This window comes from Chlorocebus sabaeus, chromosome 2 (assembly GCF_047675955.1).
Source record: "Chlorocebus sabaeus isolate Y175 chromosome 2, mChlSab1.0.hap1, whole genome shotgun sequence".
NCBI lineage: Eukaryota > Metazoa > Chordata > Mammalia > Primates > Cercopithecidae > Chlorocebus > Chlorocebus sabaeus.
In genome coordinates this window covers 19,189,105-19,315,320 of record NC_132905.1, presented here as the reverse complement: position 1 = coordinate 19,315,320, position 126,216 = coordinate 19,189,105, and the positions used below count along the sequence as shown (strand labels likewise).

Genomic DNA, 126,216 nt, shown 5'->3' with positions numbered 1-126,216 from the left:
GATCAATCTCTCCCCACCACACATAAACACCCTCGCCTCTGCTTTCATTGTCACAGCTCCTTCTCAGATTCTAACCCTCCTACCTCCCTCTTCCATTTTCAATTATATTGAGTCCACTAGGATAATGCCCCCATCTCAAAATCCTTAATCACACCTACTAGATCCCTTTTGCCATGTAAGGTAACATTCACAGGTTCTGGAGTTTGGGATGTGGACATCTTTTGTAGACCACTAGTTTAGCTACCATAGCTTATATGCACCTGGAATTGTTGTGAATTCATATAACCCTCTGGACAAACCTAGGAAGTACATACTGAGGGAGGATAGATAGGCAAGGGAGTAACGTGTCCTCAGGCCACAGCAACCATGGCTGTGACTGTGACCATCCACACAATAAGCCCCAGCATTTGCACTGTAGTCCAGCTCATTCAAGCAAAGCTATCTCCAGTGGGGAACTTCTCCCACGGAGAGCATGCACATTTTGATTTTACCTGTCCTCAGACTGACCCTTTGTTCACTATAATAGTAAAAAACACACCTCTGGGTGGAGATTTAAGATGCTACTGAGACATGCAGTGTGTGAACAAGTATGTGCTACTGCACATGTTTGCCCAGAGGACCATCCAAAGCATGCTTGCTAGTAACACCTCTTCCTATCCCCTTAGGTAAGACTCCCCTAAAGGGAGTTTCCCCACTCAGAATCACCCCACAGGGTGGACTGTCTATTCTGTACCTAACTTTCAGAACATTCTTTCTCCTTTGCAATAAATTGCTCTGTGCTGCATCTCCTTTGCTGTGTGTCTCTTGTTTAACCCACTGCCATTTAGAAAAAAAAAAAGTGCCGCTCGCTGCCAGCACTCATTTAACTTTACATCATCATGCTCTTTGAGGCTGAAGCAAATCTGACTGATTTTCAATGTGAAAATAAAATGTAAAAAATCTTCTGGGAGTTATTTATTTCTTTTTTCTTTTCTTTTTTGAGACAAGGTCTTGCTCTGTCACCCAGGCTGGAATGCGATGGTGCAATCTCGGCTCTCTGCAACCTCTGCCTCCCGGGTTCAAGCGATTCTCCTGCCTCAGCCTCCCGAGTAGCTGGGATTACAGGTGCCCACCACCACACCTTGCTAATTTTGTATTTTTAGTAGAGATGGGGTTTCACCATGTTGGCCAGTCTGGTTTCGATCTCCTGGCCTCAAGTGATCCACCGGCCTCAGCCTCCCAAAGTGCTGGGATTACAGGCGTGAGCCACCGTGCCTGGAGTTATTTATTTCTAAAGTTAAATTGTCTCTAATCCTAATGTAACAGAAATATATCTGATGATTAGTATTTAATTTTTTTCTCATGTAGTGAATTGCAAAGCGTGGAACAACACAAAGCAGAACATCACATTCTGCACAAAAATGTCGCCTTTCTCTTCAGATCTTCTTGCCATTCCTGTTGTGTGAGCAGCAAACTTTGCAGCCACCAGTTGGATTCTGTTTCCCTGATGTGGGTGGTGTGCTCTTGGGGAAGTGTCTTCCAAACAGGTGAAGAAGTGTGATATCATCAGAGCACAGACAACCTTGAAGATGTTACCACCCTGGCTTGGGATGCTTTTTCAGCATTCTTCCAATCAGTGTCAGTCTGAAATTTACACAGCTAATCGTGTGCTCAGGATTGTCCTTCTCGAGCAGAATGTAGGAGCATAGCACTGCCATGTTTAGAAAGTGGCAAACGAGTTTCTTATACCAAACCTTGTGCCTTTTGCGCTCAGTTGGATAAGAAGAGAGCATCTGATCAACCGAGTCCACTGCGCCCATATTCTCGTTATATTCCACAATGACACATGGCCTCTTAGTTTTATTTCCATTTCTGTGGTCTAGCTCAATAACAGTATCATTGTGGAATGTTGAAAACATTGTCACCTCCTTGTCAAACCATTTTGGTGCCATAAATTCACCACGGAATTAACATCATGCATAGGAATGCTATGTTTTCTAGGATTTGACATTTTCAGTGATTGAGGATCACTATATTTTGTAAATGGAAATACCACTACTAAAAAGAGAATGCTGTAGAATGATGTCTGCCCGAGAGTTATCTCAGGGAAAATGCTGCAGCCGCACGAGTATTCTCAGGGCAAATGGGAAATGGGTTAAATTATTTTATTTTATTATTAATATTTTTTGAGACGGAGTCTTGCTCTGTCACCCAGGCTGGAGTGCAGCAGTGTGATCTCAGCTCACTGCAACCTTCACCTCCTGGGTTCAAGCAATTCTCCTGCCTCAGCCTCCCAAGTAGCTGGGATTTCAGGCCACCATGCCCAGCTATTTTTGTATTTTTAGTAGAGACAGGGTTTTACCATGTTGGCCAGGCTGATCTCGAACTCCTGACCTCAAGTGATCTACCTGCCTCGGCCTCCCAAAGTACTGGGATTACAGGTGTGAGCCACTGTGCCTGGCTGGTTAAATTATTTTAAACTAAGAAGATAAGAACTGAGGTTCCACAACAGCTATCACCAATACTATCATTTTGCCCATTTTCAATTGACAAGCCGTGTTAGTTTCCTATTGCTGCTATAACAAATTGCCACAAACTTAGTGGCTTAAACAATGCAAATATGTCATCTTACAGTTCTGCAGGTTACAAGTCTACACGGGCACCTTGGGCTGCATTCCTTCCCGGGACCACCTGCATTCCTTGGCTAATGACCTCGTTCATCTACCCAGCAACAAAGACTAGGTCTTTCTTATCACTCCAGTTGCTCTTCTGTAGTCGCATCTTCTTCCCTCTGAATTTCCTCTCCTGCCTCCCTCTTCCACTTTTAAAGACCTTCGTGATTACACTGGGTCCACCCAGAGAGTTACACAGAATACTCTCCCTGCCTTAAAGTTGGGCAATTAGGAGGGTTTTGTTTTTGTTTTTTGAGACAGGATCTGGCTCTGTCACCCAGTGTGGGGTACAATGGTACAATCTTGGCTCACTGCAACCTCCATCCGCCTGTAGGACTCAAGCAAGCCTCCCATATCAGCCTTCCAAGTAGCTGGAACTACAAGTGGGCGCCACCATGCCCAGCTAATTTTTTTTTTTTTTTTTTTTTTTGTATTTTTGGTAGAGATGGGGTTTCGTCATGTTTCCCAGGCTGGTCTGGAATTCCTGGGTTCAAGTGATCCTCCTGCCTCAACCTCCCAAAGCACTGGGATTACAGGCGTGAGCCACCATGCCCGGCAGATTAGCAATCTTAATTCCATCTGCAGCCTCAATTCCCTTTTGCCATGTAACCTCACATATTCACAGGTTTGGTTTTAGGACATGGGCATTTGTGAGAGGCCATGATTGTGCCTGCCACACAAGTCAAAGACCCAGAGAGGCTAAATAATTTGCCACAGGTTATATGGCTAGAAAATGGTAGAGCCAGACTTCAAATGCAGGCTGACCCCAACACTTTGAATGAGTGCTGACCCAAGCACTCTCATTGTTAATCATTGCACTACATTTCCCTAGCTCGCTTTCCCTTCTTGGCAACCCTACTGGGAGGTAGGTATGGTTATGACTGCTATGTGCAGTTTACAGTTGAAGACATGAAGACTCTTAGGGATGACATAGCTTGGCCAAAATTCACACAGGTAGTGGAAAGCAGAGGAACCAGGTTAGTCGGACTCAGATAAGAGATGCACCCAAAGCCAGGCATGCTGGCTAACACCTATAATCCCAGGACTGTGGGAGGCCAAGAGGGGAGGATCACTTGAACTCTAGAGTTTGAGACCAGCCTGGGCAACATAGGTAGACCATGTCTCCGCAAAAAATTTAAAAAAATAGCAAGGCATGGTGATGTGCACTTGTAGTCCCAGCTACGATTTCTTGAGCCTAGGAGGTCAAGGCTGCAGTGAACTATAATTGCACCACTGCACTCCAGCCTGGGTAACAGAGCAAGACCTTGTCTCAAAAAAAAAAAACCAAAAACCAAAAAACAAACAAACAAAAACAGAGAGAGAGAGAGAGAGGTACCCACAATGAAAGGAGGAAGAAACTGGTTAACTGTGAGAGCGAGACTGTCATCCTTAAACCAAGAGCGTTTCAGCTGGGTGCGGTGGCTCACACCTGTAATCTCAGCACTTTGGGAGGCGAAGGTGGGCGGATCACCTGAGGTGGGGAGTTCGAGACCAGCTTGACCGATATGGAGAAACTCCGTATCTAATAAAAATACAAAATTAGTTGGGCATGATGGCAGGTGTTGTAATCCCAGCTACTCAGGAGGCTGAGGCAGGAGAATCGCTTGAACCTGGGAGGCAGAGGCTGCAGTAAGCCAAGATCGCGCTATTGCACAACAGCCTGGCAAAAGAGCAAGACTCCATCTCAAAAACAAACAAACAAAAAACAAACCACAAGAGCATTTCAAATACTTTTGTTAAAATCAACAGCTCTGCTCTTAGGTATCCCACAGTTAACTGGACTACTCTCATTTCCTTCAGACCTCTTCTCAAATGTCAGCTACTCAGGGATACCCTGACCACCCTATCCAAAATAACAGCTCTCATGCCCCAATCCCCCATTCTCTTATCTCTTCCCTTACTGCTTGTCATAATTATGTAAACTTTTTGTGCTAGAACAAATGCTTCATGAGAGCAGGTGCTGTGTCTGTTTTGTACACTGGTGTATTCCCAGGGTCTGGCACACAGCAGGCACTCCATAATTTTTTAGTCTGAAATCAATAATAACTTAATCCAATCTCAATATTCTCATCAATGGACTTGAGAATAAGCAATGTTATTAATGTATCTACATTTAGATACTGGGACTCTTGGCATTTCAATTGAAAAAGGCTTTTGGAGACATGAAGGACTGGACTAGCAAGAAATTCTCCAAGTTTCTAGCCTTGGCTGATCATCAAAATTTTAAGGGAAAGCCAGGCACAGTGGCTCATTCCTGTAACCCCAGCACTTCGGGAGGCCAAGGCAGGCAGACGGCTTGAGCTCAGGAGTTCAAGACCAGCTTGGGCAATATGGTGAAACCCCATCCCTACAAAAAAATACAAAAAATTAGCCAGGTATGGTGGTACATGCCCATAGACCCAGCTACTCAGGAGGCTGAGGTGGGAAGATGGCTAGAGCCCAGGAGGCAGAGGCTGCAGTGAGCCAAGCTCATGCCACTGCACTCCAGCCTGGGTGACAGAGCCAGACCGCGTCTCAAAAAAAAAAAAAATAGTAATAAATGTGAGGGAAACTTGATTAAAACACCAATACCCAGTGCTACCCTCAAAGATTCACATTGAATTGGCCTGGAGAGGGGTCTGAACATCAGCATTTTTTAAGGCTCTCCAGTTGATGCTAATGTGCCTCTGTGGTTGACATTCACAGCCCTGGGCTTCCTAAACCAGAATCCCTGGGACAGAGGTTTTCAACCTTGACAGAGCTTTGGAAAATACTGATGTTGGAGTACCACCTCTAAAGATTTTGATGTAATTAGACTGGGTGAGGCCCAGAGAACAGATTTTTCATTTTTGTTATTATACTTTTCAGCTCCAGAATGTCTCTGCAGCTCTGTACATTGTCCTGATTTCCTTTAGTTTTTTTTGTCCAAGATTTCCTTTAGTTCTTTGAGCATATTGAACATAGCTGATTTAAAGTCTTTGGCTAGTAAATCCAATGTCTGGGCTTCCTCGGGGACAATTTCTGTCCATTTATTTTGCTCCCTTTTTTTTTTTTTTTTTTTTTTTTTTGAGATGGAGTCTCACTCTGTTGCCCAGGCTGGAGTGCAGTGGCATGATCTCGGCTCACTGCAAGCTCCGCCTCCTGGGTTCACAACATTCTCCTGCCTCAGCCTCCCAAGTAGCTGGCACTACAGGCGCCTGCCACCATGCCTGGCTATTTTTTTTTTTTTTTTTGTATTTTTAGTAGAGACGGGGTTTCACTGTATTAGCCAGGATGGTCTCCATCGCCTGACCTCGTGATCCTCCTGCCTCAGCCTCCCAAAGTGCTGGGATTACAGGCATGAGCCACCATGCCTAGCCTATTTTGCTCCTTTTTTTGACTGAAAAATTAAAGTTAACTTTCCACTTGATGGGTGCCAAAAGTCTTGCACCCGGATCAGCTGCAGACAAGAGTAGAGCTTTCAATGGAAATTTTAAACAAATGAGATCAAAATCCTGAAGCATTTCTCCAAAGAACTGTAACAGGGATGAAACATTTACTAGTGCAATCCTGAAGGCAAAGCACACTCAAAGCAATGGCTACCAAGAGATGGAAGTGGTTCAATCAACGCAAAAACAGACTGGTCAAGAGCAAAGACCATGGCAACTGTTTTATGGGGGATGCTCATTTTACTTGCTGACTTTCTAGAGAGCCAAAGGATAATAACATCTGCTTATTATGAGAGTGTTTTGAGAAAATTAGCTAAAGCTTTAGCAAAACAAAGCCGAGGAAAGCTTCACCAGAGAGTCCTTCTCCACCATGACAATGTTCCTGTTCATTCCTGTCATTCAACAAGGTCAATTTTGCAAGAGTTTCAATGGGAAATCATTAGGCCTCCACCTTACAGTCCTGATTCGGCTCCTTCTGATGTCTTTTTTGTTTCCTCATCTCAAAATATCTTTAAAGGACACCCATTTTTCTTTAGTTAATAATGTAAAAAAGATGGCATTGACATGGCTAAATCCCCAGGCCTCAGTTTTTTTAGGGATGGACTAAATGGCTAGTATCACTTACAAAAGTGTCTTGAACTTGACAGAACTTATGTTGAGAAATAAAGTTTATGTTTTCTATTTTTATCTTTAATTTCACTTTGCCCCAAACTCTTTGAAGTCCCCATGTACATTTATTTTTATATAAGTTAGGTGTGTATATGTATATTTATGTCTATATGCATAGATTGCTGATGTTCACCAAACCGGTAGGGGCATTAAGGGTGATTTTTCCTGTCCTTATTGCACTTCTCCAGCTTGCTTATGATGTATGCATACTATTTTCGCAAAAGGAAACTGGACTTATGGGTTGAGAGGACTGATTAAGCACATCAGTTCATCTCTTCTGTCTCCAAATATCCCACTGAAATGATAACACAAGCATTCCAATATTCTAATGAAAACTAACAGAATAATAATAATAATAATACTTACCTCTCAGAATTGTGAATTTTAAAATCTGGCACATAGTGTTTGATGATTATTATCTGCATTTCCCTATCCACTTATAGTTCTAAAGAGAACATTATTATAGATGCTCTTAACCCTTCTTGTGCCATGAACTTCTTTGCAGTCTGGTGGAGCTCAAGGATGCCTTCTCAGCATATTTTTTTAATTAATAAAATTATATATATAGGATTACAAAAGAAATCATTCATGTTAAAGTACATTTATCAAAATATTTAAAAACCAAATCATTCATAGAATAACATGTGCTTCTACAAGATTTGGAACATGTCTAATAATGATCATAATTTCAAAGTTGTGATGAACATAAGTGATATTTTGAAATAATTTTAACAACAGCAATGTGATGGGAAGATATCTGACTTCTATTGCTGATGAAGTCACAGGAACACTAATACTACTACAGTCTCTTGTTTATGTTCATAATTGAAGAAAATGCTGAGTTTGAGTTGAACTTTGTGAAAATAAAGATAATTTTTCTCATAATCCAACTTCATGGATCTCCTAATTTAATAAAACAGATTTCCATATGTCTTTGCCTAAGTCTATTTATCTGTTTGGTCTCTTTCTTACTTATTACAGGCTTTCCTCAAATCTGCTGTTCTTTACATGGTATTAGCCTAAGTAAAAAAAAATAATAAAAGCCTATGATGATCCTTGACTGCTTGCTTATATTGAAGGATGAGACTTACACTAAAAGTTAATGGAAGCTATGTGCATGTGAGGAGGGCTTTTTAACGATGAGCTTTGAAGACTATTCATTAGGGAGCCCCTAGTATCAGGATCTTTACATCTTTCCTTCTGGACTGATCAAATTCTCCAGAAAAGGCTCTTCTAGCTTCTTTTTAGGAGAGGATAATCCTACCTTAGAGAGTATAGTCCTGGGCCGTGCAGTTTTTCTTTTATTTCTTTTTTTTTTTTTTCTTGAGACATGGTCTCACTCTGTCACCCAGGCTGGAGTGTAGTGATCATGGCTCACTGGAGCCTTGACCTCCCAGATTCAAACGATCCACCCACCTCAGCCTCCTGAGGTGCTGGGAGTATAGACATGTACCACCGTACCTGCTGATAGTCTTTTGGGTTTTGTTTTTTTTTTTTAACCTAGAAGCCTCATTATCTGTTTAGAGTCGGCATTATTTGTTAAGAGTCAGCATTCTGGAGTCTAGGCTGGGAAAGAATCCTGAGAAGCAACTGGGCAGGGCATCTCAACTTTCCTTATGTGAACTTTCACTTAATCTTTCTGCTTTCAGTCCAAAGCCCCTATCTTTCACTATGCTTGGTGTCTCTCAAACCAGATACCCTTTCTCTTGCACTCTGCAGCTGTGCTATCCAATAGAGTACCCTCAGGTCACATGTGGCTACTTAAATTTAATTAAAATAGGCCAGGCACATTGGCTCACACCTGTGATCCCAGCACTTTGGGAGGCCGAGGCAGGTGGATCACTTGAGGTCAGGAGTTTGAGAATAGCCTGGCCAATATGGTGAAACCCCATCTCTACTAAAAATACAAAAATTAGCTGAATGTGGTGGTGGGTGCCTGTAATCCCTAATACTCGGGAGGCTGAGGCAGGGGAATTGCTCGAGCACGAGAGGCGGAGGTTGCAGTGAGCCAAGATCGCACCACTGGCACTCCAGCCTGGGTGAAAGAGCAAGACTCCGTCTCAGAAATAAATAAATAAATAAATAAATAAATGTAATTAAAATAAAATAAACTTTCAGCTTCTCAATTGCACTAGTCACGTTTAAAGTGCTCTATAGCTACACAAAGGCAGTGGTTGGCTACTGCATCGGACAGTGCAGAACATTTGCATCATTGCAGAACGTTCCATTGAACAGTGCTGCTCAAGAACCAGGATTGGCAAATTTTCTCCATACAAGGCCAGATAGTAAACATTCTTGGCTTTGGATGCCATATGATCTCCATTGCATCCACTCAACTCTGTCATTGTAGTATGAAAACAGCCACAGACAGTATGTGGACAATATTCTTAGCTTGCAGCCTGTACATGAACGGGCAAGAGGCTGGATCTGGCCTGCAGACCATAGTTTGCTGACTCCTGTCCGAATGCACTGCCTTTTTTAAAAAAAAACCCACACTGTTATTTTCGTGGATCCAGGGAGGAAGCAGAGTCTAAGATTGCAGTATTTTTTTTGTTCTTTAACCTACAAGTCTGATGATATGTTTAGGACTTGTCTTCTTCCTATACTTTAGGATCCACAAGCACAGAGCCCTGTATTTCTTATTCACTATTCTCCACCTAGTGTCCAGCACAGTCCCTGACATGTAATTGTCTTTTAGTAGATCATGTTGAATGATTAAATGCTCACCAAGCCACCCTCTGTGTAATTTGACTTTTCACTTGGATCTACCTTCAGGAAAGAATGTGCTGGTTTTGCTGAGTAGATGCCAGTCTGCTTAACAATTATATTTCAAGTTATCAACGCATACATTGACATTCTGATTTTCCATCTCAGTCTCATGAGCTTGGTAAATGTAATTCGACTTCTGAAGGAAGACATCAGCTGCTAAGCCTGTGTAGAATCAAACAAATCTTGGTTACAGAAGTGTGAAGTCACAATTGAATTTGATAAGAAGACTTGTAAAGAGAGGAGAAATAATTTGGAGGACATAAGTACCTGGAGAATTTTAAATACTGCGCTGAAATTGCCCTCTCAGCAAGATAAGGAAGAGAAGGTTATGTAGAATGCTAACATTGCTGTGACTGTTATAGAACAATATGCCAAGGGCATTGTTGGAAACTGGTCTGGTAGGGCAAAAGCCACAGGGTAGATGAAAACTATACATGCCCCAGAAGGTGGTTATCTTAGAGCTTACTGACTGGGAAGGGAATGAGGGAACCTTCTGGGGTGCTGGGAATGTTCTATATTTTAATCTGGTGGTGGTTTCACAGGTATACGCATGTGTACTATTTCATTCTGCCATGCTGGTAAGATATAGCACTTTATCTTATAACTGTATATAAGATATTTCTTAATTGTTTTTTCAAAAAAAGAAAGGAATCATGAGGGAAATGCAAATCAAACCACAATGAGATATCATCTCACACTCTTTAGGATGGCTACTATCAATTAAAAAAAAAAACACAAGGGTTATATAGGATGTAGAGAAATTAGATCCCTCAGGCACTGTTTTTGGGAATGTGAAATGATGCAGCCACTATAGAAAACAGAATGGCAGTTCCTCAAAAAATTAAAAAGCAGAATTACCATACGATGCAGTCATTCCCCTTCTGGGTATATATTCAAAAGAATTGAAAACAGACTTTTAAAGAGATATGTGTACACTAACGTTCACAGCAACATTATTCATAATAGCCAAAAGCGGAAGTTACCCAAGTGTCCATTGATGAATCAATGAATGAACAGAGTGTGATATATACATACAATGGAACATTCTTCAGTCTTAGAAAGGAAGCAGATTCTGACCCATGCTACAATGTAGGTGAACCTTGCAGACACAATGCTGAGTGAAATAAGCCAGTCACAAAAAGACAGATACCTTACGATTCCACTTATACGAGGTACCTAGATTAGTCAAATTTACAGTGACAGAAAGTACAATGGGGGTTGCCAGGGGCTGGGTGGAGGGAAGAATGGGGAGATATTATTAAATAGGTACAGAGTTTCAGTTTTACAAGACTAAAAGAGGTTTATGGGTGGATGGTGGTGATGGCACAACAGTACAAATGTACTTAATACCACTGAACTATACACTTGAAAATTGTTAAGATGGTAAGTTTTGTGTTATGCGTATTTTACCATAATTTTTAAAAAGTAAGAAATAATATACATATACAAATTTTTCCTGATTATTGCAGTTGTTCATTCTTTCCTCACATGCAGCAATATTTAATGAGAAGACACGTGGCTTTCTGAGAGATACTGCTGTAGGACTACACAGATTGTAAATACAATCTTTAAACCATAAAACTCGTAACTGTTTAACTAGCTGTTATAAAACATGTTTGCTAAAGAAAATTTTACGTGGCCACTTGAGTTGTAGAAAGCGGAGACGACCAGTTTTGTGTGGTTATTTTTGCCCTGTAAAGAAAGTGTAAATTTTTCACTGGGCAGAGAACATCGCTGAATACACAGTCGTGCTGGGGCCTCCCAGTGGTTGGTACTATAAAGATGGAAGTTGCCTTTGATAGATCTGATCCAGCCGCCACGGCAAGCTTTGTTTCTTCCACACCTGCAAGATAGAGAGCTAGGCTTGAGCAAATATGCTGTATTAAGGAAATCCAACCTAACAGGTATCTTGGAAGACAGACAGCCTCAGCAGGCCACACTTCTCCACCCTGGTGAACTTCTATATCTACACTAAATACGTATTACTTCTTTAACAAAAAAAAAAAAAATTGCATATTTCTAATTAAGCACTTACATAGTGCTTGCTATGTGCCATTTGCTGTCCTTAGTATTTTACAAACATTAATTTATTGACCAGGCATGGTGGCTCACACCTGTAATCCCAGCACTTTGGGAGGCCAAGGAGGGTGGATTACCTGAGGTCAGGAGTTTGAGACCAGCCTAGCCAACATGGCAAAACCCTGTCTCTACTAAAAATGGGAAAAAATTAGCTGGGCATGGTGATATGTGTCTGTAATCCCAGCTACTTGGGAGGCTGAAACAGGAGAATCGCTTGAACCCAGGACGCAGAGGTTGCAGTGAGTCAAGATCACGCTGCTGTACTCCAGCCTGGGTGAGAGTGCGGAACTCCGTCTCAAAAACCAAAAAAACATTAATTTATTTAACCCCTGTAACAACCCTAAGAGAGTACCTAACATTAGTACCTAAGAAGTAGGCACTAATAGTGCCATCATCACATTCTACAAATGAGGAGGTTGAAGCACAGAGTGGTCAAGTAACCAGCCCAAGGAAAGCTTGTAAATGGCAGAGCTGGGACTCGAACCCAGGCAGTTAGCATCTGTGCCTGTGCTGTCAACAATTATGCTGCCTCCAAGTCAGGCAGAAGGAATTTCTCGGTGCTGGGGGGTATCCAAGTTCATTTGTGCTGCTATAGCAAAATAGCTGAGACTGGGTAATTTATAAAGAAGATACATTTATTTTTTCACAGTTTTGGAGGCTGGGAAGTCAAAGATCAAGATACAGATACTAGCAAATTTGGTGTCTGCTAAGGGCTGCTCTCTGCTCTCATGATGGCACCTTCTTTGTTGTTTGAGATGGAGTCTCACCCTATTGCCCAGGCTGGAGTGCAGTGGCAAGATCTCGGCTCACTGCGACCTCCGCCTCCCAGGTTCAAGTGATTCTCATGACACAGCCTCGCAAGTAGCTAGGATTACAAGCACATGCCATCACACTTGGCTAATTTTTGTATTTTTAGCAGAGATGGGGCTTTTCTGTGTTAGCCAGACTGGCCTCGAACTCCTGGCCTCAAATGATCCGCCTGCTTCAGCCTCCCAAAGTGCTGGGATTACAGGTGTGAGCCACTGTGTCCAGCCTCATGATAGCATCTTCACATGGTGGAAGGGGGCAAAAAAAGGATGAATACTGTGTCCTCGCATGAAGAAGAGATGGAAGGTCTAAAAGGGCCTAGTTAATTCTTTTATAAGGGTATTAAGCCCATTCATGAAGGTAGATCCCTTATGTCTTAATCACCTCCTAAAGTCCCCACCTCTTCATACTATCACATCAGGTCTGAGGTTCCAACTTATGAATTCAGGGGAGGCACACACATTCAAACCATGGCAAGAAGAGAACACCTTCACGTTTCCTTTCTCCTTTTTTTTCTCTTCTTTCCCCACCCTTCTTGGTCCTTCATTTCAAGGAGGGGAAATTGTTCAATTTTGATCTAGATTGGTCAAATCCTACATTTTAAAGGATTTTTTTTCCAGGATGGTTTTGAAGAGAGTTAAAAGGTCTATAGCAGTGTTTTTCAGACTTTCAGATCTTCCAGATGTATAATCTTTTTTCTCAAAAGTATTGGGCAAAGATGTCTGCTTTCAGTAATGATAGAGTAATGGAGACCAGATTGACCCTCCCTTAAACAATTAGGAAAACAGGCAAAATGATATAAAACAATGCTTTCCATATATTGGACAACAGACAATGAAGACTATGATTCCTGAGAGAGAGAGAAAAAAAAAATGAGATGAGCCTTAAGATCACCCCTTCCTGTATGGAGACAGTTTTCACAATGCAGCTCATAGAAGGGAAACTCAAGCAGAATGGCCAAAGTGGCTAGAATTTACAGGGAAGAGTATTGAAGAGAGGTCCAGAGTTCTAAACTTCAGAAATCTCCAAGGGGTCCTCTTGAGTCTTTGGCTGTGTACTGATTTACACATATGTGAGAAAAAGTACCCAAGGCCGGTGGAGGGGAGGTGGGGACTGCTGGAAGGGAGTAGGCTGAAGAGCTCATATAAGGTGAGAAATTGTTTGTGATTCCAACAGTTAAAATGCAGACACTTCTTAATATATCGGGCATCAAGCAGAGCCCTCATAAGGAGACTCATCTCAGTCATTAGGCTAAATTAGCTCTAGACTAAAGGCTATTTGGAACCTGCCTCTGACAATCATAAAAGCAAGGCTAAAATGAACCCAAATGACCTCATGTAACTTAACAGTGTCCCAAAACAAAGTTCAATACTACTTAAAGGAATACAATAAAATCCAGCACCCAATAACAAAATTTACAACGTCCAGTGCTATTCAATGAACTGTTCTCCCTCAAATTCATACATATGTTGAAACCAATGTAATGGCAATGGGAGATGGTGTCTTTGGCAGGTAATTGAGTCATGAGGGCAGAGACCTCATGACAGGATTAGTGCCCTTACAAGAAGAAGCATGAGCTCTCTCTCTCTCTCTCTCTCTCTCTCTCTCTCTCTCTCTGCAACCCCCACCCCGCCCACCATGTAAGGATACAACAAAAAGGCAGTCACCTGCAAGACAGAGAGAAGGCTCTCACCAGAATCTAACCATTCTGGCATCTGATTGTAGACGTCCCAGCCTCTAAAATGGTGAGAAATAAATGTCTGTTCTTTAAGCTACATGGAGTATCACATTTTGTTACAGCAGCCTGAGCTGACTCAAATATTTGCGTTCTTGACTGGGCATATGGCTCAAGCCTATAATTCCAGCACTTTGGGAGGCTGAGGCAGGCGGATCGCTTGAGACCAGGAGTTCGAGACCAGCCTGGCCAACATAGTGAAACCTCCTGTCTACCTAAAATATAAAAGAAATACTTGGGCGTGGTGGCAGGCACCTGTAATTCCAGCTACTTGGGAGGCTGACGCAGGAGAATCACTTGAATCCAGGAGGCAGAGGTTGCAGTGAGCCAAGATTGTGCCAATGAACTCCAGCCTGGGCAACAGAGCAAGATTTGTCTCAAGAAAACCCTACAAAAAAACATTTTATCATCCTATAAAAAATTTTCAGGTGTGAAAAGAAGCAGAGAAAAAGACCCACAACCAGGAGAACCATCAATTAATACAAATAGACCCAGAAATCACAGAAATGATGGAATTAGCAGACAAGGGTGCTAATGCAGCTACTACAAACAGGCTTCTTATACAAAATGACATAGAGGAAACCATCAACATAGTAAGGAAAGAAATGGAAGATATAAGAGACCAAAATGAAATTTCTAGAAATGAAAAATATAAGACCTGAAAAGAAAGATACACTAGATAAGATTAGCAGAAGATTAGACACTGCCAAATAAAAGATTAAAAACTTCAAGGCATGGTAATAAAAGAGATCTAAAACGAAGCGCAGAAAGAAAAAAAGAGGAAAAGATGAAAGAGCATCAGTCATCTACAGGATGATATCAAGTGGCATAAAATACATGTATCCAAAAGTCCCAAAAAAGTAGAGCAGAGAGGCCGGGCGCGGTGGCTCAAGCCTGTAATCCCAGCACTTTGGGAGGCTGAGACGGACGGATCACGAGGTCACAAGATCAAGACCATCCTGGCTAACACGGTGAAACCCCGTCTCTACTAAAAAAAAATACAAAAAACTAGCCAGGCGAGGTGGCGGGCGCCTGTAGTCCCAGCTATTCGGGAGGCTGAGGCAGGAGAATGGCGTGAACCCAGGAGGCGGAGCTTGCAGTGAGCTGAGATCCGGCCACTGCACTCCAGCCTGGGCGACAGAGTGAGACTCCATCTCAAAAAAAAAAAAAAAAAAAAGTAGAGCAGAGAAAGGGAAGGGACCACAAAAATATTTTAAGAAATATTGGATGAAATTTTCCTAAATTTGATGAAAAGTATAAACCCACCGATCCAAAAACCTGCAAGAATTCCAAGTGGAAAAAAAACATAAAGAAAAGTACGCCAATGCATATATAATTAAAGTTATTGAAAACTAGTGATAAAAAGAAATTCTTCACTTGATCTTAGCCAAAAGGCTGAGAAACGATGATAAAAAGAAATTCTTAAAAGTGTTTGGGAAAAAAAAGATTTGGGAACCTTTTGTGGTGATAGGGGCTGTTCTGTATCTTCATTGTGGAGCAGATGTGTTTATCGAAATTGCATATGTTAATTAAAACTCATAAAACTGTTTGTTTAAAAGGATGAATTTTACTTCATGTACATTATACCTGAAGAAACCTGAACCCAAAAATATGGAAGGAGGAGATGGCAAGGAGTGAGGAGAAAAGATGATAAAAGAAGGAGGAAGGAATAAGTGGAATGAGGGTGGCCCAACATGTCCAGATAAGGACAGGGAAAAAAAACAGACCATTTACTATCATCATAATAATTTCATTAAAAAACAAGGACTATTTGGAAATAGAAAAGTTGGTGAAAGAAACTAAGGAAAAAGAATCAACTATCTAGAATTTTTACTCTCCCAATTATTATCAATAAATGTGCTGTTAGGAGAAATTTCCTGTTCCCATTAATACCTGCTGAAATTTTTTATTTCCAGCCTCCTTGGCAACTTGGAATGAATATTAGCTAATATTTACATGCCAGCACTGTTTTAAGCACTTTATTTTTTTGCATCTTATCTCTTAATCCTTTTAACAACACTAAGGTAGATATTATTGTACCTGCACTAGAGGAATGTGGTTTAACTTTTATGTAACAAAGTTGGGAATTGTTTTTCTGTTACCATGGATTCCCAGGTTGAAGGTCACATAACCTGAGCATGCCAGATGAACCAAACATGCAACCACAGGGGGACCCTAAGCCCTGGGACCAAGGAACAGGGACTGAATTAAGAAGCTCAGGAGTTCTTGACCAGCTTGGACAACAGAACAAGACTTCATCTCTACCAAAAAAAAAATTTAATTAAAAGAAGAAGAAGGAGGAGGAGGAGGAGGAGGAGGAGAAGAAGGAGGAGGAGGAGAAGCAGCAGCAGCTCCGCAGTAGAATGCAGGATCCAATCAGATTGTGCTCTGGCATCACCCCACAACGGGATCCAGTCAGATCATGCCTCACAGCATCACCTCATTGCAAGATCCAATCAGTTCACATCTCATTACCCTATGCTTATAAAACCTGACCCAGCTCCCAGCTCAGGGAGACAGATTTGAGCATTTCGTCCTGTCTCCTTGCCACTTGGCTCACAATAAATCTTTCTCACTGCAAAAACCCAGTGCTTCAGAGTTAGGCTTTCTGTTGTGCAAGGGCGAACCAACCTAGTTTGGTTCAGTAACATTACTGTCCCCCTATCATAGACATGAAAACTGAGACTCCGAGTGAATAAGTAAATTGCATTGAGGTCCCACAGAGAGAAGGTGGCAGAGCCCTGTTTAGAACCCAGGCAGTCAGGCTTTAGCCATCATCCTGTGCACAAGTATTTCCTGGGGAAGGCTCATGGTGGGAATGGCTCCACGATATTCATCACCCCCATAAGATTCCTAGTGAGTTGCTTGTGAGTTGGCAGAACTGATCTTGTCAAATACAATGTCTGGAGAAAATGTTTCTGTATCTCCCAGTCTGCCCCACCTCAGATCCTATGACTGTATGTTCTTTGGTAGTTATTATATTCTCCATATTTATGCCACAAATCCACCAGAAGTAAAATAAATATGTGAAGGTGATTTGAGGGTACGATGAGCTATACACAGTTAATAAACGTGTACTAGGCACCTACAATCTGCCATGTATATTTTTGCTCCCAATTTACAGCCGCTGAAACTGGGGCCTCAAGAGGATAAATGACTTGCTGTATGATTCCTTTTATATACAGTTTTAAAAACAGGTGAAACTAATTGACAGTGTTAAAACAAGATTGAGCAACCTTTGGGGAGAGGGAATGTGTAGTGACTGGGAAGAAACACGGGGGTCAACCAGTTGTTGGTAATAATGTGTTTTTGGACATGAGTGGTGGTTATCTGAGTGTATAAGAAAACGACAGAAATGGGCCAGGCCGGTGGCTCATTCCTGTAATCCCAGCACTTTGGGAGGCTGAGACGGGCAGATCACCTGAGGTAGGGAGTTTGAGACCAACCTGACCAACATGGAGAAACACCGTCTCTACTAAAAATACAAAATTAGCCAGGTGTGGTGGCGCATGCCTGTAATCCCAGCTACTTGGGAGGCTGAGGCAGGAGAATCGCTTGAACCCAGGAGGCAGAGGTTGCAGTGAGCCAAGATTGTGCCATTGCACTCCAGCCTGGGCAACAAGAGTGAAATTCTGTCTCAAAAAAAAAGACAGAAATGAAATGAGCTGGGTGTGGTGCCTCACACCTGTAATCCCAGCTACTCAGGAGGCTGAGGCAGGAGGATCACTTAAACCCAGGAGTTCAAGGCTTCAGTGAGCTATGATGGCACCACTGTACTCCAGCCTGGTCAATGAAGTGAGACCTTGTCTCTAAAAAATAAATACATAAATAATAAACAAAAAGACAAAAATGGAAAAGACAGAGAAAATATGAGGAAAAAGAGATTCTGTCAAACATTATTATAAAGATTCTAAAAGTTTTCCACTGGTGTTTAAAAAATATTCATCTATGAAGGAAAGAGAATCAGACCAGTATCAGATTTCTCATCAGAAGTCAAAAGCCAGACACCAATAGTGCATTATCCTGAAAGTTTTGGAAGAGATTTTTAAGCTAGAATTCTATTCTCAGCCAAACACAATCAAATGTGAGGGCAAAATAAAAACATTTTCAGACTTGCCAGGACCGAGGAAGTTTGGGTTTTTGTAGTCTGTTTATTTAAAGTAAGGACAAAACACTAAAGTCTTGGTTATAATTGTAGGACAGAATATAATGTTAACTGTATCAGTCAGGAGATACTTGGATAATGCTTGGTTGAGTTCCATAAACTTTATTTATTATGCTATTGTAGTAAATAACTCCAAACTCTCAGAGGCTTAAGACAACAAAGATTTATGTCTTTCACATACTACACGTTGACAATACAGTGGCAGGAGGCTCTGTTCTCCTGGGGATGGCTCAGAGGCTCTACCATAGGGAATGCTGTCAGGTATGACACCAGGGGAGAAGAAAATGTGTGTGTGTGTGTGTGTGTGTGTGGTGGTGCTCACACCAGCCATCAAATGCTCCAGCCCAGAAGTAACAAAGATTACTTCCTCTCACAACTCATTGGCCATAACTAGTCACATGGTTCCACTCAACTAAAAAGGGTGGAGAAATGTAATTCTCAGTGTATCCAAAGGAAATGAGAACTGGATAGGGAGAAACCTTTGAGGTCTCACCCCCATTAAAAAATTACAATTTAAAAACAAAAGTGAGGCTGACCAAAAAAATGGAAACAGGAAGCAGAGAGGAAAGATGGAGAGAAAAGTAAATCATCTTAGAAAACAGGATTTTATTTATTTTTTTATTCATTTTATTTATTTATTTGTTTGTTTATTTATTTTGAGACAGGGTCTCCTTCTGTCACCCAGACTGGAGTGCAGTGGCGCGATCTCAGCCCACTGCAACTTCTGCCTCCCGGGTTCAGGCGATCCTCCTGCCTCAGCATCCCAAGTAGCTGGGACTACAGGCGCGCGCCACCACACCTGGCTAATTTTTTGTATTTTTAGTAGAGACGGGCTTTCACCATGTTGGCCAGCTGGTCTCGAACCCCTGACCTCAAGTGATCTACCTGCCTCGGCCTCCCAAAGTGCTGGGATTACAGGCGTGAGCCAACGTGCCTGGCCAGAAAGCAGGATGTTAAAAGGTGTCATCCATGTGACAAAATAAGAAAATAGGAGTTATATTAATTGAATTTATGAGGAGAAATGAGAGAACTGCAAATAAGCATATAAATGTCAAACAATTGGAGGTGGAGAAAGCGGGGATTGCAAGTAGACTACAGGGAATGGCCCATTTGCCCAGCTATTCATCCTAGTGTGTTCACACTGTGCTACAGTTTGGACACGGTTTCTTTGACTCCTCCAAATCTCAGGCTGAAATGTAATCCCCAGTGTTGGAGGGGTGCCAATGGAAGCTGTTCGGGTTATGGGTAGGATTGCTCATGAATGGCTTGGTGTTGTCCTAGTGATAATGAGTGCTTTCTTGCTCTGTTAGTACCCTGGTTGTTAAAAGGCTGGTTGCTAAAAACAGCCTGTGAACCTCCCCTTCTCTCTTGGTTCATTCCTGCCCATGTGATCTCTGCACACACCAGCTCCCCTTTGCCTTCCTCCATGAGTGGAAGCAGCCTGAAGACTTCACCAGAAACAGTTACTGGTGCCATGCTTCTTGGGCAGCCTGCAGAACCATGCGCCAAAATAAACCCTGCCCCGAGTCTTCTTTTATAGCAACACAAATAGACTAACATATCATAAACTGGGTGGCTTCTAAACAATAGAAATTTATTTCTCACAGTTCTGGAGGCTGAGAAGTCCAAGATCAAGATGCTTGCAGATTCAGTGTCTGGTGAGGGTCTCTTTCTGGTTCATAGACAGCACCTTCTTCCTATGTCTTCACATGGTGAAAGGCCAAGAGGTCTCACTCGGGCCACTTTTATAAAGCCACTGATCCCATTATCACCTCCCAAAGGCCTTGCCTTCTCATACCATCACCTTGGAGGCTAGGATTTCAACATATGAATTTTAAGGACACACAAACATTCAGACCATGGCACTGTTCTTTACATTTAGGGAGAAAATCAAAATGATTAAAAGAGGCGATCTCCAGGGTACTGAAGTTGGAAAATAATGTAGTCTTTTTTTCTTTTTCTTTCTTTCTTTCTTTCTTTTTTTTTTTTTTTTTTTTTTTTTGAGACGGTCTCACTCTCTTGCCCAGGCTGGAGTGCAGCGGCACAATCTTGGCTCACTGCAACCTCCACCTCCCAGGCTCAAGCGATTCTCCTGCCTCAGCCTCCTGAGGAGCTAGACTTACAGGAATGCACCACCACACCCAACTAATTTTGTATTTTTAGGAGAGACGAGGTTTCACCATGTTGGTCAGGCTGGTCTCGAACTCCTGACCTCAGGCAATCTGCCTGCCTCGGCCTCCCAAAGTGCTGCGATTACAGGAGTGAGCCACTGCGCCTGACCTCAAATAGTGTAGTCTAAGGTCATACATAGGAGCTTTCACATTGGGCAAATTGCCAGGCACGGTGGCTCATGCCTGTAATCCCAGCACTTTGGGAGGCCAAGGCCAGTGGATCACCTGAGGTCAGGAGTTCGAGACCAGCCTAACCAACATGGTGAAACCCATCTTTACTAAAAATACAAAAATTAGCTGGGTGTGGTAGCAGGCACCTATAATCCCAGCTACTGGGAAGGCAGAGGTAGAATTGCTTGAAGCTGGGAGGCAAAGATTGCAGTGGCCTGAGATCTCGCCATTGCACTCCAGCCTGGGTGACAGAGCAAGATTCCATCTCAAAAAAAAATTGCCATTGCTTAACTTCCCTGAACTTCAGCTTCTTCTTTTATAAGGTGGGAAGGTGGGGTGACACTCTTCACTTCCTGGACTTGTATGAGGATTAAGTGAAATTATGTATGGCTAGAGTTTGGCAGAGCAGCTGGCACATGGCTAGATGTACTGGCTAGAGGGACGAGGCCCAAACTGATGTTAGGTCCAGATCCATGTCCTGAAGGAAGAGCAGAGACCTCAGATTCTTGGAGACCATCCAACCTACTGCTTTCCCGGCCATCAAGCACATGGGGCCCAGTCTTGTCCACAGTCATACAAGGAATCAGTCTGTGAGCCCAGGACTAGAACTGGCTCCTGACACCGAGCCCAGGGCCCTGCTGGCCACCCCTGCCACTTCTGAATCATCGACTACATTTGGCTTTGGACATGGAGAAAAGGGAGCGATTTGGGAAGAATGAAAACATTTCCTCTGTTCAAATTGTTTCTTCTTGTGCTGGCAAGTCCAAGGTGTTCTGACAAAGGTCAAAAGTATTTATTTTCTTGAATATCATGGGAGTGAGAATGTGACACAGATGAGGAGGAATGAGGGGGAGGAAAGGAGGGAGGGAGAGGATTGTTGCCAACTTCAATAGCTGAAAGGGCTTCTTTTTATTACAGGAAGTGTTTGGTTTGGGGGCATAGAAACAACCTCTAGTTTTCTATCAAAAGGAGCAGAAATTACCATCAGGAAAATCACAGTTTATGAACAGACTGACAATTCGGTCAAGGCTATGCTCCATGCGGCCCTGCCCACCTCCCCAGCTTGGCTCCCGTTCCTCACCCCCATCCGAGTTTTCCAGCCCACTGGGTCCTGACCCACTGCACTCCCTTATGCTGTTCCTCTGACTACACTGCCCGACCGCAGTGCCAACTCAGGCACTGTTCTTGACCTACCCAAGTCCTCCTCTAGGCCTCCTCCTCAAACACCCTCCAGCTCTTCTTCTGTGTACATCACACCACATCTTTCTGTCTTTGCACATACTAAACTGCCTGTAAATTGCCCCTGCACCCATCTGTCTCTCCCAGTGGACTGCAGATCATACACTGGACCCTCAGGCTCAGGTCTGGCATTCAGACAGAATCCTGCTTTTTTTGGCCTGCTCCATTTGGGGCCACATGGTGTTTTTGAGCTGTTTGCGTTCATCTCCAGAAACTAAAAATTAAGAGATTTCACATTAAAATCCAGATTTTTGGCTTCTCTCAATAAACTGGAAATCCAGCAACATGGGTCCAGCCCTCCTAGCAGTGGTCCCTTTTGGACACAGCATGTCTTTTCCATTTCTTCACAGTCCCCACCACGCCCTGCTGTCTCCCTGGCATTAAAGCCTCATGTCATCATTCTTGCAATACTGTTCCTTCTTATAGTGGATTAATAAGAAAGTGAAGTATTTATTTTACTCACGATCCTTCCTCACACCGGACCCACTTCCCTTGTTTACGTTACCGGACTAGAACCTATAGGTACCTGGGCTTTCAACCCTTGCACCAGGCTGAAAACTTCTTGAAAACAGATACAGGCTAACTGCAGTGGCTCACACCTGTAATCTCAGAATTTAGAAAGGCTGAGGTGGAAGATCACTTGAACCTAGGAGTTCGACACCATCCTGGGCAACATAGTGAGACCTCATCTCTACCAAAAAAAAAAAAAAAAATCAAAAACATTAGCTGGGTGTGGCACCTACCTGTGGTCCCAGCTACCTGGGAGGGTGAGGTGGGAGGATTGCTTGAGTAAGGGAGGTTGAAGTTGCAGTAAGTCATGATTGCTCCTCTGCATCCAGCCTGGGCGATAAGGCCAGACCCTGTCTCAAAAAAAAAAAAAAAAGAAAAGAAAAGAAAAGAAAAAGTAGATACAGTGCTTCATATCATCTCTGTAGCTCCCATAGCCAGCACAGTGCATAGCTCAGAGTAGGTATCTCATAATGAATACAACTTTTTTTTTTTTTTTGAGGCGGAGTCTGGCTCTCTTGCCCAGGCTGGAGTGCAGTGGCCGGATCTCAGCTCACTGCAAGCTCCGCCTCCTGGATTCACGCCATTCTCCTGCCTCAGCCTCCCGAGTAGCTGGGACTACAGGCGCCCGCCACCTCGCCTGGCTAGTTTTTTTTTTGTATTTTTTAGTAGAGACGAGGTTTCACTGTGTTAGCCAGGATGGTCTCGATCTCCTGACCTCGTGATCCGCCCGTCTCGGCCTCCCAAAGTGCTGGGATTACAGGCTTGAGCCACCGCGCCCGGCATGAATACAACTCTTGCTACTAGAAGAAGAGAGCCTCTTTATAAATTCTTTCATCTTCTTCATCATCCATTCTAAGGCGGGAAATTAAAGAAAGAAAAATAAAATTAAAAAGAGAAATAAGCTTTCTTGTATTAGGCTGACTTGTCCCAGAGGCAGCAATGGGCATAGCCCAGACCCAGGGAAAGTCTTGATAATACTATCTAAGAAGCCAGGACACAAAGGAATGTGCTCTGGAGACTCTCCCGGCACTCCCTCAACCCAGGGAGAAGAAAAAAAATTTTCCTTTGCTTTATGGTATGAGTTTATAGATTCTTGTTCTCTGTGACTGGTGACTCCAAGTATTCTGTTTTATCTAAGCAGTGGAGTGAAGGTCATAAACCGTCTGAGCAGGCCACCTGGGCGTCATAGTGAAGGCCATGGAATAAGCCATGCTAGGCACTAAGCAAACCTAGATAATGGACATCTGGGTTGCATAGCAACCAGTGTAATCCTGAGTTATGTGTAATCCTGAGTTATGAACCTGTTACAATTTGATTTAACTGTCTTTGTCCTGCCTCTGTATCCCTGATTTCACACCTCTGTAAGCCTGCTTCAAGCTAGCCCACCCCTTTTTAAAGTGTGCATAAAAGTCAAGTGATGTCTTTGTTCTTGGCCCAGTCTTTGGATGTTAAGTCGGCTGGGTCTGTGTCCACTCAATAAAGATATCCTTCTGTGTACACCCCAAGGTCTCTCTCTGGTCTTCCTGATTCCACAACAATTCAACAACTATTTTCTGAGTTCACCTATAAGCTGATTTCCCTCCTCAGTATTCTTTCTCTTTCATGTCCTGGTACCTCTTGTAAATCCCTAATACTCAAAACCCCTCCCTAGATAGCCCTTTCAGGTACCTCTTACAAAACTTTGATGTTAGCAGTTGCATAAGAGAAGATCACAAAAACCATTAATTAGTAGTGACAGTATTAATGTCAGTAATAAGTGGATATTAATATTATTTACTGAGAATTTCCCATGTATATCAGTTTGTTCTCACACTGCTAATAAAGACATACCTGAGTCTGGATAATTTATAAAGGGAAGAGGTTTAATTGACTCACAGTTCCACATGGCTGGGGAGGCCTCACAATCATGGCGGTAAGTAAATGAAGAGCAGCAAACTCACGTCTTACATGGCAGCAGGCAAGAGGGCATGTGCAGGGAACTCCCCCTTACAAAACCATCAGATCTCATGAGACTTATTCACTATCATGAGAACAGCATGGAAAAAGCCCACCCCCATGATTCAATTACCTCCCACCGGGTCCCTCCCATGACATCAGGAATTACGGGAGCTACAATTTAAGATGAGATTTCGGTGGGGACACAGCCAAGCCATATCACCATCTACCAAGAACTTTACATAGATTTCCTCACTCCAGCTTTACAACAACCCTGCGTATTATTAGTCCTCATATTAGTCAGGACTGTAAGTTGCAAGTAGAAAGAAAAGTAACAACCAAATCTCAAATGGTTTAAGCCAAAAAGTTCATATAACTGAAAAATCAGATCTAGTATTCACGAAAGCATTATGTGGATGACATAATTCTAAGAATTTTACATGTATTGATTCTTTTAATCCTTTAATAACATTTTAAGAAATATTATTTTAATCCTTTAATAATATTTTAAGGAAGGTGCTAATATAATTTCCATTTTGCAGACAGGAAAACTTGAGTACCGAGATTTCACAATTTTACTCTAAGTCATTCTTACTAGCTGGATGCATCTGAACCCACTTTCTGTGTGTAAGGGAATTACCTCCTTCATTCAACTCCTTGGAACCCAGAGTTCAATTCCACAGAGGAAGCAGAAAATGCCATGTTCTCCTTGCATGGAGGACATCAGTGTGTGACTTAGGGTTGCCCATTAGGTGCATCTGCCGTGGACTTCGATTTTCAAACTCACATAGAGACTGTTCTCTGGTAGGTGTGAATAAGATCAAGTTCCAGAGATGACAATCCAGTGGGGTTACGGGCAGTAACGGATGTCTGGAGCCAGAGGGCCAGAAGTGTCCCCAGGCCAATTCTGTTAATGTGAATGGAGACACCATGCCTGGCTTCTCAACCTCTGAGTTTGGTTCCCCTGTGATTCTATAATCTACTGCATATGCTTTCAACAAAACTCATGTGAGTCAATATTCCATAATAAACTCCCTTACATATATACATCTATCCTATTAGTTCTGTCCCTCTAGAGAACCCTGCCTAATACACCATATCATAAAATAAATTAAAAATTAAAGAGGAAGAAACCGAGGATCAAAGAACTTAAGTAATTTCTTTAGAGTCACACAGCCACGGAATAGAGAAGTTAGAATTTGAATGGCTCAAATTTTGTTTTGCTTTTGTTATTTTTTTGTTATTGCTTTTCTCATTTGGCTTGCAATAATGTTCTTAATTTTGTTTTTTCCCACTTTCCTGATTTAAATGCTCCCTATAAAAAACTTAAATACATAAAGTTATAAGGAAGAAAGTAACATTCTTTGAAATCTCATCAGCATATATTAACTACTGTTAACATTTTAGTGGGCATCTTTCACGTCTGTCTTAATGCGTATGGGCAATAGAAGTAACCTTTTTCATAAATCATAACAAATAATACACATTATTTTAATCAAGAGCACCCTTTTTAAGTGTGATTTTTTTTCTTACCTATCCTTTTCCTCTTCCTTTTCCAACCTCCATTAATCTCCCTTACTCACTCCACACTTTCTGGCTCACGATAACCCCTGTTAACAACTGATGTGTACACTTGTAGACTTTTCTCCAAGCCAAAATAATTACACATTTCTTTATATAAGTCCTGTTTTTAACTCCTGCAATATTAATATTAAAGGACACTAATGTGCTGTGCGCAGTGGCTCATGCCTGTAATCCCAGCACTTTGGGAGGCCGAGACAGGTGGATCATTTGAGGTCAGGAGTTCGAGACCAACCTGGCCAAAATGGTGAAGTCTCATCTCTACAAAAATATATAAAACTTAGCCTGGCATGGTGGCATGCACCTGAGGTCCCAGCTACTCAGGAGGCTGATGCTGGAGAATTGGTTGAACCCAGGAGGCAGAGGTTGCAGTGAGCCGAGATTGCGCCACTGCACTCCAGCCTAGGTGACAGAGTGAGACCCTACCTCAAAAAAAAAAAAAAAAAAAAAAGAAAAGAAAAGAAAGAAAGAAAGAAAAGAAAACAAAAGAAAGGAACACCAGTTGTGGCATGTGGGGCACCAGAGAGTAACTATTGAAAGAGATTTCACCCATAGAAGGAGCCCTTCTTGACACCCCTAAAATTGCACTGAGGTGCAATTTCATCTTCAGGTGAGCTCACCCCATCACAGTTCTGGAGTGAGTGTAAGAAGGCTGAGGGTAAGCACCTCTGTCCCCACCAAAGAAATAGATCACCAGGCCCTGGTCTCATGGTTTCCAGGTTTGCTTGCAGACCCGCCTGCGAAGCTCAAGGACCTGCAGAGTCACTTCTGTCTGGAGCTCCTGAATGCAGTCTAGCTAACCTTCCCTACCCTGAAGTCCTTCAACATCTCTTCTCCATTCCCTTTACGGGTTTTCTTCTTCTTTCGCCTGCTCAGCAATTTTCACCAGTCCAAGGACCAAATGCTCTGCTCTCAGATCAATAGCCCGAGATGCACCCCAGCTGCTCCTGCAGAGGAATCGCTTTCTTTCTGACTCAGTTTCACTTGAATTAAGCTTCTTCTGCTTTATGAAAGTAGCTTCCTTCCAGAGCATGAGTTGACATCAACCCAGAACCAGAAAGAAATCAGTGGCTGGAACTTGTCTTATTCATCTCTGGAAAGGCCAGCTCTCCAGCAGGGGCTTAGGATTCTATTTCCTTTTTTGTTTCTTAGTCATCACGTTTGAGAAGGCATTTAAAGATACTCTTTGGCTAGAGTAAGTGCTCAGTAAGCATTTGTTGGCGAAGGGATAAAACAATAAATGATGGAATAATCAGCATTCGGTAAATGGTTGGTGAAGGAGAAGCAAATGAGATAACACATGTGAAATTGATAAGTAATCTGTGAATAGTGAAAAATTGTTCCTGGCCAGGCGTGGTGGCTCACACTTGTAATCCCAGCACTTTGGGAGGCCGAGGTGGGCGGATCACTTGAGGCTGGGAGTTCAAGACCAGCCTAGCCAACATGGTGAAACCCCTCTCTACGAAAAATACAAAAATGAGCCAGGCGTGGTAGCACATGACTGTAATCCCAGCTACTTGGGGGGCTGAGGCAGGAGAATCCCTCAAACTGGGAGACGGAGGTTGCAGTGAGCCGAGATCATGCCATTGCACTCTAGCCTGGGCGACAGAGCGAGACTCCATCTCGGGGGGGTGGGGGGGGAAAAACCCACACAGAAAAAGAAAAGAGAAAGAAAAGGGACTGGACTGCAGCATTATCTGCTGGCGCCATCTTCCGGAAATGAGTTAGCACAACAGGTCTATTTCTGCTTTAGCAGGGCGTGAGGGCACTAGAAATGCAGGCAAGGAGGGGAAAAGAGAGAATGAATTTTAGCAAAATCTCTCCATCTCCTCTGTCCTGGATCTCCCAATTACTCTACCAAGATTATCAGTTTAATGTAATAGTACTACTAACATGCTAGCACTTGTTTTGAGCACCTAGCATACGCCAGATACTGTGCTCAGTGTTTTACATGTGTGATTTCATCCTCGCAGTAACTGCAAGAAGTGTTTATAGTAAGTCCTCACTTAACTTTGTCGATGGGTTCTTGGAAACTGCGACTTTAATCAAAATTATGTGCAGCATGTCCTCAAGTAATGTCCTTTCCATTATGATTACGAGGGAAAAAATGGTTTCATCATACATCATTTCACTTAAAGTTGCAATTTCCAAGAAACTATCAACATTCAGTTGACATTAAAAACCCGAGGTATACAGGGTGCATAGTGGACTTATCATCTCTAGGGTTACATATCTAGTTGATGTTTGGGATAAGACTGAAACCCAGTTCTGTCTGACTTCAGAGCCTGTGGTGGGCTGTTGTGAGTCAGGTCCCGAGGAATCAGACTCCAACATGGAGATTTACAGTCAGGAAGTCTATTGCAGAGTGTTGTCGGGATTACATCTGTGGAAGGGAAAAGTCAAACTGCAGTCAAACACAGCAGAGGCCTTGGCTAATGCCATGGGGAATATGGAGCTGGGATGGCAAGAGGACAGGACCTTGGAATGTCCACATCAAACAGTCATAGGGACTCAGCTGAGAGCTGCCAGCAGCCAATGCTCCCAGCAGCTGGGGGAATAAATGCCTCATTCTGGGGATGGGGGTCTTGGTGGCGTACCACAGGATGCACTGCAGAGCCCACTACCTATTCCCCATGAATTGCTCCTCAAATAAGGGAGATGGCTGGGAGGGAGACAACATCAGTGATAGGGTAGTGGAGGAGGAATTTAAAGAGTAAAAATGGTTTTGTCTGTCATCCACCCACCTGTGACCTAGGCTATGCATGCCGTCCAGCTGCAATAACCAATAAATTTTGGTCATTCATGTTGATACAGTGTACGGATTATTTTATGGGTTGCAAGCCATTAACAAAAAAATAAAATGCAATGTTCCACTGGCTGATTGGAGATGCATTCTTTAACATTCTCAAATAAGAAATGGAAGAATTGGCCAGGCACCGTGGCTCACGCCTGTAATCCTAACACTTTGGGAGTCCGAGGCAGGGGGATCACTTGAGGTCAGGAGTTTGAAACCAGCCTGGCCAACATGGTGAAACCCCATCACTACTAAAAATACAAAAAAAAAAAAAAAAAAAAGCCAGGCATGGTGGTGGGCACCTATAATCCTAGCTACTTGGGAGGCTGAGGTAGGAGAATCGCTTGAACCTGGAAGTCAGAGGTTGTAGTGAGCCGAGATCACGCCACTGCACTCCAGCCTGGGCGACAGAGCGATACTCCATCTCAAAAATAAAAATAAAATAAAAACAAAAATAAAATAAAAAGGAGATGGTGCCTTCTGCCTTGGGGTTAAAAAAAAAATTAAAAATTAAATTAAAAAGAGATGGATCTATTTGTATAACATGGAAAGACCTCTAAGACATATTTTTGCATGAAGAAAGATTCAGTGCCCTAATAAATTATTTTAAAATGATATCTATTTCTAGAGTTTTACATACACTATAAAAGTGTGGAATTTTTTTTTACTGACTCGCCCTATGGAAGGATTCTACATCTCCACCCCACATAAGTCAGGTATAGCCATATGATTTGCTTTGGCCAAGGGAATTTGAGTGGAAGTGACATGTGAGACATCCAAGCAGAAGCTTTAAGCTGCTCCCCCATTCTCTCTTTTCCTTCTTCCATGAGATCAGCACGTTGCAGCTGCTTCTTCCAGCTGTGTCCAGAGATACAGTTGAATTAAACCCATCACAAACATGAATTAAGGTATAAATTTTTAGGCCGGGCGCAGTGGCTCACGCCTGTAATCCCAGCACTCTGGGAGGCTAAGGCAGATGGATTGCTTGAGCCGGGGAGTTCAAGACCAGCCTGAGCAACATGGTGAAACTCCGTCTCCACAAATAACACAAAAATTTAGCTGGGCCTTGTGGCACACATCTGTAGTCCCAGCTACTTGGGAGGCTGAGATGGGAGGATCACCTGAGTCCAGGAGGTCGAGGCTACGGTGAGCCACGAACATGCCATTGCACTACAGCCTGGGAGACAGAGTGAGACCCTGTCTCAGCAAAAAAACAAACAAACAAAAGACAAAAACTTTTATTATTATAAGACACTGAGACTTTGAGGATGTTGATATTGCAGCATAACCTAACCTACCATCACTGATAATACATGTTGCTATATATAATTGAGATGCGGTTACTACTGGGGAGGAGAAATGGCATTGGGGGTGGCGATCATAGGGAATTTTAGTTTTTAATCTTTAATATTTTAGTTTTCTTACAATAAAAATATATCCATGCATTACTGTGTAATAAATATATATTATTTAAAAATGAATACAGCAGGTATTTCCCTACTTAAAATTAAATGCTAAAAAAATTTTTTTTTTTTTTGAGACAAAGTCTTGCTCTATCGCCCAGGCTGGAGTGCAATGGCACAATCTTGGCTCACTGCAACCTCCGCCTCCCGGGTTCAAGCAATTCTCCTGCCTCAGCCTCCCGACTAGCTGGGATTACAGGCGCTGGCCACCACGCCTGGCTAATTTTTGTATTTTCAGTAGAGATGGAGTTTCACCATGTTGGCCAGGCTGGTCTCAAACTCCTGACCTCAAATGATCCACCCACCTTGGCCTCCCAAAGTGCTGGGATTACAGGTGTGAGCCACTGAGGAGCTCTATTTCTGATTAAAACTATAGACCTCTCTGAGTTAGGATCTCAGCCCTAGTTCCATTAAAATGAAAAGCCAAAATTGGTTGGATGTATAGCAAAGACCTTGAAATATCATAGACTGCCTTGCAATTTCAACTTCTCATTCAAGCCAAACAACTGCTGTCTTTATCTTTGAACTTTACTTTTGAGCAAAATCAAAGTGGCTAGACTCCCTGATCCATTGCCTAGTGCCCAGCTTCATGTGTGTCAGATAGTTACAATGACGAGAGCAGGAGTAGCAGCAGCACCTCTGGCCTCTCAATCACATCTATGGTGACTTTGAAACAAAAGCCTCCTGGACTTCTGCAACTCCTGCTCTTCTCATGAATTTGTAACCACCTAATTCCCTATAGTCAATCCCTTTCCGCCTACAATACCTAGAGTAGTTTCTGTTCCTATCTCCTGCACAGAAGTATGACTTAGTGCAGGTTAGAAGATAATATTCAGAAAACAGACACAAAGACAAAAAGATGAAAAATTGGAAGAAAAAGAAAAAAAAAACCAGTAAAATTAGAAAACCATTCCAAGAGGTCTAAACACCTGAATAATCAGAGTTTTGGAAAGTGAAGATATAGAAAATGGGGAGAGGAAGGAAGAAAATATTCAATAAATAATTCATGAAAACTATTCCAGAACTGAAGAAAGTATATTTTCAGATTGGGAGAGATCACTGAGGAACAATTAGACGTTATATGCCTCCTGAGATGATGCCATAGAAAATACAAGTCCTGTTTATAAAATATTATTGCCAAAAACTGAACTGAAATCTAATCAGGCCTCTAGATTGAACTACTAGTCTACAGGACATTGGAGGGATGGTGTCACATTTTAAAACACCATGAAGGGCCGTGAGTGGTGGCTCACGTCTGTAATCCTAGCACTTTGGGAGGCCAAGGTGGGCAGATTGTCTGACCTCAGGAGTTCAAGACCAGCCTGGGCAACGTGACGAAACCCTGTCTCTACTAAAAATACAAAAATTAGCCAGGTGTGGTGGCACATGTCTGTAATCCCAGCTACACAGGAGGCTGAGGCAGGAGAATCACTTGAGCCCAGGAGGTGGAGGTTGCAGTAAGCCAAGATCGCTGCACTGCACTCCAGCCTGGGCGACACAGCAAGACTCTGTCTCAAAAAGAGAAAAGAAGAGAAAAGAAATGAAATCTGAGCAATAACTTCCACGAGCTTGAAGGTGGATTCAGCTCCATGACCTCCAGAAATGAATGCAGCCCAGCTGACACCTTAATTTTGGCTTTGTGAGACTCTAAGTGGAGGATTTCAGCAGATACACACTATACTCAGTCTTCTTACCTACAGAATTGTGAGATAAGAAGTAGGTTCTGTTTAAGCTACTAAATTTGTAGTAATTTGTTACAGCAGCAATAAAGAACAATCATTAGCAATGAGAATATAGAAAACTTGGCAAACAAACAAGAAACAAAAACGTTGTTAATATTAGGGAAAACAAAAAGTTATATAATAAAGGGAAAGCCATCACGGAATACAACTGGGCAAGGTTGACAATAGTGTATTTATGGTCACAAAACTGTAAACACTGAACACAAATTTAACTAAAATTATCATATAATCATTTTGAAATGATGCATGGGGGCCTGGAGCAGTGACTCATGCCTGTAATCCCAGTACTTTGGGAGGCGGGCAGGTGGATCACTTGAGCCCAGGAGTTCAAGACCAGCCTGGGCAACATGGTGAAACCCCATCACTACAAAAAATACAAAAAATTAGCTGGACACAGTGGTGCACACCTGTAGTCCCAGTTATAGGGGCACTGAGGTGGGAGGATTGATTGGGGCTAGGACGTTGAGGCGGCATGAGCTGAGATCGTGCCACATTGCACTTCAGCATGGGTGACAGAGACCCTGTCTCAAAAACAAAAGACAAACAAACAAACAAAAAAAACAAAAAAAGGAAAAGAAAGGAAAAAAGGATGCATAGGGAGGGACAGAACGTGACATTTACCTGTGGGATTTGGGGGATTTGGAGAAGATGCTGTATAGGGTGTAAAAGAGACAGTCTTTATATTCCGTAAAAATTACTCAATAGATATTGCTAAAAGTAAGAAAATTAGGGAATTACAAATTAAGTGCATAATTTTGGTAGCAAAAGGTGGTTGCTCATAGAAGCAGGTTATAGGAAAAGGCGTTAAAGACTTTTAAGGCTGGGCGTGGTGGCTTATGCCTGTAATCCCAGCACCTTGGGAGGCTGAGGTGGGCAGATCACCTGAGGTTGGGAGTTTGAGACCAGCCTAACCAACATGGAGAAACCCTGTCTCTACTAAAATTACAAAATTAGCCAGGCGTGGTGGCAGGCATCTGTAATCCCAGCTACTTAGAAGGCTGAGGCAGAAGAATCACTTGAACCCGGGAGGTGGAGGTTGCAGTGAGCTGAGATCATGCCATTGCACTCCAGCCTGGGCAACAAGAGCAAAACTCCGACTCAAAAAAAAAAAAAAAAAAGACTTTTAAAACACACACATATAACAGGCCTTTAAGAACTATTTTCCTGTATCAACTATTCAACTATGCGCAGGTTTAGTCTTAAATAAGAATAAAATCTAATTTTAAAGCAATTGTCAACTCCAGGGGAAAAAAATTCCAAGTAATATATAAATAAACTGAAAGAATGCTGTAGTGGTATACATGTAAAATGACTTTAGAGAGCAAAATCTCTTAGTCCATAGTAGGAAGTCAATAGAAACTTATCCAAAATTGAGAATTTAAGAAGGAATTGTGGGCCAGGCGTGGTGGCTCACGCCTGTAATTCCAGCACTTTGGGAGGCCGAGGCAGGTGGATCACGAGGTCAGGAGATCGAGACCATCCTGGCTAACACGGTGAAACCCCGTCTCTACCGAAAATACAAAAAACTAGCCGGGCGTGGTACTGGGCGCCTGTAGTCCCAGCTACTCGGGAGGCTGAGGCAGGAGAATGGCGTGAACCCGGGAGGCGGAGCTTGCAGTGAGCCGAGATCGCGCCACTGCACTCCAGCCTGGGCGACACAGCGAGACTCTGTCTCAAAAAAAAAAAAAAAAAAAAAAAAAAGAAGGAATTGTGGTGTTTTTTGTTTTGTTTTGTTTTGTTTTTTTTGAGACAGAGTTTTGCTCTTGTGGCCCAGGCTATAGTGCCATAGCGTCACCTTGGCTCACAGCAACCCTCCTGGGTTCAAGCGGTTCTCCTGCCTCAGCCTCCTATAGTCCCAATTGTGGGGTTTTTTTGTTGTTGTTGGTTTTTTTTTTTAAGAAATAAACAAAGAAACAGCTGTTTATGTTATTTAGAACTATGTAGGCAAATAGCAGAAGTAACAGCTAAATGAGTTGAAAATCACCACCCGCTGGGAGAGGTTAGCAAAAGGATGGTGGGTGGGGTACTGCCCTTTTTCATAATGAAAACAAAATCATCTGGCTTTTGAAATTACGCATATGTGTTACTTAGACAAAAATAACAATTCACATTGCATTGCTCTGAGATGTTCTTGATTTTAAAAGATGTTTTATATACATATATAGTTTCATGTATTTCTAAGGATGTGGGTGGGAGGGGGGATGCTGCCAATTAAACCATGACATGCCACTGATGGTAAAACACATCATGATTTCAGATATGTTAAATATGAGAATATGCATATCTTCAACTCTGTGAAACAAAGTACTTTTTTAAAATAGATTTTTTGTTTGTTTTTTGAGGCAAGGTCTTGGTCTGTCACCCAGGCTAGAGCACAGTGGCATGATCCATAGCCCACTGCAACCTCGAACTCTTGGGCTCAAGTGATGCTCAGAAAATTGCGGTCATAGGGTACACTGCCGGCCGGAAAACCAGAGAGACAGGAGAATACACAGAATCACAGTTTACCAGGAGCAGAAGCAGAAGCAGCTGGAAACAATAACTGGTGGGAACATTTAAACAGTAATTATGAATTGCTGGAGGCTGAGTGTGGACTAGCTTGAGGGTTTAAAAAACCCAGGTGTCTGTTCTTGGGGGGCGGCTAGGGAGCGGAGGTACATTTTTGTGAGTTTGGCCTCCCAGAGTCCCACCAGTTTCTCACAGTGAAGAACCGAACAAAATCCCCTCACACTTCGGACAGGAGTGGGGTAAAGAAACCATGTGGAAATAAGCCCAGAGTGCTCTGTTCTCTGTAGCAAAGGCCTGCCCTCAATGGATACTACTTTACCAGCATCTTACTAGCCTAGGGGAAGGGCAATTAGACAGCTACTGCCTCCTTTAGCTTTCCTGTCTCACATAAGGGGAGAAAAAAACCAAACTAAGAAATACTTTTGGAGGTTATAGCCCAGGGACTCTGGCCCATTAAAAAACAACAAAAACCGGGAGTGGTGGCTCGGGCCTGTAATCCCAGCACTTTGGGAGGATGAGGCAGGCAGATCACGAGGTCAAGAGATCGAGATCATTCTGGCCAACATGGTGAAACCCCGTCTCTACTAAAAATACAAAAATTAGCTGAACGTGGTGGCGCATGCCTATAGTCCCAGCTAGTCGGGAGGCTCAGGCAGGAGAATCGCTTGAACCCAGGAGGCAGAGGTTGCAGTGAGCTGAGACCGTGCCACTGCACTCCAGCCTGGCAACAGAGCGAGACTCCATCTCAAAAAATAATAATAATAATAAAACCCCAAAATGGAGATTTAATTATAAGATTAAGCTTTCCCCTCACCAATACCTCACCGCCACAGCAACAGAGCTCCATGTAAAAACAGTGGATTACAACTGAGAGAGCTGCAAGACACAAACCAGAATTCCCAAGTTTCCAGAGAAACTACAAGACAACAAGGGAGACAAAAACAAGAACATTTGAGGAAATTGAAGTCTCTGACACTTATAGCTACAGCAAACAGTAAACACAGCCTAACTCCTAGACAGACAAACAAAAAAACCACCAAAGCCCAATTTACCTCTGTTACTATTAATTGATACATCATGCCTGTCAACAATATTTAAGACACATTAACAGGAAGAAAAAACACTGTATGAAGAGACAAAGCCAGTGGCAGAAATTTTGGAATTATTGGATCAGAAATTTAAAATTACTGTGATTAGTGTGCCAAAGTCTCTAATGGAAAAAGTAGACAACAGGCGGGGTGCAGCGGCTTATGCCTATAATCCCAGCACTTTGGGAGGCTGAGGCCGGTGGATCACCTGAAGTCAGGAGTTTGAGACCAGCCTGGCCAACATGGTGAAACCCCATCTCTACTAAAAATACAAAATTAGCAGGCATAGCTCTATTAATTTTAGCCAAAGCAGACTTCAGAATAAGGGAAATGTCAGAGACAAAGATAAGCATTACATAATGATTAAGGGTGAGATCTCCATGAAGACCCAACAATCCTTAATGTGTATGTGCCTTACAACAACAGACCATCAAAATACGTCAGGCAAAACATATAGAACTGCAAGGGGAAATAGGCAAATCCATTATTATAGTTGAAGACTTCAACATACCTGTATCACTAATTGACAAATCCAGTAGGCAGAAAAAACTAATGAGAATATAGATGTGCAGTACCATCAATGAACTGGATCTGATTGATATTTACAGACTATCCCCAAACAGCAGAATACACATTCTTCTCAAGCTCCTATGAAACATTAACCAAGATAGACTACATTTTGGACCATAAAACATATCTTAACAAATTTAAAAGACTAGCAATCATACAAAGCATAACACCAGATAATTAAACTAGAAATAAGAGAAAGCTGGAAAATCCTAAAATTTTGGAAATTAAACACTAGTAAATAACACATGGGTTGGCCGGCCACAGTGGCTCATGCCTGTAATCCCAGCACTTTGGGAGGCTGAGGCGGGTGGATCACAAGGTCAGGAGATCGAGACCATCCTGACTAACACGGTGAAACCCTGTCTCTACTAAAAATACAAAAAAAAAGAAAAATTAGCCGGGCATGGTGGCAGGCACCTGTAATCCCAGCCACTCGGGAGGCTGAGGTAGGAGAATGGCATGAACACAGGAGGCGGTTCTTGCAGTGAACCGAGATCACGCCACTGCACTCCCACCTGGGCAACAGAGCAAGACTCCGTCTCAAAAAAAATACATAAAATAACACATGGGTCACAGAAGTCGCAAGAGAAGTTAAAAAATATTTTGAATTAAATGAAAATCAAAATTTGAGGGATGCAGGGAAAGCAGTTCTTAGAGGGAAATGTACTGTAATGAATGTGTGTATTAAAAGAGAAGAAAGACCTAACATCATTAATCTAAACTTCCACCTTAGGAACCCAAGAAAGGAGAGCAGTATAAACCTAAAGCAAGCAGAAGAAAAGAAATAAAAATTCAAACAGAAATCAGTGAAATTAAAAACAAGAAAATAATAGGAAAAATTGAGAAGACCACAAGCTGGTTCTTTGAAAGATCAGTGAAGTTGATAAATCTTTAGCCAGGCTAATGAAGAAAAAGGAAAGAAGAGATAAATTAATCATAGAAATAAAAGAAAGGCCAAGGCCGGGCGCAGTAGCTCACGCCTGTAATCCCAGCACTTTGGGAGGCCAAGGTGGGTGGATCATGAGGTCCGGAGATCAAGACCATCCTGGCCAACATGGTGAAACCCCGTCTCTGCTAAAAATACAAAAATTAGCCAGGTGTGGTGGCGCATGCCTGTAGTCCCAGCTACTTGGGAGGCTGAGGCAGGAGAATTGCTTAAACCTGGGAGGTGAAGGTTGCAGTGAGCCGAGACTGCACCACTGCACTCCAGCCTGGTGACAGAGCAAGACTCCAGCTAAAAAAAAAAAAAAAAAAAAAGCCATCACTACCACTACTGATCTCATGAACATTAAAAGGATAAAAAAGAAATAGAAATAATTATGTGGCCACAAATTTAACACCATGGATAAAACGGATCAATTCCTTGAAAGATACAAGCTACCAAAATTCACAAGAGGAGAAAAACATAATCTGAATAGGCCTATACCTATTAAAGAAAGTGAATCAATATGTAATAAACTTTCACAATAGAAAGTACCAGACCAAGATGGTTTCACTGGGTGGATTATACAAAATTTTTAAGAAATAAATGATACCAATTATCTGAAGATAAAAGCAGAGTGAATATTTTCTAACTCACTTCAGGAAACCAGCCAGCATCACCCTGATACCGAATCCACACAAAGACATTACAAGAAAGGAAAATTACAGATCAGTTTCTCTCATGAACACAGATACAAAAATCCTCAACAAATTATTGGCAAATCAAATCCAAGAATGTATAAAATAAATTGTGCACCATGACAAAGTGGGATTTATTCCAGGTATAAAAGGGTGGTTTAATATATCAAAATCAATGAGTATAATCTATCACAACAACAGACAAAAGGGAAAAAAATCATGTGATCACATCAACAAATGCAGAACAAGCATCTGACAAAATCTAACACCCATTCATTATAAAAACTCTCAGCACTAGGAATAGAAAGAGAACTTTTTAAACTTCATAAAGAATATCTACAAAAACCCTGCAATGAACAGCATTCTCAATGGTAAGAAATTAGATGCTTTCCCCTAAGATCTAGAACAAGGCAAGCCTGTCCCTTTCCACCACTCCAATTCAATATTATACAAAAGTCCTAGCTAATGTAATAAGATAAGAAAATAAAATCAAAGGTATACAGATTGAGAAGGAAGAAACAAAACTGTCTTTGTTCACGGACATAATTATCTATATGAAAAATCCCAAAAAGCTGGCAAAAACTCCTAGAACTAGTAAGAAATAATAGCAAGGTTGCAGGATAAAAGGTTATTATACAAAGTGAATTGCTTTCCTGCATACCAGCAATTAACTTGTGGGATTTGAAATTTAAAACACAATGCCATTTACATTAGCACAAAAATAAGTATAAATCTAACAAAATATGTACAAGTCTATACGAGCAAAACTATCAAACTCTGGTGGAAGAAACTAAAGAAAACCTAAATAAATGGATAGATATTCCATGTTCATGGATAAAATACTCAATACTGTTAATATATCAGTTCTTCCCTATTTAATCTATAGATTCAACATATTCCCAATAAAAATCCCAACGAGTAATTTTGTGGATGTTGACACATTTATTCTAAAATTTATGTGGAAATGCAAAAGAACCAGAACAATCAACACAAAGATGAAGAAGAACTAAGTTGGAGGACTAACACTACCTCACTTCAAGACTTACAACAAAACTATAGTAACCAAGGCAGTGTGGTCTTGGCAAAAGAATAGACAAATAAATCAATGGAACAGAATAGAGAATTTAGAAATAGGCCCACACAAATAGTGAACTGATCTTTAAAAAGGAACAAAAGCAATGCAATGGAGAAAGGATAGCCTTTTTAACAAATGGTGCTGGAACAACTGGACGTCTGCACACACAAAAATGAATGTAGATACTTATAACTTTCACAAAATTTAACTCAAAAAGCAAAACTACAAAACTTCTAAAAGATAACATAGAAGAAAATTTAGGTGACCTTGGGTTTGGCCATGAGTTTTTAGATATGAGAAAGAAAAGACACTTTTTATCTGAAGAATGTGAGCCCCTTTATGAGGCCCAGAAAGGCATTGAAATGTGACAGCACTCATGTCTCCTCCCAGCTGGAGGTAAGTAATCATTTCGAAGATGCCTGTTAAATGTATTATAAACTGACTATTGCCATCCAGAGTTGGGAATTAACCTAAAACACCCCATGCTGAACACCATAATGTATACTCTGTAGTTCAAGAATGCATATAGCCAATCACTAATCAATGTTATCTCTGTAAACCAATGACAATTCCTTAAAAACAACTTTTGTAATCTTCCCCTCTCCCTTGGTTTTTTTTTTTTTTTTTTTTGGAGACAGACTCTTACTCTGTCGCCCAGGCTGGAGTACAGTGGCACGATCTCAGCTCACTGCAACCTCCACCTCCCAGGTTCAAGCGATTCTCCTGCCTCAGCCTCTCAAGGAGCTGGGATTACAGGTGCACGCCACCACACATGGCTAATTTTTGTATTTTTAGTACAGATGGGGTTTCACCATGTTGGCCAGGCTGGTCTCGAACTCTTGACCTCGGGTGATCTCCTCGGCCTCCCAAAGTGCTGGGATTATGGGCGTGAGCCACTGCACCTGGCCGCATCACCCCCTCTCCTAATTTGTTCTTTTTTCTTTAAAAACTTGAGCCTCTCTTTTGTTCTCTGGGGCACTTCCTAGTGTTTCCCTGGCTGCAGTCCTCAACTTTGGTCCAAATAAACTCTATATTAATTTTGCCTGAGTTTCTTTCTTTAGCTCAACAGATGTAACATAAAAAACATGATCCATGAAAGAAAAATTGGTAAGTTAGACTTCATTAAAATTAGTGCAAAGTCACTGTTAACAGGATAAAAGACAAGCTACAGACATGAAAAAAAAAAATCTTTGCAAAGCACATATCACATAAAGGACTGGTATACAAAATATACAAAGAATTCTTAAAATTCAATGATAAAAAAGCAAACAATCCAATTTAAATAAGTGAAAAAATCTGAACATACACCTAACCAAGGAAAATATACAGGTGGTAAATAAGCACATGAAAAGATACTCAACATTGTATGTCATGAGGGAATTGCAAACTAGAACAATGAGATACCATTACACCCCTATTCAACTGGTTAAATTCAGAAAAACAAAAACACAAACAACAAAAAACCCTCACTATATCAGATGCTGGCATGAATATGGAGCAGCAGGAGCTGTTATTGTTGGTGGAAATACAAAACAGTACAGCCCCTTTGGAAAACAGTTTGGTAGTTTCTTTATTTTTCATTTATTTATTTATATATTTATTTATTTATTTGATAGAGTCTCATTCTGTCGCCCAGGCTGGAGTGCAGTGGCATGATCGCCTCAGACTGCCAAATGGCTGGGATTACAGGCACCTGCCACCACGCCTGGCTAATTTTTTTTTTTTTTTTTTTTTTTTTTTTAGTAGAGACAGGGTTTCACCATGTTGGCCAGGCTTGTCTTGAACTCCTAACCTCAGGTAATCCACTGATCTCAGCCTCCCGAAGTGCTGGGATTAGTGGCGCATTCTCGGCTCATTTCAATCTCTGCCTCCTGGGTTCAAGTGATTCTCTTGCCTCAGCCTCCCAAGTAGCTGGGACTACAGGCATGTGCCACCACGCCCAGCAAATTTTTGTATTTTTAGTAGAGATGGGGTTTCACCATGTTGGCCAGAATGTTCTCGATCTTTTGACCTCGTGATCCACCTGCCTCGGCCTCTCAAAGTGCTGGGATTACAGGCGTGAGCCACTGTGACCAGCAGCCTATTTTTATTTTTACTGTTTTTTTAGAAATGGGGTCTTGCTGTGTTGCCCAGGCTGGAGTACAGTGGCTATTCACAGGTACGATCCCACTACTGATCAGCACGGGAGTTTTGACCTGCTCCGTTTCCAACCTTGGCCAGTTTACCCCTTCTTAGGCAATCTGGTGGTCCCCTGCTCCCGGGAGGTCATCATATTGATGCTGAACTTAGTGCAGATGCCCAGGCAACATAGTGCACTGCAGCCCAGAACTCCTGGCCTCAAGTGATCCTCTTGCCTCAGCCTCCTAAGTAGCTGGGACTATAGGCATGCACCACCACACCTGGCCAGTTTACTAGTTTCTAACAAAGCTAAACGTCGTCTTAACATATAATCTAACAGTCACACTCCTAGGTTGAAAACTTATGCCCACACAAAAACCTGCACACAGATGTTTATTGCGGTTTTCTTCATAATTATCAACAGCTGGATCAAGATATCTCTCAGGGCCGGGCGCGGTGGCTCAAGCCTGTAATCCCAGCACTTTGGGAGGCCGAGACGGGTGGATCACGAGGTCAGAAGATCGAGACCATCCTGGCTAACACGGTGAAACCCCGTCTCTACTAAAACTACAAAAAAACTAGCCGGGCGAGGTGGCGGGCGCCTGTAGTCCCAGCTACTCGGGAGGCTGAGGCAGGAGAATGGCATGAACCCAGGAGGCGGAGCTTGCAGTGAGCTGAGATCCGGCCACTGCACTCCAGCCTGGGCGACAGAGCGAGACTCCGTCTCAAAAAAAAAAAAAAGATATCTCTCAGTAGGTCTATCAGTTCCCTAAGCCTGCCATAACAAAGGGCCACAAACTGGGTGGCTTAAAACCACAAAAACGTATTCTCTCACAGTTCTGGAGGCTAGAAGTCTAAAATCAGTGTGACAGCAGAGTCATGCTCCCTTTGAGACTCTGAGTAGAATCCTTTCATGCCTCTTCCTGGCTTCTTGTGGTGCCCAGCAATCCTTAGTGTTCCCTGGCTTGCAGCTCATCACTCCAGTCTCCGCCTCCATTGTCATGTGTTGTTCCCCATGTGTGTCCTGTCTTCAGATGGCATTTTCCTCCTTCTTTAGGGCACCAGCCACATTGGATTACAGCCCACTTGAATGACCTCATTTTGATTGATTATACTGCAAAAGCCCTTTTCCAAATAAGGTCACATACACAGATACCAAGGGTGAAAGCTTCAACATATCTTTCTGGAGGATACAAGTCAATCCTTAAGAATAGGCTAATGGGACGGGTGTGGTGGCTCACGCCTGTAATCCCAGCACTTTGGGAGGCTGAGATGGATGGATCACCTGAGGTCAGGAGTTCAAGACCAGCCTGGCCAACATAGCAAAACCTCATCTCTACTAAAAATACAAAAATTAGCCAGGCATGGTGGCATGCACCTATAATCCCAGCTACTCGTTTGAACCTGGGAGGCGGAGGTTGCAGTGAGCTGAGATCATGCCACTGCACTCCAGCCTAAGCAACAGAGTGAGACTGTCTGGAAAAAAAAAGAATAGGTTAATGGATAAACGTACTGTGGCAGATTCATACAAGGGGATATTTTTGTTTGTTTGTCTGTTTTGTTTTTTTGTTTTTGAGATGGAGTCTCACTCTGTTGCCCAGGCTGGAGTGCAGTGGCACAATCTTGGCTCACTGCAAGCTCCGCCTCCCGGGTTCACGCCATTCTCCTGCCTCAGCCTCCTGAGTAGTTGGGACTACAGGCACCCGCCACCACGCCCGGCTAATTTTTTGTATTTTTAGTAGAGATGGGGTCTCACCGTGTTAGCCAGGATGGTCTCGATCTCCTGACCTCATGATCCACCTGCCTCAGCCTCCCAAAGTGCTAGGATTATAGGCGTGAGCCACCGCGCCTGGCCACAAGGGAATATTTTTAAGCAATCGAAAGAAGTTATCAAATCATAAAAAGTCATGAAGGAAACTTAAATCACATTGCTCAATAAAACAATCCAGTCAGAAAAGGCTACATATGGGCTGGGTACAGTGGCTCACACTTTATTACCCAGCACTTTGGGAGGCCAGGGCAAGAGGATTGCTTGAGCCTGGGAGTTCAAGACCAGCCTGAGTAACATGGCAAAACCCCATTTCTATAAAAAATACAAAACTTAGCTGGGCATGGTGGCACATGCCTGTAGTCCCAGCTACTACAGAGGCTGAGGTGGGAGAATCACTTGAACCCAGGAGGTCGAGGCTGCAGTGAGCCGTGATTGCACTACTGCACTCCAGCCTAGGTGACAGAGTGAGACTCTGTCCAAAAAAAAAAAAAAAAAAAGAAGGAAGGAAGGAAGGAAGGAAGGAAGGAAGGAAGGAAGGAAGGAAGGGACAACGTATTGTATGATGCAACTATATGACTTTCTAGAAAAGGTAAAACTATAGTGTAAAAGGTCTGTGGTTGCCAAAGGTTGAGGTGAGGGGAGGGAGTGAGGGATGAAGAGTTGAAGAAAAGATTTTTAGGACAGTAAAACTTTTATTTACATACATGACATTACACATGTGTCAAAACCTACAGAACTATGTACAACATAAGGAATGAACCCCAATGTAAACTATGGACTTTAGTTAATAATGATGTATTAATACTGGCTCATCAATTGCAACAAATGTACCACTCTAATACAAAATGTTAATAATAGGGTAAATTGTGTGGAGGAGGGAGAGGGAATGTTTGAACTCTAATATCTGGTCAATTTTTCTGTAAACCAAAAACTGTCCTAAAAAATTAAGTCTATTGGCCAGGCACAGTGGCTCACACCTGTAATCCCAGCACTTTGGGAGGCCACGGCAGGAGGATCACTTGAGGCCAGCAGTTTGAGCCCAGCCTGGGCAACATAAATGAGACCCCGTCTCTACAAACACATTTTTAAAAATTAAGTCTATAATTTGAAAAAAGATTCATTGCAGTATATAAGGCTCAAGTATCACTTCTTTCAGGAAATCTTTCCCGCTCTCCCACCATAGTCCCAAGATGGGTTCGGTGCTCTTCTCCCAAGCTGCCATAATACCCTGCACATATTTTTATTTCTATGGTTGCACCTACCACATTGTATTTTAACATTTCTCTGTATTGCTGTCAATTCACAGCTGTGGTTTGCTGACCCTTGGCCTAGAATGCAGAGATGGTGAAATAAGCTAATCCATGCAACCCTTAAACAGGCAGCTAGGAATGCCTGACAAAGGGCACTTCGGTTCCCTCAATGCACTGTTGATGTCATTTGTGGTACAATCATTATTAGCCCTCTGGTCTGTTAGGCTATTTTCTGGATGATAGCATAAGGCACAGTCAAGTGACATTAAAGGTTACTTAGCCTGAGTAGTCTTTAGATTACTGGCCTTGGGTCTGCCAAAGACCATCCTCATGGGGAAGTTTTTGCACTAGGAAACCTCTCCAGGATTCAAATCCAATGGTTTTGACTCAAATCATGCTGTTTACATCACACAACACATTCTCAATCTTGTTCAACTTAAAAGGTGGTACAGTACAGGGGTCACTGGCACACACGCCTACATGACAGATAACATAAGTGACGAAAACAGACTCAGGTCGAGAAGGGTTCCTGGCACTTGGGAAAGTCCATACCCAGTCTAGAGTAGGCAGCCACTCCTTGGCTTCAGCCAATTGTTGCCACACAGAAATGTGGACACGGTGTTACCAGACAAGGTGTAGAGGCAGATTTCTGTTCACAAAGAAACTTTTCAGTTTAAAAAAGTGGTGCCAACTAAGTCAAACTGCTTAGAAATACTGGAGATGGCATATTGGGAAGGTAAGGAATCATCCAATTGAATTGTGGTATTTACGATGGGGGAGAAATAGCAGCTAAAGGATAAGGGCAGCTTTTGGAGAACGCTGATTGTCTCAAGGAACTTACATATTGTCATCTAGGTCTGAGTGCACACTAAATAATTTAAGCAAGAACAGGACACGATTAGAATGGTATTTTTTTTTTTTTTTTTTTTTTTGAGACGGAGTCTCGTTCTGTCGCCCAGGCTGGAGTGCAGTGGCCGGATCTCGGCTCACTACAAGCTCCGCCTCCCGGGTTCACGCCATTCTCCTGCCTCAGCCTCCCGAGTAGCTGGGACTACAGGCGCCCACCACCTCGCCCGGCTAGTTTTTTGTATTTTTTAGTAGAGACGGGGTTTCACCGTGTTAGCCAGGATGGTCTCGATCTCCTGACCTCGTGATCCGCCCGTCTCGGCCTCCCAAAGTGCTGGGATTACAGGCTTGAGCCACCGCGCCCGGCCCCTAGAATGGTATTTTTAAAAAGATCACTTGGCAGTTGGCGGGCGAGGCTGAGAGTAAAACAGTGAATTAGAAGTCTGTCATTTAGCTAAGTAAGGGTAAAGGCAAGATGGCAAAGGCCTATTTACTTGGTTCTTTCTCCTACCCGACTGCAAACTCCAAGACAGCAGGGCCCCATCTGCCTTGTTCATTGCTGTGTCTCCAGCACTAAGCAAAAAGTCTGTTCCACATTTGTTGAAAGAATAAATGAACAGGAGAGAGGGAAGGCAGAGGCATTTTGAAGGACTGAGTTTAAAAATCAACTACCTTGAAGCCGGGCAAGGTGGCTCATGCCTGTAACTGTAATCCCAGCACTTCGAGAGGCTGAGGCGGGTGGATCACCTGAGGTCAGGAGTTTGAGACCAGCCTGGCCAATACGGCGAAGCCCCGTGTCTACTAAAAATACAAAAATGAACCGGGAGTGGTGGCATGCCCCTGTTATCCCAGCTACTCAGGAGGCTGAGGCAGGAGAATTGCTTGAACCTGGGAGGCACAGACTGCAGTGAGCCAAGACTGTGACACTACCTGGGCGACAGAGAGAGACTCTGTCTCAAAAACAGAAAACAAAACAAAACAAAATCAACTACCTTGAGAGGATTAGAATGTCAGTAATTGTGAGAGCAGTCATGAGGGGAGGGGAGCCATGGAAGCCTGTTTCCTTCCCTGAACTTCCTCAAGGAGGGGGCATCTTAAAGACGGAATCATGCACACAGATTTTTGTGGGTTTTTTTTGGAGACAGGGTCTCGCTCTGTCGCCCAGGTTGGAGTGCAGTGTCATGACCATAGCTCACTGCAGCCTACAACTCCTGGCCTCAAGCAAGCAATCCTCTCACCTCAGCTTCCAAAAGTGCTGAGACTACAGGCGTGAGCCACCGCGCTCGGCCCTACACAGGTTTTTGAAAAAGACCTTTGTGCGTTGGATTCCTGGCACTTTAAGTGGCCTCTTCAGTCTACCAAAGAAGGAAAAAGTAAGTACTCCGAAGGATTGAAAGGAAGATTAAGGGAACATTGAGGGATGAGCAATTTCTGTTCTTCCCTGGCTCCAGTATCGCCAAAGCACACAGCAAGAGGACTGACATCGGCTTCCGACCCCGTGAGGATTACTTTCTGGGTGGAGGGGGAACTGCTAAACCTCCAGTCTCCGTACCTGGCCCTGGCGCGTTTCCAGTCTGAGCAGAAGGGGAAACCCCCACCCAGACCTCACTCCTAGTCCTCCTGGTGCCTTTACAGCCCATATCTTGACCACCCCCAGCTCCGCCCTCTCTCCTCCCACCTCCTTTTCCCGCTCCCCCGCCCCATTTCCTTCTTCTCCGCCCACCTCCTCCTGGGTCCCTCCCCCGGCCATGCGCCCTGCCCCGGCCGCAGCAACCCTGCCCTTCGTTTTTCTTCCTCCTCCCTTCCGTCAGCGCCCCTCCCGTGGGGCCGCGGCAACCCCGTGCCTCGCTCGCCCAATGAGAACACGGCGTGGGGCGGGGCGCGGCCAGGACCGGAGCGGAAGTGGTGACCGGAGCGGAAGTGGAGCTGCCGCCACCGCCGCCGCCGATTCCGGAGCCGGGGTAGTCGCCGCCGCTGCAGCCACTGCAGGCACCGCTTCCGCTGCCTGAGGACTGGGCTTGGGAAGGAAGAGGTCATCTCGCTCGGAGCTTCGCTCGGAAGGGTCTTTGTTCCCTGCAGCCCTCCCACGGTGAGTGCGGCGCGGGGTGCGACCTGGGCCCCCGGGGGCCCAAACTCGAAGCTCCTCTTTGGCAGCTGCGACGACGGCAGCCCAGCGGGTGGGCCCCGGGGGATAGCGGTGCGCTGCCTCTTCCGCTTCGCGCGGCCGCCGGCGGCGAGGCCAGGCCTCGCAGCGGCCCCTCCCTGTTTCCGGGGCCGGGCCCTTTACCTCTTGGAGAGGCCCGGGCCTCCCTCGCCGCCTAAGGTCCTGCCGGCCGGGCGGGTTGCAACTCCGTGCTGCACCGTGAGGGACAGCGGAGCCGGGGGTCCCGGACTCTCCCTCACTATCTGATTCGGTCCCTCACACGACCCCTCCCTGCGTCTTGGTCGGCAAGAACCGTCCTCTTCAGCCCAGTCACCTCTGCTCCGTGCTTTCCGGTTTCCAGAAATTAAAATTTAATCAAACGCGGGTGAGTTTTCTAGCCCCAATCCCCCTGTTTGACTCCTCCTGGATGAGTAAGGGGTTTAACCTTGGGAGACAGCAGTGGGGGAACCCCCTCCCATTTTGCAGTAAAACCATTTCATCATCCTTAACTGGTTATGGAGCCTGGCAGGACCCAAGATTCCCTAGGAAGGGAATTGGGTTTGAATCAAGAAAATGTGTTTGTTGGAGCCGGTTACTGAGTCAGGCCGGATCCCCAGGAAAAAATATCGGGATGAGAATCGGAATATTTTCCCACAGTATTTACCGTCATTTAATGCCAAATTCTTTTGTGTCTTTACCCCAAATTCCCCCATATTGTGTGTTAGCACGTTTTTCGGTCTGAAATTTGCCTGGTGGCTTCCTGGTCGGGGGGTGGGGAGCGGAGGGAAGAAGAGGTGGGAAGGTGAGTGCATCTTTGCCGCAAATGGAGAACTCCCATATAATGAGATTTCCAGAGGTGGCAGCCTTGGTAAGCAATTTGCCAACCTTTCTGTGAAATGCATGTCTCTTTGTCGTTGCCTTCATTGCATTTCTCTTTGGTAAGGCTAGATAGCATCAGGTCCTGATTTTGCTTACCCTGTGTGGGAGATGGAATTTGGCAAGATGATGCTATGAACATAAAATCAGCCTGCCACGGAAGCCAAAACAGAAAGGTGAAGCACTTATAAGAATATGAAAATTGTCTGCATTACTCATTCTGTCAGTTCATATGAAGCCAGACACAGATGCAGTTTATGGAGCTGGACGCTGCAGCTTTTGCATTTTCATGTTGGAAATTTATATAAGTATTTGTTCTTGGTGAATTTCTTCTTGACTGCTTCCAGGCTACCCTATTTCTTACTTAGGGATATCTTATTTGTTTGAGCCCTCATTTTTCTTGGATTCCTGTCCTTGGCAACACGAAGTGTATGAGTGTACAACCTGTCAATCTTATTGGACCTAAGTTAGAAATTTAAGTGTGGCTTTCAAAATGGAAGGCAAATAATCCTGTAGCAACTGCAGAATTATTTTCCTAGCCTGCCCCTCCAATGAGATAAGAAACCATTCACCTATCTTGCAGATGAAGTCTTTATGAGAAATGAGGTGATTTGGCCTAGACTCTACACCTGCTTTTTTTCAAATTGAATATCCTCATTCATCAGTAGCAAATATGGATTGCCAGCCCCTGGAGTATGACTCCTACCCTATAATCTTTTGTACATTTCCCATCTTGCAGTGCTTGTTATATTGAAGCCATTTTAGAATTGGAGCACTATAGATCAGGGAGGCAGCCTCTATAAAACCAGGCTGAGCAAATTCCCACGATGCTGGTTCTCTAGGCAGAGTCTCCAGAGATTTGGGCCTCTACAAAAAGTGCATTTTGCCCATTTGGCTGTGGATAGAGAAGCAGGAAGAGCACTGGACTTGGAGTCAGGTAAATTTGGTTGAAATCTTGCCTGCAATATTTTCTAGCTTTCTGAATCTTCAGCATGTTAGTCTGTGGTTCTTAGTTTTCTTATCTCCAGGGTTGTCATTAAGCCTTTTTTATAAACTGTAAATTGTTAAATATAAGCTTTTGGTTTTTTAATTAGAGTTCACTATTAATGGCTTTTTCTCTCCAGTTAACATCTGATGACACTAAACCCTGCTTTGTACACAAGTTACTTTCAAAAAATGGTATATTATTATGAGACTTTATTTTGCATGTAGGCAAATCTAGTCTTTCTGAATCATTTTCTCATTTATATAGCGCAAATGGTAATGCAGCTTCGCATAATTTTTGTTGTGACAAGCTCAATGAAAATAAGCATCTGGGATATAGTTGGGGTTCAATAGATGTTTAACCATCTGCATGAATATACACCTGTATAGATTAGACATAGCATATGTGCTATTCATGGACATCTATATAGAATCCATCCATTTGTGATTTATCTGATGAGGTGGTATCAGACAATTAGTCTATAATAGTAATTACCACTTACAGTACTTACTGTATGCTAAGCTTTCTTTTAAGCACTTTAAGCGTATTAGCTCAGTCTTCATAACAACCAATGAAAGGTAAGACTATTAGCCCCATTTTACAGATGAGGAAACTAAGGCACTGAGAAGAATAATTTTCCCGAGGTCTCACACACAGCACAAGGTAAGTGCCAGAACCAGGAATGAAACCAGATGATCTGGTTGTAAGGAATGATATTATAGATTTCTACGTGTGGTAGAGACAGCACATGTATATGTTTTATGTGAACACCATTTAGTCCTTAATTTTTCTTTACACCAATCCTAATAAACGTTTGAATGGGAATACTAGCTATTTTTGAAGATAGATACAGGACGATTTATTGTGGAGCATATACCCATTCTGGCCTGTAGGGATGATATTGCTAGCATGCATCAGGAAGCAAGCTTGTGAACAATCCAGTTTTTCTAGTACTTGCTTCATACTAGGGAGAAAGTCATCAGTTACTTTGGCATAGAATGTTAGGTTCTTCATCTAAGAGAATTTGATTATGACCATTAATTTTTGTTTATCATACTACTTTATCAGTAGATGTTCAGATTTTTCTTATTTTTGTTGGCAAGGAGGAAATGAGGAAATATATCTACGTAAATAGAGAAAAACTTCTAAATTAAAACATCCTGTTGTGCTACCTGCTCTTTTGGTGTCAACAAACTGCTTTTTCCTTTAAATGCTGGTACCTTAGAGAATGAACTAAAATTTCCTTGTAAAGGTACTTTTAAGTTCCTTGTTTCTACATTTTTCTAGGGAAAGATGACAATTCACTAGTTTAAGGGGCAAGAAATTATGGTTATATAATAACAACCTTTAAGCTTTAGAATCCTTTTGATCTCTATGTGAATATGGTCTTAGCAGTCATCTGTATGTCATGATGGAGAAACTAACGAGCTGGATTCTGAGGGAATTTTTCTAAGGGGAATACTTGAGGAAACAGACTAAAAGTGCTTTCTGTGTCATGATATGTGTGCTGAAGGCCAATCATATTACTGTTTTCTCTACTAAAATATTTTCTAATAGAGGTATGGTTATATGTATCTAATACTCATAATGAGATGTAAATGATCAATGGCCTCAAGTCATTCCTAGCAGATTGTAGGTTAGTTGACTTTTTTTTTTTAAATTCTGGCCAGTTCTTTATTATGTAAGTTTTTCCCTTACTGGTTAGTTTATTTTATTGTTTTCCCTAAGAGAACCAACAAGAAGTTATTTCCGAATGGCCTTGACCAGGACAAGAAGATTGAAGGCTACAATAAAGTAGATATGAGTCCTGTCTATTATTATTATTTGCCCTCAGCTAAGAGCTTTCCTTTAAAATTTGACATTTTGATGAGTCTTTGGCATGTTTTATGCTGTTTTTAACTCCTTGATTTTGTTTTTGTTTTTAAAGGTAGATATGTTAGCTTAATAGGCCAGTTTTAAAATTTCACTGTAACAACTTTGTATAGTTCTTTTAAAAATTGGCAGTTCTCTCTTTTCCTTAAATGAGCTTTGGAGATCATAATTAATCTTTAGGATATAGGGTTACATAAAGGCAAGAACATTAATTTTAAAATTAATGTTGGTTTAGATCCCAGACCTGCCATATATAGCTTTGTGACCCTGAATGAGTTAACTCTTTGCGTCTATAAAAGGGGACGATGTCACCTGCCTCATAGGATACTTAGGATCGAATGCGTTTCTAGGAATCCCTGAGTGCTTTGCAGGCCATAAATGATGGATGGATATTTTTATTATTTACTGAATGAGTTAGCTGGTTTGGGTTTTTGTATAGTGAACTTTTTATATAGCGAACTGATTGGACTTCCGAGTGGAGGAGATGAACAGAAAGTAATCCAAAGGCTTGTTGAAAGTCAGTTTGAATTGGCTGGGCTCAGTGGCTCATGCCTGTAATTCCAGCACTTTGGGAGGCCGAGGCAGGCGGATCACGAGGTCAGGAGATCAAGACCATCCTGGCTAACAAAGAAGTAGCCGGGCCTGGTGGCAGGCGCCTGTAGTCCCAGCTACTTGGGAGGCTGAGGCAGGGGAATGGCGTGAACCCGGGGAGGTGAAGCTTGCAGTGAGCCGAGATCGCGCCACTGCCCTCCAGCCTGGGCAACAGAGTGAGACTCCATCTCAGAGAAAAAAAAAAGTCAGTTTGAATCTATAAATACAATGATTGGTAGCTGAAAAGTATTAGTCAAAATGTATAGTGTTGCCTCCTGATTTAGAGCTGGCTGGCTTTTTTCAAAAAGTAATCTAAGACTATAAAAGCAGTCTATATTTTATAGGTCAGATGTGCACTACCTTCCTCTGTCCACATAGGAGATAATTGCTTTTTCACTTTTTAAGAATGCATCAGGTGATCAAGTAGTCACTCAGTGTGCTAGGCCTTGTGCTCCACATTGGGGGTCCAAAGATACAAGTCTGGATTCCTACCTTAAGCTCACAATCCAGTGTGGGAACCAGCAGAGACACTTGCATTGCAGTAAACTGTGATAAGGACCATTTTAGAAATAGGCACAGGGAAATTGTTATGTGCCTTTCTTTTAAAAGTCTTTAAAAAAGCAGAGTACGTGTAAAATAAATGAGGTACATGGTAAGTTTCCCTTCACTGGCTGACCATTTGTTTTTAAGTTTCGTGTGGAATGTACTGTGGTTGCCATTTATTTGAGTGCTTCATGTTTAGCATCATAAACAGGTTTACTCCTTACAGGAACCCTAGTGAGAAGATTTGCCTATCTTTTTTTTCGCAGAGTCTCGCTCTGTTGCCCAGGCTGGAGTGCAGTGGCGTGATCTCAGCTCACTGCAGCCTCCGTCTTCAGGCTGCTTCAGTCTCCCAAGTAGCTGGGATTACAGGCGCCCACCACTATACCCAGCTAATTTTTTTATATTTTTAGTAGAGACGGGGTTTCACCATGTTGGCCAGGCTGGTCTTGAACTCCTGACCTCAAGTGATTGCCCTCCTCGGCCTCCCAAAGTGCTGGAATTACAGGCATGAACCACCACGCCCAGCCGAGATTTGCCTGTATTATGGATGAGAAAACAGATTCACAGAGGTGCCATAGCCTATGGACTTGGTGTGCGGTACTGGTAACTGAGACTGATTGGCTTCGATATGTCAGTGGGCCCCAAACTGTAGAAATCTATTCATAAGGTCAACCAATTGGACTGTCTTTATGGATCAGAATTAACATAGTGTCTTTTGGTTTGATTACTTAAAGTCAAGTCAATTTATTGTCATATCTACCATTAAGTCACGTGTGTAACCTTGCGCCTGTCACTTAACACCCTCAGTAAGTTTAATCATGGCTAATTGGACATAATTAGCAGTGAAATTCAACAACTGATATGAAAGAGGGGAAGGGATTTTGAAATAATAGAAATGCAGTTTCTCTCCAAATTCAGTGTTCACTGGACATAGTGCTAAGGACTTTGTATTACAGATATGCTGTGTTTTGTTTCCTAACAAAGAACCTGCAAATGTTTGAATGGAATTAAATTTATTACAGGACTAAATTTTATGTGTAGAATGGCACACAGACATTTTTATAGTGGGTGTTTTTTAGTGAGTAGTTTTCTCTGAGAGCCAGGAGTGCTTAACTTTTTCTGGGTAACACCCACTAACCACCTGGTCCCACTGACTTTCTCAGTCCCTCCTGCAGTAGCTTGGCATCTGATTTTTCTTCAGCAGAGTGACTCCAGAACTAAAACGTCTACTTTACAGTGCTGTGGATGCTCTGTCTAGAATGGTACATCTGTGAATGCTGTTCAGAATATGTGATCAGTTCCTTACCCCATTGAAACATTTGAGCCTAGATTTTTCAGATTTTCCTGTCAGTTTTCTTCCTTGTTCTCATTTCTTTATCTGCTTTGGCCTTTGATTTTTATTTCATCTAGAAAAACATACATGCACTTTATTAATAACATCTCTTTTTAAGTCATGGCCTAGCTACCTTTAAACCTCTTTCCTCTAATTCTGTCTGGTTGCTTTTCTAAGGAGAGGCATTGTAACCCTTAAACATGTGCTGTTTTTTTTTTTTTTAAATTGATGCATAATAGATATACATGTGCTCTTTTCTTGTGTTTCTACCACTAGAGTTTAAGCTCGCTGAGGGGAGGACTACACTGCTTTCTTTTAAATTCCTCTCAGTAATCCAAAGAGTTCTTAGAAATTTGGTAGTTTTTCATTTTGTTGTTATTTCAACACACATTGGGTTATATGTGTTACATTTTTGTGAGGTAGCTTAAGAATAAAGAATAAGAATGGCTATGAGCCTTTACTCTAACCAACACTATATGGGCATTTTATGTTCATTATCTTATTTGATAGCTATTAATGTCTCCTTTAAACACTGAGAAAACAGATTCAGATAAGTTATAATGTGGAAATGTAGAAAAATCACCTACTTTAGAAGCTCAGATGTGTATGTAAGGCTTGCTAAAAGCAGACCCCACCATATATTTTGTATGTATAGAGCTTGGGTAATTCCTGGCATATAATAATGGAGTCTTCATTTGAAATTTCCAGCAAATTATTAAACTCAAAGCTCATTATTTTAGAATTACGCATGTTCTTTTCCTTGAAAACAAAACATAGCTGAAAGCGCTTTTAAAGGCTACAACTGTCATTTTCAACTCTGTCTTTGCAGTGCCTTTATAAAAAAAAAATGGATTAGCAATAGGTAGTCGTCTTTTTCTTTTCTTTCTTTTTTGATTCTTATCCTAGGATATCTGCTCTAGCCACTGGGAAATAACTTCTCAGTATTTTGACCCTGACTAGAAAGATATCCCTTGGGGAAGGAATTGAGATAGAGGGGCTAGGCTGTTTCCTAGATCCTCTATTTTCAGCATTTATTATCTGATTTAGGATTTTCTTTCTTTGAAGAAAATCCTATTTTGTGAGTACCTTTAGAATTATGTTTCATAGTTGTTAATCTGCACTCTTGATTTCTCTTTTTAAACAGAAAAACACTTTTTTTCTTAAAAAAAAAATAGTACCAAAATTTTAAAAAAGTAATACATACTTGAAGAAAATTCAGAAAGATAAGAAAATGAGGATATAATAATGTTATTACCCAGAGAGACAGCCAGTGTTAACCATTTGGTGTTAACCTTTCTTTTTGGGTTTGTTTGCTCTTGTGGGGATATTTTACAGAAATAAAATATTATTGTGCAGCTTCCTCCCCCCAGCCTCCATTGCTCTTAAATAAGTCTTTTTTTGACATTAAAGCTCTTCTTTTGATGGCCACGTAATCTTGTACCATCTATCTCTCCCCCCACCCCCCTTTTTTTTGAGACGGAGTTTCACTCTTGTCGCCTAGGCTGGAGTGCAGTGGCGCAATCTTGGCTCACTGCAACCTCCACCTCCCGGGTTCAAGTGATTCTCCTGCCTCAGCCTCCCGAGTAGCTGGGATTACAGTACTGCATCACCCTGGCCAATTTTTTTGTATTTTTAATAGAGATGGCGTTTCACCACGTTGGCCAGGCTGGTCTGAAACTCCTGACTTCAGGTGATCTGCCTGCCTTGGCCTCCCAAAGTGCTGGGATTACATGTGTGAGCCAGTGCACCTGGCCAATCTCCTTATTTTTTAAACCATTCCCATATTGTTGGATATTTAGATTTGCTTCCATTTTTTCACTAAGCAATCTCTGCATTTATCAACAAATGCTTCCCAGTCCTGACTTGCTGCGTCCAGTGGCTTAGAACAGATTGACAGCCGTCATCATCATGTAGGTATGCTGGAGAGCTCCTGTTCTCAAGCATGTCAGTCTCTTCCTGAAATGTGCCCAGCACAAGGAAAATCTCTTGGCTTACTGCGGGGTTGGGCCCTTTGTGGCCTCTAATGAGTTTGCCTGCCCCAGTATCTTGACGCTTCTGTAGTGGTGCCAGGCCTGATGATGAGACTATAGTCTTTCAAAAACTTTTTAGGAGACAAATAAAGAGTATCTTGCTGACTTTTTTTTTTTTTTAGTGGGAACCTCATTCAAAGTCTTGGAACAACAGTAGGTCTTGATTAAAAACCATCATGGCGTATCACTAGAAAATTCAATTACAAACTAATGGATAAACTTCAGCTACAGTTAACATGTGTGTTCATTTTAACATAACATACTATCTATACAAGATTAATCTAGACTTTTGCTTTTACTTCTCACAAAATTATATATTTAAAAAGAAAATTCAAGCTTATGGTTTTGTGGGCTACTACAGTGTAATAGTCGTGGAGAAGAATAATAGTACTTCAGTTTGATTTTGCACTATGCATTTTTCAAGGAAGATTTCCACATTTAGTATTCTTTAATTCCCTGCCCCTCATCTTCACAGCAACTCTCCTGAGGTAGATGCCATCTTTATTTTATGGATTGGAATGAGATTTAACATGCTTACATGGCTGTATAGTGGCATATTGCACTGTGTCACACAGTCCTGCTGCCTTCTGACTGTACTACATATAGGTACTCTGTGTTCCTTGTGCTCTCCCAATAGTGATTTGTAGAAAAACTTGATATTCATTTGCATATGAGTTTTGTGCTTAGTACAGTTGTAAGCATTAAATGTGAAACAAATATGAAGCTTTCCTTTGAGGGCACACAGGTGAAGCTGTAAATGTTACAGTACTCATCTGTATCATAGAATGACATAAAGAAGCCCTAGACCGTGTAATAGGCTATAAGCATGTTTGGAGTCATAGGCAAGGTAAGGGCAGTCAGGGAAGGGTTTGTAGCCCTAGATGAATGGATGCAGTTTGAATAGGCAAGCAGTAAATAGGAGAGCACGCTAGATCACAAAAACAGTTTCAGACATGTTTGAGCATGGTGTTTATAGAGCATGCAGTGCTGGCTAGCCTGAGAGAAAGGTACATGTTGGAGAACAGTGGATGAGAAAGCCAAACAAGTAAAGAGGAGACAATTTATCAGGAATTTGAAAGCCAGGTAGAGCTTAAATTTGATGGAGTAGCCAAAAGGGAGTCGTTGAAAGTTACTGGGTAAGGACAAAGGCAAGACTAGAGGTAATTTAGGAAGAGTAATTTTTTGTTTGTTTTGAAACAGGGTCTCTGTCACCCAGGCTGGAGGGCAGTGGTGCAATCATGGCTCACTGCATCCCTGGCCTCCTAGCCTCAAGCGATCCTCCCATCTCAGCCTCCCAAGTAGCTGGGACCATAGGCATGAGCCACACCACCTGGCTAATACTTAATTTTTTGTAGAGACAAGGTCCTACTATGTTGGCTGGTTTTGAACTCCTGGTCTCAAGTGATGCTCCATCTTTGGCCTCTGAAAGCACTGGGATTATAGATGTGATCCGCCATGGCTAACTGGAAGAGTAATTTTGGAATTACTCTTTGAATTTCAGAGGGCACAGAAATCCAAGGAACTAAGTACAAATGTAATGAAGATTTACTATGCTTGTGAGGCTAATAGGTGCTTTGAATTATTTGAGAAAAGGGAGAACTCTCCAACTCTGCAGTTTGACGCTTACATTTCAGGATCAGTTCGTTCATTCAGCAGATACTTATTCCTACCAATTATGTACAGGATGCTGTGGGAGATATGCCTAAAGGAGCTTATGGTATAGGAAGGGAAATAGGAGATACTACATAAGTAATTTTAGTACTGAAGAAACGTGATAAGACATTGACAGATACCAGTGAAATGCTTTGCGAGAATATATTCATCTTAGAGCAATGCTGTCCAGTAGAAACTGGACAGCATGTAAGCCACATGTAATTAAATTTAATTACATGTAAGCCACATGTAATTAAAATTTTTCTGGTAGCTGCATTAAAAAATTTTTTTTAAGTGAAATTGATTCTGTTTGTTTTTACTTAACCCATTATGAACAAAATATGATTTCAATATGTGGCACTAGCCACATTTTAAGTGAATAGGCACATGTGGCTGTGGCTTAAGCAGCTTAAGAAAGGCTTCATGGAAGGGATGGTATCTGAGCCACACTGTGAAGAATCTTGTATGCAGAGTAAATTTGGGAAAAGCCATTCCGGTTAGAGGGAGTGGCTTGGTGAGCAAAGATAGAAAAGCATATACTTTGTATGTAAGAAAACCATTTTGGCAGAAACACATATGATGTGGAAGGCATGATGTGGGGGTCTGGAAGATAGACTGACAAGCTTTCACTGATAGGGGAGGAAATCTGACTCTGCTTTTGGCATCAGGGAACTTTAAAGAATTTTGAACAGGAAGTGACTTGATCAGAGTTATAGGAAAATGGGTCTTATAGCAAAGGCATGGAGGGGACTGTAGGTAATGAGTGATTGAAAGCAGTGCCACTAGGGCAAGATTTTGGATGGGAGATTTATTGTAGACATAGAAATAGGAACAATTTCATTTCTCCTTTGTTTGCTGCCTTCCTCCAAACTGCTGGGTGTTGTGTAACCCATTTCCTGTTGAAATTGGTCTAGTTGCTTCAAAATCCATGTTATATAAGTCAAAAGTTACGTAAGCAGTAGCCATCAGGACATTTAGCTATGGATTTTGTTTGTTGTAAGTTGTTTCTGTATGTGTGTAATTAAAAACATTTGAAACAGATAAATAGATACAGATTTTTAAAAGGTGTGCATTCAGTCTTATCTTGCCATGATGGTTCTCAATCTCTTAAGAAATCTTGCAGTAATCTCAGAGAAGCATAAAACAGCTGGCCCCAAACAGAAAAGGGTACATTTTATTTTAAGAAATAGGGAAGGCATCTTTGGGAGGTCGCATTGAATAGTCCAGATTCTTTGGAGTAGTATGATTTAACTTTTAATGCTTGAGAAGGAGAGAAGTAAAAGGGGGGTAGCTTAATTTCGGGACCTAGTTGAGCTGAAGAGGTTGATGGCATTATTTAGCAATAGCAATCCTTTATTACTCCATTATGATACCACATGGGATGGCTTAACTCTGAATTGGCTTTTGGCCAGTACTTTATGATTTGCAGTCATCCATAGGTAGAGTTTCACAGGTACTGTTTTATGAACTTTGAAGTGGGCCTCTAAGTGACTTCTAACTTCGAATTACTCTACAGACTGGAAATTTTCTAAAGGTTGTTGGGTCATTGAAAGTTGGCTTCTCTCTGGTGTACCTGGCACTTTCAGGAACCACGAAGTAGGGTTATTTAATGATGAAGATATTTATTATCCTGCTCTCAAAGACCTTATGGTGAAGAAAGTTAGACATATTGAGACAGTGGTTGTCCTTTGGTATCTGGGGGGTGTTGGTTCCAGTACACCCGGGGATACCAAAATCTGAAGGTCCTTGTTTATTTTGTGTTTTTTTCCGTCTTTATTTGCCACCACGGTTGGTTGAATCTATGTATCTGGAACCTGCAGATACAGAGGGCCGACTGTATAATTTTAAGGTGATAGAGTATTTTTGATGTCCTTGTATTAGAGTAGAACAGGTTGTCTTGTGGTAACCAACAGCTCCAGCATCTCAATGTTTTAACCCAACAGAAGTTTCTTTTGTTTTCACCCTGCATGTCCAATGCAGGTCTGCAGGAGTCTTGCACTATACGGTCACCCAGGGACTCAGACTGACAAAAACTCTGCAGTTGCATGACTGTACCACTTAGAATACATGGCCTTCTCAATGGCTGCTGTAAGGGAAGAGAGCCTGGGGAGCCACATGTAGGATATTCACAGTGTTAGCCTGGAAGTAGCATCATTTCTACTTATCTTTCATTGGACAGAACTACCACATGGCCTCTTCTAACTGCTGTGGGGGTTCTGGGAAATAGAAGGGAACAAATGGAATGTTTCTTGAGGGTTACTCTCTTTGCCTTAGCTTCATTCTAGTGTTGTGAGTGAAGATGTCAGATGGATCAAAGTGAGACTTGCCTCGCTGAGTGTAAGCTTACAATTAGTGAGCCTTATATAAGACACAGCTCTGCATGTGATTTAGATAATAGTAGGAAGAAAAATCATAGTTAGGAACTGGAGAATTAATTCTTTCTGAATCACCTAGATTTTGAGTGTATCTTATTGTGCTCCCTTAAAACATTTTTAGGTGATAGGGCCCTGTGTGTAGAATTTCTCTCTTGAAAATACAGAAATGACTTTTGAGGCAAAACCATTTTGTGAGTGGAGGTCATACTTTCTTGGATTTTTTTTTTTTTTTTTTTTTTTTTTTGAGATGGAGTCTGGCTCTGTTCCCCAGACTGGAGTGCAATGGCACAATCTTTGCTCACTGCAACCTCTATCTCCTGGGTTCAAGCGATTCTCTTGCCTCAGCCTCCCCAGTAGCTGGGACTATAGGCATGTGCCACCACTCCTGGCTAATTTTTTGTATTTTTAGTAGCAATGGGGTTTCACCTTGTTAGCCAGGATGGTCTCGATCTTCTGACCTTGTGATTCGCCTGCCTCGGCCTCCCAAAGTGCTGGGATTACAGGCATGAGCCCCTGCACCTGGCCGAAAATGATTAATTTAAAAATAGCACAGGCCAGGCACGGTGGCTCACACCTATAATCCCAGCACTTTGGGAGGCTGAGGTGAGCAGATCACCTGAGGTCAGGAGTTCAAGACAAGCCTGAGCAACATAGTGAAAGCCCGTCTCTACTAAAAATACAAAATCAGCCAAGTGTGGTGGCGCATGCCTATAGTCCCAGCTACTCGGGTGGCTGAGGAGAATCGCTTGAACCCAGGAGGCAGAGGTTGCAGTGAACCGAGATCGCATCACTGCATGCACTCCAGTCTGGGTGACAGAGTGAGATTCCGTCTCCAAACAAATAATCATTTTCAGAGCCTTAAATTATGATACCATGTACATAGTAATGAAAGAATTTGTTTTAAAAATACTGACATTGGCTAGGCACGGTTGGTCACACCTGTAAGTCCCAGCACTTTGGGAGGCCAAGGCGGGCAGATCACCTGAGGTGTTAGGTATTCAAGACCAGCCTGGCCAAAATGGCGAAAACCCATCTCTACTTAAAATACAAAAGTTAGCTGTGCACGGTGGAAAGTACCTGTAATCCCAGCTACCCAGGAGGCTAAGGCAGGAGAATCGCTTTAACCCTGGAGGTAGAGGTTGCAGTGAACTGAGATCGCGCCACTGCACTACAGCCTGGGTGACAGAGTGAGACTCTGTCTCAAAAAAACAAACAAATACACAAAAAAACCTGACACTACTACTGTCTAAAGTAGTATTTCATGTTTTTATACTTCAAGATATTAGCGTATTTTTATACTGTGTGGCACAGATTGATATATCGATATTTAAACCAACAGTACGTAAAATTAACTCTTCTTGTTTAGTAAATAACTTTTCAATTATTTTATCCAAAAATTACTTATTAAAATTACCGACCGCACTCTGTAAATGGTGATTATTGTGATTATTGCAGTGGGGAATTGACTGTGGTGAGTTGATAAGAGGTATTCACTGGTTGGTGTATGGATTTGATAAATTGATAAACTGAAGTCACTAGGATTTTTGTCTATTTCAGAAAAACTTTAAATGAACTCAGTTATGGTTCAGATGAATTCAGTTATGGTTTCAAGTTCTGTTGCTCTACATCTTGTTATATACCCCTTTCTCTTGCAACCTATACCATATACAAAATTAGTGCCTGATATTTTTATATAATGCTTTATATTTTTCAAGGTGCCTTCACATGTATCAGGTCTTTTGTTCCTCATAACAGGCCCACTAAAAGAGTTGGTAGTGTTATTTTTTTTTTTTAGAGACAGGGGTCTCACTTGGTTGCCCAGGCTGGAGTGTAGTGGCGCAATCACGGCTCACTGCATCCTGGAATTCTGGGCTCAAGTGATCCTCCCACCTCAGCCTCCTGATTAGCTGGGACTACAGGTGCACACCACCACACCCAGCTAATTTTTTCTTCTTTTGTAGAGATGAGGTCTTACTATGTTAGAGACTAATTTGCCAGGATAATCTTGAACTCCTGGGATCCCAGGCTTGAGTCACCACATCCAGCCCTGGGTAGTGTTCTCATTGCCCGGTAAAGAAACTGAAGCTGTCAGGTTAAGTGATTTAACCAAGGTCATGCCACTTGTAAGTAAGTAGTAGAGCTAGTGCTAGATAGAGCCCAAGTCTGACTGCCCTTAGTTTATGTTCTTCCTGTGCAGTGTGTCCTAGTAACAAAGTTAGCAGATTACAGAAGATATGATAATACTCTTTCCCATCTTTCAGGTATCTACTGCTTGATGGGTGCAGCCAGATAGATCATTTAAAATCATATCTTTTGCTTCAGGATTGATTGAAGCAGTCTTCATACTTCTTTTTCCTATACTATGGAAAAAACAGGGTTAGTCAAAACCAGAGTTCCTTACAGGACAGTGAAGAGAGGACTTCCTGTATTACAGGATATAGTTGGATTAAGGTCATTAAAACAGAAACCAGACAATTACTGAGAGAAGTCAAGGACATATATATAGTAAGCATAAACTTTTTTTTTTTTTTTTTTGAGACGGAGTCTCACTCTGTTGCCCAGGCTGGAGTCCAGTGGTGCGATGTTGGCCCACTGCAACCTCTGCCTTCTGGTTTCAAGCGATCCTCCTGCCTCAATCTCCCAAGTAGCTGGGATTACAGGTGCCTGCCACCGTGCCTGGCTAATTTTTGTATTTTTGGTAGAGATGGGGTTTCACTGTGTTGGTCAGGCTGTCTCAAACTCCTGAGCTCGTGATCTGCCCGCCTTGGCCTCCCAAGGTGCTGGGATTACAGGCGTGAGCCACCGCACCTGGCTAGTAAGCATAAACTTCTAAAGAAATAGTTATTAAGCAGTCTCTATGTGCCAGGCAGGTGAATTAGGCTAATGGAAGAAAACAAAAGCTGTAGAGGCAGATAGATGTGAGCTGGAGTTCTGGCTCTCTACCGTCTATTTGCATGTTGCTCTGGGCATATCACTTGCCTTCCCTGACCCTCCATTTCTTCACCCATAAGAAGGGGAAAGGAGTTGTTATGAACATACCTACTCTGTGGGACTTTGGGGAAGATTACTTGACCAAAATAATATAAACGCCTTAGCAAAGTACTTAACCCTAGAAGTGTTTAATATATGATCAGTATTGTTGATGGCATTTGGAACGAGATGTTTCACATTCAGTATGCTGCTATCCAGATGGGTTGGAAGAAGATTCACACACATGTTTCCTGGGCCACGAAGCCTGACATTTGCTCTTTCTTTTTCTCTTGCTCTTGTTCTAGGGAATGACAATGGATAAAAGTGAGCTGGTACAGAAAGCCAAACTCGCTGAGCAGGCTGAGCGCTATGATGATATGGCTGCAGCCATGAAGGCAGTCACAGAACAGGGGCATGAACTCTCCAATGAAGAGAGAAATCTGCTCTCTGTTGCCTACAAGAATGTGGTAGGCGCCCGCCGCTCTTCCTGGCGTGTCATCTCCAGCATTGAGCAGAAAACAGAGCGGAATGAGAAGAAGCAGCAGATGGGCAAAGAGTACCGTGAGAAGATAGAGGCAGAACTGCAGGACATCTGCAATGACGTTCTGGTAAGTGGCCAGTGCTTCTGTTTTGAACAGTGGTTTCTAAATAGTATTAATTTAATTTATAAATGCAGACTCTCAAAACAGCTTATGAGAGAGAGGTGTCTGAATATACTGGAAAGCTGCCAGTGATTTACAACTAATTTTTAAGCATATAATATATTTTTTGTCACCTATTGCCTGATCAGAGGTGGTACATCACTTGAGATATTTTCCTCTCTTATCAAAAGACCTGTGAAAAACAGTGACATTTATTCAGCATCCCTCCATCTTATAAAATTGAGGCCAGATAGACAGGATTTTAATAGATACAGCCACAGATAGGCTATTGTGTATATTAGTCAGAGTAGTGATGTCATCACCAGTAGGGGAGGGAGATGAAAAAGCTGAGCTGCCTTTCAGCCTCTCCCCAGTCATGCCTTCACGCTGTAAGCACTGTCCTGCTTTGGTCTGAAAGTTAGGCACATCCATCAAGTTCGGCATGCATTCCAGAGCCAAATTCAGAGTGTTTGGGGCATTCTCCTCTCCTCCTCTCCTGTATTTTACATAAGCCTTAGTCAGATGATTGATTCCCTCTGGCCGCCACTTGGGATTGAATGGGAAGGGTACGTACTCTAAAACAAATCATAATCATAATGCCTTTCCCCCACATCCTGAGCCCACTGGGAACTTTCTTTTTCTTCCGGGTGAAATCAGGTAAAAATGAACAGTGAGGGCTGCTTTGAAGGGAAAAGGAATTCACACTTGGGGACCTACCTCCTTCCCTGCTGGCTCCCTTTCCTAGTTACTGCCCATGACTCCTTTTGAAAACCAGTACAAAGCGTGTCAGCCATCAGGCAGCACCCCTTATCCCTAACCCATTAGGAGTTACACACTGTCTGTCTACAAAGAATATTAAAACGACTACCGCCCCCTGCATCTTCTCACTTTGGTTGATGAAATCCCCTTATAACTAGCTTTGCATTGAGCTTCTCTTTTTATTAGACTCATGGCATAAGAGTGTCATGACTAAATTTGTTGCCTGTTGGTAATTTGGGGGTTTGTTAATGGTGCACTAATTCCTGAATGTTAGGTACATCTGGTATTCAGATGAAGTGTGTCATGCATTCCAAGGGCAAGAAAGTTCCATAATTCATGAAATGTAGACCAACTTTTAAGAGCATCTGAAAGAATGTGAAGAAGAGCTTGGTACTTACTGCCTCTTAACCAGTTTTTCAGGATGCCACATTCTAAAACAACTCTTCGAAAATATTGCTCTGTATACGAAGCTTGGACTCCTTCAGAACTACTTTTGTTGTAAGCATAAATGTTTAAAGGAATTTATTATTAATAGTATTAGCTACTCTTTGAGTGCTTACTACGTGCCAGGCAACGTGTTAAGCGCTTTATGTATGTCAACTTCCTTATCATTATAATTGCCCTAGAAGATGACCCTTCGTATAGCTGAGGAAACTGAGGCTCAAGGTGATTAGGTAATTTGTCCAGAGTCATACAGATACAGATAATAAGTGGCAGAAGAGGGATTTCTACCCAGGTCAGATTGACTTTAAACTTAGTTCTTGGCAGTTTTGCTGTATTATCATCTTTTTCCTCCTAAGGAAAGATTTTTTTCCCCCTTTAATTATAGAAGTAATACCAGTTTATGGGTTTAAAAAGGGTGGGGAGAACAAGTCAGAAGAATATAAATAAGAAAGTAAAAATCACTTCTAATCTTACCAGCCAGAGAACCATTATTAACATACTCCTTCCAGGCTTTTCCTTTGTGTATTTGTGAGCATGTACACATATGTATCTTAATGTTAAAATAGGATTCTTGTGGTATTTGTAATCTGCTTTTTTTCACTCAGATTTCTTTTGAGAGCCTTTCCATTATCGGTGTAGCTCTGCATCATTTTAAAGGCCTACAAAGCATTTCATTGTATGGCTATACTTTAATTATCCCCTATGGATGGTCAAAGTGATTTTTAAAAGAAGAATACAGGCATCTGCTGTTATGACCTGGGCTAAACAACATTTAGTAGCTTGGACGAAAATTGGTGTTTTTTTAATCTTCCAAAAAATTATTTAGAAGCAGTAGTGTATATCTTGAATCTCAAACATAGTTTTAACATCTTGTGAATAATTCTAAATTCTTAATGTGGATCATTTTTTAGGAGCTGTTGGACAAATATCTTATTCCCAATGCTACACAACCAGAAAGTAAGGTGTTCTACTTGAAAATGAAAGGAGATTATTTTAGGTATCTTTCTGAAGTGGCATCTGGAGACAACAAACAAAGTAAGTAGTATCTTAAGAAATTTGACCAGTAATGGAGCCAGTGTTCGTTTACAGGGACTTTTAACAATTTTGCTTTGTCTGTTTGCCATAGACTCCAATGTCACAGCACTAAGAATTTAAAAGACTACAGCATTGTGATGAACAGGGTCATGGGTGGGCAAATCAAAATTTATCTGACAGGGAAATATGGAGGGCATTAAAAATCTGGTGCGCAGTATATTTAAAAAGATCTTTGTCTTGAGTATTATTTGTTAGCTCTCTTTTTAGTGGTGAAACTTTTTATACTTGGTAGTATGAAACTACCCTAGTGATGCATTGCTTTTATCACATGTATTACTGTGATGGTGATAATCTTAACCACACTTTATTAAGTGCCTATGTGCCAGGTACTTTCGAGTCTCACTTTCTCTTCACACAACCTTACGAGTTAGGTGGCAGGCTGCCCATTTTTCGGATAAACTGAGGTTTATGGAGGTTTTTACTTGCCCAAGCCACAGACCGATGGAGTAAGAGTTGGGAATTAAAGCCTGTGATCTTTGCACTGGAGCATATCGTTTTTCACATTCTGTATTGTTAAAGGTTATAACTGCATTTCTTAACTGCTTTAGTAGACTTTGCCATAATTATTTTCCCCCAAAGCATTTAATATACAACTTGGTTTAGAATAAATATCTAACAAATGTATAACTGAATGGCAGAGACACTGACACCTCATTTGCTAGGTCATTGCTGCTGCCCAATTTGGGATTAAGAAAATAATTTGATAGTTGGTCCAATGTGTGATACCTATGAAAGAACCGAGCCTTTAATATTTTCATCTTTATGTTACAGCCACTGTGTCGAACTCCCAGCAGGCTTACCAGGAAGCATTTGAAATTAGTAAGAAAGAAATGCAGCCTACACACCCAATTCGACTTGGTCTGGCACTTAATTTCTCAGTCTTTTACTATGAGATTCTAAACTCTCCTGAAAAGGCCTGCAGCCTGGCAAAAACGGTGAGAAAGACCCTTTGTGATATCTAACCATAGCAAAACAGTGCTTGTGTTATTAACTTCTTTTTATTCCCGAACATACCCATTGTCTTGGACTTTTTTTGAAAGATTTTCTGGGGGTGGGAGTGTATCTTTTATGAGATAAATACAGATCTGTTACTTTTTAAATTCATTCTCAATACCTACTGCTGACTTTTGTTTGATTACTGTGTTTTGTGGGGTGGCTGTAGAAAGTTCTAGGTGAATGTAGTTAGTTGTTTCTTGCCAAGCTTTGGGCCTTGGTTATACATTGTCATTCTTGTACCAAGATTTGAGATTATAGTTGTATAAAAGAAATACACACCACATTCTTGTTGTGTGTTGGATTACCTTCCATATTCTTCCGTTAGCCTTTTCTACGTTTTTTTTGTAGTCTCTCAACATGCACACACCTTTTTAAAAAATTTTTATTTGGGAAAGGTGCCTTAAAGTTCATCACTTAAATCAGATTTAGTGATGGGAGTTTCACTGTATCCCTTGTATCCAGACCTTTTGAGTTCTAGTTTAAAACAACAAAAAAAAATTTTTCTAAATAATTTTAAATAGAAGATTGCTAGAAATGTCTTTGGTAATTAAAAAATACCATGAGTTTGCCTAGAATGACTGTGCTAGGATTAGCAGTAATACTCCTTACTTATTAGGTATAGCAAAGTTCTTATCTCGGAATTTCTGTCATTGTTGGTTGGTGCTTTGTAAACATACCTTATGTTTTTGCTGGAAACAGCTAACAGACAGGGTAATAATAGCCTAGGTTCCTCCAAAGTACTGTACAAGAAGATAAATTATATTCACTTAGCAGAAAAAAAGTGGGTTAAACTAGCTCCAGAGAACTTGTGAATTCTTTGCTAAAGGCTCTTTGTTTTAGGCATTTGATGAAGCAATTGCTGAATTGGATACACTGAATGAAGAGTCTTATAAAGACAGCACTCTGATCATGCAGTTACTTAGGGACAACCTCACTGTAAGTACTACTTCCACAGGGTTTATGGTCTCTGTCCTACTCACCTATTTATTAATCATTCACTGTTATCATCAAGAGGGGATTTGTGCCCTGTTAAATACACAGTTTTAAGTTGTTAAATTTGTTATAAATGACTGCTGAAGTTTTGACCTTTGCAGTCATCCCTGTCTGCAGTGACACAGGAATAATTTTCACCTGTTGAGATAAGATTATACATACTGGACCACCTACGTAGGCAACTTTTAGTAGCCCTGCTTTGATCATACTTTCTTTCTTTTGCAGCTGTGGACATCGGAAAACCAGGGAGACGAAGGAGATGCTGGGGAGGGAGAGAACTAATGTCTCTCGTGCTTCGTGATCTGTTCAGTGTCACTCTGTACCCTCCACATATATCCCTTGTGCGATAAAAACAAAAAAGAAAAAAAAAAAAGAATCGTACGTCGACTTTCGATTTTTCACAGCCTCAGCCTAGGAAAAATGGTTCACGGGATAAACAGCTGGTATTTGTATCTAAAACTCAGATTGGTCACATAAATGCCACGGCATTCCGAAGTTTTGATTTTGATTAACATTGACAGGATTACTGTGTGTTTAATTTTTTAAAAACTGAACACTGTGATTATGGGGTTTTGTAATTTAGCAGAACTCTTACTGGTAGAAAAAATAGACGTGAATTATGTGTAACTTTTTGGAAAGTTTAATCTGATATCAAAATAATCATTGAAATACAATTCCATTGTAAAGTTGTACAGAAAGTTCTAGAGATTATATTGTGATGCTGGAACTTGGAGTGAGACACACATCATTTGGCATTTGAGTTTAATGGTAATTCTCAGTAATGCTGCCGTTGTTCAGAGCTTAAAGACACTTGATCTGTTTGGGCTGTTGCCACTTAAAAGTTCATTACCACAAATGTCCACAGTGTCTTCCTCTGAGGAAACTCGAATCCTGAAATGGAAATTCTTTGTGGCAGATAACTGGCTTATGACACCTTGAAAAGTTCAAGTGCTCATATAACACACCCGACTGAACCCCCTTTCCTACAGCAATATGTTCACTATGTTACGAATTTGCAACTTGTGCTTCAATAGTGGAATCTATTTTCATTGTTAACACTGAGCTAAAGAAAAAAAGCCGTGTGTTTTATGAATGACCTTATCTGTTTCCTGGATAATACCTTTAAGAATAATGTCCTGAGTCAGGCGTGGTGGTGCGTGCATCTAGTCCCAACTGTTTGGGAGGCTGAGGCAGGAGGATCGCCTGAGCCCAGGAGTTTAAGGCTGCAGTGCCCTATGGTTGCACCTGTGAATTACTGCACTCCAGCCTGGGCAACATAGCGAGACCTCATCTCCAAAAACAAAAACAAAAAAAGGAATGACGTTCTGTAGAGATTGCCTTTCACTTGAGGAGTACTCAGTTTTCAGGTTCTTCCTAGCTCGGGGCTTTTAAATTTTGAAATCTATACATTCATTCCCACCATCCTTTTTGACTATTGACCTTGGTTTTCTCTTCTAAGTTTCTGTCCCTCTGCTTCCTTACTTTTTTTCTTTTTTGAATTCTATCTTTATCTGTCTTTTGTTCACTTTTTAATGCTATATATGGGCAGGGGTGAGAGACATTACTGAGCACCTTGGTGAGCAAGCCTGGCTTGAAAGAGTTGAGAAGAGCTTCTGGCACCAGAGCTCTGTCTTCCTCCAGTTCTCAACACGGTGTTGCTCTTCAGTCATACCAGGATCTGAATCAAAAAAGTATTTTTAAATATCCATGATTCCTCCCTGTATTGAGGCTGGCCCTGATCATGCTCTTTGTGCCTGTCACCAGGTCTCTCAAGTGCACTCATCCAGCTCAGCGCTCAGATGTGTTTAAGGAGACCCTATATTCAGGGAAGTTGCGTGGATATTGCAGTGGAGAGAATTGAGAATAGTCAGGCCTGTCAGTCTCACAGGATCACCCCTCTACCTTTAATATTCCACCTAGCAGTAGAGTCCATCTGTTTGTCCATCTGCTGAAATGAGAAAAGAAAAATTTATGCACTGATTTAAAACAAACCAAAAAAAGAGAAAAAAAAAACAAAAAAAAAATCCCTCCTTTCTAGCTGAACAAAAATGTGCAGTTAATACTTGGCGCTTGAAAATGCAGTAGTGAATGTGGAACCAAGCCTGTCTGTATATCTGGTAGCTCTTTTCTTGCTTTGTTTTTCCTTACCAGTATTCTGCCTAATGTTTGCTTCTGTGGTGGTTATATTGCCTAGCAAGCACACCCGTGGTTGTGAAAATAGTATAGCAAAAAAGAAAAATCCCTGGTTATTGATGTACTAGATTTGTGTATGTCTTTTAAACAGTTCTAGTTTCACCTTACACAGAATAATCAGGAAAAGTGTAAAAATTCAAAAGTGAAATAAAAATTTTATCAGTTAGTTGCCTGTGAATTGATGTGTCACCACCATCTGTGTTGCTACCAGACCTAGCTAACTATTCTGATCACACTTATTCTTAACTCTCTTTTCTTTAAGAATAGGCAAACAGTTTTATTTCATTATTTAGGACCAGAAGTCAAGGTGTTATACAGGGGAAGAAATTACCATTAATTAAACAGGCTCTTTCCACCCGTTACTTGGTATCTCTCTACCTTCCACACCAAACCATGCATGTATTGGGTCCTCTTTAGTGACTTCTAAGATTTCGTATGGACAGTTACCTTGCATTGTATTCAAGCCCCCCATCCCTTCCCCATTTTTTAACCCTGAGATACAACCAAGCCAGTGAAATATGTAACCTATGGTTGCATAAGGCTTGGTCATCACCAAGCTGGCGTCTCACCTGTCCTCATAATGTATGGTGGCCTGCAGAGCTGGTTCCTCACGGGATTTGCCCCTTCTGGAAACATCCACACTACCACAAGGAGAGAAAAATATCAGGATAGAGAGGTCTTTTTTTAGCCCAAGATTAGAATTAGTGCTTCCTTGCCACTCTGAGGCTGGACAGCCAGATGGGCACCTTCTGTCCCTAGTTTGGGAGCTGTTCCACCTGTTGAAGCCACACTCAACCAAAGGTTAGTGGGGGCGTACCTGCATTGTTGGATCAGTGAGACCAGGAAAGTCCTATCAGAGGAAAAGTGAAGTATTGGTGTTCAATGGAGTAGTTGACTTGTTTTTAATGTCCCTATACCACAGATAGAGTGACGCTGCAAGCTCAAATCGACAGTCTTGCTGTTTAGGTCTTGCTCTGATATTAGGTCCCAACTGTCCGCATTTAGGCTGAGCCACAAGTAACTCAGTGAACCTCCCTGGTAAAATGGATGTGTAATGGCTTAGCAGAGGGACAGGGAATATCCCAGGAAGGGGTCTTGGTAATATGAGCCAGTACCAAGAAAGGCCTTAGTGGTCTCCAGTTCTCACCTCTCAAAGCCATTTCCGTCCTTGGTGAGAAACGGTGGGACTGGATCAGAGTCTTTGGAGGAAGACATCTTCAATGGAGCAGGATAAAATTCTCTACACAAGCTTTGAAACAGTGGCCTGTTTGGAATTAACGCAAAAAGCGCGGTCTGGGTCTCCCTTCATTCTTGTCAGGAGGGAGCCATTCCCATTTTACAGAGAAGGGAAACGGGTTCAGAAAGACGATGACCTATTCCGGGGTTAGAACCCAATCCCCTGCGTCCTTTCCTCGGCCCAGTCCCGGTCCTTTTAAAACGGGGGGTTTTGAGAGCTCCATTCAAGTGCGCGCAGCCCTGCTCAAGTCCAGGTTGAAGGCTTATCCCGCCTCCCAGGGCGGGGTCAGAGGTGTCCCCACCTGTAGCTTTTAGATCCCCAAGTGCTCGCAGGTGGGGTGCGGGCCCAGGAGGGATCCCGGGGAGGGGCGTCCGAGCGCGCCCACGATTGGTGCGCAGGGACCCGGGGGCGGTAAAGGGAAGGGGCTGGCCCGCGCCCGGCAAGGAGGGCTCACGCCCGCGTGAGCGCGGGGCCCCTGGGTGACCCGGCTCCTGCTTGCCCCGCAGCCCCGGCCCCCTGCCCACCATGAACGCCAGCGGCTCCGGCTACCCGCTCGCCTCGCTCTACGTGGGCGATCTGCACCCCGACGTGACGGAGGCCATGCTCTATGAGAAGTTCTCTCCCGCCGGCCCCATCCTGTCAATCCGCGTGTGCCGCGATGTGGCCACCCGGCGCTCGCTGGGCTACGCCTACATCAACTTCCAGCAGCCCGCGGACGGTGAGCCCCGGGAATGGGGCATGGGGCGGGAGGGGACGGACCGATGGACAGGCAGGCGGACAGACAGAAGCCGGAACTGGGCCCCTTGCGCTTTAATCTTACACTTTGCAGCCGGGGAAACTGAGGCTCAAAGATAACAAGGCGTTGGCAGAGGCCTGGCCCCTGAGACGGGAATTGGTAATTAGTGTGGCTTACTGCTATTCCTCTGCAGAGGAGAGAGATTAGGGCCGAGTGAAAACAGATACAGGCTTTGAGGGGTCAGGCGGACCAGAGATAGAAGCCCAGCAGCTGTGTGACTCTGGGCAAGTTACTCGACCATTCTGAGCTTCAGATGCCTGTCTGGAAATTGGGGGTCCTAGCCGCCTTATAGAGTGCTTGTGAGGATGAGAGATTCAAAGCACCTGGTGAGGAAGATGCCCAAGGCGACACAGCTGGTGAGCGGGGAGGCAGGAGAGCCCAGCCTTGGGCTCAGGCCTTTCCCAGCGCTAGGTGAGATCCGCACTGGGCGCCTCTACCTGCACGGGCTCTGAAAAACCGCTGCCTCCAGGCCGCAAGGCCGCTTTCTCAGAGCTGGTAGCATTGATTAGAGCTCGTCCTTTGCACTTCTGTTGAGAGTGGAGGGACGAAGATAAGAGCACCGGGTTTCAAGGGCGTTCTGCCACTAGGGTGTGAGCTTGGGCAAGGCTTCACCCTCCGCACCTTTTCATTTGCAAAATGGGGCTAAGGCTTATTCTCCGATAGCATAAAGAATGGAGAACTGGTGTCTATGACGTTATCTCTTGTATCACTTGTTACCTCGTAAACGCTCTTAAGTGATAACCTTAAAAAAAATATATATATAAGGCCGGGCGCGGTGGCTCACGCCTGTAATCCCAGCACTTTGGGAGGCCGAGGAGGGCAGATCACTTGAGGTCAGGAGTTTGAGATCAGCCTGGCCAAGAGAGCGACACCCTGTCTCTACTAAAAATACAAAAAATAGCTGGGCATGACGGCTGGCGCCAGTAGTCCCAACTGCTGAGGAGGCTGAGGCATGAGAATCGCTTGAATCCGGGAGCAAGAGGTTGCAGTGAGCCGAGACCGCGCCATTGCACTCCAGCCTGGGCGACAGAGCGAGACTCCATCTCAAAAACAACAACAACAACAACAAAATAGTGCCTTTAACACTCTGACCTAAGACTCCAGAATCCCAAAAAATGCCTGCCCCAGTGGAGTCCACTAGAAGGATCCCTTGCGCCAGGCCGCCTGGGTGGACCAGGCCCTTCCCCGAGTGGGTGATTTGCTGGGGAAGGGGTTGTTCCGCGGGGCCTGTTCCCCGCCCCTTATTGAGCTGGATTCCTGGACACCTTTCTCTTTGCTCTGCTTTGCACCACCTCCTGCCTCTTCCTGTCTTCCTCCCTTCCTCCAAGCCCTGTGAATGAAGTGGGACTTGATTTTTTTGCCCCACCTCATAGATGGAAACCTCGCTGCAGAGAGAAGGATTTTGTCCCCGTGTATTTATGATAAGACTAGGTGGAGAAGCCGGGCTTCCTGAAACTTGCTCCACTGTGTTCCCCACAGCCCCTCTCCAGGTCTCTGCGCTAGTAGACTCCCTGAAACAGGTCACATGTATCACCGGGAGGGATACAGGCTGCAGCAGTGGCCGGAGGCTGGGCATTGGCTGCTGTTTTGAGACAGACATGATGTTGTGTCAGGTACAAAGTTACAAACAAGGCACCTTGAATATCTTCTTTATTTTTCAGTCCCTCCAACAACCTGGTAGTGGGTAATATCTCCCTTTATTAGGAAAAGTAGGTAATAGTATCATCATTCCCCCTTTACAGGTGAGGAGCAGGCTCAGAGAGGTCATGTTCACTTTCCCCAGAACCTGACTGCTTGAGAGGAAACCTCAGCTCTGCCCTGCAGCACCTCTGAGTTTTAATTTCCTCAAAGTGCTGCCACCCCTTGTCATATGGACATTCTTTTATTTTTTTTTTTTAGATGGCGTCTTGCTCTTTCGCCCAGACTGGAGTACAGTGGTGCGATCTCGGCTCACTGCAAGCTCCCCCTCCTGGGTTCATGCCATTCCCCTGCCTCAGCCTCCCGAGTAGCTGGGACTACACATCCCCGCCACCACGCCCGGCTAATATTTTGTATTTTTTCAGTAGAGACGGGGTTTTACCATTTTACCGTGTTAGCCAGGAAGATCTCCATCTTCTGCCCTCGTGATCCACCCACCTCATGTGGACATTCTTATCCACTCAGTGTACTTTAGAAGCCAGAATAGACCTGACACGGCCACAGACCTTTCCTGTTTCTTAGTCTCAGTTTTCCCATCTGTAAAATGGGGGCAGGAGTCCATGCTCATGTGGCTACAGGGAGTTGAATGAGATCATAACTGGAAGGTGGGGAGAGCACCATACACACTTAATTCTCAGCTTATCTTTCTTGAGCCTTCAGGCTTTTATCTCAGGTGGGACCCAGACAATGACTTTCTCTTTTTTTGACTCCCAGTTAAGCACCCGGAGGGGTGGGCGATCAAGGCAAGAAAATTCCCTTAACTTGCTCATTTCTCTCCTCTTCCTTCTGTCCAGCGGAGCGGGCACTGGACACAATGAACTTTGAAATGCTCAAAGGCCAGCCTATTCGCATCATGTGGTCCCAGCGAGACCCAGGACTTCGCAAGTCAGGTGTGGGCAACATCTTCATCAAGAACCTGGAGGACTCCATTGACAACAAAGCTTTATATGATACCTTCTCCACCTTTGGGAACATCCTCTCCTGCAAGGTAGAGGATGAAGGGTGTACATCTTTGGGTGGATCAGTGTCAACTACCTGCCTGGTTGAGGGATGACAAGCAACACCTCACTTTATAGTTTACAAGGTCCTTTCAGTCAAGTTTCAGGAACAGCAAGCACCTGAATGGTAGCCGTTCTTTCAGTTTCATCTTCCATGAATGATTAGACATTACTTGTGTATCAGTCAGCTCTCGCTGGGTAACAACCCTCAAATTTAGTGGCTATCAACAACAATCATTTATTTAGCTCGTAATTCCACAGTTGGCAATGGGCAAAGTTCAGCTGGGCAGTTCTTCTGGTCTTGACTGGGTTCCCTCCTATGCCCACTGAAAGCTGAGTGGGAGCTCTCACTGGGTATATGAGGGAGTGGCTGGCTGTCGGCTGAAACATCTCAGCTTTCCTCCCTATTGGCTTTTGTCCTCCAGCAGGCTAGTCCAGGCTATTCTCATGGCAATGGCAGGGGCTCAGAAAACAAGAGTGGAAGCACACCAGGCCTCTTGAGAACTGAATGCAGAACTGAAACCATCACTTCCACTACATTTTTTTTTTTAATTGAGATGCAGTCTCATTCTGTTGCCCAGGCTGGAGTACAGTGGCGCGATCTCAGCTTACTGCAACTTCCTGAGTTCAAGCCTGCTGAGTTCAAACGATTCTCCTGCCTCAGCCTCCTGAGTAGCTGGGATTACAGGTGTGAGCCACCATGCCTGGCTAATTTTTGTATTTTTAGTGGAGACAGGGTGGGTTTCACCATGTTGGCCAGCCTGGTCTCGAACTCCTGACCTCCCAAAGTACTGAGGTTACAGCCATGAGCCACCGCACCTGGCCACTTTCACTACATTCTATTGACCAAAGTGAGTCACAAGACCAACCCACATTCAAAGTGAGAGGGGAGTAGAAATTATAGGATGAAGGGTGTGGCTACAGGAAGGCCGTTAATTGGGGTCATCACGGCAATCAAGTGATTAAATCTTGTTTTTAAGATTCTCTTACATTAGATGTAAGTTCCATCAGTGATCTTGTTCTTAGTCATTATTGTATCCCAATACTTAGAATAAGATGTGACACATATTAGGTGCTCAATAAATATCTGTTGAGCCAATGGATGTATATCATTTGAGAAGGATTCTGATTATTTCTCTGACTTTCTATATGAAGATGTTGAGGATCAGCGGCCATATAGCAGGTCAGTATGTCTGGAACAGAGGACTTAAACCTGGGTGTTCTGCCTCTAGATTTTATGAGGATGGTTGATCGATTACCTTGTAGCCTTTGGAGCGTCTGGTATTCTATGGAGGATGGGGATAGTTTTTGTAGCCTATGTGTTAGAACTTTCATCAAGTGCTACTGTGTGCCAAGCATAATCCTTAAGTTCTCAATAAGGGCCCTCAAATTCTTGGTCAATAGGAGGCTATCCCTGTGGCTCAGAGGAGCAGGTAGACTTCAGGAGATGTAGCAATGCACTAAGGGTTATCTGTGACAAAGAGACGGGGCCATTTCCTGTCTTTGAGGATCAAAGGAAGAAACAGACTCTTCACTTGTGTATTAAGTTCTTCACAATAATAATGGCAGATTTATCACGTACTTTCTGTGTGTTAGGTTTTCTGCATACATGTATACTCCTTTTAAAAGGGTACCTGGCACACTGCAGCTTCTCAGTGATAACTATAATAATCAAAGAATTAATTCTGTTGGCTGATCCTGGACAAGTCATTTATTCTCATTTTCCCTCTGGGGCTCAGGGGTTAAGAGGTGCTTGGAAGGATTCTCGTGGCATAGATAACAAGGGAGGTATGTAATGCCCTTAGCAGGTTCTTGACCCACAGTGGGGACCCAGTCAATGTGATTAAATCCGAATGACCGATCTGAGGCTTGAGTTGAAAGTGGAAGAACCCCGTTTCAGTATGAGAGGTGGAGGGGTATGTGCAAGGCATGGGTTTGGAAGCAAGACTTGTTGTGCAGGACCCATTGGGGAGCCTCAAATGCCAAGTTGATATAGTTCTGTGGATAGAAGCTACTAGAGACTGAAGAAATGTGGTCAGAATCACTTTTTAGAAAGAGCATCCCAGTGGTAGTGTGGAAGCTAGGCTGGGAGGCAGTGCTTGTTATCCAGGCAGAAAATGCCACTAGCTGAGCTGAGCCTGTAGCCACAGGGATGAGTGGAGCCACAGTCACCTTGAAGTGGGGGTTAGTGGTCTTTCTGTGAGTTCAACAAGAGGGATGGGGACTACATGAACTAGAAGGTCTTTCCCCGTTCTCAAGTTCTGTCCTGTTGACCTGAGTTAGGAGGGTTACAGAATGGGAATAGGATGTTGTGCATCTTTAAAAAAAAAAAAAAAAGATGAGGCCAGGTGTGGTGGCTCAAGCTTGTAATCCCAGCGCTTTGGGAGGCCAAGGTGGGTGGATCCCCTGAGGTCAGGAGTCCGGGACCAGCCTAGCCAACATGGTGAAACTCCATCTCTAAAAATAAAAAACATTAGCCAGGCATGGTGGCATGTACCTGTAATCTCAGCTATTCGGGAGGCTGAGGCAGGAGAATCGCTTGAACCTGGAAGGCGGGGGTTGCGGTGAGCCAAGGTTGTGCCATTGCACTCCAGCCTGGGCAACAAGAGTGAAACTCCTTCTCAAAAAAAAGAAAAATTGAAATGAGTTTGTTGTTGCAGTAATTCATGAATTGGCAAAGTTTAAACAATGTGGAAGGGAAGAAAGTGAAAAAGAAGACTCCATTTCTTTCAGCCCTACTCCCCAAAAGTAGTATTAATACATTTTATGTGTCTTTTTCAAAATTTCCAATGTGTAGATGCCTACTTTAGCCTGAATGGATTTTTTTTTTTTTTTTTTTTTTTTTTTTTTTTTTTTTTTTGAGGCGGAGTCTTGCTCTGTCACCCAGGCTGGAGTGCAGTGGCACTATCTCGGCTCACTGCAAGCTCCGCCTCCTGGGTTCACGCCATTCTCCTGCCTCAGCCTCCCGAGTAGCTGGGACTACAGGCGCCTGCCACCACGCCCGGCTAATTTTTTTGTATTTTTAGTAGAGATGGGGTTTCACCATGTTAGCCAGGATGGTCTCGATCTCCTGAGCTCGTGATCCACCCATCTCGGCCTCCCAAAGTGCTGGGATTACAGGCTTGAGCCACCGCGCCCGGCCGATTTTTTTTTTTTTTTAAACAAGACTGTCAGCCATGTAACCAACCACATTCTCTTCAACTCTGCACGTGCAGTATACTGGTGTGAATGTACCATCAAGGCCCCCCCTTGATGAATACCCAGGTTGTTTCTAGTTTCTTGATAGAAACACGGATGCAGATATGAGGGTTTGACCCTAACCCTTTTGCCCATTGCCTTAGGAAGACAATCAAAAGCCGGTATGCAGTATAGATGAAACCTGTGTTCATTGTGAGGGCGCTCTCCCTCTTAAATCTGTTTTTTCTTTTCTCTTTTTATTTTTTTTGACACAGAGTCTCACTCTGTCACCCAGGATGGAGTGCAGTGGTGCGACATCAGCTCACTGCAACCTCCGCCTCCTGGGTTCAAGCAATTCCCCTGCCTCAGCCTCCTGAGTAGCTGGGATTACAGGCACCCGCCACCACATCCGGCTAATTTTGTGTATTTTTAATAGAGACAGGGTTTCACCATGTTGTCCAGGCTGGTCTCCAACTCCTGACCTCAAGTGATATGCCCGCCTCGGCCTCCCAAAGTGCCGGGATTACAGGCGTGAGCCACCACACCCGGCCTTCCTTAATCCGTTAACTTGAGTGGTGGCACTCTCTGAGCTTCCGTATCCCATCCCTAACATGCAGGATTGCCTTTTCCATGCACACAGCAGGCATGCAGAGACTGGTCATGATCACCTTTGCCATTCCTTTCTACCTGAACCCTCTGTCAGTACTCTTCCTGTCCTTCCTCCCTGTGGCCCAGGTGGAGTGTGACGAGCATGGCTCCCGGGGTTTTGGCTTTGTCCACTTTGAGACCCACGAGGCCGCGCAGCAGGCCATCAACACCATGAACGGGATGCTGCTGAATGACCGCAAAGTGTGAGTGGCTGGGCCCGAGGGAGGGTGGAGGCTACAGGGACAGAAGCATGGCACCACTGACTTGGAATCGATGCTACCCTCGAGTTGCTAATGGGCACCAGGCACTTGAGTGGCAGGCAGCCTTCCTAGAAGTGCAACCTCAGAGCAGCTGCTCACCCTCTTAAGGGACTCTTTCCTGACATAAAGATGGAGCTGATAATCTGCATTAGAGGATTGTTCTGAGTGGTAAAGGAAGTGGTGATTTTAAAATTCTAGAGGGACTGGCTAATGGTCATATCATCAATGGACTCAGTGTTTTCATCTGTTTTCCAGCCTTCTCAGTATGGGGTGTATGTGTGTGTGACAGGGTCTTGCTAGGTAGCCCAGGCTAGATACACATGGCACAAACACAGCTCACTGCAGCCTTGACCTCCTTGGCTCAAGTAATCCTCCTGTCTCAGCCTCCTTTGTAGCTGGGACCACAGGTGACCACATGCCACCACACCTGGCTAATTTTTTTATTGTTTATTATTTTGTAGAGATGGGGTCTCACTTTTTTACCCAGGCTGGTCTTGAACTCTTGGGTTCAAGTGATCCTCCTGCCTCAGCCTCCTAAAGTGTTAAAGTGCTGAGATTACAGGCACGAGCTACCACGCCTGGCTTTTTCTTTAAACCTTTTGTGTTGTTTCATGAGATTTTGGCGGAAAGAAAAGTAGGCATATGCTTAGCTTGCTCTCATCCTACCATTAACTTTGATATCATCCCCACTACACAGATGGGAAAACTGAGAGGCAGATGCTGGAGAGAATCTGCCTCTGGCTGTTCCCTGCCCAGAATTTTTATTTTGCTCATCTGAGGGGCCAGCCCCCATGGTCAGGCCCATGGAGAGAAGGTGGCTTTGAGCTGGGGGATGCACTGAGAGTTATTTTGTCCAGGGTTACTCGGGGCAGGGTCCAGTCAACCTGTCAAACAAATCTCAGTGGGCTTTCCCAGTGCTCAGAAGAATACTCTTGTTAGCTCCAATTTACTCAAGTTTACCTTTGCCACTCAGTTTTCTTCAAATTGTGGTGCCTGGTACAACTTTGTGCTAAACGTGCTAAAAATACCATCAGATTTTATTTTCATTTTTAAAATCTGGGATACTTTCCTAGATGTGTTCACATGAACTAGGAAATGATCTTTTAAAATTAATCTTGTGACTGGGTGCGGTGGCTCACACCTGTAATCCCAGCACTTTGGGAGGCCAAGGAGGGCGAATCACCTGAAGTCAGGAGTTCAAGACTAGCCTGGAAAACACGGTAAAACTCCATCTCTACCCAAAATACAAAAATTAGCCATGTGTGGTGGCACATGCCTGTAATCCCAGCTACTCGGGAGGCTGAGTGAGGCAGGCAAATCGCTTGAACCCGGGAGGTGGAGCTTGCAGTGACCTGAGATCGCACCACTGCACTCCAGCCTGGGTGATAGAGTGAAACTCAGTGTCAAAAACATAATAAGTAAAAATAAAATTAATCTTGTATTTAAGTGATTTTAATCAATGCCCCCCATAGCAACACTAGCATTAACTGCGTCTAATTCACTTACCCTTGCTTCCCCAGTACACCCAATACATGTCAATAAGCCAAGCCCTATGATGAGAATTTGAGTCCCAATTTTCCAGCAATGAGCTCTGAGGCTCAGAGAGGTTAAGTAACTTGCCCAGGATCACACAGCTAGGCAACTGCAGAGTGAGGATTCAAGCCCTTGTCTGTTTGACTCCCAGGCTCATTCTTCTGTGCTCTCAGCTGCCTGATATATAGTAGTAGTTACGTGTGCGTTTGTCATAAGAATGAAATCTTCTTAACCTTCTGCTGGGGACAAGTTCTGGAATATAATATAATATCTTGGCTGTTGGAGGTAGCCAGGCCTTGGGGATATTCTAAGGAGTTTTGTCCTACCCAGTTTCCTGATGAGGGATATGTAAGCCTAGAGAAGGGCAGCAGTTAAGCGGGAGTTGGCATGGGGGTGGCTGATGACTGGTAGCTGTCCACAGCCATCAGCCACTGTGGTGTGTCCACAGCTTTGTGGGCCACTTCAAGTCTCGACGGGAGCGGGAGGCGGAGCTGGGGGCGCGGGCCCTGGAGTTCACCAATATCTACGTGAAGAACCTCCCGGTGGATGTGGACGAGCAAGGCCTGCAGGACCTCTTCTCCCAGTTTGGTGGGTGTGTCCCCAAGGGAGTGGGGGTATCACTGTTTTTCCTCTTCCCCTCCAAAGTTTGGTAGTGGGGAGGGGCCCTCCTGGGGTCTCCTGAGGACTTCCCAGACTCCCCTTTGAGCCAGGTTGGTCCTTTACAGGGAAGATGTTGAGTGTGAAGGTGATGAGGGACAACAGCGGTCACTCGCGGTGCTTTGGCTTTGTCAACTTTGAGAAGCATGAGGAAGCCCAGAAGGTAGGAGCCTCCCCATGGCTCTGTTCTGCGGCAGGGGGACTGAGCTGGGACTAAGAAGAGGGTCCCAGTTGCCTGTGGAGGGGATGAAAGTCCCTCCCCGGCCTAAGCCAAGAGAGTGGGAGAGTCCTACAAGCAGGCAGAGCCCTTCCTTCCTGTGGTGCAAACGCCAAGGGCTTCTTTCTTCTTTGGTGACTTCTAGCCCTGAGGTTTGCAGAACTGAATATTTAGGTAGGGATGCAAAAGTCATGATTATATAAAAATATTTACTTGTGAACTGACCACTTAAATCAGTTTCCACCAGGTGTGGTGGTGTGCACCTGTAATCTCGGCCTACATGGGAGGCTGAAGCAGGAGGATCCCTTGAGCCCAGTGGTTTGAGTCCAGCTTGGGCAGCATAGCAAGACCCTGTCTCTAATTTTTAAAAAACTGTCCAGATGTGATGGCTCATGCTTGTAATCCTAGCACTTGGGGAGGCTGGGTGGGAAGACTGTTTGAGTTCAGGAGTTCGAGACCAGCTGGGCAAAAATAGCGAAACGCCATCTTCACACACAAAAAGGCTCTCACAGTTAGCAAAGAGGATTATTTTGTGCCATGAAATACAACTCAAAGTAAGGATGTTGACGATGCTGTCATGCCATTATGAAAGAATTATGCTTGCTGCTTGGTTCAAATGATCCATGTGTAGTTGCAGTTAGAACCTAATTTTTTTAAGTTCTTTTTTAAATGTAGTTTTAGGTTCAGAGCAATGTTTAGTGGAAGGTACGGAAGTCTTCTGTATACCCCATGGCCCCACACATGAACAGCCTCTGCCATTATCAATGTCCTGCTCCCAAGGGTTACATCTGTTACGAGTGATTAACTTACTTTGACACGTCATTAACACACAGTCCCAAGTTTACATTAGGATTTACTTTTGGTGTAGAGTCTAGGGGTTTGGACAAATGCATGATGACATGTGTCCACTATTACGGTATCATGCAGAGTACTTTCAGTGCCTTAAACATCCCCTGTGCTCCATCTCTTCATTCCTTCATGCCCCTTAACCCCTGGCAACCGATGATCTTTTTACTGGCTCCGTAGTTTTGCCTTTTCTGGAACAGAGAGTATGTAACTTAGATTGGCTTCTTTCACTTAGTAATACACATTTAAAATATGGGAATATATAAATATTTACATTTTATTTTATTTTATTTTTATTTATTTATTTTTGAGATGGAGTCTCACTCTGTCACCCAGGATGGAATGCAGTGACATGATCTTGGCTCACTCCAACCTCTGCCTCCTGGATTCGGGTGATTCTCCCGCCTCAACCTCCCGAGTAGCTGGGACTACAGGCGCCTGCCACTATGCCAGGCTAATTTTTGTATTTTTAGTAGAGAAGGGGTTTCACCATGTTGGTCAGGCTGGTATTGAACTCCTGACCTCAAGTGATCCACCTGCCTTGGCCTCCCAAAGTGCTGGGATTACAGGCGTGAGCCACCGTGTCTGGCCATATTTACATTTTAAATATGGGAAACTTTGCAAATCTCAATTTTATTTTTATTTTTATTTTATTAAGACAGAGTCGGCCAGGCATAATGGCTCATGCCTGTAATCGCAGCACTTTGGGAGGCCAAGTTGGGTGGATCACGAGGTCAGGAGATCGAGACCATCCTGGCTAACACAGTGAAACTCTGTCTCTACTAAAAATACAACAAATTAGCCAGGCACAGTGGCGGGCACCTATAGTCCCAGCTACTCCGGAGGCTGAGGCAGGAGAATGGTGTGAGCCTGGGAGGTGGCGCTTGCAGTGAGCCGAGATCGTGCCACTGTACTCTAACCTGAGTGACCAAGCGAAACTGTCTCAAAAAAAGAAAAGAAAAAAAAGACAGAGTCTCACTCTATCGCCCAGGCTGTAGTGCAGTGGCGCGATCTCAGCTCGCTGCAACCTCCGCCTCCCAGTTTCAAGGGATTCTCCCTCCTCAGCCTCCTAAGTAGCTGAGATTACAGGCACCCGCCACCATCCCTGGCTAATTTTTGTATTTTTAGTAGAGATGGGGTTTCACCAATTTGGCCAGGCTGGTTTCAAACTCCTGACCTCAAGTGATCCAGCCACCTTGGCCTCCCAAAGTGCTGTGATTACCAGGTGTGAGCCACTGTGTCTTGCCATCAATTTTGTTTTTTAAAATACAGCCCCAGTTCGATTTTTTTTTTTTTTTTTTGAGACGGAGTTTCACTCTTGTTGCTCAGGCTGGAGAGCAATGGTGTGATCTCGGCTCACCACAACCTCTGCCTCCCAGGTTCAAGCGATTCTCCTACCTCAGCCTCCTGAGTACCTAGGATTACAGGCATGTGCCACCATGCCTGGCTAATTTTGTATTTTTAGTAGAGATGGGATTTCTCTGTGTTGGTCAGGCTGGTCTTGAAATCCTGACCTCAGGTGATCCATTCCCCTCGGCCTCCCAAAGTGCTGGAATTACAGGCGTGAGCCAAAGTGGGTATACTTAAATGGCCTTTGTCCTGGTACTGATTATTCTCAGCTAGTGTGGCCAGTCCGGTTTGCAGGTGGCCTCTCTAGATCCAGAAGATGAACCTGGGCCAGGGCCACATCTGAGTGGTTACCAAGCATGTTCCCTCCTCCCCTCCCCAGGCTGTGGTGCATATGAATGGGAAGGAGGTGAGCGGGCGGCTGCTGTATGCGGGCCGGGCCCAAAAGCGCGTGGAGCGGCAGAATGAACTGAAGCGCAGGTTTGAGCAGATGAAGCAGGACCGGCTGAGGCGTTACCAGGTGAGGTCAGGCTTCCTGGTGGCAGCCACTTCTGTGTGAAAGCAGCTGTGTGTCGGGGGCCCTGAGTGGTGACTGTTTCTTCTAGTCATCCTACTTCTGGGCATTTGGCTTAAGGCAGGAATCGAACGAGCATGGGATGGTCCCCACTGCCTGATTTGTAACAGTGAGAAACTGGGCACAGCCCAACCATGATAGGGGTTAGTAGGGGTGCTGGGGACCTTTTGGTTAGAATAATCCTTCATGTGGGACTGGTTAGCGTCCAACCCGGCCCACTCAATCCCAGTTGCATCCTCTAGTCTCAGACAACCAAAGTACCCCGCATATTGCCAAATGCCGCTAGAGGAAATCCTACTCCTGGTTGAGAATAATCAGGCCAAATACGTTACAGCCAAAAGTTGGATTGTTGGACAGCCTTTGGATTATATAGAGTTAATAATTAAAGTGAATATTGTAGATCAGTGCAATTTAAAACTTCATTGGGAAGTGAAACCCTCAAAGATTTTTTTTTTTTTTTTTTTTTTTTGAGACGGAGTCTCACTCTGTTGCCCAGGCTGGAGTGCAGTGCATGATCTCGGTTCACTGCAACCTCTGCCTCCTGGGTTCAAGAAAGTCTCCTGTCTCAGCCTCCCAAGTAGCTGGGATTACAGGTACCTGCCACCATGCCCAGCTAATTTTTGTTTTTTTGTTTTGTTTTTGTTTTTGTTTTGTTTTTTTGAGATGGAGTCTTGCTGTGTCACTCAGGCTGGAGTGCAGTGGTGTGATCTCGGCTCACTGCAGCCTCTGCCTCCCGGGTTCAAGCAATTCTTCTGCTTCAGCCTCCTGAGTAGCTGGGATTACAGGTGCATGCCACCATGCCTGACTAATTTTTGTATTTTTAGTAGAAACGGGGTTTCACCATGTTGCCCAGGCTGGTCTCGAATTCCTGACCTTGTGATCTGCCCGCCTCAACCTCCCAAAGTGCTGGGATTACAGGTGTGAGCCACCACGCCTGGCCTCGTTTTTGTATTTTTAATAGAGATAGAGTTTCAGCATGTTGGCCAGGCTGGTCTTGAACTCCTGACCTCAGATGATCTGCCCACTTCGGTCTCCCAAAGTTCTGGGATTACAGGCGTGAGCCACTGTGCCTGGCCCCCCTCTAAGATTTTTGATAAAAGTTCTAGATTCTTCATGGAGAAGGGCATATAAATATACACATCCACAAAAAAACGTGCACACATACTCAGTAGTTCTCAGTGACAAGCAGTTTTGCCTCCTGGGGGACATTTGGCGACGTCTAGAATTTTCATTGTCGTGTGGGTGGTGGGGTGCTACTGTCATCCACTGGGTAGAGGCCAGGGATGCTGGCAGACATCCTACAGTGCCCAGGACAATGCCACAGCAAGAAACTGTCTGGCACAAAATGTCACTAGGTCTGAGGCTGAGAAACACATACATCCTCTTATGTACATTCAGCGTGTCCATGGGCTTACAGACCCACAGAACAAAATACTTGTTACGTGATCTGTGAGAGCAGGATGCTATGCTGTACAACTGTGTGGTCTCTGCTCTCGGTGTGTTCACACACTGTTGTGTTTGGGAGGTCTGGAAGGAGAAAAGTCAAGGTGCTAGAGGCAGCTGTCACTCAACAGTGAGGCACACAGATGCTGAAGTTAGGCGGCCTGGGTTGTCCAGTCTCTGCCACTTAGCCACTATATGATCTGGGGCAACTCTTTGTGTTTCAGTTTTGTCCATAAAATAAGGATAAAAGTTTCCTTCACGCAGGGTTGTTGTGAGGATTAACAATCTAAATGTGGCCTGGTGTGGTGGCTCACACCTGTAATCCCAGCACTTTGGGAGGCTGAGGTGGGCAGATCACCTGAGGTCAGGAGTTCAAGACTGGCCTGACCAACACGGAGAAACCCGTCTCTATTAAAAAATACAAAGTTAGCTGGGCCTGGTTGCACATGCCTGTAATCCCAGCTACTTGGGAGGCTGAGGCAGAAGAATCACTTGAACGCAGGAGGCAGAGGTTGCAGTGAGCCGAGATTGCACCATCGCACCTAGCCTGGACAACAAGAGCGAAAATCTGCCTAAAAAAAAAAGTCTTAAAAAAAAAAAAAAATCAAAATGTATGGGAAAGCTTAGAGTGGCACCTGGCACCAGCATGAGTAAGTGCCAAGGTTCCTGGGCTAGCAGGCGGTAGAGGGGCAGCTTGCCTGTGTTAGGGGTCTGGTCATGGGCCGGCCTGCAAGGAGCTCTGCCTCCTGCTGCCCGATATCCACCATCTGGAGAGCTCGGCTTGAGCTTGCTCTGCACCTCAGCCTGCCGTGGGACCTGGGGCATCCTCATGGGCCCCATCTGTGAAATGGGGAATAGCTGTGGTGAGGCTGGGACCAGCGCAGATGTGTGAGAACTGCAGGGGAATTCGGGATGTGGGGCTACAGCTTGCATGTGATGGGCACACTGAGGGATAGGGGTACCTGGGTGCTGAGGGAGACAGGGAGCAGGAGGCTGGGCTGGTGGGGCTCCCCGTGCCCCTTGTGCCTGTGTCAGCCCCCTGATCTCCCCAAGGCAGTTGGGATTGGAGGGGAAGGGGCCATCCAGCAGTTTCCCTTTCCTTCCAGGGTGTGAACTTGTACGTGAAGAACCTGGACGACTCTATTGATGATGACAAACTGAGGAAAGAGTTCTCTCCCTATGGAGTAATTACCAGTGCGAAGGTGAGGGCTGGGGGCATCTCTGGAGGGCAGCGTTCCCCTCCATCCTCTCATCACCATCCCCCACAACCTCACCCCTCCGCCCTCTCGCCCAGTGGCCTCCAGGGGGTTGGTGCCGGCTACCCCTTCTGGGGCTCCGCTGACCCCGTTGGAACTTGTAGCCCATCCGCAGCCTTGTCTGGGCTCAAGGGGAAGAGGGTAGAAATATAGTCCCAGTCACACAGCTGGACTTGGGGCTCACTGTAACCTTGGCATTTATTGAGTGCCTACTGTATGCCAGATTCCAGAAATTCACATCTTAGTATTTCCATTGACTTTTGTTGTCTGGCCTCTGCCAGTGACATCACACTCCTGGGCCTCCGTTTTCCCATGTGGAAAGTGAGAGGGCTGGACTTCGTCATTCTTCGTTTGTTCTTCCCTATTTCTGGAGCACCAGTTGTGTGCCCAACCCTGTTAGGCCCCTGAGATGTGGCAACTGGCCCATCTACTCAGCAGCTCTGTGAGTTTAGCAGATGTCATCTCATAGATAAGGACACTGGGCTCACTGGATGGCTTTCGACCCTGGCTTCTCATTACAACCCCCTGGGCAATTCTTAAATATATACACCTGAGTCAGGCATGGACTGTGGCTCCCTGGGGTGTAGGGCCCGGGATTTTTTTTTTGTTTTTTAAAGCTCCCAGAGGCCGGGCGCAGTGGCTCATGCCTGTAATCCCAGCACTTTGGGAGGCCAAAGTGGGTGAATCACGAGATCAGGAGATCGAGACCATCCTAACATGGTGAAACCCCATCTCAACTAAAAATACAAAAAATTAGCTGGGCATGGTGGCAGGCGCCTGTTGTTCCAGCTACTCCGGAGGCTGAGACAGGAGAATGGCGTGAACCCGGGAGGTGGAGCTTGCAGTGAGCTGAGATGGCACCACTGCACTCCAGCCTGGGCGACAGAGTGAGACTCCATCTCAAAAAAAAAAAAAAAAAAAGGCGCCCAGATGGTTTTAAGATGATCTAGTGTTTATTCATTCTGTACTATACTTAAATACCTGTTGTTTTACCAGGCTCTGTGGGAAACAGGAACAAATCAGATGTGATCCTTGCTTTCGAGTAGCTTATAGTCTAGTGAGGAAGTCAGCCCATCACTAACTCAAATGGATTATAAGATGGGGATAGTATGGGAGGCAGAGCTATAGGAGTTCAGTGGAACAGGAGGGAGGGCTGCCTGGAAGAAGTGGCAGTAGCAGCAGTGTTTGACTTGGCTGTGAGGAGGTAGGGAGCTGGAGTGGGAATGAGGAATTTTCCAAAGAGATCTGTGTGAGTGACAGGATAGGGGGACCCGCCTGAGTGATGTGATGCTTGGGTTCTGAGGAAGTGGTCTAGAAGTTCTCTTTTGGCTATTGAATCCAATTATAAACATTCTTCAGGGAGCCTTGTGTTTAGAGCAAAAAAAGTTGTCTTTTAGGTTAAAGTCCTTTTGAAAAATGTGAGAGAAGGCTGTGGTACATGTAAATTAGGCATCAGTAAATTTGATTACACATCATAAAAAGCTATAGGTCCTCTTTCCCAGCAAATGCATACACATTTGATGTAGTAACATGGTTGACAGATGGAATTTTAAAGTTAATCAGATTTAAATGTAAACTCCAGTCCTACCATTACCTAGCTGTAGAATCTGAGGCAAGTGGCTTTGCTTTTTGGACCTTGTTTACTCACCTATAAAGTGGGAGCAACATTGCTCACCTCTCCAGGTGTCCTGAGAACTACTAAAGAGGCTGCATGTAGAGCGTCTGCATTCAATAAGTAGTGAAATAGTGACTGTTGTAATTAGTCATCATACACCTTACATACAGCGTCCGGAGATGGACCTTCTTGAGGACTCCTGGAACAAAGGAAATGTGTAAATTTGGATTGCTTAGAGTTAAGGCACACCTGGGGTGACCATCTTTTTAACAAGACAAATGGTATGAAATGGGGATTAAATATATATTTTTGTGTGTGTGTGTGTATGTGATGGAGTCTAGCTCTGTCACCCAGGCTGGAGTGCAGTGGTGCAATCTCGGCTCACTACAACCACTGCCTCCTGGGTTCAAGTGATTATTCTGCCTCAGCCTCCCGAGTAGCTGGGATTACAGGCGCCTTCCACCAAGCCCAGCTAATTTTTGTATGTTTAGTAGAGATGGGGTTTCACTGTGTTGGCCAGGCTGGTTTCAAACTCCTGATCTTGTGATCCACCCGCCTCAGCCTCCCAAAGTGCTAGGATTACAAGCATGAGCCACCATGCCCAGCCTATATATATATCTTATACAATTTTTATTTTTATTTTTCGAGACGGAGTTTCCTTCTTGTTGCCCGGGCTGTAGTGCAATGGCGCGATCTTGGCTCGCTGCAACTTCTGCCTCCCAGGTTCAAGCGATTCTCCTGCCTCAGCCTTCTGAGTAGCTGAGATTACAGGCACCCATCACCAAGCCCTACTAATTTTTATATTTTTAGTAGAGACGAGGTTTCACCATGTTGGCCAGGCTGGTCTTGAACTCCTGACCTCAGGTGATCTGCCCGCCTTGGCCTCCCAAAGTGTTGAGATTATAGGCGTGAGCCACCGCACCTGGCCCATCTTATGCACTTCTATATATTTTGGTTTATTATTATTTTTTATGAGAGACAGGTTCTTATTCTGTTGCCCAGGCTGGAGTGCTGTGGTGTGATCATGGCATGCTGCAGCCTCAACCTCCTGGGCTCAAGTGATCCTCCCACCTGAGCCTCCCAAGTAGCTGGGACCACAGGCATGTGCCACCATGCCCAGCTGATTTTTAAAAAATTTATTTTGGTAGAGATGGGGTCTTGCTATGTTGCCCAGGCTTGTCTTGAACTCCTGGGCTCAAGCAGTCCTCCTACCTCAGCCTCCCAAAGTGCTGGGATTACAGGCATGAGCCACTGCATCTGCCCTATATTGTTTTATATAAAAATAATTATGAAAATTAAAGGAATTAATGGATATAAATACTTATACCACTATCAAGTTCATGGTAAGCTCTGAATAAGTGTTAGCTTTGCTAAATTTTATCATTATTAACTACCGACTGCCAGAAGTTCTTAAATATATATATATACACACACACATATACACACACACACACACTATATATATATACATACACACACACACACACACACACATATATATATCTGAGATGGAGTTTTGCTCTTGTTGCCCAGCCTGGAGTGCAATGGTGCAATCTTGGCTCACTGTGACCTTCGCCTCCTGGGTTCAAGTGATTCTCCTGCTTCAGCCTCCTGAGTAGCTGGGATTACAGGCCCCCGCCACCATGCCCAGCTAATTTTTTTGTATTTGTAGTAGGGACGGAGGTTTCACTATTTTGGCCAGGCTGGTCTCAAACTCTTGACCTCAGGTGATCCACCCGCCTCAGCCTCCCAAAGTGCTGGGATTACAGGCGTGAGCCCCTGCACCCGGCCCTTTGGCTGTCTGATGAAGCCTGTGGACCCCTTCTAAGAATAATTTTTAAAAACTTTTTTGAGACAGAGTCTCACTCTATTGCCCGGGCTGGAATGCAGTGGTGCCATCACAGCTCACTGCAGCCTCCAACTCCTGGCCTCAAGTGATCTCCTGTCCCAGTCTCCCAAGTAGCTGAGACTATAGGAGCACCACTATGCCTGGCTAATTATTTTTTGTATTGCCCAGGATGATCTCAAACCCCTGGGCTCAAGCAATTCTTCCACCTCAGCTTCCCAAAAATAGGTATGAGCCACCAAATCTGGCCCTAAGAATATTTTTAAATGCATAAAATAAGATTCTTAGGCTTACAAAAAAAATTATATTGAAAAAATATAATAGATTACTAAAGTGAGAGCAGTATGTGCTTCTTTTATTATTATTATTTTTTGTGTGTGTGACGAAATCCTGCTCTGTCACCTAGACTGGAGTGCAGTGGCATGATCTCGGCTCACTACAACCTCTGCCTCCCAGGTTCAAGAACCCGGGTTCTGCCTCAACCTCCTGGGTAGCTGAGATTACAGGCACCCGCCACCATAACCAGATGATTTTTGTATATTTTTAGTAGAGATAGGGTTTCACCATGTTGGCCAGGCTGGTCTCGAACTCCTGACCTCAGGCGATCTGCCCACCTCGGCTTCCCAAAGTGCTGGGATTACAGGCATAAGCCATTGCACTCAGCCAAGATTAGCAATAATTAATGTGCTATGAAAATATTTTCTTTTTCTTCATGACAAATTCATGGCTAATACTGGCAGGATTTTTTTGTTGTTGCCCATATTCATAATAGAAGGAAATGCTAATGTGAAAATAAAGATGTCACTTTTTCCCCAGTCCAGGTTCACAGACCCCCTAAATTGTATCCATGACCTCCCTGAGGGGGATCCATGGACCTCAGGTTAAGACCCCTACACTGAAGGGTCGCAGAGTACAGTTTGAAAATTACTGATTAAGAGCATGGGCTCTCCAGCAGTTCAAGCCCAGCCTGGGCAACAGGATGAGACCTCATGTTTATGAAAAATGAACAAAATTAGGCATGGTGGGGCGTGCCTGCAGTCCCAGCTACTCGGGAGACTGAGGTGAGAGGATCACTTGAGCCTGGGACGTCGAGGCTGCTGTTGAGATTGTACTATGGCACTGCAGCCTGAGTAACAGAGTGAGATCCTGACTCAAAGGCAAAAAAAGAAAAAAGAAAAAAAGAGGATTTTAAAAATAACTCTAGTCCTTATGGGATGTGTGAGCCAGGCCAGTGTCTTGACCCCAAAAAAGGTTAAAAACCCAGGGTCAGGTGTGATGGCTCCTGCCTGTAATCCCTGCACCTTGGGAGACCTAGGCAGGAGGATCTCTTGAGACCAGCCTGGGCAACATAGTGATTGCCGATCTCTACAAACTTAAAAAAAAATATTAGCTGGATGTGGTGGCGTGTACCTATAGCCCTAACTACTTGGGAGGCTAAAGCAGGAGGATCCCTGGAGCCCAGGAGTTTGAGGCTGCAGTGAGCTATGATCGTACCACTGTACTCCAGCCTGGATGACAAGAGTGAGACCCCATCTATTTAAAAAAAAAAAAAAAAAAGACAAACCCTAAATGCCATGTGGGTTGGGTCCTGGAAGAGAAAAAGAATATTAGGGGAAAAAAGAGTGAAATTCTAATGAAGTCTGGAGTTCAGTTTATAGCATTGTAGTTAATAGGAGCTAATGGTATAAAATAGTTAATAGCATTGCACCAGTGTTAATTTTGTAGTTTTGAAAAATGTACCATGTTCACATTGGGGGAAGCTGGGTGAAAGATATACAGCAGGCGAGGCATGGTGACTGACGCCTATAATCCCAGCACTTTCGGAGGCTGAGGCGGGCAGATCTCTTGAGGTCGAAAGTTTGAGACCAGCCTGGCCAACATGGTGAAACCTTCTTTCTATTAAAAATACAAAAATTAGCCAGGTGTGGTGGCACATGCCTGTAGTCCCATCTATCCAGGAGGTTAAGGCAGGAGAATTGCTTGAACCTGGGAGGCTGAGGTTGCAGTTAGCCGAGATTGCGCCACTCCAATCCAGCCTGGGTGACAGAGTGAAACTATGTCTCAAAAAAAAAAAAAAAAAAAAAAAGATATACAGCAAACCTCTGTACTGTTTTTGTAACTTTTTCTGTAAATCTAAAGTTACTCCAAAGTAAAAAGTTTATTTTAACAAAAAGGCCAAGAACCTCTTTGTCAAATTCCTAAAGAACTTGGCTTGGTACTTAGCAGAGGCAACAGAAGTTTACCAGAACAGTGTGTTGGGTTGAGTCCTGGCTAACATACGAACCACTAGCTGAGTGACCCCAGATAAGTCACTCTTTTGAGTCTCTCTTATCCCGGCTGTAAAGTGGGAGCCGCGATGCCTCCCGCATTGGGAGATTGTATGTGTGAGGTGTGAAGACATGTAAAGTATCTGGCATGCAGCAGGCCTCATAGATGGGGGTGCACGCTACATCCCTCAAACAGTTCAGTAAACCGGGTGCACACTACATCCCTCTATCACTGCTTAGTAAACAGGGGTGCATGCTACATCCCTCCATCACAGCTTTCTCGCGGGCCTGCTCAGTGCTGGGCTTGTCCCGTGGGGAGGAGGGAGGCAGCGCAGCCCCAGGAGCCTTCCTTCCCCACCCCAGCAGCTCTTGTCTTGTCTTGCTTTTAGGTGATGACAGAGGGTGGCCACAGCAAGGGGTTTGGCTTTGTGTGTTTTTCCTCCCCAGAAGAGGCGACAAAGGCCGTGACAGAGATGAACGGGCGCATCGTGGGCACCAAGCCACTCTACGTGGCACTGGCCCAGCGCAAAGAGGAGCGGAAGGCCATCTTGACCAACCAGTACATGCAACGCCTCTCCACCATGCGGACCCTGAGTAACCCCCTCCTGGGCTCCTTTCAGCAGCCCTCCAGCTACTTCCTGCCTGCCGTGCCCCAGGTGACGTCCTGCCCACAACTCCCACCGCAGCCTTGCCCCCTGCCCCGGCCAGGAAGAGCATGAAGACTAGAGTTCTAGGGAAACGGAGGTTTCTAACTTGCTTCTGCTGAGGACTCACGAGGAAGTCTTTGTTTTCCTCTCTATAAAAGGGAGAGAGAGTGTTAGTCAAATGGCATTTCCCAGTGAGAGAAGCTCGTGAATGTTGTGCTGAAAAAGACTCTCAATGATCCAGCAAGTATGGGAAATGTTGCGTTCAGCAAAATAAACCTACATTTTTCTTTTCTTTTTTTTTTTTTTTTGAGGCGGGATCTCCGTGTTACCCAGGCTGGAGAGCAATGGCGTGATCATGGCTCACTGCAGCCTTGAATTTCTGGGCTTGAGTGATCCTCCCACTTTAGCCTCCTGAGTAGCTGGGACTACAAGTGCATGCCACCATGCCCAGCTGATTGTTTTGTTTATTTTAAAGAAAGGGGTCTCGCCATGTTGCCCAGGCTGGTCTCAAACTCCTGGGCTCAAGCAACCCTCCTTCCTTGGCCTCCCAAAGTGCTGGCATTACAGGAGTGAGCCACTGTGCTCCGCCCTACATTTTTTAAAAAATTAAATTAATTTTTTTTTTTTTTTTTTTTGAGACAGAGTCTTGCTCTGTTGCCCAGAATGGAGTACAGTGACAATATCTTGGCTCGCTGCACACTCTGCCTCCTGGGTTCAAGTGATTCCTGTGCCTCAGCCTCCCAGGTAGCTGGGATTACAGGTGCGTGCCACCACACTTGGCTAATTTTTTGTGTTTTTAGTAGAGACAGGGTTTCACCATGTTGGCCAGGCTGGTCTTGAACTCCTGACCTCAAGTGATCTGCCCTCCTTGGCCTCCAAAAGTGCTGGGATTACAGGCATGAGCCACCATGACCTAAATTTCTTTACTGCCTATACTGTTCTACCCTAAGATGCCAATTTCTACTGAGACTCTCCAAAATAGGCACAGATTATCCAGCATTTGCCCAGCTTAGATGGTCATTTTTTGTGGGATGCCTGTTAACATCTCCCCTGGATGTTAATGTTCTGAGGAGCACGGTTTGGGAAAGGACCTCATGGGACTTAGAGGAAGTAGAAAGATGTCACCCATTAAAGGCCACCAGGGTGAGAACATTCCTCTCCTTTTAGCAGTTGCTTAAGCTGGCACAAGTTGGAGTAAGATGTCACCCTTTTTATCCAGGTCATTGGGCTAGCTGACAAGGAGCCAAGATTGAAATCTAAAATCTTTGCCCTGGATGATTCAGGGCTAATGGACATCTTGAGATGGGAGGAAGGAACTTTCATTTCAGCCTTGTGGGTCTTGACTCACCAGTCCCTGCAGGAGCCAGTGGAGTTCCTGCCATGGTGTCCCTGAAGAGCTGTAGCTTCTCACCTACCCTGCTGCCAAGTCCCTCAGTCTGGATCTTCTTTTCCCATGCAGCCTCCAGCCCAGGCTGCATACTATGGCTGTGGCCCAGTGACACCCACCCAGCCTGCTCCCAGGTGGACGTCCCAGCCACCTAGACCTTCCTGTGAGTGACCCAGCCCCTTCCACTCTGACTGGCCTATTGGTGTGGGCCCCATGAGGCAGTCATAACACAGGGATGAAACCTGGCTCTGCCACTTTCCAGGGTGGGTGACTTCACTTCTCTGAGCCTCAGTTTCCTCTTCTGAGCATGGGCCTGAATGAGATGTGTGTAAAGTACCAAGCACAGTGGTGAACCAATGAAAGACACACAGCTAGCCACCAGCAGTCATCGCCAAAGATGCCTCTGATTTGTGACTCTGAAAATTCTTGCAAAGCTGAGAAGATGAAACTCCTCTGGCTGTATTATTGACCAAAGGCCCTCCTCTATAAGAGTGAAATGCACACTCACTTGAAACTGTCTTGAGAGACTAAGGTGTGCGATCATGGTGCTTATGCAGTTTGGGGCTCTGGGTAGACACGAGCTGGATTTGAAATTGTAGATTCCTACACTCCCCCTTTCTGGAGTTCTGGGTCTAAGTGAATTGACTCCTATTTCTGTTATGAATGTTGTAGTTTCCCTTCCCATTCTCTTGGTGGCCCTGGAAGCCTCTAGGCACAGTGTGCCACCCTCATTATTCCCACCATTCCATCCAACTTTTCTCTCTGTGGTGTCTGCACCACAAGCTGCCTACCCTCCAGGTGCCTCAATGGTCCGGCCACCAGTCATGCCTCGTCGCCCCCCAGCCCACATCAGCAGTGTGAGGCAGGCCTCCACCCAGGTGCCACGCATGGTGCCTCATACCCAGAGAGTAGGTGAGTGTGGGTAGGGCCAAGGGGAATGGGGGTGGGGCAAAGTTGGCACCAGGAGTCAGGACCAGCCTCCATAGTGACCTTGCCACACACCCTCTCGGTGAGCAAGGCCAACTTTGGAGACTGTAACGTGGTAGTTAGCTTGGCCTCCAGTTCCTGGGACCAGCTGACTCAGGCCTCTGCTGACTACTACATCCGATCACCTAATCTGTAAAATGGGGACAAAAATAGTACCCCCGGCCGGGCGCGGTGGCTCAAGCCTGTAATCCCAGCACTTTGGGAGGCCGAGACGGGTGGATCACGAAGTCAGGAGATCGAGACCATCTAGGCTAACACGGTGAAACCCCCTCTCTACTAAAAAATACAAAAAACTAGCCGGGCGAGGTGGTGGGCGCCTGTAGTCCCAGCTACTCGGGAGGCTGAGGCAGGAGAATAGCGTAAACCCGGGAGGCGGAGCTTGCAGTGAGCTGAGATCCGGCCACTGCACTCCAGCCTGGGTGACAGAGCGAGACTCCGTCTCAAAAAAAAAAAAAAAATAGTACCCCCATTTTATTGTAGAGAATTTAGTTTTTTTTTTTTTTTTTTTTTTTTTTTTGAGGCAGAGTTTCATTATTGTTGCCCAGGCTGGAGTGCAATGGCATGATCTCTGCTCACTGCAACCTCCGCCTCCCAGATTTAAGTGATTCTCCTGCCTCAGCCTCCCAAGTAGCTGGGATTGTAGGCATGCACCACCATGCCTGGGTAATTTTGTGTTTTTAGTAGAAACAGGGTTTCTCCATGTTGGTCAGGTTGGTCTTGAACTCGCGATCTCAGGGGATCTGCCTGCCTCGGACTCCCAAAGTGCTGAGATTATAGGCATGAGCCACCATGCCCAGCCTTAATTTTTTTTTTTTTTTGTAAGATCAAATCTCGCTCTGTCGCCCAGACTGGAGTGTAATGGTGTGATCTCGGCTCACTGCAACCTCTGCCTCCCGGGTTCTAAGCAATTCTCCTGCCTCAGCCTCCCGAGTAGCTGGGATTACAGGCACACACCACCATACCTGGCTAATTTTTTATTTTTGTATTTTTAGTAGAGACAGGGTTTTACCATGTTGGCCAGGCTGATCTCGAACTCCTGACCTCAGGTGATCCAGTGGCCTCCGCCTCCCAAAGTGCTGGGATTACAGGCATGAGCCACCATGCCCGGCTTGTTGTTGAGGATCAATGAGATCATGCATGCAAGGGCTTAGCGCTGGGCCTAAAGCCTGGTAAGTATTGCAGTAACTATAAACAAGGGTGTAGATTTTGGCTGTTCAGCAAGCGCGTCTGTTCTTTCATTCTGCAAATGTTCTTGCATCCACTCTGTGCTGGGGCCCCAAGCTCAGCACTGGAGGTTCTGCGTGAACGAGGCATACTCAATCCCTGGCCTTAGGTTGCTGCCAGGCCCTGGCACCCCTGCTTATTCCTTTTTATTGTGGTAAATACACATAACAAAATGTACCACTTAACTATTTTTCAGTGTACAGATCAATGGCATTAAGTATATTCACACTGTTGTGCGCTGTCACCACCATCCACTCTCCAGAACTCTGTTCATCTTGCAGAGCTGAAATTCTGTGCCCAGCAAACCATAACTTCTCATTCCTCCTCCCCCCAGCCCTTGGCAACTGCCATTCTACTTTGTCTCTGTGAACCTGACTCTTCTTGGTACCTCATATAAGTGAAATCATAGACTATTTGTCTTTTTGTGGCTGTTTTTCTTTTTTTTTTTACTTTACATGTCTCAAGATGTATCTATGTTGTAGTGTGTGTCAGAATCTCCTTATTAAGGCTAAATGATATTCCATTGTATGTATAGACCTCATTTTTACTTATTCATTCATCTATCAATGGACTCTTCTCTACCCTTTGAGTATTGCGAATAATGCTGCTGTGAAAATGGTTGTACAGGCTGGACATGGTGGCTCACGCCTGTAATCCCAGCACTTTGGGAGGTCGAGGTGGGTGGGTCATGAGGTCAGGAGTTTGAGACCAGCCTGACCAACATGGTGAAACCCTGTTTCTACTAAAAATGCAAAACTTAGCCGGATGTGGTGGCATGTGCTTGTTATCCCAGCTACTTGGTAGGCTGAGACAAGAGAATTGATTAAACCCAGGAGGTGGAGGTTGCAGTGAACCGAGATCACACCACTGCACTATAGCCTGGGTGACAGAGGAAGACTCTGTCTCAGAAAAAAAGAAAAAAAGAAAAGAAAAAAAAAAGAAAATATTTGTACAAATAGCTCTTTGAAACCCTGCTTTCAATTCTTTTGGGTATATACCCAGAGGTAAAATTGCTGGATGATATGGTAATTCTGTTTAACTGTTTGAGGAAGCCCTATACTGTTTTTCTGTAGTGGCTACATCATTTTACATTCCTACCAACAGTGGACAGTGTTCTAATTTCTTTACATTCTTGTCAACGCTTGTTATTTTCTGTTTTGGTTTGGTTTGGTTTCGTTTTTGGATAGCAGCTGTTTGAACTCTGCTTTTTTTTTTTTTTTTTGCAGCCAACATTGGTACTCAGACCACAGGACCCGGTGGGTTAGGATGCTGTACACCAGGCCGGCCTCTCCTGCCGTACAGATGTTCCTCAGCAGCACATAGCACCTATCGGGTAAGGCCAGCCTGGCTGCCTGCTCTTAGCCTGGGCTCCTGGCCGCCTGGCTCAGAACCTTAGCTAAGGTGTTGGGCCATGGCTTTTTTTCTTTCCTTGGCTTGTAAAGTTTTGTTTATTAATGTGTACAATCAGTAAGAGGTCACCCTTACTGCGAGAAGGGGAAAGAGGGCCAGCATCCTGTTTTATTTACAATCTGTTTTGCCTCGGTTATTACCAAAATTAATTTGGATGTCCTTAGTATTTGTGATGAACAGCAAGGAAAGGTATTCTAAGAATATGGTGATTATTGAAGGGATGTACTTAATCTTCAAAACAGAAAATATCCACTCTAATCAAAGACTGTATATTTATCTACCTGCCCTAAAAAAGGTCTACAATTCATTATCATGTCCTGTGTAGAATTTCAATGTGTCTAGTTTGAACGACTTCTCAGAAAATGAATGAGAGAAGGGTCTTTTTTTTTTTTTTTTTTTTTTGACAGCACCCAGGTTAGAGTGCAGTGGTGTGATTATAGCTCACTGCAGCCTCAAACTCCTAGGCTCAAGTGATCCTCCCACTTCAGCCTCCAAGTATAGGTGTGTGACACCAGGCCTGGCTAATTTTGTGTATTTTTTGTAGAGACAGGGGTCTCATTATGTTGCCAAGGTTGATCTCAAACTCCTGGCCTCAAGCGATCCTCCCACTTTGGCTTTCCAAAGTTCTAGGATTTATAAGTGTGAGCCACCACACCCAGCCAAAAATGTGTTAAAATTACCAAGATGTGAAAGGGTGAGAAGTGTGCTGGAGATATGTCCTTAAAGCTACTTGATAAAAAGTGCTTTATTTGGCACGAAGTTATTGGTAACACAGGACTTTCATTTATCAACGTTCATCAGGGACCTTTATAAGTTCATAGCACTACAGGAAATGTCTAAGCTAGAGGCATGACTTCGTCTTCTAATCCGCTTTGCCCTTGCTGGGGACTCTGTACCCTACCTGATCGTCCAGACCTTGCCCGCTGTTCCCCTTCTCCAGTGCCTCCCTGGCCTTCTGTTCACTTGCCAGGGTAAGTGGTTTTTTTTTTTTTTTCATTTCTTTTTTTTGAGACGGAGTCTCGCTCTGTCACCCAAGCTGGAGTGCAGTGGCGCGATCTCGGCTCACTGCAAGCTCCACCTCCCAGGTTCAAGCCATTCTCCTGCCTCAGCCTGCCGAGTAGCTGGGACTACAGGTGCATGCCACCACGCCTGGCTGAGTTTTTGTATTTTTAGTAGAGTTGGGGTTTCACCGTGTTAGCTAGGATGGTCTCGATCTCCTGACCTTGTGATCTGCCTGGCTCGGCCTCCCAAAGTGCTGGGATTACAGGCGTGAGCCACCACGCCCGGCCCAGGGTAAGTGTTTTGAGGACATGCCTATCCATGGTGATTAAGGGATGTGTCCCTGGGCCGGGCGCGGTGGCTCAAGCTTGTAATCCCAGCACTTTGGGAGGCCGAGACGGGTGGATCACGAGGTCGGGAGATCAAGACCATCCTGGCTAACACGGTGAAACCCCGTCTCTACTAAAAAATACAAAAAAAAAACTAGCCGGGCGAGGTGGCGGGCGCCTGTAGTCCCAGCTACTCGGGAGGCTGAGGCAGGAGAATCGCTACCCGGGAAGCGGAGCTTGCAGTGAGCTGAGATCCAGCCACTGCACTCCAGCCTGGGTGACAGAGAGACTCCGTCTCAAAAAAAAAAAAAAAAAAAAGGGATGTGTCCCTGGCACCATGCAGGTCCAGGAGCCGGCTGTGCACGTCCCGGGACAGGAGCCCCTGACCGCGTCCATGCTGGCTGCGGCACCCCTGCATGAGCAAAAACAGATGATTGGTGAGTAGCTGGTTCTCCTACTCTGGAGCAAGAATAGGAAGGCTATGAGCTGGCTAGCCTGCTGGGAAACACCCTGAGTGGGGGTCCAACGTGAGGTCAAAGTCCAGCGTTGTCACTGCCCCTCACTAGTGGGTGACCGTGGCCAAGCTGCCTCTGTTCTTCAGGCACCTATTCTCTTGTCTTAAAACCCTGGTCAGACTAGATGATCCTGAGGTCCAGAACTTCCAGCGCTGCTGTCCTGTGACTTTGAGGTTGGGAGATACTCCAGATGTGGGCAGATCAGGGGACAGAAGGGAGGAGTAGGGGTATGGTCTTGGGTTTCTGCTGAGAAATGGCCTGTAGGTGGGGGTTAAAGTTCATCACCCCTTTCCTGAATGGGAGGAAGCTGCTGTTCACGTTTCCTAGTGCTCAATGCAGGCAGGTGGGGCATTGGTGCATTTGGTAAATACGTGATGTTCCCCGTAGATTCTGGATTCCTTGTGCAATTCATCTCCACCCCAGTGTCCATGGCAGGCCCTGATAAAAATGTCACTAAGTGAACACAAGCTTGTTCCTGGTTGGCAGGTTCTTTACTGCATGGCCACCAAGACCTCCAGACCCTTCATTGAATGCCCCCATTACCACCGCCCCATTGTTTCTTCAGCTTACTTAGGGTTTTGCCACGTTACCCCCTTCCCCTCACCCTGAATTTTTTTTTGGAGTCTTGCTGTGTCACCCAGGCTGGAGTACAGTGGCACAATCTCAGCTCACTGCAACCTCTGCCTCCCAGGTTCAAGTGATTCTCCTGCCTCAGCCTCCCGAGTAGCTGGGATTACAGGCACGTGCCACCATACCTAGATAATTTTTGTATTTTTAGTAGAGATGGGGTTTCACCATGTTGTCTAGGCTGGTCTCGAACTCTTGACCTCAGGTGATCCGCCCGCCTCGGCCTCCCAAAGTACTGTGATTACAGGTGTGAGCCACTGTGCCTCGCCTTACCCAGAAAACTTTTAAATGAACTTAATGGAAGTAGAAGGCTTTGTTACTAGTTCTCTGTAAACATCTTCACTTTCTTCATGGGAAGACCCCTTCCGCCCTTTCTGCCTTAATTAAGAGGCACCCCATCCTTGCTGGGCCCTGCACACAGCTGAGACAGGCTGACCGCCAATACCAGGCCCTGTCATTAGAAGTACCTGATGTTAGATCAGGTGTTAAATATCACAGCCTGGAAGGAGCAGTTCTGGGAGAAGAACCCAGATGTCCTCAGTGCTCCACTCCATACCAGCCCTGGGATGCTGGGATGTGAGCCAGGCAGGTGCACAAGCCATTAGAGGGTGTTCCACACAGGGGAGCGTCTCTACCCCCTTATCCATGATGTCCACACCCAGCTGGCCGGCAAGATCACGGGCATGCTGCTGGAGATTGACAACTCGGAGCTGTTGCTCATGCTGGAGTCTCCAGAGTCCCTCCATGCCAAGGTAAGCAGGAACCTGGGCAGCAGGGAGCCCGAGGGGGCAGGAGCAGAGCTAAGGACAAGGGCTCTCCTAGTGGAGCTAGTGGGCAGCTGTTTGGCCAGATAAAGTGTTTCTTTTTGCTAACACTTGAAGGTCTGCTGAATCTTAGAGTGGAGAGGGGGGCTTAGGTAAGGGTTTGCTACTTCGCACCTCCGTGGACTAACTCTGTGTTGTTCCATAGGTAGGGTTTTGGTACAAGGAAGTGTGTTCTGACTCAGTGTAAGGGCTAAGATTTTTCCAGCTGTCCAGCAGTGTACCGCTGTGTCAAAGGTGACAGACAGGGCCATGGGATCTTGCAAGCAGTGGTGGAGGGAGGGTTCCACAGAAACACTGTGGATGGAGGAGGATCCTGTATCCAGGATGCTGAGCCAGGGGGAGGTCAAGGCTCTTCTGGGACCTGCTGGGGCAGCTGCACTAAGCCTTTCCCACTCATGTCCCACAGATAGATGAGGCAGTGGCCGTGCTGCAGGCACACCAGGCTATGGAGCAGCCGAAGGCGTACATGCACTGAAACCAGGTGGGTGGAACGGTGACAGGAGCAGCTGAGCCCGGGAGAAGCTGTAAGGAACTAGGCAGGGACTTTCACAAACACACTGAGAATTGTGCTGTGTCCCTGGGTTTCTCTGAATCACCAAGGAGTTTGGAGGACGTCGTGAGAATCAGAGGAGATGATTAACTGTGATCAGAATGGGGGGTGGTGGAGGGTGAAGGAGGTGCCCTCTTGCCAGCTGCCCTGTTTGGCTTCATGCAGAATAGGTTGGGCTTTCCTGGGGCCATGCCTGGCTCCATTCTGCCTGCCTGAAGGCATGGCCGGGATGAAACCACCTTCTTTATTGAAGACTGGGTGTCCGCCATACTTTAAAAACACTTACTTTTACCTTTTTGTCCTCAGAAAAGGAAATCCTCACTTCCATGGCTGCCAAAAGGACAGTGTTTCTGGCTCTCAGTCCTAAGGCCCTGCAAACTCTAACTTATTTCCCAATGAGTCTGTATCTATACTTGGGCTCTGTATCTGAATGAAGGTTGGTCACCCATCCAGCCTATTACCTTTTGCTTTGTGTATTAAAAGTGCTGCAAAATCTGCCTTGCCTTCCACCCTTTTGTGTCTGAGGGAGGTGGGGACAGAGCAAAGGGTAGACATGACTGGGGTGGGGCTCTGGCTCCAAGAAACAGAAACCATAAAGGAGTGCTGAAGTACACAGAAGGCATATACACAAGAGCAGGAGAAGTGTCAGGAACTGACCCGTCAACAGTGCAGTGGATGACAACATGAATATCACACAATGGACCAGAGCTACAGGGGCCTCCATCTGATGTGCATGGAGCCCCTGGCTTGGGCACCCCTCAGGGCAAACACCCAGCTGCTTCTCGGCTCCAGGCTGGCTAAGGGGTTGTGTAACATAATTAACCCTTGTAGGAACGCTTTAGGATACCTTCCCAGGTCAGGATTTTCCTCCCCTGGAAATGGGGAAGTCTCTCAAAGCTTCTTTGGGTCAGTTAGTGCTCACCTTCCAACAGGGATATACGGTCAAGTGTTTGCCCTCTCCTGTACCTGAGCAGCCAAATGAAAGTTTCTACTATGACCCAAGCAGACTGGGTTCTGCTAAAAATTCACCAGCAACAAATCTGACTGAGTCCTCAAGGCTGTTCTGCCACTCTCAGCTCCTCACTCTTCCTGTTCTCCACTCCACAGACCTCCCACCTGTCTTCGCCACACCCTGCCCACTTCTCTGGCTGCTTTTAATCTGTTCCCTGTGCAAATCCATCGTCTTCTCCCCAAATGCTGACTGCTGACATTTCTTTAGTCTCAGTCCTGGGCTCTCTCCTTTTCTCATGCCATGTTCTCCTGAGCTATCTAATTTACAAGCACATCTTCAATTTGCACCTAGTCTAGGATGACTCCCCGTTTTTCTCTTCAGCCCAGTCAACTCTTAAGAGCAACTGAGTCACCTTTCTCACATTCCACCACCTACCTGCCATCAGCTCCTGGTTATCTTGGTAACATTCATGTATAAAATCAAGAATATGATTTAACTAAGTCCTCTTTTTTTTTTTTTTTTTTTTTTTTTTAAATTTGAGATGGAGTCTCACTCTGTCGCCCAGGCTGGAGTGTAGTAACGCGATCTCTGCTCACTGCAACCTCTGCCTCCTGGGTTCAAGCAATTCTTCTGCCTCAGCCTCCAGAGTAGCTGGGACTACAGGTGCACTCCACCACACCCGGCTAATTTTTGTATTTTTAGTAGAGATGAAGTTTCACCATATTGGTCAGGCTGATCTTGAACTCCTGACCTCAGGTGATCCACCTGCCTCGGGTGGGGTTTACAGGCATGAGCCACCGTGCCTGGCCTTATTCTCTGATTCTCTCTTCCAGTGTTCTGTCTCCACAAATGGCCCCACCATTCTGTTGCAAAAGCCAAAATCGGAGGGTTTCCCCAGCCCTGCTGCCATGCCACTTTCTCTCCTCTCATCTTCCAGAGAAAATCCACCAACATGACCCCCTACCAAATCGAAATCCACTTCCACTACCTAGTGGAATAAATCCACTAATTTGAGCTAAGCTCGACCCCTGCACTCACTACCTTCCGCCGATTAACTGCATCTACCCTGGCCCTCCCGCAGTCTGTCCTCCACCACGCAGTCCTAAGGCTTCTTTCAAAATGCCCCTCTAATGTCTCATCCTTGCATAAATCCTGCAGTAGCTTCCCACCATTAGAATAAGGACCACTTTACACAGCCTAGGAGACCCCGCATGATCTGCTCTCTGCCCTGTCATTCCCACGTAACGGTGTTTGACCTTCTCTGGGAGTGGGGGTAGAATTCCATCACAACCTTTAAGACAGTCACATTGATAGCTGTGTGTCCCTCTCCTAGAAACATTAACCTATGAGAAGCAGAAGTTTTATTCCTCAAAGCCTCTCTGGAAAAGACTGAATGATGTTAACTTTCAAAGATGAGTGATGGGGATGAGGAAGCTTATCACATTGTGTTCATCAGAAATTTCTGCAGTACAAAACGAGTAGCCTCTTTGGGTTGTGCCGGCCCTACCCTCTGCGTCTTTACTAGCAAATCAAGTTGCTTGCCTTCTAGAGCTCAGGATGATGTAAATCAGTTGTGACTGGATGTCATGAAACCTACCTCACATCAGTCCTGCCTGCTTATGAGGCAATAAAGGGGTACGGTGCCCCACTCTGAAACTGTCCCTTGACTGTGCCGATGGGGTTTGTCTAACTCTGCTTCAGCCTGGGTGTCTGTGATGGCTCAGACAAGACTCATCAAGAGAGCTCGCTCAGAGGTGGTGTGCTTAACACCGAATGCTGCTTAGCACTGTGTGATGGGAGCCAAGGGATGATCAGACCCCTTTGTCTGCTCTGCTCTGTGGAATCCTAAAACTCCACTTCCATAAGGTGAAAACCAGCCCAGGAAAGGGAGGCAGCCCTTGATGCTAGCTAGATCATAAAGCACTCGCCAGCCTCCCCCCATACCATGTTTTGTGAATTTCATCGGCCCTTTCAGGTCCCTGTACTCACTGGCCGTGCTCCCAGTGAGGACCTTACACATGCCGTTCTGTCCACGGTGCTTTCCCTCCCCTCTTCACTAGTTAACCTCCCTGTTTGGAACTCAATTCCAGCTTTACTTACTCAGGGACCCCCTTTCCTCCACTGCATCAAATTTCCCCTTTTGGGCAAGGAAATCACTTTGACGACGGCTTCACGACACTCAGGCAAGCTGCAATTTTACATGTGTGGTAACTTCTTGGCTTCCCACTGGACTACCAGCCCTCTGAGAGCAGGGGCTGTGTCTGTTCACTGCTGTCTCCCTAGCACTATTCACAGTGCCTGGCCCATGCAGACATGTCAATAAATTTGTTCAGCAAATGAATGCCCAGTAAGCAATAGCTTTTATTATTACTACAAAGTTCCAGGTGCAAAGCTGAAAAGGCATAAATGAAAGCACAGCAGACACTGATGTAGAAGAAAGCCTTTTAATGCAACAGCTTAAACACACAATTCAACAAAATCAGTCAGTTCAAATTAACTTCAACATATTACAAAGAATTATGAAGCCCGGAGAAGGCCACTGTTGGAACAAAAAGCCAAGTCCCTGCCCAGAAAGCAGGACACTGACCAAGGAGGCCTCTCTCCCACTCCCACCTCGAGGAGGAGCGGCCACAATCACTGGGCTCTTTCATCAGCCTAGGGGCCTCTCTGCGGAAGGCAGCAGCACAGAGTCAAGGACAGCTGTCCAAGGGTCAGGGCTCTGCCTTCCCACCAAAGCAGGGCCTGAACAGAAGGCACTGGGGCTCAGACACAGGAGACTGTGCAAGGAAAGGACAGGACAGGGCAGGGACAGCAGCTGTACACCTGGAGAGACTGCAGCCCTGGAGAACCAGCTCAACAGGCTGCTTTGGATCAGGGCCTTAGGTTTATCCCCCTCCTCCCACCCCTGCCCGGGAGCTCAGGTTGTTCAGATGAACTGCAGTGAGGTGGGGTCTGGGGAAGCTACAAGGGCAGCACTCAGTCTGCAGCACACTTGGGCAGGACAAAGCCAAATGCTTTGCTGATGAGGATCTGTTGGTGTGATCAGCTAGCTGGGTTGGGGGAATGGAGACAGGGCTTCAGCTTCACGCTTAGCCCTAGTGGGGACCTTTCTGGCGCAACCACCACGACTGTGTTTGACTACACTGAGCTTAATTTGAACAAGCAACGCCTCTTACGGGGTGGAAGGCTATCAAGGGGCCGAGGAGGGGGCTTCAGAGCTCACTTGGGGCATGCTGGGTTTCAGGAGCGGGCACAGAGCAGGTGACCCGTGGCTTCTCTGGGTAAGGTCAGGCAGGGGTTCCGGCTGCCCTGTTGGGATTTTAGTGTAGGTTCTGCTTCACTTCCTGCCGCAACTTCTGTGCAGGACCATTCCTAGGCTCAATCTGTAGGAGGTTGCTGATGTCTGCAAAGCTGGATTTATAGTCCTAATAGAAGAAAAGACAGGAGTGTGGGGAAGGTTCCCGGACTGGGGTGGGGATAGCTGCTGAGGCAGCAAAGTGTTTGCAAACCCCAGCCCACAGGCCTGCTCTGAGTTATCCTGGGCTCAGGATGAGAAGTTAAAGCTGCAGATATTGCCTCAGCTTGGCTACACCCTATGAACAGTGCCACTGGCATAAATCTCTGTAGCTATGTTGGGACCTTTTAGCCAGGATTTTTTTTTTTTTTTTTTTTTTACCTTGAGTGCTTTGTGGGCTTGAGCCCGTCTGTAGAATGCCTTCACGTTCTTTCCATCCAGCTTGAGGGCTTCTGTGCAGTCCTTCACTGCTTCTGTGTACTGCTTCAGGACCAAATAGCAGAGCGCTCTGAAGGAGAAAGACCATTTTGGAGGTTTCAGTCACTTCTTATGGGCCACCCACATGCCGTGGAGTAATCTGAGAAGTGATCTCCAATTTGCCGAACACCTACTCTGTGCTGGCTACTTTATGTCTTCTTAAATCCTCACAACAATCCTAGCCCTTTTCACAGATGAAACATGCTGGTTCAGAAGGGTAAACGAACTTGGGCCAGGTACCGCCAGTACTGAGGGGCAGACCCAGGATTCAAATAGGCAGGTGGTTTGTTCACGGGACTCCAGATCTTGATCTCATCTAATTATATCATGCTGTACTGCACTCTCCTATACTGAGCTCTTTCAAGCAAAGAAAAGGTTTCCTGAAACCTTTCCCTTGACAGATTAAAAAATTATCTACTTTAAGGGAAAAAAAAAAAAACAAACTACTGAACTCTAATGATATAAATGCTGACATGGGGTGAAATGTAAAGACGTTTGCAATTTACTTTGAAGTGCATCAAAGACAATAATATAGACCAACAGATGGCTAAACAGTGATTAGGCAATGTAACAATACTAATTGGATAATTTAGATGGTAGGTATATGGGTGTTCAATGTACAAGTCTTTCAACTTTCCTATATTTTGAACATTTTCATAATAAAATGTTGGAAAAAAGTCATGTGCATCCATACAACAATATATTCTGCATCCGTGGGTTAAAAAAAAGTGCATGTGTATGTATATCTTCCTCATTCAGATCTAGTCCTTCTCTCCAAACACAGTCACTAAATACAAACCGTCAGATGTCTGGGCGCTCATTACATAAGTTCATCTGTTCCACCTCACTGTTTTCAGTGGGTGCAGGTATTCACTAAGTTGGATGTAGCATAATTTGTTTTACCAATTTCCTATTGAGAGGTATTTTTCATTGTTTCCAGTTTGTAAATAAATGATGCCATGACGAACATCCTCGTGCAAGGGACTGCCGTATCCAAAGATACATGCATTTTAAAATCTGATTGCCCAGGTGCGGTGGCTCATGCTTATAATCCCAGCACTTTGGGAGGCCAAGGTGGGAAGATCAACTGAGCCCAGGAGTTTGAGACCAGCCTGGGCAACATAGGGAGACCCCATCTCTTAAAAAAAAAAAGAAAATATGATTGTTACTACCAAAATGCTTTCCAAAAAAGCTGAATAGTTATTGACAGAGCCTATTTTCCTACAACTGTACCAACTTTGGGTCTTAAATTTTAATGTATGCCAATATGGAAACAGTATCTCACTGTCTTAGTTGCTTAGTTGTGGGTAAAGCTGAACATCTTTACATAAGGGTTTTTAATCTTATGAAATCCAACTTCTCTAACTTTTCCTTTAACGACTTCTGTAACATTTTTTTCCCTTCACATAAGAATACCTTCCCCACTGGAAGACAGTTAATCCATGTGTTCTTCTATAACTTAATGGTTTCGCTTTTTACATTCCAAACTGTGATCCACTTAGAATTTACTTTAAAATAAGAAGGTAGGATTCATGTTTAACTCTAACCTGGCTAACCCAACACCTCTTATTAAATAATCTCTCTTTGCCCCAGACTTTATCACACACCCAATTCTCTCATGTTGGTGTTCTCATTTTTTTCTAACAAACTTACCATGAATTTAAAGAATAAAATTCAACTAGTCCTTTGTGATTGCATGGAATTTATAAATTAACAGAGAGAAAAACCTTCTCCTTGTAACAACTTAAAAGACAGGCACAAATTCTTTGGTACTCCTCCCACTGAGAGGTAGAGGGGTATCTGCTCTCTCTCTTTGAATTCAGGCAGCCTCTGTGACTGCTCTGACCAACAGAGCACAGAGGAAGGGACACGATGTGACTTCCAAGGTTAGGTCATAATAGGCCTTGCAGCTTCCACCTTGGTCTCTGGAAACACTCGCTCTTGGAGCCTTGAACTGACAGGGAAGAAGCCACCTACTCTGAGGCCACCACGCTCTCAGGAAGCTCACGCCAGCACACATGAAAAGGCTGCTAAGAAAGTGGAAAGAGGTGCCAGCTTGCTCTAGCAGTTCCATTGCCCAGCCATTTGAGTCAGGCAGCCCGGCTGCCAGACAATCGAGGAAGAAGGCTTTAGAGGATTCCAGCCCCAGCTACCATCTTGCTGACCCTGCATGAAAGACCCCAAATGAGAACTGCCCTTCCCTAATTCCTGACTCATAAATTACAAGCAAAATAAAATGGTTGTTGTAAACCACCAAGTTTTAGAATAGTAGCCCCTGTTTTGAACTTTGAACACAGAGGAATTCCTTTTTTTTTGGAGACAGGGTCTTGCTGTGTCCCCAGGTTGGAGTGCAGTGGCATGATCACAGCTCACTGCAACCTCCGCCTCCTGGGTTCAAGCGATTCTCTCACTTCAGCCTCCCGAGTAGCTGGGATTACAGGTACGCACCAACATGCCCAGCTAACTTTTGTATTTTTTGGTAGAGATGGGGTTTCAGCATGTTGGCCAGCCTGGTCTCAAACTCCTGACTTCAAGTGATCTGCCCACCTCGGCCTCCCAAAGTGCTGGGATTACAGGCATGAGCCACCATGCCCAGCCTGAACAGAGAGGAATTCTAAGGAAACTAAAGTTTCCTCCCCATAGGCTTGGCAATTTAAAGAAATAGCCAAGTGTCTGGGAAGTAGAGGAACCACAGTGAAAGCATTATGCACTGTATTGTGACTTCAGAATAGAAAGGTAGTGATTACTAGGGGCATGTGAGACTTCTCAAGACTATATTTAAGATGATCAAAATGCGTAACTTCAGGTCATAAAACAAACACCCTTGACTTTTGGTAAATGAACTGACTCTGTATCCAGTCAGAAGGTTTTAATTACAAAGGGGTTGGGAAATAACACGAGTAAGTGAAAGGGAAATAAGCCTTGGAGTCACAAAGATCTGGCTTAAATCCCAGCCATCAAGTATTAGTTGTTTAACTTTGTGGTCATTAATTCATCTTTCTGAGCCTGATTAGGTAACACAGGACACTGACCTAAGCTGAAGAACTGCTGTGAGTACACATGAGATTCTTATGAGAGCTGTTTCAGGGCTGGCAAGTTGTAGGTGCTATGCACTCAGATGTCACCTGCACAAAGGGAGCCAAAGTAAGCCAAAGCCTAGGCACCGTGTCATTCAGATGGGTGTACATGAGGGGGAGCATTAGACTATGTTCAAGACGTTCCAGGATGTGGTAAAATGTTAGCCACAATGCCTAAAAATTCATTTTGTCATTAGTCCTCTAGATGAAATTATAAATCCAATGCAATCACAACCAAAAGCTGTCCGACAAAACATTTTTTGGAATTTGCCAAATGATCTGAAGGTTTAGCTAGAACAACAAACATGGGCAAATACTAGGAATGTTCTGATTAAGAAGAATGAAGAAAAGACCAGCCTTATAAGATATTATAAAGCAAAAGTAATTAAAACAGTGTGGCGCAGACACCTACATGAAGAACGGTATCTAAACAAGACAAAACACAGCTCCAAATGTGGCAATGATCCAGAAAAATGAGTTAATGGAGGTGTCTAGCAGCATAAGGTAAGCAAGGTGAAAGAGGGTCCAGAGATAGAGGAGTTAGAAGATGCCGCACAAATATGAAACAAATAGGCTGCAGGCTTCTTTTTCAAATTAGCCTGGCAGATTGAGGCCCCTCTGGTCCAATCAGCAATAAAACCACAGGTGCAAAATTCCAAAATATAAGCTTTAAAATTACAAGTTATCTTTCCAACTCATTGGGCAGCAAAACCTGATCTGAACTGACATGAAGCTACTTCGTTTCTCTATTCCACCCCATGTGAACATGAAATTTCCAAGTTTCACTGGCAGAAATACTTCTGCAAGCTGCCCCAGATGCTGCTGGAGTGTTACATAATTCAGACCATATTACCTCACTGAAGTGGAAAACACTTCTTTTTTTTTTTTGTGACAATCGAGTCTCACTCTGTCACCAAGGCTGGAGTGCAGTGGCGCGATCTTGGCTCACTGTAACCTCTGCCTCCTGGGTTCAAGTGATTCTCCTGCCTCAGCCTCCCGAGTAGCTGGGATCACAGGCATGTGCCACGGCGCCCAGCTGATTTTTTGTATTTTCAGTAGAGATGGCGTTTTGCCGTGTTGGCCAGGCTGGTCTCGAACTCCTGATCTCAAGTGATCCTCCCGCCTCAGCCTCCCAAAGTGTTGGGATTACAGGCATTGAGCCACTGTGGCTGGAAAACACATTTTATCTCAAGAGTTTGGAATAAGGAACAATGTGTCTACATTAGATCCAAGATTTTTGAACTAGAGAGTGATACGTGTATACTGATAGGGAAGGATAAACAGATTTATAACATTTTATAATAAATGTTTTATACTAAGCATTTGGTTTTGATATGGGCTCTTGCTGAATGTTTCAAGGTTCTGAGAGTAAAAGTAACAGGAAGATCTTGTTGAAGTCAGATTCCAATTTTGGTGCCAACATTTACTGGCTGGGTGAGTTGAAGGCAAAACCCTTCCTTCTCTGAGCCTCAATTTTCTCAACACTAAAACAGAAAGACCACCTGTAGTACCTCCGAGCATTGTTGCAGAACAGTCCCTCCTACACAGTGAAGGGACCGCGCCCTGGCTCCTAGGCTCTGTCAGTGATCACTGACGGCAGCTCCTGGTGCAGGGCTTTCTACAGGCCCACAAGTCTAACCCTTCAGGCTAGACTGTACCCGTCCTTCTTGCTCTCAGGCCAGGCAATGGTTACCTCACACTTTGGCTTCTGGGTCAGTGCTCTCAGACAGAAATGGTGCCAAAATTTCTAACAGGAGGGTCTTGGAGAAGGGTAGGGAGCAGCGTGGTGGGGTGGACAGGCTAAGAGGCTTATGTTAGGGTTGTGTTGCAGAGCAAGCACACTGCTTTTACTTACATTATATGCTTATGAAAATTCTGGGGACAGGGGCCAACAAAGCCCAGGCTACCATTTGGCATCCCTCAGTTTCTACCCTTTTGAGATAATGAATGCCACTGGTCATGTCTAGCTCACAACATGGATGCATGTTTTCAGCCATAACATACTTGACTAAATGCTAGGGATGAAGGGCCCACTGCAGTCCAAGAGTAGACTATGAAACAAAATATCCAGTGTCCTGAAATGCCCCAGGTCAGCAGCTATATAGGAGATACCTGTTGCTGTACGTGGCAGATTCCAGGTTACTACACAAGAGGCTTTCACTGTACTTCTCAATAGCTTTCTTATGGTTTCCCTTCTTTACAAGCTCATTGCCTTCTTCCTTCAGAACTTTGGCTTTCTCCACATCCCCAGCAGAAGGCACTAGATACAAATTCAGAAGAGGAAAAAAACCATGGAGCAGCACCCAACTGAGATCAGTGACATCTCTTCAGCATCATCCCTTCCAAATTGTTCACAATCCTCTCTCCCAGAGATTTCCTCCACTGTTGTAAATCATCCTTCCTGATTAATGACTTCCCCCAATTAATAGCTTCTGGGCAATTCAACAGGTTTTCATCAAGAAGTTGGGGACTCCTGATATAAATACATTTTTGCATGCACATAAAAATATATAAATGATAAAAAGCAACCCAGGTTCTAGCCTTGTCACTGCCTCTTGGTAGCTGGAAGATCTTGTGTGACCTACAGAACTTTTGGACCTCAATTTCCTCACCAATAAAATGAGGCAATACTAATTCCACAGATGGCTATTTTCAGGGTCAAATCTGAGAGTATGTAAGAACGTACAGAACACACTATATACTTAAAGCAGGACACGAAGTAAATAAATAATAAATACACATCTGGTAAAGAAAGGGTATAGTTTCTGGACTATGGGAAAAAGGGAGAAGAGCTTGCCATTCCTCATCTCTGGTTTGGGCTGAGCCTGTGAGTATCCTCCCTCATTTAACACATGCAGCTCTGCTCCAGCCTTCAAGGAGAGGAAGCAGAGAGAACAAGGTGAAATCCAAGCTGCTCAACTTGGTGTTCAGGCCCTTCACTGTTTGGCCCCAATTAATTATTCCAGCCTCGGCTCCATATCATCTGCTTTTTAAATTTTTTAGAACGATGTTTATAAAATACTAAATATTTGTGAGCAAGGTAAGATTATAGGTTTACACCGTGAATTCATCACCCAGTTAAAGAAAAGCCACATAACTAGGACCTTTGAAGTCCTGGGGGACCCTCCTCAATTCAATCTACTGCTGGAGGAAACTATTATCCCCAATTCTGTGCTTCTTTCCCACCTTTTAAAACCGTTTAACTGTATACAATAGTACCCACAGACCAGTTTTGGTTTGCTTTGTTTTCAAACTTCATACAGAAGAATAAGTAAGTCTGTGTATTCTTTTATGACTTGGTTTTTCTTTTTCCCCTTAACGTTATACTCCTGAGATTCATCTGTGTTGATGCACAGACCTGCAGCTCCTTCATTTTCATTGCTGCAATACCACAGCTAAATTGTCCATTCTCCCATTTATGGAGATCTGGGTTATCTCCAGTTGTTTTTTGCTATCACAGTCTTCTATGAACATTCCTGCGTACATCTCCCTGTGCACATGCACATGGGTTCCTCTCGAAGTATGGCTCAGCTTCACTGGCATCCTACAACACACCACTCTGCAGTCATCCTTATTTCCACTGCTCCCCCCATGCACTTTCATTCCCCAACTCTCTCCACTGTCTCTGCCAACGATTCTTCCTCCCTTCCCACCTGATGACCTCCTCTGAGGTCCAGCTCAAGGCTCCACCTCCACTGCCACCCCTTCTGAGTCTTTCCCCGACTCCTTCACACACTTAAGTCAGTTTCTATCCTGAAATCCTCAAACACTAAGACTCTAAAGCACATGTTCCTCTTCCTTGTGTTTTAAGACACTGTTGACATGTCTCAGTCCCTCATTTGACAGAGAGGTCCCTGAGGGCCAAGACTACCTGTCCTCTCTGTGTCACACTGCTTAGCATACACGTGGCTGGGAACACATGGCTCAGTGACCCTGAAAGAATGAAATCAATGGCAGGTGCACTGATTGAAAGAATGAAATCAATGGCAGGTGCACTGATGCCATCAGGTTCATTAGCACCCCACATTTTCATCCTAGAGAAGAGTGGGGAACACTTACCAGGCTCCCACAAACCAGACTGAATGTGACCCATGACCAGACAGGGGTTCTCCTGTAGAAGGTGAGTAACTCTTGTTCTCCCCTAACACCTAAAGGTCACTTAGACATGGCAGGGCTCCATCTCTGATCCCTTCTGCACCTCTAGCCTGAATCTCTAGCTTGCTGGGCTGGGACCATTCCCCTGGAACATTAAAAGAGCTTCCTAGTGCCTGACAAATGGCCTCTTCCTTTCACACAGTTGAGGTGAGGAGTCTCCTGTTTTTGGCTGGCCAGCCTGGATCTTTCTCTTCTTCATGCTTCTCCAGGGATTCACACAGTGTACATGCTCCTGGGAAGCGTCACTCTCTAGCTCTGGAGGTGGGGCAGGTGCCTCAGGGGTGACCTACTCACAAATTTTCATCCCCCGGTTATGGTGTGTACTTCAGGGAATGGCCTGTGACCATGAAGCCCAGAATAGATTGAGAAATCGATTGAGAAAATATGTGAGCTAGAGTTTTTTGGGGAAAAAAAATCCTGTCTTTTCCTAGTGAGCTAACAGAGGAAGACTTTCTTTCTCTGGGTCATGAGGCATGGGGTATAGATGTGAGGAAGGGAATTGCTATAGCTATTTTGCTACTAGGAGGGAAGCTTGCCAAAGACAAAGCTGACACACAACAGAAAAGAAAGCTGAGATAAGTACAGAAAAATGGAGTTAGTCTGTTAATACAGTAAGCTGCTGGAGTAAACCTTGCCTGAATTCTCTCTGGATTTTTCAGTTTTATGAATCAATAAATTCCCTATACTATTTTTACCATGTTGAGCTTTCTGTTTTTGCAACCAAAAACATCCTAAGTACTACATCCCAAGTACTACCAGAGGAAAGAGAAGGGAACTCACACTGCATGCCTATGTGCCAGGCTGGGAGTTTTACGTGTCTTATGTCATTCAGTCCTCATGGTTGTGAGGAAGACTTTATCATCCTCCTTACTATACAGCTGAGAAAACAATCTCTAAGAGATGAAGACTTCTATTTTGTTTTATACTTTGTTCCTAAGATTATTTTTATAACTCAGCTAAACAATGCCAATTTTTGCAGGACTAATCTAGAGAAAACGGATACCAGGAGATTGTAAGACTCTGGGCAGCGTATCATAGCTCACCTCTGTTCTTTGTAGCTATGGTTGCTTTGGATTTGCTTTTAGTCATCTCTTTGTGGTTCTCCGAAGGCAAAGAATTCCACCTCTTCTGAGCTGAAACAGGCACCAAGGGGATAGAGGGCAGCTTCAGGCGCCATTCAGGCCCAAGTGAGTCCATGAGAGCTCTGGTCATTCTGGAAAGGAAGGCAGGATTGCAGGGAGGTTTCCAGCTGGGTCAAGAAGATATTTCTCCTTTCACACACCCATGGAGGTAGGCCTTTTCAGAAGAGCCAGAGCTGCCACCCTCCCCCTTGTCAGAACCACCTCTTTAGCTCCTCCAACATGCTGCAATACAGGAACAGAAGTCTGCCACCCATCAACGCCATCTCAGATCAGTCACCATGACACTCCTTGAGCTTGATCAAACTACGTTACCTTTAAAGTGGGGATCTGTTGCTTGTTAAGGATACTTAAACCGTGATCCAAAAAGACTATAATTTCTCCAAGAAAGAATCGTACGTTTTGTTTCATATTTTATCAATGAATCGAGTGCACAACCATGCAAGCACCTGACATTTGTTTAATGCTCAGGCTTTTTTAAAAATGCAAAGCTTACGTCATTCTCAAATCTTACAACTCCTCAGGGGTTCCCAATTCCCTAGGCTAATGTGGCCTGTGAGATCTGGTCCCCACCCTTTCCTGTCCCCCTTCACTGTGAGCCACCTTCCCTTCTGATCCTTCCATTCAAGACTTTGCACATGCTTTTTCCTCTACCCAGAACAATCATTTCCATTTTGGAAAAAGATTGCCACCTTCCAGGCCCGGCTAACTCCAACTTATTCTTTAGATTTCAGCTTAAAATGCCACCCAGGGCCCAAGTTCATTCTGTCAACTGATCTCCAGCACCTGGTATACCACCTGGCAACCACCAGGGCCCAATCGGTTATGTGTTGAATGAATGAATAAAGCTAACTGTATACTTTTTCTGCTCCTACAACCATGTTTCCTATAAGAATAAAAACCACAGACTGATATCACCACAAATTCCAAGATCTCTCGGGCTAGGCTGTTTTCCTGGCGGCCAAGCAAGCTATTTCAAACCTCTACTCTCCTCAAACCTGTTCCCTGACCCTTCCCCTTTTTTAGAGCAAACTTCCTCATACCCCAAATACAAACCTACCTGCCTGGGTGCCCAACCCTTCCTATTTCTCTCCTGTCACAATAGAAGAGACAATGGGACTAATCCTCCCACCTAGATTTGGGACTAATCCTCCCACCTCTGGATCCCATCTCCAGATACATATAATTATATATACATATATATATATGATTATATATAAAATGTTATATATAAAATTATATATATATAATTTTACATTCATTCTTCTGATTTACCTCTTTCAGGGACCACACCCAGGCAGCACCTCCCTCTCCCACATCTTCATCCCTCCTACTAACTCCAACCATCAGCATTTAAGTCCCTTTAACTTTTTCCTCACCTAATAAAACCATACTGGACACTCCTTGCCATCACAGCTACACTCCCCAGCCTCCCTTCAAGCCTGACTTTCTGAAAGCATTGCCCTCTGGCTCCCGATCCCACTGACCAGCTTCCATCAGAGCCACCGGTGACTTCATTGCTAAACCTTTAATGTAAGCTCCTTGGAACACCTGACACTAATGACGTCTCCATCCTTCTTGTAGTACTCCTTCCCTTGGGACATAATTGCCCTGTTTCCTTCCACCTCTCCAGCTGCTGTTCCTCTGTAAGTCCCTCAAATGCTGGAGTTTCTCAAAGTTCCATCCTCTTCCTACTTGCTGTGATGTTCTTTTTCTCTCTCACAGCCCTAATCCACCTCTATGCTGATGATCCTCAAATCCGTATGTCTGACCTGTATTTTCTTCCTTTGCTCCATGTGAATACCCAACCGTTTTAATTACATCTCTAGTCTCATGTCCCACAGTCACCTCCGACTGAATGTCAACAATCTGAGTGCCTTCTTCTATTCCTCCCTTCTTGCTACCCTGCAACCACTAAAGCTTGTTGATATATTTCCTACACATCCCCTGACTGGTCCCATTGTTTTCTCTCCACCCTCTCCCTGGATTGCTGCATGGCTCCCTTCCATCCTGTTGCCCTTCATATCATCCCTCAATATGGCAGCAAAGAGTTTTTCTCTAAAATACAACTCTGCTAATGTTGCTCCACTGCTACAGACCTTTTCATAAAGCCTCACTTGCTCAGGATTAAGTCCAAGCCCCTGAACACTGGGTCTTGTGTGACTTGGCCTCATCAACCTGTCCCAAGCTGAGTTGCTACCTGCAGCACCATGTGAAACCAACTTCTTACAATTCCTGTGATCTGCCATGCTTGCTTACCCTTGCACACGCTGCTCTGTCTTCTGGCTAGCCCCCTACCCCATATCTCTCAATCTTAGCTCACCTCCTCTAAAAAGCTCTCTCTGGCCTCCCCTTCTCCCTCTCAGCTAGCTAGGCGGCTCCTTTCTGGCCTCAGAGCCCCCTGTCCTGCCTCCTACCATGGCGCTTATCATGTTGTACTGTGCTTGCCTATTACTGACTGGTGTCCTCCTTGAGACCAGGACCTCTATGAGGGCAGAAAGAGGTATGTCTCAGTCATCAGCCCAGGTCCTAGAGCAAAGTCTGTCACGTAATTTGTAGATTTTGTGGAATCAGATAAATTAAAAAGGAGGCAAAGAGAAAACAAAGAATGCTGGTAGACAAGTCAAGCCAGCAATAAAGCACTAAATACATACCATGAAGTCCTGTTAAGGGTTTGCTATTTGTATAGCGTTTGGCTTTCTAGCTGCACACGCAGAGGGGAAACATGATCAGTTATACAAATGGCCATATCCATGAGATAAAAGCCAATTACTGCTCAGAGACCAGAAAGGAATTGCATCTGGGGAACCTCTTGGAGGGGTCACAGTGCAACATACTGAACCATGTCCACAAACCATATCCTTTTAGACTTGTCATAGCTGCTTGGGCTTGTGTCTTATTCTTCCAGTTAGAGTTAGCGCTTTAAAGATAAGTGAGGTCTGTATCTCTTTCTCATTTTGGTATCCCCCACTGAACCTGGCACAATACCTTAAACAGTGCACAATAAATATTACTGTGTACATAGATACTGCGAGGCACATGTAGGCAAAAATCAATCCATCAATCTCAGTAATTTGGACTCCCTGAAAACCTGCTAAATACAAAAGCATATTTTCCTTTCACACCTTCCCTTACGTGCCCATTGGGAGTTTTCTAAGTGTAGCCAAAGGGATCCCCTCAGAAGACAGACAAGGCAATGGCCCGCAGCCAATCAAGGACAGGGAGTTGCTGTGGAGACTACCTGCTGTGAACGGAGCTCACCTGTTGATGCCTTCTAGGGCTGACGTCACACTATTATCAATCTGCAGCACAGTCTTATAGTCAACATAGGCCATAGGGTACTTCTCCAGAGCCTCATAAGCAGATGCTCGCCGCAGCAGGGGCTTAATGCTGAAGGGAACCAACGCCAGTGCTCTAGAATAGGAGGCAAAAATGTCAACTGGCTGGCTGCTGAGCCACCAGGGTTTCCCTACAGTTTCTTCCAGGCAGGGTTATCTGGAGCACTCAGTGTACAGGAAGTAATTTCTGGCTGAGAGACACAGCTAAAAATGCCAAACCTCAGAACAGGGATTTTTCAACTTAGACTGAAGTGAGGAGGGGAAAGAGGGCAGAGAAACATGACTTTTGTTAAATGTGTGTGCACGTGCATCAATTTTCATAGTTTCAATTGCCCCAAAATCAAGAACAAACGCCTCATGGCTTTCACACTACCATGTGTTTTTACAGTTGTGGTCTAGTGGAATAATAAACAAGCTTTGGAGTCAGATGGGGTGGTATCTGAATTCCACCTCTGCCGCTAACTATGTGACCCAGATAAATCACTTTACTGTCCCAACCCTCAGCAACTAAGTTCTGGCCTGGGACACATGGTAAACGTACCCCACAGGTTGGTTGTGAACATTCAAAGAGAAAAATCTAGCACGGGGCCTGGTACAAATTAATTCAATACAAGCTCCGTGAGTATGCTCACACCCCTCCTGCTCTCCTGGCTATCACCAGGGCATGAATCTAAAGCAATGTCAGAGGACAACAGATCTGAGAACACATTTCAGGTAAATGTGAGAGTTTAATGATGATAAAAGAATATTAGACTGGCTTGAAGAAAAAGAGGTATGAAACATTGTTCAGTGTTCTCTAAAACTGGTCATTCACGAATACCATTTTTTTCCTTTCTCCTTGCTTCTTCTGAGACGTCTATTAACCTCTACTCCTCCTTCTTTCCTTTGCTCCCTTCCCCTCACATACTCCCATCCCTGAAAAACACCTGGGCAAGCCAGTTACTGGTCTGCAACTCCACCTCATCCCCAGGTTTCAAATCTCACGAAGACTTTAAGGCCTACTTCTAACTTCCCATCCCACTCCTGTTTCGGCAGTGGAGCCAAGACTCCAAAGACGCAAGTCAGGGGCCATAAGGACCAAGCAGAGATTCCCATTCTCAGTAACCTGGTGAAACTCAGTGACACTTTCTTAATATCTGTCCCAGATATAATCGATGGGATCCTTCTAAAGAAGAAACAAGCCAGATTAACCCAGCCTCCTCTTCTGAGACGCTCAGATATCCCAAAGTTACCCTCAGCCACTTACGAAGTGCAATCTTTGATGCAGTCTCTGCAGTTTCCATCCTTCAAGTGACACGCTGCTCGGTTGGAGAAGAGAACACTTTCTTCTTCTGGGTCTGAAGAACCTGCCCAGGTAGAGTGGGAAGATGATCGGTCTGGGAAATGGGTGCCTAAGGGCACTAGGATACATTTCATACTCAGAGCTCTTTGGGCTTTGTGTTAAGGCAGTAGAGATAACTATAACCTGATCAGGCTTGTTGGTCTGCTGGGCTGGCGTGTTTGTCATTCTTATGTGACAGCAAGGACACTGAGCTTTCTGCCATTCAAAGGGAACCAAGTATCTCCTCATTCACTTATTCCAGCACTGAACTTGAAAACACACAAAAGATACACATGAAATACTAGCTTCTGCCTCAAAGAAATCCATGCCGTAACTACTCGGGTTTGGGTGGGTAAGTGGATGGATGGGTGTGTATTTTATTATAAAAAGCATTTAAATCCAATAAAGAAAGGAAAGAAAGAGAGAAAGAGGGAAGGAGAGGAAGGAAAGGATGGAGAGGAAAGGGAAGAAGGAAATAAAGAAAGAGAACAAGATGATAAACGCTATGATAAACGAATCGACCAAAAGTTGTAGGGACACGAAAGACCCATGAAAGACATGAGACTAGTTTTACCTCGTCAAGCCAGAGAGGACTTTGTCAGGGAAATGATAATTGAGCTGGGTGTGATGGGAGTACGAGAACTTTTATCAGGAAAAAGCCTTAAGCTACCCCATGGGGAGAATTATTAGACATTTTCCTAAAGGCAGTCCTTACCCTCAGGAATCGCAGAGGCTCAAGTCCTTCACTGTGGCCACAGTGATCTTTATTTATTTTTGAGACAGAGTCCCACTCTGTTACCCAGGTCGGAGTGCACTGGAGTCATCTCCGCTCACTGCAACTCCGCCTCCTGGGTTCAAGCGATTCTCCTGCCTCAGCCTCCTGAGTAGCTGGAGTTACAGGCGCCCACCACCATGCCTGGTAGAGACAGGGTTTCACCATGTTGGCCAAGCTGGTCTTGAACTCCTGACCTCAGCAATCCACCCGCCTTGGCCTCCCGAAGTACTGGGATTACAGGCATGAGCCACCGTGCCCAACCAACAATGATTTTTATTTTTAAAGATAATTTTCAACCACTTCACACCCACTAGTGTGGGCCATAATTTTAAAAAGAATTGAAAACAGGGTCTCTTTGAAAATTTTGAAACATACAGAAAATCATTATCTCAGAATCCACCACTAGATTTAGCACATGTTATATTAGTTCCCAACTTAATTTTTAGAGACAGGGTCTCACTCTGTTGCCCAGGCTGAAGTGTAGTGGTGCGATCAGAGCTCACTGCAGCCTCGAACTCTTGGGCTCAAGCAATCTTCCCAGCTCAGCCTTGCAAGCAGATAGGACTACAGACAGGTGTGTACCAACATGCCCAGTTAATTTTTAAATTTTTTGTAGAGACAGAGTTCCACTGTGTTGCCCAGGTTGGTCTTGAATGCCCAGCCTCAAGAAATCCTCCTACTTTGGCCTCCCAAAGTGTTGGGATTATAGGCATGAGCGATGGCACCCAGCCCTTAAAATTTTTTTTATAAAACTCTAGCCATCCCCATCTTTATCCCTGTGCTCCCTCCCCAGAGGGACTGCCAGAGGCCAGAACAATCCTGAAGTTGGTATGTAACATTTTCAAGCATGTTCGTCTACATTTATGTGTGTGTGTGTGTGTGTGTGTGTTAACAGGTAAGATACCATTTTATGTCTATTAAAGCATTTCCTAAGAGGTATCATACTGCCTATCCTTCTGCAACTTGCTTTTTTCACTAAGTATCCTGTTGCTATGTTGATATTTGATATCTTTATATTCAATACCAACAATAACAAGTGTTTTCCCCTCTTGTTTTGCCAGGCTCAGAGGCGGAAAGTACAAAGAATAGTAAAATACATCCTTGTTCTTAAGGAGCTAAGTATAAGTACCCAAAACCTGTAATCCATCTTGAGTCACCAGAGTACGGTTGCTCAGAAACAGCAGTGGTGCGGCGGAAAGGGCATCAACCCTGCCATCCTGACAGTCACTCAATCGCTCTGATCACGCGTGCCCACCTACCACATGAGGATATCACTTCACAGACTCGCTGGAAGGGTTCATTGTGTCAGCCTGTTCCCTGAGCTCTCTTCATGATCAAGAAGGCTGATCAGAGAAATCAAGAGACTTGCCCAAAATTGCCTAGAAAATCCGTAGCGGCAGCAGCAGAACCAAACTCTGGTCCTTGCTAAATCTAGATACCAGGCTAGTTTTCCTGTGGACCCAGAATTAACCCACACAAACGTACAAACTTTTCCAGACCAGCTGTGGTGAGATGAATGAAAATGACAGCAACATCAGTACCTCAGCTTCCTTAGCAACTTCATCAAGCAAGGCTGACATGAGGAAGTGGGCCTAAAGGAGAGTTTTCTAGAAAAAAGAAGAGGGCAAAGGAGTGACTTGAAACTGCAAAAAGTGCAGACAAAAAAAAAAAAAAAGAATGAAATCTGGAGAGGATGTGAGGAGAGGTCTAGCAAAATGATTAAAAATTTGGACTTAGCATCAAAATCAAACATCCATATTCAAATCATGGCTCTTCCATGTCTTCACTGTCAAAGGGAGCCAATTTAACTCTCTTGGACTCCTCCTTTCTAAGCGTCTTATCTGTAGGGCCATAAAAAAGATCGAAGTAGATCATGTCTAAAATGTCCAGCACATGGTAAAGCAGTCAACAGATGCTAGCTAAGAAAAGGAAAAAAAAAGGAAGGGGGCAAAGGGAAATAGGTACTGAACGGTGACACACAGAAACCAGGATCCAAGGCTCCTTTCAAAAGTCAAGGCTTTAACCAATGAGGGTTTCTGATGAACTCACTCTGCAGAAGGGGCTTTGGGCAAAGGCCTGCGGTATGCTGACGAAAGCTGGACGCTGGGAGAACTGGTAAGAACATGCTATTCTTCTGTTTCCAACTCTCCAGTAGCTTCCCAACCAGAAGCTTCCATGCCAAGCTTCCAGTTTGGCATGAAATCCAAATTCCTTAGCAGGGTTTAAAACTCTTCCACAATAAATAAGGGTCTGCCTTCCTAACTGACCTCACGTCCTCCTATTCCCTGCCCTGGCTCACTATGCTTTGACCCCTGAAACACACCATGTTTATATCGTCTGGGGGGCCTTTCTCATTGCAGTTCCCTTCAGGACCGAAAGCCTCGTGCGCTTGGCTTCCCACCATTGAGACATCACCTTAAACATCACTTCTTCAGAGATGCTGCCGTTGATCTCCCACTCCAGTCAACTCTATCACATCACCCTATTTGTCTTCTTCCTAACCCTGATTATCCCACAGGTCTCGTTTACTTACTGACTCGCTTAAGACTCACGGCCTCCCCACCGCCCCCACAAGAATGCGCTGTCCTTGAGAGAAGGGACTTCTTGTGTCTTGTTACACAGGAGGTATATAACAGCTACTCAACAAATACTAACTGAAAAATGAATCGCTGCGGGGGAGGAGGGCTTAGCTCTATCCTTAGGGCTCAGAACGAGGCCTAAATAACTTAGGGAGGGGTCAACAGGGCAGTTAACAAGCAGGTGGAAAGAAAGGGCCGAGGAAGTTTCTGGTAGGATGCCGGAGTCGGAAGGGGCTGGAAGGGTGGGGGGCCACGCAGGACCGCTGGCCGCGGGCAGCGCGAGGCCCGGGCGGGGGTTGCGGGGGTTGGAGAAACAGGCCCGGGGGTGAGAAGGGGGCCGGGGTCGTACCTTGCGCCTGTAGCATCCGCAGCGCGCGGCCGTAGAGCGCGGAGGCCTCGGCGTACTGGCCGTTGCGGAAACTCTCATTGCCAGCGGCGCGGAGCTTCTCCACAGAGTCTGGGAATTTGGGGGCCATCCCGGCGCCAGGCCAGCGAGTTGGGGGCGCCTTCCGTCCGTCCTCGTGTGGTGCCGGACAGCGTCCGGAGGGAAGCGCTGGCGGCGAATATCTCCGCCCCACAGCGAACCCAGCGGCGAGGGGGCGGGCCGGAGGCGGGGCCTGCGAGACCTGGAGGCCCGGCGCGCCCCGCCCTGTGCGCGTGCTCGGTTTGGAATTTAGAGGACTCTTGCACGCCGGGCGGCTGCATGCTCTGGGCTCCCTGCGTTGCTAGAATGCTGTGAATGACGCAGGGAGGGAGGCCGGCCCCGCTATCAGGTAGATTATATCCTAGTGGGGTCCCCACAAGCAATTAACTGATAAGCAAACGAAGACTCTAATTTCATATGATTACAAAGGAAAACAGGAAAACAAAATAGGATAATGAAATGGAAAGTGACCACGTGTGGGCTATTTTAAATAAGGGGATGAGGGAAGGCCTTTCTCATGGGATAATAATTGAGCTGAGACCAGACAAGATTTAGGGAATGCTGTTCCAGCCAGAGGGATGGTAAGTGCAAAGGTTCCAAGGCTAGAAAGTACCTGGCACCTAGTGCTCTATAGATATTTATTTAATAAATGAATGCACAGGTGGATTGATGGTGTCAAAGTCAACATATAGCGATGAATCTCTAAAGTTTAAATATTTTATTTGGGAATCAAGAATTGCAATTCAGGGCTTACACACAGACTGGGTTGTCTTTGGTACGTCAGAAGAACAAAGAGGTTTGGAGATTTTATAAAACAGAAATGTTACATGTTGCTCTTCAAGGAAGTTTACTGGCACTAGTAAAGTGGGGGTTTATCAGCTTCTTGGGGGCTGGCAAGCTTTGATTGGTAAGTGATAGCGGTGGATAAAACTCAGAATTGTAGCAGGCTGTTTCAGTAGCTATTAGATAAAACTGGTTTTAGGTTACAGCAGGCAGTTTTAGCAGCCAGGCTTGCAAAAAATTACTTTTTTGGAGCAATGTTATATGCCCTGAGTATTTGTTCCCCTGGCTTTTCAATTCTGTCTTAGTTGGATATGACAAGAATGACCCAATTCGTATGATCAACTTTCCGAGTGGATGAAGATCTTTCACGGACGGTGATTTCAATTTATCTCCAGCCTCATCTGAGGTCTCTATGTCCCACGCATTGCTATCTACACACACTAAGTTCTTGCTTCCTAGCCTTTGCTTGTTATCTCCTTCTCCTGGATTTTTTTTTTCTAAATACTTTTTCTCCTGCCTAATCCTGAATTAACTTATAACATTCCATTCAAACATCATCTTCTCTGAAAGCCTTTCCTGATTCTAGCCTCCTCCCCACCCCCACTATGCTCCCTTTGCTCCCTGTTAGTCTCTAGCTTTATTCCTAACTTTGCATTTGTCACCCTTCGATTACCAGTTTGTAGTTTTCTTTAAACACTGTGAGGTCTTTAATGGTAGGAATTGGGTCCGCTTTATCTTTGTTTATCCAAGACCTTGATAGGGTCTGGCATTCAATAAAAGTCATTGATAAAGATCCAGTCTCTACCTTCAGGAATTCAGTTATAATGATTTGCATACACTTAACTCCATCAGACTATAAGCTTTCTGAGGGCTGGGTGGATGTTCCATCTGAAATGCTTCCCCTTGCCCCCTGCCCCCACCAAGGATGAACACTGACTGTGGTGGGAAAACCAGATGAGGCCCATGCTGCTGGCTGGCTACTCAATGACTTCCATCTTTGCTTCCAGGAGTCTGAATTTTGCCTGAGACTCTCCCAGGCTGGGGAAGTGAATCGGGATTGCTCTAAGCCAATCAGAAAAATGTCATTTTCTCTTGCCAGTGATTCATCAAGGGATGCACATGTGACGCTGATCTGGGCAATGAGATAAAAGGGAGTCTGAGGCCGGGCGCGGTGGCTCACATCTGTAGTCCCAGCACTTTGGGAGGCCGAGGCGGGTGGATCATGAGGTCAGGAGATAGAGACCATCCTGGCTAACACAGTGAAACCCTGTCTCTACTAAAAATAGAAAAAATTAGCTGGGCATGGTGGCACGCACCTGTAGTCCCAGCTACTCAGGAGGCTTAGGCAGTAGAATGGCTTGAACCCGGGAGGCAGAGGTTGCAGTGAGCACCACTGCACTCCAGCCTGGGTGACAGAGCAACACTCCATCTCAAAAAAAAAAAAAAAAAAATAGAGTCTGCTGGGTGTTTATTGGAAAGCTTTCCCTCCCTATAAGAGAGAGGTACTGGGTCAAGTAGCTGTTCTTGTTGTCTTTTGGCTTTGGTAGTGCTGGGTTAAGGATAGGATACGTGGAGGTATGGCAGCCATTTTGCAACTATGAGGCAATAAACACAAGTATGAAAAAGCCAACATGCTGAGTAGGATGGGAGGGGAAAAATGAAATAGATGTTGCTGAGTCACTGAATCAACTGCTGACTTATTGACTTATTAATAAACAATAAAGGCAAGGTGTGGTGGCTCACACCTGTAATCCCAGCTCTTTGGGAGGCTGAGGCAGGTGCATCACTTGAAGTCAGGAGTTTGAGACCAGCCTGGCCAACATGGTGAAACTTTGTCTCTACTAAAAATACAAACATTAGCTGGGCATGGTGGCACGCACCTGTAATCCCAGCTACTCAGGAGGCTGAGGCAGGAGAATTGCTTGAATCCAGGAGGTGAAGTTGCAGTGAGCCCAGATCATGCTGCTGCACTCCATCCTGGGCAACATGGCAAGACTCTGTCCCAAAACAAACAGTAAATGCCATGGTGCTTTAAGCCAACATTTAGATGTTTTAACTTGCTTGCAGCTGAATATTTCCTGAGTGCTTTATCGGATAAGTATAGCTGTGGCAAATTTTATTTTCCAAAAATGGCTCCAATAATATTTCTGGTTCCCCAAGCTCTTCCAGACCCTTGCCACTGCCCTATGAGGAGATGGAGTCTACATCTCTTCTCCTTGAAACTGGGTGGGCCTTTGTGGCTCCCCTCCACTGTGGTAATGACATTAAGTATCTTCCACTAAAAGGCACTACAGCATCCACTTGGCTCTCCCTCGGGAACATGCTTTACAACTCAGGCTTTATTTTGTGAGGAAGCTCAAGAAAAGTGGAGATGCCCCCAGCCTTCAGACCCAAGTGAGTTTCCAGCCAACAGCTAGCACCAACCTGTCAGCTGTGTGAGATGCCTTTTGGACATGGCTGATCCTGATTGACACCATAAGCAGAGATGAGCCTTCCTGCTGAGCCATGCTCAAATTGTAGATTTCTGAGAAGAAAAAAAGACTGTTGCTCTATGTCTATAAACTTTGGGGTGGTTTCTTATACAGCAGTCAATACCTGGAAATCCCTTCCTGCAATGCTTCCTATAAATGCCAGGACTGATAAAAACAGTACTGAAATAATTTGAAGGAGGGACAGATGAGAGGGTCAGGGGAGGGACAAGGGAACAGAGAAGTCTTCTGGGAAGAGGTGTCTTTTTTTTGTAAAATAGCTTTATTGAGAT

At 44.4% G+C, this 126,216-nt stretch overlaps 3 protein-coding genes across 9 annotated transcripts; 2 read left to right on the top strand and 1 right to left on the bottom strand.

Annotated features, from left to right (window-relative positions):
- The first annotated feature begins 46,486 nt into the window (after window positions 1-46,486).
- On the top strand, window positions 46,487-69,392 carry YWHAB (tyrosine 3-monooxygenase/tryptophan 5-monooxygenase activation protein beta). 4 transcript variants are annotated; one of them, XM_008016259.3, is made up of 7 exons: window positions 46,627-46,823; window positions 48,596-48,690; window positions 62,411-62,713; window positions 64,861-64,984; window positions 65,816-65,979; window positions 66,881-66,976; window positions 67,259-69,392. In XM_008016259.3, the coding sequence occupies exons 3-7, from the start codon at window positions 62,414-62,416 to the stop codon at window positions 67,313-67,315; spliced, it is 741 nt and encodes a 246-aa protein (XP_008014450.1). In that variant the 5' UTR covers window positions 46,627-46,823; window positions 48,596-48,690; window positions 62,411-62,413; the 3' UTR covers window positions 67,316-69,392. The 4 variants fall into 4 exon arrangements, with proteins under 4 accessions (XP_008014442.1, XP_008014450.1, XP_008014458.1 ...); XM_073006337.1 differs by lacking the exon at window positions 46,627-46,823 and adding an exon at window positions 47,032-47,262; XM_008016251.3 differs by lacking the exon at window positions 48,596-48,690 and having other exon boundaries at window positions 46,487-46,823.
- A 327-nt stretch (window positions 69,393-69,719) lies between these two features.
- On the top strand, window positions 69,720-101,636 carry PABPC1L (poly(A) binding protein cytoplasmic 1 like). Of its 4 annotated transcripts, XM_037982737.2 has the most exons (15): window positions 69,720-71,181; window positions 73,752-73,945; window positions 77,868-77,983; window positions 80,022-80,161; window positions 80,299-80,393; window positions 83,023-83,160; window positions 85,764-85,859; window positions 92,031-92,297; window positions 93,748-93,838; window positions 94,459-94,587; window positions 97,113-97,219; window positions 98,968-99,061; window positions 100,388-100,518; window positions 100,997-101,071; window positions 101,447-101,636. In XM_037982737.2, the coding sequence occupies exons 1-14, from the start codon at window positions 70,989-70,991 to the stop codon at window positions 101,063-101,065; spliced, it is 1,860 nt and encodes a 619-aa protein (XP_037838665.2). In that variant the 5' UTR covers window positions 69,720-70,988; the 3' UTR covers window positions 101,066-101,071; window positions 101,447-101,636. The 4 variants fall into 4 exon arrangements, 3 of the variants coding, with proteins under 3 accessions (XP_037838665.2, XP_072862420.1, XP_008014517.1); XM_073006319.1 differs by lacking the exons at window positions 93,748-93,838; window positions 94,459-94,587; window positions 97,113-97,219; ... (2 more) ...; window positions 100,997-101,071; window positions 101,447-101,636 and having other exon boundaries at window positions 92,092-92,917; XM_008016326.3 differs by lacking the exons at window positions 93,748-93,838; window positions 94,459-94,587; window positions 97,113-97,219; ... (2 more) ...; window positions 100,997-101,071; window positions 101,447-101,636 and having other exon boundaries at window positions 92,089-92,917.
- Window positions 101,637-104,522: 2,886 nt separating this feature from the next.
- TOMM34 (translocase of outer mitochondrial membrane 34) lies at window positions 104,523-122,855 on the bottom strand. The gene is made up of 7 exons (XM_008016343.3): window positions 122,598-122,855; window positions 118,820-118,919; window positions 117,497-117,649; window positions 114,140-114,309; window positions 111,054-111,201; window positions 105,769-105,895; window positions 104,523-105,517 (listed from the first exon to the last, which is right to left on the bottom strand). Exons 1-7 carry the CDS (start codon window positions 122,722-122,724, stop codon window positions 105,413-105,415), a joined length of 930 nt encoding a protein of 309 aa, XP_008014534.1. The 5' UTR covers window positions 122,725-122,855; the 3' UTR covers window positions 104,523-105,412.
- Window positions 122,856-126,216: the final 3,361 nt, after the last annotated feature.

Excerpts from the sequence above, each read along its gene's own strand:
- TOMM34 (XM_008016343.3), bottom strand. The coding sequence starts at position 122,724 with ATGGCCCCCAAATTCCCAGACTCTGTGGAGAAGCTCCGCGCCGCTGGC. Across the intron at positions 118,920-122,597 it reads GCGGATGCTACAGGCGCAAG|GTTCTTCAGACCCAGAAGAA; the intron begins GTACGACCCCGG and ends CTACCTGGGCAG. Across the intron at positions 111,202-114,139 it reads CATAGCTACAAAGAACAGAG|TGCCTTCTGCTGGGGATGTG; the intron begins GTGAGCTATGAT and ends ATTTGTATCTAG.
- PABPC1L (XM_037982737.2), top strand. The coding sequence starts at position 70,989 with ATGAACGCCAGCGGCTCCGGCTACCCGCTCGCCTCGCTCTACGTGGGC. Across the intron at positions 73,946-77,867 it reads GGAACATCCTCTCCTGCAAG|GTGGAGTGTGACGAGCATGG; the intron begins GTAGAGGATGAA and ends CCTGTGGCCCAG. Across the intron at positions 92,298-93,747 it reads TCCTGCCTGCCGTGCCCCAG|CCTCCAGCCCAGGCTGCATA; the intron begins GTGACGTCCTGC and ends TTTCCCATGCAG.
- YWHAB (XM_008016251.3), top strand. The coding sequence starts at position 62,414 with ATGACAATGGATAAAAGTGAGCTGGTACAGAAAGCCAAACTCGCTGAG. Across the intron at positions 62,714-64,860 it reads ACATCTGCAATGACGTTCTG|GAGCTGTTGGACAAATATCT; the intron begins GTAAGTGGCCAG and ends ATCATTTTTTAG. Across the intron at positions 66,977-67,258 it reads TACTTAGGGACAACCTCACT|CTGTGGACATCGGAAAACCA; the intron begins GTAAGTACTACT and ends TTTCTTTTGCAG.